A 121896-nucleotide genomic window follows, 5' to 3' on the forward strand; every position below is an offset into this window, starting at 1 on the left:
GGGGCATAAATTCAAATTGAGGAAAGACAGTTGCAGAATAGATGTGCGGAAATTTGCCTTTTGCAACTGTATGGAAGTTGATAGCTTAAATAAATTCAGGAAAGAACTAGACAAACTTTTGGAGGGAATGGGAAGCGTGTGTGTTTTTTTTTTTTTTTTTTTGGCTGATGCTATATAAGCTTCATTTCTTGCATCATATGCTAATACAATCTGCACTGATATGTGGTGCTTCACCTGTTGTCCCTTAGGGATGCTCCCAAAGTTCATATAAGAGCATTCCTGTGGATGTTTCTGCTCAACTGACATTTATGGCTTCAACCATAAATGTTAGTTAAACACAAATAGCTCTCCATTACTCTCCTTTTGCTCCCTGGGAATGTCAGTCATGTACACTTTCCTTTGCCCTTCATACAAGCCTCGAAATTCACACATTTGCAGCAGAAATGGAGCACTAAACTACTCTCCCAATTTTCAACAGAAATAATGTTCACACATGTTTCTTATTGAGGGAGCAGTGCTTTCCCTCAATGTTTTAGTACTAATTCCCTGCAAAAATAAGACAGTCCTTGTTTATTCACCCAATTCTGTTCTATTTTGAAATAAATGTTTAAAATTTGCCATACAATGCACAGAAACAGTATTAGATTGAGTACTTTTATTTCACAGGAATAAAACATCATTTTGCTCAATAAGTACCTTTTGTTTGATTGTTTCAGCGAAAATGTAAACAAGAGACATGACTCACCATCTTCCCTTGTAATATTACCTTGCAGTTCTGTTTCCTCAAACATTTAGGACGATAGTTAAAATTTTGAATCCAAATTTGCATTTTCCTTATAAAAATTTATCCAAATTGATTATATTACATGAGGAACAGAAAAAACATTCTTATTTTCTGTCATTATAACTAAGTAAAACAATTAAAATACTGTTCATTTGTTTGAAGATAATAAAGCACTCACACCTACGTTGGTAAAAATATGTTTACTTCCGAATTAGAAATATGTACATAATGGAGTCAAATGTTTTAATAATATTTTCTTACCACTTTTTCAGTGACAGCTATCTTTCCAATATCACCATCACAAAAGGTCACTTCAGTCACAAGAACTTGCTCACCAATTTGGAAATAAACATAATTATACCAATGTAGGTTTGAGTGCTTTATTAAAACAACACAGTTTATTGTATAAATCCATTATCAGTTTTCTTATAAATTTCAAATTGCATTATTTTAAAATTTTCATCTAAACTTTTCTGGCTTTTTCAAGGTTGTCTTGATATAAATGCATCAGTGAAAGGTGCTCGATTTGTTCGTTTTTGTGATGCATTCAATATACCTATCATAACATTTGTCGATGTTCCTGGATTTTTGCCTGGTAAGTCTACCTTCAAATTTAGTTGGAAGAAATGAAGCTTTCTTGTAAAAATAGATAATCTTTTTATACATTAAAATAATTTTCCTCCTAGTGATATTTATTCAGCCAATGGGAGAAGAGGGATGCGGGTTATGTGGTAATACATAACAAATACTAAAATACGTAACAGAAGCTTGTTTTACTGTGGTAAAACAAGCTTCTGTTTTAGTGTGGTCATGCTAAATAAACCTCGTGCATGCGCTTTGTTTATCTAGCATGACCACACAGTACCATTCTTGATTTCCACATATAACGTATTTATGTATTCGTAGCTGAGGATCGAAAACTTCTGTAAGTATTTTATTTTATCAAAAGAAGCGAGCAGGGGGCAAAACCTCCTAGTTGTAATTAAAAAAAAAACTGTACTGGTTATAAAATATAGTGCAAAGCTTTTGTTGCATCTTTTATTTTTAGTTATCTACAGCAGTAGTTCTGAAATACAGGGCAAAGCTTTTATTGCTCCTTCTATTTTTAGTCATCTAACATAAAAGTATGAAATTTCATTTCAGAATTTCAGGAATTAGGAATACATTGATCAAAATGGCTAAGGGTACATATAGGTAACAGTAATCCCAGGGTAACATACCAACTGTGTTTGAAACACAGTTGTACGTACCAACTGATGGTTTGAAAAGGGTATATGACTTGAAAAGTTGAGAAACACTGTTCTAAGAGATATTCAGCTACCCAGCCCATCACAGAAGTATGCAGCAAACTTTATTCAATATACTAATGCACACCCACTGATTTTCCCAACCGCTCCACTCTTAAAAATGTACTAATTTAATCTTAGAAATAGGACTGTTGTGCTGTCTAATGACTATAAAAGCCTTAAAAGATTTGATATAGTGTCCCCAAAGGTATACATTAATTAACCATATTATATTCTATTCTATTTTATAATCTTTCTTTTATCACTCAAATCTTATCTCTTATGTAAATTAACTTGAAACAGTTAGGTCTGTATCTTTTGACATTATCAATGCTTTATTAAATGAAATCTTGACCAAACAAAATTTGTTTGATCTAGTCCAATAGATGAACTAGTAGATCAGCTGACAAGTCAGTCCATTACATTGTAGTTTTATTTAAAACTGCAAAAATTGCTGAAAATTAACACTTGCAATAGATTTACATGCAAAACAATATAAAAACATCTTCATAATCTCAGACCATAAATTTTCTTTTCTTACTGAATACTTAACTCAGAAATTATCAAAGCATTTTGACTTTAAAATACACAAGGGTGGGTGGGTAGGCTTTGGGGGAGTGCTGTTTGCTTATTCCCAAGTATTCAATTCATTTGTAAATTCAATTCTGGAAGTATCATCCTCAGCTTCTAACTCTTCACTACTTGAATGATAGAAAATCTTTTTGATTCTTCAGAATCTTCACCAAAATTACTACATTCATTATTTTCTTCCAGTATATTGCACATCAAGAATATCATTTCTTTCACCTTACAAGAACAGGAATACACTGTACACTGATTACAGGTTTTTGAAGTCTTGATGAATCAAAAAATATGAAATAGGAACAAAAAATATTATAAGTAAATCTAAATATAAACGGTAAAGGTGATCTTTTACTTAGGGAAGCATTGACAAGCTAGAAATGTAAAATAAGAATGAAAAATGCAAAAAAAATTCCAGTGTAAGTAAATAAATAAATTTTCTATTTATACTCCATGACAGCCATATATGGTTAGAGAAGTTCACAAGATTGAGAATGCAAGAACATTACTATATTTTGTGATCACATGTAATTGAACCACGGTCAACTCAAACACACACACGCACATACTACTGTACTGCTGCATTAGCAAGTGTCAAGCTTTAAATCCTGATGTATAAATTTCAATGTAAATTGAGAGTTCCACAGAAAATGGAAGCTCTAATCAAGAAAAAAACACATAAATACAAATATCTGCATTCGAAACATAAACATTCTAAGAAACTCCACTGCTGATTTTCAGAGTCCACACTACTAATCTTTGGTTTGAATTATTTTCAAATGAAAGATTACCAGTGGAGCAAACATGGAGGGCAATGGTTACAATGAAGAAAAGAATATAAAAAAATGACAATGTAAATATTGTATGGTGGTAAACATAGGTAACAAAATGCATTCATTCAAAGTGGAAAAATTACTTTATAAGGCATCTGTTGTAGAGCTAATAAATTAGAGCAGGAAAGCTGGAATCTCTGTGTGGAAATTGTGAATGCAATGGTATGACACACTCACACATAATAAACTTAATGTTAGCAAAGATGGTTGATACCTTCCAACCATTAAACCATCCATAGAACTTGTATATTGTATTTGAATTAAATTGAACTAAAGCCACAGAAATTGCATTATGTTGGTTTAGAAATATTAACAACTTTGATTATCTGAATTATCTTGGAATTAGACTTCAACTGTTCAATTCATGTTAATCCAATTTCTTGCATAATGTTAAATATTTAACATTAGGGTATGCCCTAATGTTAAATATTTAAAATTAAAATTGCTTTATTTGCTTGTGCTTTATATTATCTTATAGGTACTGCTCAAGAATATGGTGGTATCATTCGACATGGTGCCAAGTTGCTCTATGCCTTTGCAGAAGCCACAGTTCCAAAAATAACTGTTATAACAAGAAAGGTAGGTGTAAGGATAACATTTTCTAATGTTATATAAAGGATTAGATGTGCTCTTGTCTAAACAGCTCTATGAGACATATGCTTTAAAAAGTATTCAGACACAAGTACTTTTCAAGAAAATGAATGCTTATAGAGGAAATTGAGTGGGCACACATTTGCCTTAACAGAAGCTGTACTTATTTTGGGAATTCTTATGACCAGTTTATAGTGGCAGGATCTGTTTCACTCTGTCCTTTAAACAGTTTTCAGCTACACAGTTGGAAAGAGAGAGTCATCTTAGCTCTGTTCTGATATGGTGTTCCATCACATTCTAGTGATGTTCTACAAATTAATTTCAGTACTTTAATCTGGCCAGGCCAAATCAAATGCCTGTAAGTCTGGCTTTTTGGTACAGTGTTTTATTATGCTGGCACAGATAAATTTATTCCATGGACATGGCTATGAGGGTTGTAGGTAACACAAGTAATGAGCTAAGTCCAAGTGATGAGAAGCAGGCCCTGCATACTTGTCATGATACCTCCTCTAGATTGCACTTTTAAGAATGCACTCTAGTAAATAGAATTTTCTCCGCATTCTCCAAACTCATGCTTAGCTGTCCAATATAAAAAGTGTAGTATAACTTGGTGCTCCATGGAACTCCTCGCTGTCTCAGACATGTCCAAGAATGAAGGACAATGCACCATTCCAAGCTCGATTTGTGTTCATTGGTGCCATATTGTGCTTGTTATTTGTGGCTGTACTAGAGAAACCAAGGCTATGCAAGACCTTATAGATAGCAATTGCATATATTAACCACCTTTGTTTTGACCCCCCCCCCCACTATTTGTAGAGATTATCAGAATGACATTACCACTCAAAATGTGCTTGGCTTGCCAGATCATTTTATCTTGTTCATTCTCCTTTGATATTTTCAGACATTTCTTTACATTATTTGAGTTCAAACAGATTAACATGCCATCTGAAATAAAACTTCTCTGAAATTTCAAAAGCTCTTTCAGCAGAATATCATCAGATATATCTATGGCCTCTGTTGGCTGCTATCTTCTGATACCTGCTTTGCCAACTTGACATTTTTGAAATTGCTCTATTTTGCAATTCAGTGTCTTAGGACTGAAGTAACCACTAGCATGGCAAGACACAGCAGAAGCTATTCCCAAGCTTAATAAAAAACTCCAAAGTTGTGTTCAAAACATTGTCATTGTTAGAGCAAGGTTGTCAGAGTGATTGAGTAGAGTCTAGGCTTTGAAATAACTGTGATGGTAGTTTCTTTAAGCTTTTAATTAATAGAAGGTTTGCCTTCGGGTGATTCTAAATTAAAAATGAAAAATTAAATTATAATAAGCCCATGCTGTGCCACTGTTACTGGAGGGAACAAAAAGTCCCCATACAGTAAAAATATTAAAAAAAAATATGATAAAGGAACGTTCCTTTTCTCAAACTATTTTAATACTTGCATTTAAGTAGTACCCCACTTGTTTACTAAAATTTAGTTGTTATTTGATATAGTAGAATAATATTGAATAATGTTATTCAATATTATTAAAGGAACCACATTTGCCTTATGTACAACTGAATTCAGTGTTTTTTTTAACTGATAACCTTTCTTTATATTTAGGCATATGGTGGAGCTTATGATGTAATGAGTTCAAAGCATTTAAGAGGAGATATAAATTATGCATGGCCTACTGCAGAAATAGCAGTGATGGGTGCTAAAGGTGCTATATCTATTATTTATAGAGGAAAAACAGATGTAGAGAAATATGTTCAGGAATATATGGATAAATTTGGTAATCCTTTTCCTGCAGCTGTCAGAGGTAAGTGTAATTACAGTGAAGGGCTATAACTTAGTATTAGTAAGACAAATAAAAGGGAAAAAAAATTAATTCATAATACTGACACTTGTGACAGAATTTTTATTTTCAACTTGAAATTACAATTATTAAATTGATATAGTTGTTGCCTAAATAGTACCCTACTTGTTTACTAAAATTTAGTTATTATTTGATATATTAGAATAATATTGAATAATATTATTCAATATTATTAAAGGAACCACATTTGCCTTATGTACAACTGAATTCTTCTGCTCTTATTCTTATCTTTGGTGACACTCCAATTTCTAGGCAAGTTGATATATCTCTTTTGGGGATTACCCTGACTTCTAATCTCTCTTGGCACAAGCAAATTACAAATATTGCTTCCTCTGCACCTAAAAAACTTGGTTTTCTCTTTTGCTGTCAGTATTACTTTTCTTTCAAACAGCTGTTCAGTCTGTACAAATCGCAAATCCGCCCTACCATGGAATATTGTTCCCACATCTGGGGCAGTGCCCCCAAAACCTCTCTCAGGCTTTTAGATTCCATTTAGAAGAAGGCAGTTATGTTAATTAATGACTCATCTCTAACAGATTCTCTCCACTCACTGTCTCATAGACATACTGTTTCTGCTGCATGCCTTTTCTTCAGATACTTCCATGGGCACTGTTCTTCTGAATTAGCTTCTATAATTCCCGCTCTCTCTCTTTCAAAACAGTCCGAACACGTGCCGCCAACACCCATTTGCTGTCCAACTTCAAACTCACAGAACCAACTTTTCATCTTCCTCGTTTATTTATTCAACTGCTGTTTTCTGGAACAACCTTCCTTCATATGTATTTCCTGAAAATTACAGTCTACAGAAGTTCAAGTCTAACGTCAACAAATATCTTCTTTCGTCTTCTCCACCTCCAACCCAAGCACGGTACTAAGTGCTATAGGTTCTAATACCTTTCGTGTTTGGGGTTTTCAATAAAAAAATTAAAAAAAACCCTATTTTTCAGCTTTCAGCTTTTTTTTTTTTTTTTTTCACAAATTCATTTTAGTTCTTAATTATGTTTTTTTTTTTTTTTTTTTTTTTTTTTCTTTTAAGTACAGTGGATTCCGGGTAATTGGGGCAGCCGTTTATTTGGGGCAAATCTTAAAAAACAGAACCCAATTGAGAAAATAGCCAGGGGTTTACTTCGCTTAATTGGGACAACATGCTGTTTAATCAGGGAAGGAGACCGCAGCACTGGAGATTACCCTACGATTGTCTCCGACCGTACCACATGGTTCGGTCGGATTTCCGGAGGTCACAACCATAAAACAATAAAAACAATTAGCCGTAATCTGTTTATTGGGCTTTTCTGTTAGTGCAATCTATCATAAATGGATAGTAAACTTGATCTTATTGAATTTGCGATAATACCGACAGCTGGAATTCTGTGGGTTATTATGGTGAAATGTGTTCACACTTCCATGGAATCTTCAATCACATAAAAAAATTACTTTTCAGAATCTTCTCTTCATTCCTATTTTTAAAGCTTTGTAACTTGTTACTCCGTTCTCACTTGCGTGTATCGTGTTACTTGCAATTTGTGTATGCCATTTATTTGTTATTGATTGTTTATCTTTTTACTGTTTTAAATTTTAACCCCCACCCACAAATGTCAGTGAACAGAAATGTCAACTAGTTAGTATGTACATACAAAGGGTACTAGGAAAGTTTTGCAATATGACGCAACAATGAATCACAGGAAGCTGCTTGTTGCTGCATGTTGAGACATGTTCATACGTGCATAGTAGCCACCGCGCCAAGTCGATGGGCTCAGTTATTCATTAGTAGTGAGAGTGTAAAGTGCTTGCGATAGCATCGTGGTCACGAAATGAGATAAGGACAGTTTTGCGGTATAATTTCGTGCGTGGTTTAACCATAGACCAGTGCTTAGAAGAAATGACTCTTGCACTAGATGATGATTGTCCACATCGTACAACGATATTCAGGTGGTATAGAGAATTCCAAAGGGGAAATTTCACTCTGGAGGATTCTGAGAGGCTGGGAAGACCACGAACGTCAGTTACGGAGGAAAACGTTACTGCTGCGAGGAAAATGCTTGAAGAAAACAGGCGAGTGACCTACCAACAGACAGAGGATACTTTGGGCCTAAATGCACCAGCAATTCGTTCAATTCTGCAAGATCATTTGCACGTGAAGAAACTTTGTTCTCTCTCGGTGCCCCATCAACTGACTGAAGAGCAGATGACACGACGTGTGACTTGGTGCCGGGAGATGTTAAAAAAGTTTGATAAGGGACAATCTCGGTATGTGAACAACATCGTTACAGGTGACGAGACTTGGCTGTACTATTACGATCTGCCGACCAAGGCTCAAAACAAAGTTTGGGTCTTTGATGATGACGACACACCCGTAATTGTCAGAAAATCCCGATCTGTAAAGAAGAAAATGATAGCTGTATTTTTCAAATCGAGTGGAATTGTGGAACGTGTCGTTTTGGACACGCAGAAGACAGTCACAGCTAAGTGGTATACTGAACAATGCCTGCCTAAAGTCATTGGATCTATGAAGAACCTGCGGCCAAAGTCAAGAATGGACACCTGGTACCTCCATCACGAAAATGCTCCAGCTCACCGCGCCAAAGCCTGCACCGAATATTTGACCACGACAGGACTGAAACTTCTCGAGCACCCTCCCTACAGTCCAGACCTTGCTCCCTGCGACTTTGCACTGTTCCCGCATGTGAAAATGAAGCTAAAAGGGGGGCGGTTTTCCAGTGATGAGGACCTTCTACGGGCTTGGGACAACGAGTGTGCTTTACTCCCTAGTGAAACTTGGCAGAACTGGTTTAAAGATTGGTTTCGGAGGATGGAGAGGTGTATTGAAGGTAGAGGAAATTACTTTGAAAAAATTAAATAAACTAAGCTGTATTACAAAACTTTCCTAGTACCCTTTGTATTACAGTACATATTAATTATTCTGATTATCGTGTATATTATTCCAATTATCACATATATTCTTCCAATTTTCACTTATCATTTACTTTTTTAATTGGCAATGTAATAAAAGGTAAATTTGTGCTTAATATATCTTTACTTTTATAGCCTGTGGATAATATTCCTCCTATTTTTGCTAATTAGAATCGCTGCTTAATAGAATTTGAATAGAATTGCATTGTGAACAGAATTAAAATTCAATTCACAAACGTGATCACAATGACCGGCGCTTACTACACGTTGTATAGTGAACGGTACTTTACTATGGTGAGTCCATCGTAACGTGATTTGATTGTACAGTGAACCAATTGTAATGCAACGAACCAATTGCCATTGTGTTCATTTCATTGATATAAACACTAAATATTCTTTTCTGTAATTCTGATGGGTATAATTAAGGTTAGAAGTATTCTTATTAAGTTTATAATAATTTTTAGCTTATAAATTTATAAAAATACAAACACGACAATACACAGGTAATTTTATAGCAAGGACATAGTACTGTCACATAACAGATATAACATAATCAGATCTCTCTGCAGATGCCTAGTCTTGAGACACTACAATTTGCAGAACTGAAGCCTTTCTAGGTAAGAACACCCTTTTGTTTCCTTCACCAATCTGGTTGCCCTTCTCTGTACTTGTTCCAGCAGATCTACATACTTCCTAAAGAGGTGCCTCCATAGCCAGGTGGGAAGGAGCAGCAGTGCATAGCACACTTCTTGATTAGACCGGGGTTCGAGCCTGTCACCACCAAATATGGAGGATGCGGAAAGGTCAGGGAATGACCACTGCATATCCCGGAGCAATATGGCCTTAGTTGCTAATACTCCTAAATAACAAACAACAACAACAACAACAACAACTTCCTAAAGTGAGGCCTCAGGTCGAGTACTATACAGTACTCAAGATGTGGCCTAAGCATGGCTTTATACAATGGGATAATCACCTCCTTATCCCTGCTAGCAAAGTTTCTGTATATCATTGACAAAACCCTGTGAGCTGGCCTGGCAGCATGTCTGACTGCACAGTTACCCCTGGGTCTTTTTCATTCTCCACTACCCAGAGTGTAGTACCACACAGTTGATAAGTTACTCTGGGGTTACTGCTACCCATTTTCAGTACTTTGCATTTGTCAAAGTTAAACTTTAACTGCCACTTTTCTGCCTATCAACCCAATTTTTCTAGATCTTGTTGCAGTAGCTCACCCTGATGACTGTCATTAACCACCCTGCCAACCTTTGTATCATCTGCACACTAAGACATTACGCCTGATAAACCTTCATCAGTAACGTTGATATATATTGAAAACAACAGTGGGCCCAGCACTGAACCCTTGGGGATCTCCACTAATAACATTAGTCCATGAAGAGCAGTGCCCATTGATAACCACTCTCTGTCTTCTTCCACTTAACCATCTGTTTATTCATAGCAGTAACTTTCCCTTAATGCCACATTGCTCCAGTTTGTACAGCAGTCTTTTATGTGCAACAGTATAAAAAGCTTTCCTGAAATCCAAATATATGACTTCAAAATTATTTTTTGCATCCAGTTCCTTGGTCACTGCATCATAGTAACCTATCAGATTGGTTAGACAAGATTACCCCCTTAACAAATCCATTCTGTGATTGCAATATAATTGCCTGTCCAAATAATCCTGAGGCCCCTCCGTAGCCAGGTGGGCAGGAGCAGCAGTGCGTAGCACATGCTTCTTGATCAGATCGGGGTTTGAGTCCGTGACCACCAAATACGGAGGATGTGGAAAGGTTAGGAAATGACCACGGCATATCCCCGGAGCAATATGACCTTAGTTGCTAATGCTCCTAAAAACCAAATAACAAAAACAAACAAACAAACAAAATAATAACAAATGATCCTGCATTACTTCTTTAACCAATGTTTCCATTATTTACCCTGGAACATACATTAAGCTAACAGGTCTGTAATTACTCATGGTGCCTTTTGATCCCCCTTTATGAATTGGGGATATATTCGCACATCTCCAGTCCATAGGGACCTCCTCTGAATCCAAGGATGCTCTCTAATTATGGCTAAGGGTGTGCTTACTTCCTTTGCTGCCTCTCTTAATGTAATTGGATAGATTCCATATGCCTGAAGTTCTTTTTTTTATCTCCATTCTCAACAATTTCTCCTCCACTTTCCTTTCAGTTACCACAAAGTCATTTAGCTTTTCATTAAAGTTTGATAAATTTCTGGCATCCCTAGTTCTCCTACAAATCAGGGCTATATTACAGTATGTTTCTCTTTCACTAATTTTAATCATATACTTTCTCTTTAATCGTATAATTTCTTGATTAACATTTGATTTTCTGTTAAAAACCAAATGTTAGTCAAGAGATGAAAATCCATAAAAAAAATCCCAAAAACCACATAGGCTTTTGGGGTTTTACTAATTCAGTTGTTGAATGTCAGATACTTTTGCACTTGAATTTTGCATTTTTTTCATTTTTCAATGTTTTTTATAGAGTACCAGCTGTGTTGTATTCTTTGTGATTGTCATTATAACTGTTTATTTGTAAATCCTACTTTTAAAATGTTTTGAGTATATTTTTGTTTGTATGAACAGTTTACAGTTTTGAACGTAATGAATGATTATGAATATGAATAAATGTAATTTTAAAATGTAAAGGTAATTAAGTTACATTAATGATGAAAGAATAGAATAAAGGCAAGTTGGAACTGCTGTTTACGGCTGCAGGATTCATTGCAAAATCATGATTGCAATGAATGGTTATTGAGAGCTATGAGATGGGTTTTTGATAAGCATCCATTTCAAATTCATTAATAAATGATAGATAATTGCAGAGAATCAAATACAGTAAACCCCCACTATTCACGGGGAATTCCGCAAATTTGCAGAATTGAGAAATTCCGCAAATACTGAGTTATGGTTCCCATAGTAATAAAAGGTTTCTGTTCCAAAGTATGAAATATATAAGAAAAACTAGTCTAAAATTTTGTCTATATATGTATTATATATACCTTCATAATATGACTGTACATAGACAGTACATAGTGGAATACAAACATAAGGAATCGAAATGAAAATAAGAAACAATTTCATATTAAATGTAATATTTATTAGAAATTTCAAACAAATCTTTCAAACTAGTGCCTTTGCTGGTTTAAAAGATATCACCAGTTTCGCTAAAGTGTTGATAAAGGTGTTTTGCCTTTTCACGAATGATGAGTGAAATTAACGGAATTTTATTTTGAGTTTGGTTTTCTATCCACAGATTTAAAGCTTTTTCCATTTTTTCTAATTTAACATCACGAGTTACAGAGCAAATTTTTGAAGCAATTAGCACATTTTCATGGACACTACGGCGGATTTTTTCTTCCGATTCTTGATTGATCGTACCATTGACTCATTGATTTTATAATGTTTTGTAACTGACGAGACACTTCCACCCGCTAATGTCATCACCTTTGATCTTTTCACAATTCCCTTGTTATTCGTAGCCACATTTTTGTAGTGGTTAGAAAAGAACTTGTCCACAATAAAGTCACTTTCTTTTAACCATTAACACACTCAAAAAAGTCTGTTTACACTAGCACACTGCAAAACACTGAAAGGATCTAAACCTCCCAAGCACTTCCTAATTCATTTCACAAATATACTTGGTCTCAATTCTAATCTCAACGATGTTCATTTCCACTTGCAGTCTGCCAAACCCCATGTACTTTTTCTGACAGAATCTCAGTTATCGGTTGATTCAATTACTGCTCATCTCAGATGCCCAAATTATTCGCTGTATGATTCCTTTCGCCTCAAAGGTGGTACTTCTGCATATCTCCATTCTGATATTCCCTGTTAGAGACTTGGCAATTTGGAATCTCCTCTCTTTGATCTTCTCTGGCTTAAAATCTCTCTACCTCATTGTGTTAAATTCATCTGTTGTCTCTACCATTCTCCCAACTCCACTAATCACTTGGAGCTCTTTGATTTCCTCTCTTTACAACTTGACTTTCTCCAGTCCAACTTTCCTCGGCGCCTCCGTAGCCAGGTGGGAAGGAGCAGCAGTGTGTACCACACGCTTCTTGATTAGACTGGGGTTCGAGCCTGTCACCACCAAATATGGAGGATGCGGAAAGGTCAGGGAATGACCACTGCATATTCCGGAGCAATATGGCCTTAGTTGCTAATGCTCCTAAAAACCAAACAACAACAACAACCAACTTTCCTAACAGTGAGGTAATTTTCCTTGGTGATTTTAATGTTCACAACTCCAGCTGGATTCCGTTTTCTAGTCACACCGACCCAGCAGGTCGAGATGCTGAGGCTTTTGCAATTACTAATGACCTAGCACAGATTGTTCATTTACCTACAAGAATACGCTTGATCTTTTTCTCACAAGCAACCCTTCTAAGTACACGGTTGAAGTGAGAGGTTCTTTAGGCACTTCAGATCACAACTTGGTGATTGTCTCTTCTCCAATGGAACCTTTATCTCATGGCTATTCCCAACCTCGTGCTGTTTGGCAGTACAAGAATGCAAAATGGGATGACCTGCGAGACTTTTCTTCTTTTCCTTGGTCGGATTACTGTTTCAAAACTTCTGATGTCAATGTTTGCTCAGATCATATCAGTGAAATTATTCTTGCAGGAATGGAATCCTTTATCCCACACTCCACTTTAAAATCTCATCCTTTATCTAAACCTTGGTTTTCCAATAAATGTGCTAAGGCTGTTTAAGAGAAGAATGTTGCATATCGTAATTGGCTTGTTTCTAATTCTTCAGTTTCATTCTCTGCCTACACCAAAGCTCGCAACAATTGTAAAGCAGTTATTAATCAGTCCAAACTAGAGTTTGAACAGGCTAAGAGTAGAAAACTTGCTTCTTGCCCTAATAGTAGCCGAGCATTCTGGTCTCTTGCCAAAGCTGTTGGCCACAACTTTTGCCCATCTCTGCTCCCACCTCTGTCCAAACCAGATGGCTCTATTGTCACTTCAGGCAAGGATAAAGCTGACCTGCTAGCATCCCATTTTTCTTCCAACTCATGTATTAATGATCTTGGTAAAACACCTCCCACCATTCCCAACACGTTCTATTCAATGCCTCCTGTGGTGTTCCGTCAAAAGGATATCAGAAGGATTTTGATGAATCTTGATGCTAAGAAAGCTCCAGGTTTTGATGGTATTTCTCCACTTGTTCTCAAAACCTGTGCTCCTGAACTTACTCCTATTCTTTCCCGCTTTTTTCACTTTGTCATTCCAAAGGTCTTTTTCCTTCTGCTTGGAAATTTACTCATATCCAGCCAGTTCCTAAAAAGGGTGACAAATCCCTCCCATCCAATTATTGTCCCATTGCAGTTACTTCTACTCTTTCTAAAGTAATGGAGAAATCAATTAACCGCCAACTCTTAAACTACCTAGAAACCTTCCATCTGATCAACGATCGCCAGTATGGATTTCGTCAGTGTCGATCCACTGGTGATATTCTGGCTTATGTTACCCATTTATGGACTAATTCAATGGAAAGGTTCGGTGAAACACAAGTAGTTGCTCTTGACATCTCAAAGGCTTTCGATAGTGTTTGGCATAAAGGTCTTTTAAACAAGCTTCCATCTTATGGTTTGCCAACTGTTTTTAGTAATTGGTTATCCAGTTTTCTCTCTGATCGCTCACTGAGGGTGATGGTAGAAGACTCTCTGTCTTCTAACTTCTCCACTAATGCCAGAGCCCCCCAAGGTTCAGTTCTTTCCCCCACTCTTTTCCTCTTGTATATTAATGACCTTCTTCCATTGACTGGAAATCCTATCCATAGTTTTGCCGATGATAGCACATTGCATTCCATTTTCCATTTTGAGAAACCTTGTCCTGCTCAATCAGCTTCAACTTCTCGAGAATCTGCTACCAATTCCTTAAATGCCGATTTTCAGGTAATTCTCCAGTGGGGCAATGACAACTTAGTTGATTTCAACCCTTCTAAAACTCAGTCTTGTCTTATATCTCGCAAAAAGGATTCTTCTGCTCCTATGCTTATCTTTAGTGACACTCCGATTTCTAGGCAAAATGATATATCTCTTTTGGGGATTACCCTGACTTCTAATCTCTCTTGGCACAAGCACATTACAAATATTGCTTCCTCTGCATCTAAAAAAACTTGGTTTTCTCTTTCTCTCTCGGCGTTACTTTTCTTCCAAACAGCTGCTCAATCTGTATAAATCGGAAATCCGCCGTGCCATGGAATATTGTTCCCACATCTGGGGTGGTGCCCCCAAAACCTTTCTCAGGCTTCTTCATTCCATTCAGAAGAAGGCAGTTAGGTTAATTAATGATTTATCTCTAACAGAGTCTCTCCACTCGCTTTCTCATAGATGTACTGTTTCTGCTGCATGCCTCTTCTACAGATACTTCCATGGGCACTGTTCTTCTGAATTGGCTTCTATAATTCCCGCTCTCTCTTTCAAAACAGTCCGAACATGTGCCACCACCAGCCAACATCCATTTACTCTCCAACTTCAAACCCACAGAACCAACTTTTCATCTTCCTCATTTATTCATTCAACTGCCGTTTTCTGGAACAACCTTCCTTCGTACGTATTTCCTGAAAATTGCAATCTACAGAAGTTCAAGTCCAATGTCAACAAATATCTTCTTTCGTCTTCTCAAGCTCCAACCCAAGCATGGTACTAAGTACTATAGGTTCTAATACCTCTGTTGTTTGGGGTTCACATTAAAAAAAAAAAAAAAAAACGGTCGATTTTTCGCTTTTGTAAACATATCAATTTATAAATTGATAAATTTATTCAATTTATAAGCATATCAATTAAAAGCAAACGGCGAAACTGTCCATGACAAGCACATAACACGTGCTGAACAAGGATTAGTGTGAAACATCCACGCTCACAATTTTGTCACCCCTCTCTCCCACCCACTGAGCACTGTTTTGACCGGGAAAGATGATTTTAGCACGCCCATGTTTGTTTATGGCAGAATATGTTCACGGCGCTTTAAAATTCACATTTTTTTAGGTTTAATTTTATATTAAATTAGCGACTGCAAATAGTGGGGGTTTGCTGTATTTTAACAAATTATAATAAAATTAATTAGTAAATTAATAAGAGGAGTAAACCTCAATATAGTACGTGGAACACTTCCGTATGATACCCTCCAGAAATTAAAACAGAAAAAACGAAAAAATCGACAACTTACCGGTACATTAAAGTAAAATATAAATAATTAAATAATCAATTTAACACAATTCAAAATCAATTCAAAGGATTAAATTATAATTTACCACCTCGAAAGCTGCCAAAAAAACAATGCGTAATTGATATTGAATTTGGACTTCGTAGTGTTCCACAAAAAGATGTATTTATTCAACAAGTTAACCAAGTAGTGAATAACATAAAAGAAACGCGACTTCCTAAATTGAATACACATGACAGTTCAGCTTTACGAGAACTTCGAGAAAATAAGGACATTATTATACAGAGGGCAGATAAAGGAGATACAGTGGTAATACTAGATAAACATTATTATATTAATAAGTTAGATTCAGTTGTGTCTGATACCTCCACTTATAGTGAAGTGGACCCGGCACTGTTTACCAATTTGGTAAATCAATACAATAAAACGTTAACCACATATCGTAAAAACGACTACATTACTATGGTTCAGTTGAAGGAATTAAAGTCCAGAACATACAATATTCCTGCACTTTTTGGTCAGGTAAAATTACACAAGCCTGGATTTCCGATTCGACCTATTGTTTCCTACAGGAACTCGGCATTTTCAGCCTTAGCCACACATGTATATAATATTATAAAACCTTTTAGACAGGTTATACAATTTGGGATTAAGAATTACGATACATTATTTAATAATCTTAAAGACTGTAGACTCGGCGACAATGACAATTTATTCTCATTAGATGTTACCTCATTATATACGAATGTAAACGTTGAATACACATTAGATATTATTTGGGATATGTTAAATAAAAACTCGACACCGATTAATTATACGAAGCTGCCCATTAAGGAAATTTTTCACTTAATTAAACTATTAGTTGAGGCTAACTACATCACCTTTCGAGACAAGGTGTACAAACAAATTTTTGGATTACCAATGGGTTTGAGCCTGAGTGGCTTAATGTCAGAGATCTATCTCTCAACGATTGAGCAGATACATTTGACACCTTTTCGTCCCCGTATCACATACTATGGGAGGTATTTAGACGATGTTCTAGTTATTACTGATAGTAGTACTATCCAAGACATTTTACATTCGTTTAATAATATTCATTCTAGACTCAAATTTACATTGGAAAGGAAAGATACGGATACTAAGTCATTAAACTTTCTAAATTTCACGCTTACAAAATACAATTTAGCATCTATCGAAAACCCACAAACACCGGTATGCTTCTACATTATAATAGCTACCACCCGTTCACCTACAAAAGATCGATTATCTTTAATCAATTTCTAAATGCCTATAAATATTCAACGACGGATTCTGCTTTAGACTCAGAAATACAAATATTAACTAGCAGATTCTTGAACAGGGGTTATCCCATTAACACAATAAATCGAATTAGGGTACAAGCTAAGGATAGGATACAAAATACTGCACCAATCAACAATAGTAATATCAAAAAATACTTTATTTCTGTCCCATATGTTGAACAGTGGCACAAACAGCTTAACAGATTCTTTATAGATACCGAATTTAAAATTATAGCTAGGCCTATACGGAAGTTACACACTATACTGAACAATCGCTCGGTTCTTTCGGCGTTCGCAACACAAATTAATGATCTAGTATACAACATTTCTTGCGGTGATTGCGACTCGTCTTATCAGGGTTCGACGCGGTTTTCTCTTAATATCCGTGTAAATCAACACGAAGCCTCAGTTCGTGCTTCTCGTTCAGCAGCGTCAGAATTAGCCTTTCATGCCATTAACGAAAAACATATTTTTTTATTTAACGAGGCCAAAATACTTAACGTTCAACGTAATTATACGCGACTATTAATTGCAGAAACCGTTGAAATTAAATTACGCGAGAATTCTGTTAATGTTCGGCGGCCATATTTGATCTCCGATGCGTGGACCTTTACGCGCATGCGCGAAGACACATAATCACTATTTAAGTTGCAGGTTTAGCCTGATTCGGTAATTTTCATTCCTGTGATCACGACAGTCGGTCGAAAAGCATTGTCAGCTTCAGGAAGGAAAATCGTTGTGAATATTTTCGTTAGATTCTTTTAATTGCGTTAATTTGAATTTTAATTGTTTTGAATTGATTTTGAATTGTGTTAAATTGATTATTTAATTATTTATATTTTACTTTAATGTACCGGTAAGTTGTCGATTTTTTCGTTTTTTCCGTTTTAATTTCTGGAGGGTATCATACGGAAGTGTTCCACGTACTATATTGAGGTTTACTCCTCTTATTAATTTACTAATATTATTATCAACGTAGAACATATTGAGTATTACAGCTCTGATTCATACTATCTAATAAAATTAATTATAATAATAAAATTTAGAACAAAAATTATATTATAGCAACATTTTACCAAATCAGTATTTTAACAACTGTACAGATTCAAGGGTTCAAAAATTTACTCAACACCTGACAAATGTGGTTGTGTATTTCATATCAAATATGTACTTCACCTTTTTCACCATTCTTTTATTATTAATCAAGATCAGATACTTTATAATGCAGAACCATGTTTCGCTTACTGTTAGTTATTTTCAGATGTCTTATTGGTTTTCATATTTGTCTTTAGTAACTTTTTTTTTATACTGTTGGGATCATTACATTGAAAGCACATAAGTTGATTGGTTTATGTTATTATTTTAATAGCTTGGTGAAATATCCTTACCATTGATAATGCATTATTTATTGTATAGGATTTGTGGATGATATTATTGAACCCAAGACCACTAGATATCGAATGTGCCGTGATCTTGAACTTCTACAAAACAAAAAACTTTCCAATCCATGGAAAAAACATGCAAATATTCCACTTTAATGGTTGTGTTCAAAATAGGAAAATTTATTTGATAAGTTTTTATTTTCGTGTTTCAATTTTCGAGTGAGACTTATCCCAGCTCACTCTCTCTCTATATATATATATATTTTTTTTTTTTTTGTTTCACATTTTGTTGCAAAATAAAAAAGATTGTAAATACGTTTTTTATTTTGCAACAAAATGTGCCATTATTAATATGTCAGAATTATCAACAACTTGAACAGATTGAAGAATACTATTTTTACTTCACTTGTCTTTTTATGATGTGTACATATTAATTTCAATCATTTCTTGGTTTGTATGTAACATTTAATTGTCCTGTAAGCATTAGCTATTCCAATTATAGTATTGATTTCTTTTTTACATTGTTTGAGATTCTTAAAGTAGAAAAAAATCAGTTCCAGAAATTGCACCATTTCCCCTTTTATCATATTTCTAATTTCTTTTATCATATGCTGGCTAGGTAGCTGTTATCACTTAAAAAATAATAAGTGCACTATATGCAAAAGCAAATATTTTTCCATTAAGTTCCATTATTTTTGGTATAAGACTAATACTGAAACAATTTTATTCATAGAAATCCAAGAATAATGGTAGTGTGATATATGCAAAATTGATAGAGATGTTTTACAAAGGTAAAGCCAGTTTTATTTTGGTAAACTTGAAGTGTATTATGCTAACAGTATTGTAAATATGTTTTTTCCAAAATAGGATAGCTAGTTGAATGAGAAAGGTGATATTTTGTACTCATTTAGCTGAATAGTGTCTATTTATTTCACCAAAAAAAAAAAAGAAAAGAAAAAAGTAAATGTATGTAATTCATTTCAGTTTTGTGGACTTCCATTTTGTTTTCTACTATTTGTTATGAATTTGGGTGGTTGAATTAAATGCATTCAATTTTTTATGCTTTTCTATGTAAATTTAGGACCATTTTTTTGCCTCTGCAAATGCATAATTTTTCTCTTCAACATGCGCACGCGCACACACACACACACACACACACACACGCACACACACACACACACACACACACACACACAACAATGAACTAAAGAGTGCCAAATTAGGGAAATGTCTTCCTTTCTCTAATTTGGTTTATAAGTTAGTCTACCCCCCCCCCACCACCACCACCCACCAAAACTCTGACCTTATTTTTTGAGTAAAAGCACTTTCTGAATGTGAATTTTAGACAAAACATTGTCTTCTTCCTAGATGTGAAAAGATCATTACTAGTATTTATGATAATAACTCAGCTGTTTATGTATTCATCTCAGTTCAGAATATGTTTTTAAATTTTTAATACCTTAGCTGTAATTTTTAATCTTTCTAAATATTAAGTTTTAATATTAATGACAAGTAGAGCATTTCTGAAGGCATAATTTTACAATTAAGGAATGCAATCTTGATTTCAAGAATGAATTCTAGATCCATATTTAGATGATTTAGATATTAGATATACTTTTGAGATTGTACCTATTGGTATGTGTATTGACATGAGATACTCCTCTTAATCGTATTTTAAATATTTTTCAATTAGACTTGAACTTAAAAGTAGAGAAACTAGCAAAACATTTATGTATATTTATGTATTTGAATTTACCTAAATGTCATTTTCATTTTAAAACATTAGAGCCATATACTCTATCATTATGTGGGACAGTTATTTTAAAACATTAAAGGTAAAAGAAGCATAAGAAGTTAAAACACTAAGACACTTTGTGAGGCATAAGCAACATCAATTTCTAGTAATCTTAATTCCTTTTACATGTTTCTAGTTTACCCTTGAGAAACTCAAGAATATATTTGTGCAGATTAGAATGGGCTAACATTTATAGAGATTATTCGGTTTGAATAGTTTATAATTCACTTTATAAAAGATCATGTTATTAAATAAAATTTTTGTTTAAAAAAAACTATTGAAAGTAATTCAATATTTTAAAATGTCCAATAACAACTTAAGTTACTTTCTTGCTTTAATAACTGACTATGGATCTTTAAGTCATATAAACTTTTCTCAAAAAAAAAAAAAAAAAAAAAGTGAAGAGATATATTAACATTAACATATGTTTTATTAAATTTAGAAAATATATGTTGGAAATTGTGAGATAATTAATTAATTGAGACTACACTATTATACCACATGGTAGATTTAAGTAATTTATTATTGAAATGTTACAATTTGAATGATTAAAACACCTCATTGCCAAACACTTAAACAGTTCTGGCTACATTTTGGAAACTCGGTTTCCCATCTTCAGGCCTGTGGTGTTAGCATTAGTTGTGGCATATGATGCAAGAAAGCAAGGCAAGCTTATACAATATCAGCCAAAAAATAAAAATAAAACAAACCTTCCCATTTTGCCCATCCAGTCACTCCCAATGTTTATCTAGTTCAGCCTTAAATTTATTTCAGCTATTAAACTTCTTCAACAACAGATGAAAGTCTGTTCCAGCAATCAACTACCTGCTGGCTAAAGGCAAACTTCTGCACATCTATTCTACAACTGTCTCTCCTCAATTTGAATCTATGCCCCCTCAGGTTCTTAGTCTGAGCAAGTGGAAGTATCCCGTCAGCATTGAGCCTACTCAAACCATTGAGTTTATACATTGAGTTTATATAAGCCTTATACACCTCAATCAGATCAGCTCGCAAGTGCCTAGTCTCCAGATGCTGCAACTTGCAGGACTTAAGCCTTTCTTTGTAAGCACACCCCTTTATTCCTCTCACCAGTCTTGTTGTCCTTCTCTGTACTCGTTCTAGCAACTCTACATCCTTCCTAAAATGAGGCCTCCAGACCTGTATACAGTACTCAAGGTGTGTCCTGACCATTGCCTTATACAAAGGGATAATCACTTCCTTGTCTCTGCTAGCAAAATTCCTATATGTCATTGACAAAACTCCATGAACTGCTCTGGCAGCCCATCTTTACTGCTCAAAGAACTTCATATCTGACTGCACAATTACCCCTAGGTTTTTTTTTCATTCTCCACCTCCTTGAGTGTAGTACTACACAGTTGGTATGTTTCTCTTGGGTTACTGCTGACCATATGCAATACTTTGCATTTGTCGATGTTAAACTTCAGTTGCTACCTCTCAGCCCATCTGCCTAACTTTTCTAGATTTTTTTTTTTTTTTATAAAAACCCCAAACACGAGAGGTATTAGAACCTATAGTACTTAGTACCGTGTTTGGGTTGGAGGTTGAGATGATCCTGTTGCGGTAGCATACAGTCTTTAGTCTCATTAACAACCCTGCCAACCTTCGTATCATCTGCAAACTTGAACATTAAGCCTGATATACCTTCATCGATATCACTGATAAATACACAAAACAACAATGGGCCCAGCACCGAACCGTGCAGGACTCCACTAATAACATTAGTCCATGTAGAGCAGTGTCCATTTATTACTACTCTCCTTTCTCCCACTCAACCGTCTCTTTATCCATTGCAGCAACTTGCCCTTAATGCCATACTGCTCCAATCTGTAGTACAGTCTTCCAAGGCAGAACTAGACAAACATTTGGAACGAGTGGACGGGTGAAATGAGAAGGATTTTTTTTTTTTTTGGCTGATGCTGTATATTGCAAGTCAGCAAGCCCCAAGCTTGCTGTCTTGCATCATGTGCCTTTACTAATGCTAATGTGCAACAGTATTAAAAACTTTCTAAAATCGAAGTATATGATATCAGAATTGTTTTTTGCATCCAGTTCCTTTGTGACCACATCATAGTATCCAAATTGGTCAGACAAGACTTCTCCTTAACAAACCCATGCTCTGTCTAAACTATTACTGCAATCTTGTCTAGGTGATCCTGTATCACCTCTTTAACCAGTGACTCCATTATTTTCCCCGGAACAGAAATTAAACTAACAGGTCTCAATTATTTGTGTCACCCTTTGAACCCCCTTTGTGAATTGGGGACACATTTGCACATCTCCAGTCCACGGGGGACCGCCCCTCAATCTAAGAATGCTCTCATAATTTTGGCTAAGAGTTTGCTAACTTCCCTTTGCTGCCTTAGAACATTGGTTTGAGATACAACCACCTGCATCCACCCATTCTCAGTTTAAATTTATGCAACCTTGTGTGTTGTTGTCTAAGCAAGAGAAAGGATGCCATTAGCATTTATTTTACTCAATCCATTCGAAGCCTTAAATGCCTCAATCAGATCTCCTCACAGGTGCCTAGTTTCCAGATGCTACAGTTTGAAGAACTGAAGTCATTCTTAATAAAAGTACCCCTTACTAGTCTCATTGTTCTTCTCTGCACCCATTCCAACAGATTAATATCCTTCCTAAAGTGAGGCTTCCAGGCTTATATGCAGTGCTCAAGATGCAGCCTGCCCACTGTCTTATATAATGGACTTATAACCTCCTTGTCTCGACTGACAGAATTCCCCCATATCATTGACAGAACCCCATCTCATTGAGAAAATCCCCCCATATCATTGACACGAACATGTCCAGCAGTCTGTGTGCATTGCTCAGAGAATTTTGTGTTGGACTGTACAGTCATCCCTAGGCATTGCTTCTGCCCATATGCCATACGTTACATTTAACTGTGTTAAATTTCAGCTGCCACTTCCCAGCCCATCTGTCCAATTTTTCTAGGTCTTTTTCACTGGTATGCCTCAATTCCTATCATTAACCACCTTGCCAACCTTTATATCATCTACAAACTTAGACAAAAAATTTGATATGCCTTCATCAGTATCATTAATAAATACTGAAACAGTAAGGGTCCTAGCATTGAACCCTAAAATACTCCATTAGTAACATTAATCCAAGAAGAGAAATGCCCATTTATAACCAGCCTCTGTCTCCTGCCGCTCAGCCATTCCTTTATCTATAGCAGTAACTTGCCCCTAATGCCACACCGCTCCAGTTTGTACAGCAGTCTTTAATGTGGAACAGTGCCAAAAGATTTACTGCGATCTAAGTATACGATATCAAAATTATATTTTGCATCCAGTTCTTTGTGATGGCATCTCATTTGCATTCACTGAACAGATTAGTCAGACAAGATCTACCCCTTAAAATATCTGTGCTGATTGCCATATGACTGCATTCCTGTTGAGATGCTCCTGCATTACACCTTGAACCATTGAATCCTTATTTTCCCTGGAAAAGGCCAGCTTACAGGTGGATAATTATTCACTTCACCTTTGATTTCTCTTTGTGAATAGGAGAGACATATACATATCCATTCTGTAGGGATCTACCTTAACTTCAAGAGTGCTGTTGAAATTATGGCTAAAAGTTTCCTTGCCTCCATTGCTATGTGTGTGTGTATCTGTGTTCTTTAATATAAAAGACATATACACATATATAAATTACAGACCACCCCAGAGACCAAGGTATTGATACCAATGCAATGTCTTCAACACATGTAATATAATTGGCTTCTTAATATTATATATACAGGGCAGGACCATCCTTTGGTGTTCATATTCCCTGGGTGGGTGCTCTTAATTTAGTGTTCTTAGGCCCTAGGTATTTTTCAAATCAAGGCTTCACTGCATTATATCAAACATATTAAAATGCTAATGCATTAAATGTAATTTTTTTGTTTTTAAAGAAATTCAAAAGTGTTTCTGTAAATTAGATTTTAAAGTTATTTACACAACACTTACTTGCAGTACAAACTTTGATGTTGTTAATGATTTTGATAACAGAGAAAGCTGAATAAAGAATTTATCTCAGAAATCTGTGTTTAAAAATTAGTGTATAGAATTTTATTGTTAGAATTGTTGAATCATAATTTTTTGGATTTCTGTTTTTTCGTAGGCCCTAGGCATACTTGCCTAAAGTGCCTAACGGAAAAGATGGCTCTAGTATAAGGTGTTCCTTAACGTGTTGGCTGTACTTTCAGAATCAGTTCTGAACCTGAAAATAATGAAAAAAGTTTATACAACTGTCAGATTTTAATGGTTATGGAGCTAAGAATGTTCTGATTTTAAAAAATAGCTGTGGAATTTTAATTAGTAAAAAAATAATGAAAAAATAAATTAGAATAAGCAAATATATAAGCTAGTATAATGCTTATTCATACTAAGTACAGCTTTACTTATTCTTATGTATAAGGGAGGAGGAGGAGTTTATTGTCTATTTACAATAGTTGAATACTTCAAAAAAAAAAAAAAAAAAACCATAAGTTTTTATACTTAAATGTACATCTATATCCAAATGTTAATATTTTAATGAACTCTTTAGTTATTGCATACAGTGAGGTGTTTTCTTTCCACATTCACAAAGAATCTTTCTTACTATGTTAAGCATAAGTGTTAACTAAAGTCTTTTGTCTGGCAAAGTGCCTTAGTTAATTTATATGCAACTTACAGCTTTAATACATATGCAAATTATTACCTTAATTTTTTTAAACTTTCTAATAACTTGCCCCTGTTTCACGAATAACAAGCTTTTTAATACTTTTTTTTTTTTTTTTTTTTTTTTTTTGTGATTACTGAGGATCCTTGTATTTTAATTTGGTGTGAGAGTATATTAAGCTTAAAATAGAAATTGAAATCTTACAGTTGTGTAAATTAAAAATAAATGTTCCATATGTGATAATAATTTATTATTGTTAGTGTCAAATCATAAACTTGGAATATAATTTAAAAACAGGATCATTTATATGGGACTAAATCGTGCTTCTTTAGTTGGTAATTATTCACTTAAAATAGATATGACTTTTCAAACATTAGTGCTTTTGTTTATTAGTGTTTTTAACCAAAAACAAAACAAAAAATAAATAAAGAAAAAAATAAATTTTCATTACCAAATTCTTGGAAGTTCACATTTTTAAGTAATGTGTTGCACTATCGTCTAATCTGGTCCTTACCAAATGGCGGCTATTTTTCCTTAGTTGATTCTCTCACTTTCAGATTTTGATTTGTGGAACCAGATAAAGAATTTAGTATCATATGCATTTCTGTGCACACTTTTAAATTCCTTATTGTGTGCAATTCCATGGAGGAAGTGAAAGGAAACAAAAATTCCTGCAGATTTTAAACAACTGAAATATTCAGCATAGTCCAGATCTTAAATTTTATAAATCAGCACAACATTAAAATTAATTTAGCATTAAAATTAAAAGCCTAAAGTTTAGGGAATACCCCTAAACTTTAGGCTTTAAGCTCAAAATGAAGCATACCTCAAAAATATTTAATTTTTGTTTAGGTATGTGTTCTGAGAATGGTAAGGAAATTGTTTTATTATCTGTGTATATATGTAGTTGTTTCCTGAATCATAGATATTCTGTCAAAAATGGCAGCTACCTGAGATAGTGGGTAATAACTAGTTCATCGTTAAGTGATCTTATGTGGCTTTAGAAATAGTTTGTGTGTTCGGAATACATGTAAATTCTAGTTTCATCATAGGAAGCTATATTGCATGCGTTTAATTCGTCCACAGATAGAGAGCCTTTTGCAAGTCCACTTTCATTAAAAAAAAAGAAAAGGAAAAAAAAAAAAAGTTTATTATAGTTAATGCTTTTCCAGGTTAGTAAAAGCATAATAGGTCTTCCATTGTACTTGAACATGTATCATATACAGAACTGAATGAATTAATTATGACTTTGAATGAATTAAGACGAAGAAACATGAACATATAAAGCAATAACCACATAACATCTCTCTTTAAACAAAGTAGTATATAGAACTACTATTAGTTACATTCATCTAACATCTGTTGAGTTTATTTTATAATAAAACCAAATAACAAAAAATTTTTTTTATTTATTTATATTATGGAAATTCAAGAATTGTTGTATGAAAGGGTTCAAGAATACATACAAGAATTCTTGTACTTGTATCTGTGGTCCTTATTAAATTGTGTTCAATTCTTTCAGTATGTCCAGGGTAAATATTTTTCTTTTTTTATTCCATTCAGTATTGTTTGTTCCATATAAGACAGCAGTAACTTTTTTTTTTCTTTATCTTTAGTGCAACCTTTGCCTACAATCAATGGATGAGATTGCCTTAAATTTAAGCATATGTTAAATAATAGTAAGCATATTAAGATTTCACGTTGCTGCTTTTTTTTTTTTTTTTTTTTACTCTGTTGTTTCTACAAAGCCACATGTTTCTGTTTAGGATAGTTGTATTTCATTTGGTAACACATTTTCTTCTTATAGACAGAAGTATTGGTAGAAGGATTCATAGATACCAGCAGACTAGAAACAGGTGAAGAGATCATTGATGAAGAAAGATTCAATTCACTTGCTTAAGTAGTGAACTAATATGCATGTCAAATAGAAGCAGAATCACAACTGCAACAAGGTTCCTGCCTTTGAGGCATTGCAATCTGTGATTATTTTCTTTAAGCCATTAATTGCATTTTGCATGGGTGCAACTTTCACATAAGCATTACTATTCTTGCATTGATTACTACTCATTGTTGGATATTCCTTTTTGCCAAATATCTACTTTATTGTCAAAATAAGCTTTTAAAAGACTACAGACAAATATAAGTTACAGTTTGTAAGGAGAATACTGCAGAACTGATAGGGTGGTGAAACCATGCTCCAAAACAATTTAATATTTCAGAACTATTTTATAATTACAAAAAGCTTTTGATTAAAATAACTCTAGCAAACTTTAACAAATGCATGCATTTAAGCAATATTGCAGCCAGTAATTCCACAAATTAATGCAACTTGTAGAACAGCATTTCTCATAACTGCCTGAAACTCAACAACAAAGTAATCCAAGAAAAAGTAAATAATTAAATTTTTTCATTATAAATACCATAATGTATGGTATTATAATTTGAACACAGCACGTGTAATTAATTCTCTACTGATCACTTGGTTACAAGCATGTCTTGTGGATGTCTCTTGCACTTGTAATCTCAAGACAACCACAATAACATGCCTGACATTTTCCTTTTGTATTTAAAACTCTGATGGTTTTATGATATCATCAAAATGGCAAAGGCGCCTCCGTAGCCAGGTGGGAAGGAGCAGCAGTGCGTAGCACACGTTTCTTGATTAGACCAGGGTTCGAGCCCGTCACCACCAAATACAGAGGATGCGGAAAGGTCAGGGAATGACCACCGCATATCCCGGAGCAATATGGCCTTAGTTGCTAATGCTCCTAAATAACAAACAAACCTTCAAAACCTTCAAAATGGCAAAGTGGATTTGTACTCCCATCTGCTACATTAAGGCAAATATTCAACAGCTATATGGTTAAACCCCTTGAGATAGGTTCATTAAGACTATGACCATTGGAAGGTTCTTATGTTATTTCAGAAAATTATGCACCACCCAGTACTCACCTACTTTGTGATTGCATAATAGATGTTCAAGTTTATTCCTCTCGTATTATTTGAAGGCAGACAAGCTATCGCAGTTGCAGAACATTTCATTCAGTGCTATTGCATATTTATATGTGATATGTTACCGAACTCAGCATTTTAATCTTCATAAGGTAGATACCACACTGCAAGTTTAGCTTATAAAGGTTGCTGTATTAAAGGGCAATAAATATTGATTTTGCCATTTTTAGAAGTTGTTGTTGTTGGCCTTACATAATGCCTACTGCTATCTGAATTAAACAAATCTGGGAGAATTTTAATTTTCATCTAGGCTTGTCACAGAAAGCTTAAAAAAATTGCTTTTCACAGAAGTTATTTGCAATTTTGGTTGACTGAAATCATACTCAGCAATTTTGGTATGGGAGTTCAACATACTTTCCAAATTAATTCACTTTCTGTTTTCTAGATTTTCAAGTTGATAGTTTTTGGTATAAAGCAAAAAAATTCACTATCAATGTTCAGACTAAAATAAACTACCTGTTCTTTGAAATAAATATACTAGAACATTTTGGTTATCAAACTTTTTGATTATTTATATCAGGGTTTTTTGGTTTTTTTTTTTTTTTTTTTTTTTTTTTGCTGGAACCTTTTTGCAATTCTGAGAAACCCTCTTCCAAGTCTAAATTTTCCATGTATCCATAAAACAGTAATAATTAACAATAAGCTAAAAGATTAATACATGTATACAAATTAAATTAAAAAAAAAAAAAAAAAAACGTGATGAAAATTAATAGAACATATGGAGAATTCCATAAAACCAGAGCCAAATTTACCAATCAATAGTGGTGTGGTTGCTATAAGGCCTTAAGGTTGTGGGGGGCCATGGAACATTGCAATTCCTGTTGGTCCAAGAATTCTGAGAAACCATGTTTGACCATGTTTTAAGATCTCTAAAAATGTGTTAGGAACCTAAGACTACCTCAGCATTACATGGCTCAGCATAAACACTGCTCTAAACACTTATGAATCTTAGATATTTTTAATCCATATTAAAATATTGTAAATATCTAAAAAAAAAAAACCTTTATCCCAGGCTTTTTCAATGTTATCTGCCCCACTTTCATTAAAGAAAACAAAAAATGCATAACACAAATAGTAAAATCTAATAGAATCCAGTTTAAAAATTTGTGATCTATAGCCCTCCATTTTTGCTCCAAACAATTTATGACTAGTTTTTGCCATTTCTGTTGTTGTTGTTGATTGTCTTCCTTTGTCCTTAAATCATTGAAAGGTGGTATTGAATTGCATTATGTTTATCTGTTAAATTTTTGTTTTCACCTCATCTGAAATTTAAATGAAATGGAAATTATTCCATTTTTGTGATATTAGTTTGTCTAAAGATAAATTTATAAAATTCATTTGTAAAATTGCAAAACCAGAAAATTAGCTCCCCTTTTGACTAAAAAAGGGAGCTTGTTTTAGGATATTTGTTTTCTTAATACCAAACATAAGCAATATTTTGAGCTTAATTTAATTAAATTTATTTTATATTTAATTAACTGCAATTTGTACATTCCTTGAGATTGTTATGTTTGAGCCATTTCTATTCCTTGTAGAATGGAATGGATATTTCATAAACTTTCTGATGTGATCACTTTAAATCTCTGTCAACTGTTCATTCACAGAATTTCATAAAATTAATAGTTAACAGATTAGTACTTATTTATTAAGGAATTATAATTAGATAAGATTTAAAAAAGATGTGTGATATTGGGTATCTGTCTTTGGTGAATAAGGATTTTTTTTAAAAGAGTCCATTTCACAAACTGCATGCTCAAAAATTATTCCATTTTTGTCGTATAAACAACCAGAATCTTACTGCAATTATATATTTTTCTGATTCTCTTTTTGTGATATTAGTTTGTTTAGAAATAAATTTATGAAATTCATACCTTACCTTACAAAATATTTTGGATTACTGTAGCGACGTTGGAGTGATATTGTTTAAATACAGTAATGCCCACTTTTAGCAACGTAAGAAAGTTTATTTTTATGTTGTTAATTGTGAATGTCACTAAAAGAAAAAATTGTATGTACTTGTTAAAAATTAACTGGGGATCAACGATTATTGGATTTGAAATTAGAAGTGAACTGTTGTTAAAAGTGGACACTATTCTATAATAGGCTTTTATTTAAGTATTTGCTTTCCAGTCATTGTTAGCCTCTATGTTGAAAATAACTGTTAATTTCTATTCTGTATTTTTTATCTTCCAAAAAAAATTTCTGTCAATATTGACCCATAGAAGTATTTAGTATTCATTATCTCAAATACCTAAGTTGGTGCATTTATTTAGAAAAATCTTATTGTGTTGTGTGCCCAATTTCTTATAATTGCTATGTAAAAAGTTTTCCTAAAAGAATCAGTTAACCAATTTTTTTTTTTTTTTCTATTTATATAGAATGTAGTATAAAATCAGAACAAGATTAAATACTTATCTTCTTTTCATAAGAATATTATAATTTTATTCCTGTTTTGAATTGCTCAAAAGAATGTTTTATGGAAGTGTTATTTAATCTTACTCTGTCTTTACTCTTAATCTGTCTTTTATTCCTTTAGAAAGGTATAAAAGGTCTGAATTGTATGAAATGTGTTGATTTGTCTGTACAAAGGGTATTTCTTTAAAATTAGCATTATGTATATATGAGAACATTTTTATTGTTTTCTTCAATTCTTTTTTTTTTTTTTTTTCAAATAAATTTCTGTTTAATAAATATATATAACAAATAATTTGTAACAATTTGTTTTTGGTAACTTAATGCTTTGTTATCATTTAATTCTTTGATATCCAGTATAGTTAAATGATGGCAACTATGAGACCCTTTACATTTGTGTTGACTGTTATACGTATAATTGGTGTTAGTTTTGCAAATTAGCCGTTATAAATATGGTTTTAATTACTATGAAAAAAAAAACACATTAAGCAGTATATTCCCAAGCATTATCATTGCAGTAGATATTGTGCTAAATGAAATATAACAACACTGCTCATCTTGTTTCTTTGTCGCTTCATTTGTATCTTTATTAAGAATTGGTGTTTAAAATGTTCTGAAAGCTCATGCAGAGTTCTCAGACTTGTAGAAAGGTTATGTTCCTAGGAAAGGTGCTGTAAGCAAAATGATAAGTTTAAACTGATTTTTGCATTAGAAACAATATGTAAAAATGATTACATTCCTGATTGAAATCACAGACCCATTATGCAACTTTTTATAGCTACAAATATAAATAGCTATTTAACTATCGACCATATACAAAATATGTAATAGTACTCATTATAACTCCACTCTTGCTAAGTGATGTCACCTTTTCTTCTCATTTCTGATATGGTGCTATATTTCTGTTTTGTTCCTTTATTTTATGTTTTTTCATCACTTTTGAATTGACCTTTCATTTTTATTAATCATTTTTAATGATAAAATAAATCAAAAATTCATAAAAATTGCCAATAGTACACAGATGTTCAGGAGTGGAATGCTTCAGTAAACAGATTGACTGTGTGATATTTCTTTGTTTGCATAACCAAAAGTGGAACTGAGTCAACATCATGCTATAAGTGCAGGTCAGATTGGGTATTTTTAAAACTTCTTTTCTTTTATTAAGGATATTACAGTTTGATTTTTTTTAATGATTTTCATGTATGTAAAAGATTTTTTTAATGATTTTAATGTGTGTAAAATGTATTATTATTTTGCCTGCACTGGCTCTATTTGTCCTGTTTGTTGAAATATAATTTAAAAAGTGTGGGCCAAGAGGCACATAAAAGTAATAACATGAGTGACAGTTTGCTAATGTGAAAATGTGAGACTTAAGTTGAAGATCCCTTTCTTATAATTTTTTTATCTGTTAGTGTTTCTTCAAGAAAAATACCTGTCATGGCCTTAAATTGCTCAATGAAATTGTTTTTATCATATTTAAGTAGTGTTGAAAATGTAAAGAAAAATTATATTCATTCTGAAAAGGCTTTAAAGATGCTTCGAAAATATGTTATTATTCCATTAAAAATTATTTAAGAAGCAAAATTTTTTTGTCATTGCATTTTGAAGTGATTGCTTTCAATTTTGTGTTTAGGTTTGATTTATATTCTTTTTGTGCTTTAAAGTCAAGTATCAGTAGTGAAGTTCTTGTAAAATAGTGCAGTACATTTCTACTGTTTTGTGGTCACCGACTTTCATCAAAGTATTTTCCAGAGCAAAAGCTGCACTGTCATTTTGCTGTAATAAGAAAGCAATATATTACCCACGTGGTTTAAAAGTTTTAAAAGCAAACTGTTGTCACTTGTTTTAATTGTTCAAATTGTGCTTTAGTTCTGTAAATGTCTTTGTGACTTGAATTGAATTGCCTGGGGCCAGCATCAGCTAGAGGCAAAATGGTGCTCCAGACTGTCTATTATCAGAGCCTCTACTATTGATATTGGTATAATAGTAGTGGAGTGGAATATAGGATAAATAAATAAAATAATTTTAATTTTTATTACAAGAATGAGAATTAAATAAAAATGTCTCTTAAAATATTTTTTTCTCAATTTTAGATTTACAAATTTCATAACTACACTTGGCATTTCGCTTTAATTTTCCATTGACAAATTAGCTAATGAACTTGATCACCCTTGTGCTCATAGTGGAACACTGGTAGGCTACAGCTACGAGAATAGTCAGCATAATTTGTAGCGAAACCCACAGATTTGACATGACATCTGAAATTTATAAACAATTTATGTTGGCTTTAATGTTTTTGGGAATAGTGTTTGCTCACTTTAATTCCATAAATAAATTGTTAGCATTGATGTCACTTTTTTGAAGGCATTTTATTTCCTTTTCTAATTAATAACATTCTTTTTCCTAATTCTTTCTCCATCTGGCAAATCTTATAAAAAATGGCAATTACACGTGTTTTAGATTTTTAAATTTCAAATTATACTCAAAATATTCAAATTCTAAGAGTGTATTACATTCAGTTGCAGCAGATATATAAAATAAGCAGAAATGAATAATAGAAAATTTTTTTGTTCCCTTTCTCTCTCTCTTCGAGCACTTTGCCACCATTTGTATCATGGTGTCCTGGGCGCAACTTCCTGGCCAGTCGACACCTCAAGCCAGTTCTGTCTATAATAATCAGGAACAGAAGTCATAGGTGCATTGCAAGTGTGGGCAAGAGTTTAAGGTTGTCAAGTGTCAGTGGCAAATTAAATAGTGACATAGTATTTAGGGTTAGGTGCCACCTGTGGTTTCCCACATCTGCACCGTATGTACTCTGTGATGGAACGCAGAACTACTGCATAAACCAGAAAAAAGTGTTATGTTCTGTTGTTGTGTCACTGGCTACTTGGCCACAGTGGGACCCTACATTGCCCGCCACCACCACTGGGAAGTGAGCCAGGCTGCCTTCATACTCTGGCTGATTTCTGCCAGGGTTGCCTGAGTTTTCTGAATGGAGACCAAATAAAAAAATAGGGAAGAGAGTGGGGAAGATAGTACAAGTGGTCAGGTAAAAATAAGAGGAAAGAAGGCATCCTCTAGCAGAAAGAAGTGGTGGGAAGGGAGAAGTAGGAATCACCCCTGGTCTGGGAGCCTGCCAGAGGCCAGGGAAAGGAAGACAGCTTGCAGAACAAGGGAGGTCTGCAAAGTTGGGTAGGTGCAATGGAAAGTGTCTGAGTTTGATTGCTATCAGTTCAGTGCCATCATTCCTACAAGGAAGATGTCCAGTTGGGTGTTCATTCAGTTCTGATAGTGGCCAGTGATGAAGGCAAATTAAATGTTATTTTACCAACATGCCTCCATCTGGTAGTGTCATATGGTTAATGGTTCATCAGTAATAATATCTGTGGTCTGTTTTAATGCAGCCAGATCTTTGTAAGCTATAATAGAATTGCCTTTTTCTTTACCGGACATCTTATTTTTGTACATATCAACTGTTAAGTGATTTTAGGGATGACAAAGAAGTGTTAAGAAATATCATATGCAGAAGATATCCAGAATTTGATTTTAGAGTTTAATATGTGATAAAAATGTTATTGCTTTTTACTAAACCACTCTTTAAGAAATTTTAATGACTTTACAAATAGTTTTTAGCCCCACATTCTTAAGAATCAGTAATTATTGTGTATACACTATAAGAAAACCAGTAATTAATGCTTTAAAAAAAGACTGAGTTATTATATTGCACAGCTGCATGTTCCTTTTTTCATGGTTGCTGTATTCTGCACAATTTATATAAGCATGTTCGTAAAGTAGAACATGAAAAGAAGACATATACTCTATTCTACCAAAAGTTGCGGGTCACATCCATGACATCACATATCCATTTAAATTAAAATTTAAACAGCCATAGCCCCATTCATTCAGAACCAGAGATGTCATGATGAATTTTTTTAGACCCTAGAATACATCCAGAATTTTTTGAATATACTCTTTAAACAACCTTCCTTATATATGGTTTTTTTTTTTTTTTTTTTCTTCAAAAATAAACAACTCTGATTTGGACTAGCCTTCAGGTGCTTTGATATAAGAAAAATTGGTTTGTTTAATTAAGAGTACAAATCTGTAAATAAATCAGAAGTTTTGTGATTCAAAAACAACCGTAACAAATATTTTAGTGATGATGTATATTTTTATTGTACATTAGAAACTTAATCATGCTTCTTTGTGATAATTAATATTTGAAATTAATTTCTTAAAAAAAAAAAAAAGAAACACCTTTACCAACAGCATTTTTTTATTATTAATATATTGAGTAAAAGCTATGGTGTTTGAATGAAGATGTTTAGCTTTCAATTCTAGGTGAAACATGTATAAAGTAAAATGCCAGATTGGCTCTTTTACAGTTTTTTTAAAAAATGTTAGACTTTTTTAATTTGAAAGTGTAAATTGTGAAGCTGTAAAGAAAGGCTCAGAAAAATTCAGAACTCTCATACATTGATTATTCTTACATAATTAATAAATTTTCATATTTGTGTTTGGACCTTAATATCTGTAATAAGTTGGCCTTCACTAGATATGTTTGTTTCTGCTCATTAGGAATCGCTAAAAAAATCTGTGCTTATTGATGGCTACATGGTATATTTTGTAAAAAAAAATGGCAGCCAGGTAAATGTAAATATTAACATATACTTCATAGAAGAAGTTCTTTGATATTGGCATATCAACACTGAATTATCTTCTGAATTATGCACTATTTTTTCTATCACTTCTAAAAGAAAAGTATTTTGTTTGTATATATATATATTATTTGTTAATTAAGCTTAATATTATGAACTACTGTATTTAGGAGAAATATTCTATTTACTCAAAATTAAGACATATTTTAAAGTACGGGTTGGATGTTTTGTAAAGAATAAAGTCTTGTTGTATGGCCTTTGGACTAGTGTATTTGTTCTTTCATAGTAACAGAATAAATGAACAAAATATATATATTTAAATAATATAAAAACTGATGTGATCATTGTTGGATAAACTGTAGAGAGGTATATTCACTTTTAAAATTCATAATTTTATGGAATTTGGAAAAAAAAAAAAATTGACTAGTACTTAAGAAAATGCTGTCTAATCTTATCATAGAGCTTTAGTTTCCTGACTTTGCAAGAAATTAAATGCAAAGAGCTTACAAAAACAGACGTTTGTATTGTGCCTGCCCGAAGACACGTGAGGATTTGTTTTAATTCAGAGGGTGGGTGACCCTGAAAATTCTAAAAAATACAATTTATCATTCAACATTTTAGTATAATTTATTATCATCATTCTGTATTATTGTTGGTTCTCTAATTTATTTTTATTCAATATTTTGTAATAGAATTCAGCAAATCATAATTAATGGAATACCATTTTCAGTTCAAAAAATTCTTTTGTAATCAAAACAATAAGGTTTCTCACAAATGCTACTTGAGCATATTTGTTCCATTTAGGGCACAAGCAATGGAAGATTAATGGAGATTCTAAATGATAAGAGTAACATTACTATATTTTCTTCATTCAGTATGATAGAGAATAAGAAACTGTCATGCTAAGAAATTCTGCAGTTTCGTTTAAGTTTACAAACGGTGTTTTGTGTTTTTGCTTCACACAAGTTCCCAGAATAAAAATGACTGTTGCTCTTATTGTCAGAAAAACAAGCAATAGTTGGTTATGCTTTTAATGTACTAAGTTTAAAAAGCATAGCTAAATGCAAGAACTATTTTTTATTTTGTTTGTTCTGACATTCATTCTTGAGCAGCTTGCAGTGCTCTCTGGGATAAATGTTTACCTCAGAAATTATTGCAAGTTTTTAAAAGCTTTGTTTCTTTCCACAGTTTACTAAAAATTCAAGAAGTATCTACTGACCAGGACAGAAATGAGCTTCAAAGTTAGCAATATCTAGCATGATTTCATGAAACTGCCAATAGGTTCATCAAACAATGAGAATAATGTACTTATAGAAATCCAGTCAAAAGCAGGATTTCAGAAAATCAAAACAGAGCTACAAAACATAAACCAGAAATGCACAAGTTTATACCACAAAAGAAGACTTTCCCTAAAGAATTGAGATCAATCAACTGATATCCCTTCTGTTCAAGGACATAGGTCACCCTCTTTGACAATTTCCTCCCCCTCATGATATTGAAGTTAATAGCAGCAGAGAAGCACTAATTTATAAAAAAAAAAAAAAAATTCAGGACTGCTTTCATTATATCCTTCCCAAATCATTTCTGGAAAAGTTAGAAATACTTTTTTTGAAATGTTGAACATTACTCCCAGTTCCATTCTGGGCTATACTGAGAGTTTGAGCTACTAGCTTTATTTTAATGAAAACTAGGGGGCTGCACTCACTTTTGATAAAATAAAACACAGCTTTCAACACTCTTATCTTAGCTATAAATATGTTACTATATAATATTGGTGTAATACCATAGACAACTCTTAAAGGAAAAACGATAGTAGTGTTCAAGGAATCATTTCGTCTATCTCATTGTGCTCATCATTTCACAAGTTGCCATGTACTGCACTACCTCAAATAAGTAACGCTTCACTAATAGAGAAGACTATTGTTACTTATTCTCCATGGGCACCAACCACCCAGATGGCACAGCTTCAAGGCTTGTTAATTCAAAAATGCATCTGATTTCAAGTTGCCTGGCATTTTCAGATTAATACAATTTTTTTTTCTTTACAATTAAACTGAGGCTGGAAAAGAGTTCTGCACATTTATGAACATATTCAACTTGGGCATGTTATCACGTCTTTCAATAAGTACTGCACATAATGGAAAAACTGTAGATGGTGTATTTAGTCTGAACTCTTCAAATTATATAACCTACCTAGTCATCGCAGACCAATACTTTCAGTAGATACTAATAATTACCAATATGTAATTATTAATAAAATTAAAAACATTTTTAATGCCTGCCAATGCCTCTTAAAAGTAAAAGACATTAAATTATTATTAGCATATGGTGGAAGGAAGCCCAAGGCTGCACCAGACAGGACAAAAAAAAAAAAAAAAAAAAAAAAAAAATTCTGGATTACCCTGAGAGAGAATCGCCGAGAATGATGATATCCAGCCCAGGGTACATTACGTACCTGGTACAGAATTTTTTTTAATGTATAGAAAGATTTTTTGTTTGATTTTTATTTTACAAATATCCCATTTTTATCACCTAAGGATTTTGTCCCCAGGGGCTCAACATCTGGTGAGCATGGGCTTGGCACACCCAGGGTCCTGAGCTAGATATCATCATTCTCTTTCTTGGCAATTCCCTTCTTTTGACTCTCAGGGTAACTCCACAAATTTTATTTATTATTATTTTTTTTGGCTGGTGCAGCATAAGCCTCAGGCTTTCTTGCACCATGTACCTAATAATAATGAAATGCAGGCGCACTAATCGATTTCTAGTACGCAAGACTATTACGTACTAGAAATCTCTTGCTATGTAGTATGGGCACTATCGTAGATGACTATAGATCCTGAACATTGTTTATCAAAAATTAAATACTATCAATGACGGCTATACAATGGATTGCACTTCATGGTTGAGGTCAGCTTCGATGACGAATTTTCATTGCGAAAAATTAAAATCTAACAACTCGGCAGTTTCCCACTCGCTCAGATCATAAAAAATGCGCCTCCTAGCGTCTTGTGATGTCATCAGTTTAGATAGCATTTTTATCTGCTGCTTTCCTTGGTTATGATTTATTTTTAAGTATATACAGATTATCTTATATAATGTGTAATAAGAATTATATATGATAACATATTTACCGTTTAGCAAATTAAGCGCATTCGATCCAACAAACTCCTGTATGCAATTACAAAATGAAATTAAAATAACGAAGTTAATACACAAAATAATTTTTTTTTTTTTTATAAATAAAAGTTGGCAGTCGTTTACTGTTGTTTTTGGATGCCATTCAAAATGTACTTGACAGTCTGTGGCAAGAGAAGATCGGCTGGATCAGATTTGTGCTTGCCTTTGTGTCAGGTACATGACAGGTGGGCGGGAACACCTGCATTCCCCAGTACGTTTTAGACACTACATTGGTACCTTTTACTAGATCAGTAATGAAAACCTCTGGCTGCTGGGTAACCCAATAAACACTTAAAAAAACAGAATTTCAGAGCTTTTTTACGAATCTTCGGGTTAAATTTCAGCCTTTGATTACTATAGGTCTCACCAAGTTTCTAGCCACATATCGTCATGGTGGGGAGCACTTGGATTCTTACTTTAATAGAGGAGGTAATTCTTGTTTCTATGACTTGCTTAATTATGAGTATCACCCTCAACAATGATTTCAACTTACAATAAGGAATAATTTAGTATTTGACAATCTATTTATCGCCAGCTTAATTTCGGGAAAAAAAAAAAAAAAAATTACCATTCTATATTACGCGGTATCAAAATATAGTCTGTAATCCAGGATTACAGACTATTCCGATTGGATGAACTTCTGCGTACTTTTTGTTCTGTGTCAGCAAACTTGGAGGGGGAGAGAGAGATCTATTTTCTCTCGAAGAAGGTATAAACGTATCAGCAAGCTTCCGAATGGACGCCAGTACTTTGTTCCGATTGGTCTTGCATATTTTGGTAACTGCTCCTACACAGGTTATCCTGACAAGCGTTCCATCACCTAAAATTTTCCATTTCGAGTACCACATTTAAATATTGTTGGCTAAGTCAGGATAACCTGAAGCTTTAGGCTGTAAATCTGTCGTTTGTCGCCGAACGGCAGTGTCACCAAGAGGTCAACTATATTTTAAACATGCCTTTAGAAGTTCATCGGATTGCAATACGTGATGTTTTGGGCACATGACAAATTCGTTGTCATGACATTGAAAAAAAAAAAAAAAGGTTGAACACCATAGACAACTAAGATTTTAAAGTTTCCACTTTTATATAAGCTGCCTTATCCCATTCTGAAATATCAACAGGGGTAATTTTTAAAAATCAAAAGGCAGCTGAAAATGAAGTCCTGTTTATGGAACAGCTATTTCTAAATAAACAAGTGGGCTGCCATAGCACAACGCCCTCAGCTGCTTTGGGGATCAAAGCTCCGAGTTATTTCTATTTATATCCTATAGCTATTTTTAAAGGAAAATCTTAAACATTTGAGAGAAAGAACATTGAAACTCATCATCATCAGCCATTTTCAATCCACTGCAGGATGAAGGCCTCTCCAGCAACTTTCCAGTTCCTTCTATTTTGAGCACTGGCCATCCATTTACTGGGCCATTTGTATTGTTGTGCTCTCATTGCTGGAGGGTTTGGTCTTTTCCTCTTCACACTGACCAGGCGTCTTGAAGAGAACCACTCTACACGTTCGTTGCCACCTAAGTGACATAACAGGGCTTTCCATCGAGAAGGTGTGCATGAGTGGATTTTAGGGAGGCAGGCCAACCGGACTTCTCCTAAATCTTCTGTAATAGAGAGATATTGGATCCATCAGCGTTTTAGGCCGAGTGTCTGATAACACACAAGATTCCTGTTCCCCTCTAAACCCCCACATTGAAACTATCTACTTCATACCCACAAAAATTTATTTAGAAATATTGTGAAAACATCTCAAACGTCCTAATCGAGGTAGATTTTCAGTTTGCTCGAAGAAACTCCAGAGGTTCAGGGAGGAAAAACCGTGCTACCCGCGCTTGAGAGACTAACTTGGCCACGTTAGCATTAGCGTTAGTAGAGGCATTTGATGCAAGAAAGCAAGCTTATGCAGCATCAGCCAAAAAAAAAAAAAAAAAAAAACCCCTTCCACTTCACCCCTCTGTTCGTTCAAAATACCTGTCCAGCTGAGCCTTAAACTTATTTGGGCTATCAACCTCCACCACAAGGGATGGCAGTCTGTTCCACCAACCAACCACCCGCTGGCTAAAGGCAAATTTCCGCACGTCTATCCTACATCTGTCTTTCCTCAATTTATGCCCTCTCAGGTGATTTTTCTGAGCTAGAGGAAGAATCCCATCAGCATTGAGCATGCTTAAACCATTCAAGGCTTTATACACCTCTATCAGATCACCTCGCTGGTGCCTAGTCTCCAGACACTGTAATTTGCAAAACTTAAGCCTTTCTTCGTAAGAGCACCCCTTTGTTCCATTCACTAATCTTGTTGCCCTTCTCTGTACTCGTTCCAGCAGCTCTACATCCTTCTTGAAATGAGGCCTCCAGGCCTGTATACAGTACTCTAGGTGTGGCCTGACCATTGCCTTGTACAATGGAATAATCACCTCCTTATCCCTGCTGGAAAAATTCCTGTATATCATTGACAATACTCCATGAGCTACTATTGCAGCCCGTCTGCACTGCTCAGAGAACTTCATATCTGCCTGCACAATCACCCCCAAGTCCCTTTCATTCTCTACCACTGTCAGTGTAGTACCACAGAGTTGATACGTTGCTCTGGGGTTGCTTTTTCCCCATGTGTAGTACTTTACATTTGTCAATGTTAAACTTCATTTGTCACCTCTCAGCCCATCTGCTCAACCTTTCCAGATCCTGTTGCAGCAGCATAGTGTCAGTAGTGTCCTTGACAACCCTGCCAACCTTTGTATCATCTGCAAACTTGGACATTAAGCTTGATATACCATCATCAATATCATTTATAAATACGAACCTACGGGGACATAAGTTCAAATTAAGAAAGGACAGATGTAGAATAGATGTGCGGAAATTTGCCTTTAGCCAGCGGGTGGTTAATTGCTGGAACAAACTTCCATCTGTCCTTGTGGAAGTTGATAGGTTAAATAAATTTAAGGAGGAACTGGACAGGCAATTGGAGGGTATGGTGTGATTTTTTTTTTTTTTTTTTTTTGGCTGATGCTGCATAAGCTCCTACACTTGCTTTCTTGCATCAAGTGCCATTACTACTACTACTACAGAAAACAATAATGGACCCAACACTGAGCCCTGAGGGACTCCACTAATAACATTAGTCCACGATGAGCAGTGTCCATTGATTACCACTCTGTCTTCTCCCCCTCAACCACCCCTTTATCCATAGCAGCAATTTGCCTCCAATGTCACACTGCTCCAATTTGTGTAGCAGTCTTCCATGTGCAACAGTATCAAAAGCCTTTCTAAGATCCAAGTATATAATATCAAAGTTATTCCCTGCATCCAGTTCTTTTGTGACTGCATCATAGTATCCAATCAAGTTGGTCAGGCATGACTTCCCCTTAACAAATCCATGCTGTGTCTGAGCTATAACTGAAGTCTTGTCTAAATGATCCTGCAGTGCTTCTTTAACCAGTGCCTCCATTAATTTTCCTGGAACAGAAGTTAAGCTCACAGGTCTATAATTACTTGTGTCAGCCTTTGATCCTCCTTTGTGAATTTGGGTCACATTTGCACATTTCCACACCTCCCCTGAGTCCAAGGAAGCTCTCATAATTATGGCTAAGGGTTTGCTTACTTCCTTTGCTGCCTCCTTTAATATAACTGGATAGATCCCATCCACCCCGGGTGCCTTTCTTGTGTTTATCTTCAACAGTTTCTCCTCCACTTTACTCCCAGTTATTTCAAGATTCTGTAGCTTACCGCTAGAGTTGAATACGCCTCTGGCATTCCCCTTGCTGAATAACTCCTCATGTGTGAATGTCGATGCAAAATATTCATTTAGTTTGTTAGCTACCTGAGCAGGATCATCAACAGTTGACCCATCAATATCAAGTGGACCAATCTGATTCATCCCCTTCCTTCTAGAGTTTACATAAGTAAAGAACTCTTTGCTGTTTTTCTTTGCATCCCTTGCCAAGGATTTCTCGTAATCTGCCTTCGCCTGCCTAACCTCCTTTGTAACTTGGTTGCATATCAACTTGTATCTCCCTGGCGCCTCCGTAGCCAGGTGGGAAGGAGCAGCAGTGCGTAGCATACGCTTCTTGATTAGACCGGGGTTCGAGCCCGTCACCACCAAATACGGAGGATGCGGAAAGGTCATTCAGGGAATGACCACCGCATATCCCGGAGCAATATGGCCTTAGTTGCTAATGCTCCTAAAAACCAAATAACAACAACAACTTGTATCTATCATAGGCTTCTGTGTCATGTGTTAATTTGTAAGTATCCCATGCATTTTTCTTCTCTGCCATATGCCTCATTAGTTCATCTGACATCCATTTTGGCCTAAACCTTGAACAATATTTCTTAGTTGGTATGTAAAGCCTAGTAGCTTCCAAGATAAGTTCTTTGAATGCTTCCCATTTTGAATTTGCTGTTGGTAACATCATCAGTTGGTCCCACTGTATAGAATTTAAATACTGTCTCAGTCCATCGTAGTCGCCTTTACGGAAGCAATAACCCTTCCCTTTACCCCTAATGGTAGTTACCTCTTTCAGTAAATCCCACTTCAGCACACTGTGATCACTGCCACCTAGTGGTTCATTTATCTGCAGATTCTTAATGCATGAAGAATCACTGCTGATAATCAAATCAAGAGTATTACTCCCTCTAGTTGCCTCCCGAACATGCTGATGTAGAAAACAATCATCCAATAAATCCACAAAAGCCCTGCTAGTGTGTGAGTAACCAGCCCCCAAATTCCAGTCAATATCTGGGAAATTAAAATCTCCCATTATAAGACTCTGTGATTTACTGTCCCACTCTATTTCCCTGTACAGTTCCTTATTATACTCATCAGAGTCATTAGGCCTATAGCACACTCCTACTCTCAATTTTGATCTCCCAATGCTTATGTCACACCAAACTGACTCAACACTGCACTGTCCGGCGATGTCGACTGGCTTCACTTCCTTGGTTTTTATGTGTTTCTTAACTAATAGCATAACCCCTCCCCCCTTCCTATCCTTTCTGTAGACGTTGTACTCCCCAAATTGCATTTCTGCATCCCTTATATCTGTGTGACACCACGTCTCTGATATCCCAACAATATCTGCCTTTGATGTTTTGAGCAATACCTCAAATTCATTTACTAAACTCCTAGCATTGGTGTACATGCAAGTATACCTGCACCTGTTTCTATTCTTAGCTACCCTAACACAACCCATGTGTTTACTTGTACCGCAATGGCTCCCAGCAGTCTCTGAAATATCATGCATCTTGTTTTTCAGGCTTCTGCTCATTCTAATAGAAGCAGTGCAAGAATCTCTTTCACCTCTGCCAGTGGCTACTGTCAATCTCTTGGTCTTTTTTATAGGCCTTTCTACGTTGTAGAAAGGCCTATAAAAAAAAAAAAAAAAAAATTCCTCACATCATTGACGGGACTAACTTTTTTTCTACCCGATATAGGGAGGACGACGATTCTACCAACTGTGCTACCCACGAGGGCAATACCTTTTGAAGCACTCCTTGACACAGTATACACCGATTCCAACATATTCTGATAGACTGGAATTGCTAATAGTTCGTGTAGCGTTCTGAATGGCGTAATCAGTCGTTGAAAATCTGTAGCATTTCAAGAGGCTTTTAAACTTTAGACAAATTACAGAGAGCTAAATCTGATAAGTATAACGGATTGGAGGCTATAGAGATTAAGTGATTCGCAAGAAATTCTTGAATGGAAAGCACACAGTATGAAGGGGCATTGTGATGATGTAAGAGTAATTCCCTGAAGCCCACTTTTCCAGCAAGAAGCGTAGCCCAACCGCCTTAAAACTATTCCTAGTTCACTGTTTGACCATGCCGGACAGATTCATAATGAACCACTGAAAATTCTTTTAACGGCACAGAGCATTTCCAAAAATTGGATTAACATTTGTTTCTGTCGAATTTTTTCCTAATTTAAAACAAAATTAAATGCAAATTCTCTGCACAGAAAAATCACTCCTTTTAAAATGCAACTAAACACAATCACCCTCCTCCATCCCCAATGTACGCTAATTCAGACTGACTGCAGAATCAACCGATGTTCCATGCAGATGAGTGACCAAACGTTTAAACTGAAAGTTGTAACTGGCTGCAATTACAAAATCATTCCTCGAACTTTTTGATCATACCTGGCGTTTATAGATGAACAGGCGTTTATAGATGAACAGGAAGAAGATATAACCACGCAGCATCAATAATGCCGCCTTTGCTGATGCCATTATATAGATGGGTCGGGGGGGGGGGTCGTATTGGATACCCTTAAGATAAATATATCATCTTGTATGTTTTTTATTTAAGAGAATATTTTGAATAAAACAAGATCATACTTTCCATTCTGTACTTAGTTTTATTGAAGTACATGGTTTCACAATTAGTAAGTAACACTCGCGTTCACTATGAATACTTTCATGTAATCATACAATGACAGACAATAGTTTAAACTATTGTTAGGTACACTGGTAAACAGTACTTGCAAAGGGAGTATACGTAATAAAAACTTCAATGGAAAAAAAAATGGTCCCATGTTACTGTTGATAACACGGCACTTAAAGATATGTATATATACATATATGTTGTGTGTATATATAAACAGCGACCAAATATAGTCGAGATGCCATTTCTACAAGAAATTTCAGTAAGAAAAGAAATCATCACAGCTTAAATAGTTTCCTGAGCAGTCTTCTTACAAATGAAAATGAAAGGAAAAAGTCATTCACACGACATTCGTAGCCAAATTCCGTTGCATCCTTCTACTCAGATATGGCGTGGCAAACAACATCAATCCACTGAATGCTATCATGGTTCCAGACACGAAAAATCCTGGGTCATACGAACCTGTCCCATCATAGAGCCAACCTAGAATTACAAAAAGCAAAAAAGGTAATTTGTTGTAAACAGCATTCAACGACATTGCTTCTTAATGTGCAAGTAATTATTCATGAGTAGCAATTGGAGGCATTTTGACAATTTAATATTTGGCTCTTTTAGAAAAATTGAGCGTTCTTAAGTTTCATTAAAATCAGACCAATAGATAATTCGGCAATTTTATATTTAGTCACATTTCTGTATATGCGTAATGTACTTAGTCTTCATGTCTGTACATCCGTCCACATGTAACAAGTGGCTGATTTTGGAGTAGATCAACGAAAAGCTTTGCCAATCCATCCAGTTGCTTTTTTTTTTTTTTGTTATCAAATTATTACTCAAGTTGTTTATACATTGGCATCTATATAACATCTCATTGTGAAACCTTAGAGTCACCCACCCCCTTATGTGGGTGGGTGACTCGAATTATACAATGAATTATTTCCATTTTATAATTATATTAATCACGGCAGAAACATGAAAATACTTGTTATTTTTTCAACTGTTATTAAAATCCAGGAAAATAAGTAATTGCATTACGAAAGCGTTGAGTATTCTACGATTGTTTAATTTATTAAATCTAATGCACCTAAAATGTAATACCCATTTCAGGAACGTTCATTAACTAACTTGTTACACTATGTATGTAGTACAGAGTGCACACGAAATATTTGAAGCCATGGGCATACAGAGGCTTAACCCCACTGAATATCCTTAGGAGGAACTGGAACGTCAGCTTCGGACCAAGCCAAGATACCCATAATCAGTAGCTGAATTGACTGCTGGTTTGAGGGAGGAGTGGTCCAAAATATCGCTTTCCTGTTATCAACGATTGTTCGGAGTCTACCGATGAGGATAGAAATTATGGCCAAGGTTGGTAACATTAATATTGTATCAATAAAAGATACTTTGAAACATGCATGTACCCAATTATTTTTGGCAATAAGTGCATATGTAAAGCTCTTTCGATTAACCTGGTGTATTAAAAAAAAGCTTTCAGCCTATTTTAATGTCGTTTGCACCATAATGGCGTCAGCGCGCTGATTTTCGCTCAACATAAGTTCGTTATCGACAACAAAAACGATCTAGTCCATTAACTGCCATTAGCCCCAACAGATAACTACCATCTGTTGGCATTAATGGCAAGTGAAATCCAATGGTTCGATATAGTTAATCAATAAAAATCATATTACATATTTTAAAGTTAAGCTGAACAAAATTTGTTCGTTCAATATAATTATTCAAAGTTCTCTTGCATATTATTTGATATCTAGAAATTATTAAAAGCATAATTTACCAGTAATTGGAGGGCCCAAGAAGCAGGCGACGCCTTCAAACACAAGCAATAGTCCAAAGCCATTTGTCAATTTATTTAAACCAAGCAAATCCACAAGGATAACAGATGTCAGGCTTACATACGCACCTAATACGTGAAAATAAAATATAAATTAAAGGGAAACCATTCTTTATTTTAAATAAAAGATAATTTATTGAAAATAGTTTTTCCAATATTATTATAAAACGCATTACAAATTTCTAAAATGTTAATCGTTTAGAATATAGCAGAAGACAGTCTTTCAGTTATCTTACTCTCTTTACGCCCTCTACTTTCCGTTCAAGTATTTAAAATACTAAATAAATTATTTAGTAATATTAAATTATAGGAAACTTTTAAAAACGCCTCATTTACGAGATTATATCATTATTAAAATTCGTTCAAATTGTATTTATTAAAACGCTGTCGCTTTTATTAAAATCGTTAGAACTGATTTCTTTGTAATTAGTAAATTTTACTCTGCTAAAAGCACAGTAACTCTGAAAAATATTGCACTATTTTTTTAGAGGAAAAAGGAGGAAATTTTACCTGCTGTAGCTCCGAAAGTAGCTGCATACACCATCATTAGAGCATAGCTGGTGGAAAAGCAACTCAAGCCTGTAGCAATACCACTAATTGTTAGACTAATATTATATAGCCATAATCTGTTGATCCAGGGTTTATCGGACAAGTATCCTAAAATAACCCTACCGACGGTGTTTGAGATACCGATGACGGCCAGTACGTAGCTGCCAGTTTGTTCGTCACCAATTTCCATTTCAGTAACGCGATCTTTGGTGTAGACATATGGGACATTGAAGCCAATGTTAGTGAGGAAGTTGGAGAAGCCAAAAAGAAGAAACACCGGATTCTTCAGCAAGGAGAAATCCATCATCTCTAACAATGCTTCTGATATCTCTTTGGGACAGAACTGAATCTTCTTCTTCGTCTGAGTTGCATCACTCTTCTGTGATCTTGTGGAAGTCAGATGGGTCTTGTATAGCTCAGGGTTGGAACGAAACTCGGGCAGGTTGAAGACACTTCCACTGTAGAAGATATCCTTTTGCAGCATCAGTCCGCGTCCTGTACTGTGGCGATGACGTCGACAAACTACCGACAGAGTGGTACAGTCTGAAAGTTCGTGCAATGCATCGTCCTCATGGAGGACAGGTATGGACATGTCATCTTTGGTGCCGTCAAGCAATATTCCATTGCCCAGTCGACGGACAGATGACATCGTGATAAAGTCTGATTTGGGCCTATGTAAAGGCACAATACACTTGGACGGCCGCAAGGTGATATCGCCTTGGCTACTGCACTGCCGTAAAGGAAGGTTGCCATTTGAAAAGCACTTCCTATGCGTTTCCTCCACGTCATCCGACTTTCTGCGAATACAAGGAGTTTCCTCTTCATGAACACTGGCTGAATCGATAACAATAGTCTGCGGTGGTTTTGACTGCTCTACCGGCCTAAAGAGGGCACCAAAAACGGCGCAATTTAATACTAATCCAGAAATAATGAGCATTGCTCCTTTCCAGCCATACGTTTCAACTAACCATTCTGTTAAGGGGGCCATAGCGAAGGTGCCAATACCAGAGCCACATACAGCAATACCTGTTGCAAAAGCCCGACGTTTTTCGAAGTAGCAGGTGACACAGACGATAGCTGGCAAATACATCAACCCGAAACCAGCACCTATTGGAGAAAGAAAAACAGAAGACAATGGAAATAGTGTTAAGTCATAAAATTAACGTGCAACTTTATTTTTTGTGTAATTTTAAGAATTACATCATATTCAATAGAGAAAGCAAGCAAGCAAGCTTATTATTTAGCTACAAAGTAGCTTGGGACTAGGAAATTCTCCTTTAGGCAGAGCATATTTAATCAAAATTCATCTACAGGAGTGGAGAGTTGATATCTAGAATGTGTCCACAAAATTACAATGGGATGGTTTTCATGTGGCTGGGACTACCAGTTTACCCCCCCCCCCCCCACAGCCCGATTTCCTGGAACTGTCGATTTTAAACAATTTATATAGTATTTCACAGCTGTCGTTTTTTTTTTTTTTTTTTTCCTCTTTGCTTTTATCCTTCAAATGCGAACAAAATCTAAACAAGTGACGGTTAGATTGCTACTAAAAACCACCCATATTGTCATCTGTAGTGGCAGAAAGATATGTACATGTATTCATTTGAAATAGGGATTGTCAAGTAATCTTTTGTGTAAGATATAGATACTAGCTGATATTATTTATGTAGTGGATTAGTCTAGGGGACCATATTGATTACGTGTATGCTTCGCAAGTGTGTTCATGGACAGTTGAAAAACCTACTCCTTCGCCCGAGACCTGCTAATTACATACCCGATTGAAGAAACTTCAAAAATGTGTAGCAATCTATTGGGTTATTTGTCAAACTCGAAGTACTGAAAAGGAGTTTTCCAATATTATCAGTAAAGAAAACTTCTACGTTTAAATATTTGTTCGAAACGAAAAATTTCTAGAGTAATTGAAACATTTGGGTCACTACTGATGTGGCAAATGATAATATAAACAAAAGGGAGGGATGAGTTCTTCCTTCTATGTTAATGAAACTGAATGAGAATAAGGCGAATAAATTTCGACCAGGCTTTAAAAGTTAGAATAAAGTCATTAAGGGGGCAGTACTTTAAGCAAGACAGTGGCATACTGTTTGGGTAAGGCGCCACTTCCCACATCTGCGCAGTAAAGTATTACTATTTTTGAAGTACGTTAATGAAGGCTTGGAAGAAATGAGTTACTTTCAATTCTGACTTCGTTTTTAAGTGCCAACATAAACAGAAGACTTGTTCAATGAATGCTACTTACCTGTGCAGACACCCACCGACACAAACAAATAAGGGACGTTTGGAGCAGGTAAACTGAGCAAGAGCCCTGTTGACGCCAGCAGTGCACCCATAATTGTAACTGTACGACAGCCATATTTATTAGTTAGACCACTGGCGAATGGACCTAAAAGGGTGAAAAAAAAAAATTCTCAAAACAAATCTAGCGCCTGAAATATAGTAGTATAGTTCTGCAGTAAGTGGTCATATAATACATATTCGTCATTCAGTTTTACCTGTTTGTTGGATGAAATCAAGTGGACCCAAGCTTTCAGGAGAAAAATCGAATACATTGCTTGGCCACTTTATGCAATGATCTAAAGGGGATCAAAAAATTACCGCTATGTTCGTGCCAGGAACACAAAAGGATGGCTTCAAGAGGACTGGGGGAAAGTTATAAAGTCCGATGAGTCGGTTGTTCAGCATTTATAAAAAAAATGTCCATATGGAGGAATAGGCACTGAACTATCTGGTTGCGATGTTCCACAAATATTAGTTGAGTATTTGGTACATCTGGCAAAGTTGCACGTTTATCCGATGGACAAGAAACTCATACACAGTGCCAAATGCGGTTTAATGAATACATGGACGACTTCCGATGGAGTGTTCGTCAGCACAATCCACTGCTCGCGTATCTCCAAGAGCTGGTGACAGTTTTGTTACATGCATGCATGGCCCAATATTATTCATGCAATTTTACAACTCTTCGTTAGCTCCACACCACGTCATGTCGGTGTATTGAAAACAACCGTGGTCCACCCCGCTATTTTCTCATGGTCCAAATAAAGTGGCCAGACAGTGTATTTAATTTATTTTTCGTTTTTCATTCACCCATCAAACTTTACAAGAAGTAAAAATGCATTACGATACGTTCAAGTTTACAAGTATTCCTCTAGTTAGGTGATTGTCGTAAATCGAAAAACGAGCATCTAGGAAATCATTTTCTCCCTCAGAAAACAATCGAATAAGGTTTGGTTGCTTTTGGGATCAGGATTTTTGATGCGAAAACATCTATGGCGGCACTAGAGTAAAATCGATTGATTAACAAAATTTTATACGGAAATGGCGCAAATGTCACTTCCTATTAGGTGGCTGTTAAATTTTAAATGACATCAACGATGCTAACTCAGTCACTAAAGTTGATTCGGTAGGGCAAGTTCGTACTAAGATACGGAAATGACGTCCTTCCTAAATGACCAACTCAGTCACTAATGTCGATTCGGTAGAATCAAAAAAAAAAAAAAAGTGTAGTTCAGCATACTAACATCAAGATGGTAATCTACTCTTGTTCCTCTTAGCGGGCTTCATGTCTGATTTAGAAGCAAATTTACTCCCAAACAGTAATAACTTGAATTTATGGTACGGACCTGATATACTATTAATCTAATTCTTACAGCAAGGTCCGCGGTAGCACTGTTGGTATAATTTAAGTCCTCTCCCCACTCCCAGTGGAGAAGACCAGAATTCGAATTTCGTCGAGAAGAGCCTTTTCACAGCGTCGCCGAGTTAGTTTTAAGCGAGGACAGTTTTTTTTCCCTGAAGAGAAAAACCAAAAAAAAAAAAAGTTTTTCGTCCAGCAAAATCGGCCATAGAACACACGCAATTTGCAGATACAACACACACACACACACTAACTAAACTATATTTAGGCCACCTGAATAATTAAATTCATCTGCCGTGCAGTGTCTTAATAGCGTGTGTTCTATGGTCGATTTGTCTGTTGGCTGGACGCAAGTCCAGTTTGTGGGGAAAAACTTGCTATATATAGTGCAATTATGGCCTAAGTCGCTAATGCACCTAAACCCTACACAGTTGTCACCAAGAGGAATTATCAATTGAAATGGAACGCCAATTTGTGGAACTACAAGAACCACATTATCAGGAAAAACGTTATGAATAGAATCATCACGAATTCCATAACAATTATAAATTGTTACTGTCCAGTGAGTGTGGCAAAATATTCTTGGAAGGCAATATTATGTAAAATTCATGGAGAAATAAGTCGAACTCAACATGAATTAGTTTTTATCCAAACGAATAAATCCAACCGTAATTACAACTCAAACACGCTGACATTCAAAATATGCCGAAAAGAACTTTGTTTCACACAATTTTTATTTTGGTGATCCTCAACAATATTTATTTCTAGAGTTCCTACCAGATGGCAGTACACACTGAACTGTCAACTCTTTCTGGTGTCCAGTAATAATATTGGTTACTATTTTCCAGGTTTAAAGATGACATCTAGTAACATCTTTCGAAGACATTACATTAACACTAGATTAACTCGTATAACGGTTTTTACCACGATAAACCAAGTCTGCATTTCTTGTTTCTTTTACTTTGATGATGAGCAGTATATAAACACTTTTTCCGACTTGAAGTCAACATTACATAATACAAATAGAAAATATAGTTAGTCACATGAAAAATACAATTTTTTTTTTTTTGGATGTAGACAAAGCAATATTTATGTACCAAGAAATGTAAGTGAAAGAATAAGATTAAATATGATTGAGGAATGAGCAAAAATGGAACAAAAGGAAACCAATTTAAGTACAAGAAACAGAGCACGAAAGAGGATTCATGTAAGCCATCTGAAACTGCAGGACCAGATGGGTCTAATTAATACTGTAGCAATTTTCAGCCTAAATAACGGAACAGCAGTTACTGTTCAATTCTTCCATGCTAGAAGTTTTGAGCTGGTTAGTTGATTTATTTTCCAGGATTAAAGGACTGGATTTTATGGCGACTAATTACGAAAGTAATTAGAACTTATTAGTTCTATGGGTTTGAAAGTTGTTGTAGTGGGGGTTTTAGGAGCATTAGCGACTAAGGCCATATTGCTCCTCGTATATTCTAATTACGAGTGTTCTAAGATCGATTTTCTGTTTGCTGAATGAAAAACTAGCTTCCGGGAGAAAAACTGCTGCCCTCACCTGAGACCGACTAACTCAGCCACGTTGTTGAAAGAGCACCTTAAATTCCTCACGTCATCGACGGGACTCGAACTATGGTCTTTTTCTCCCGAGCTATGGGGGAGGACGGCGATTCCACCAACTGCTAAACACGAACGCGTTTGAAGGTTGAGAAGACGATGTTTGTTAACGCAGGAGTCTAGTTTCTGCAGATTTTAATTGATGGGAAATAAATGAAGGAAGATTGTAAAGAACAGAAATAGAGATAAATGAGGAAGAGTGAAATTTGCGGGCTCGCACAATTATTGGAAATTAAAGGCTTATTAGATAAAGCACGACAATTTAAGATGGAATGGAGAATAAAGGACCCTACAACTGCACTGACACGATGCGAGAGAACAAGTATCAGAAAAATTTAAATCAAATCGTGCAGATTATCCTATTTTGTATTCTAATAATGCCAAACGACACGACACGAGGAAAATATCAAAAAGGTATTCTAGTAGGTAAATGAGAGTTGCCTGGATTATCGAATCCAGTACTTTAACATGATATGAAAGAAGCTATTATAACTACTGTACAATCGCAAAGAATCTTTTCTATTGAGATGAGCTTCTTTGGAGTAGTAGAATCTCGAGTGAACTCGCTATGATTTCCAAAATGCTTCATATTAGAAACCGGTGTCCTCAAATCTGCCACCTGCTGTAATTAATACAATTACAGTATTTTACTCCTAATTATAAATGATAATGAATCTATATATATATTTATCCGAAATTAGATTGTTGTACTATGAATGGAGAACGTTCAGACTAGGAAGTTTGCTTACCAATACAGAAAGTAACTCCCACCATAATCGAAGCGATCCATGCAGTCATTCCTTTGCTTTGGCCAAAGTATTTGAGGAACTCATAGAAAAATATACCGAATGTATAAGTTACCCCATCAGCTATGACGTGTATCATGAACGATGCAAAAACTACCACCCATCCCCATCCTCCATCGGGGGGTGTTATTGCCGATGTTGTTCCACTATCCTCAGAACGTTCTTCTGCTTCCTCCTTTCGTCGTTCCTCCGAACAGTTCTCCATGACCTACTGATTCTGACACGCAAGAAGATATTCTGCTTGCCCACCTCACTTCGGATCGCACCAATAACCATGAAGTCAGTCACCTTTGGCCAGTTATTCCCTTCACTGATAAGCACCCCTTCCAGTGTGGACAAACAGTGAAGTCTCACCAGAAATACAGAAAGCGGCCGACAAAATTCCGAACACCTGCCAAAGAAAGAAAATTACTGTTATGAAATGCAATCCAGTTCCTTGAAGCTTAATTATCATTTATTGCATTCATCACAAAAACATTACGATAACAAAACATTGTATCCATCTTATAGTCAATATTATTGTAATTTAAAGATGTTTAAAATAATAAAAGCAATTATCCGGTTTTTATTTTAGTACTCTTTTAATAACTGCCTCTGGCGGATAATTTTATAAATAATTAATTATCTGTAACTGCAGTAGTGACAGGTTTTTTTTGTTAAATAACATTAAATTTACATTTTATGACAGTAATTTTGGAAATTTTCAATTTTTTTTTACAACAGATTGCGTGAACTCCAATTGGCATATAGCAGTCGCCATTAACCTGAATAAAGCGCCCTCTAGATAAAATGAATTTTAAACGAATTATCCAGATTGTGATAAAGGCAGGGTTAATTACAGAAATTTTACTTAAGTGTATATACAGTTTTTACGAGTGTATATTTAACGTATGAAAATTTTCTTGGGCAGAAAGTCTACTGCGCAAGTAAATATGCAAAAGTTATTGCAATAAAATTAATAACAAAATTATAAAATTAAAGGAATTTAAATATTTAATATAAAAAATTCAGCTATTTCAGTTGAAATACTGAATTGCAACCTGATATGCTTCAGTAAAAATCGGTTAAATCTTCATGTGATTTTTATTTGCAGAAGTTTTTTTTTTCTTCCATTTGAAAAAAAAGCAAAGCGATTTGTAAAATCATTTTTATTACATTAGTAATGATTAATTATTTGAGTTCAAGGTTCACTGTCAGTAAGTTAGTTTACTTTTTTGACAAAGTTCTCAACGTTCATTGAAACCCAACGTGAAAAAACTAAAAAGCATCAAAAATAGCAATTCTTTTCCTCAAGAATTCTTTTTAGGTGTTTGCACATACAATTAACCTATCTTTCATTTGCCCAACATACGACATTCATAAGTACGCACAAAGTGTACAGAACATAGTCAAAAACAGTTTCCTGATATAGAATGTGGGTAAACGTTGCTGCTTAGAGAATTGCGTTAAGTATGACCACAACGACATTTGTTTCCACAGGCTTGTTCTAAAATTAACGTTCTTCATGCACAGCCGGACTCTTCAATGTCAGAGTTCGGAGGATTCGACAAAAATAAAGTTTGAAGGCAGACGTTGCAGTATCTACAAAAGTGAAAACGCCATACCGCCGAGTACATAGAATTTTCTTTAAAGTTGATGTTGCAGCGATCAATCAACGAGATGAGTGAAGACAAACTCGTGACACTCTAGGGATGAGATTCGTTGTCATGACATTGTTTAACAAGAATAGCGAGACTTTCTTAACCTACTATAATAACATCAAACATCCTCAGGTTTTTCGCAGAAAAGAGAAAGCAATGTTCATTTTTTCTTATTTATAAGAAGGCTTTTTCGCTGTTTTTTCTTAATATTAAAAACTTAATCATAGTACTAAGCACATTTGCAAATATTTTATTATCAAATTAAAGATGAGTAATTATTGTTAATCGAAATATAACAAATCTCCGTCGTGGGTACTACAGCTGGTAGAATCTCCATCCTCCCCACACCGGATAGAAAAGACCAGCGTTAGAGTGCCATTGATGACGGAAGAAATTTACACAAGGTGGCTTAGGTCTTAGGCGAGTGTACCATTTTTTCCCTCCTGGAAACTTTCGCCAGAAACTCGACCACAGAACACGCAATTAACAGACTGTATACACTGAGTAATATGGCTTCAGTCGTTGATGCTCCTAAAACCCTATTACAACAAACCGTTATTTAAAAATAAGAATTAGCAATACCTTTATGCACAATGCTTGAATTTTAGTGTTATCCGTTACTTTATAAAAAAGTCTTGAGAAGACAAATATTTTCGGTTTAGAGCCCGAGTCTACCATACTTGTGATCCACGTAGAAGCAGTGGAGGTTGCGTTATAATGATCAAAAATAAAGTTCGTTTCATGTTCAATTTATTTAGCCAGTAAGTAAATTCTCTTCTTGATTACATCTTTTTTTATTTATGTATTTCCTCCTCCAAGGCAGAGTAAATTGGAAGATAATTCAAAATTACTGGTCAATCACTTATATCGCTCCCTGCCTCGAAAAACATGCTGGATCCGACCCCATCTCATTTATATCGCTTAATTCAATTTCTGTCAAAAAAATAAATAAAATACCTCCGTCAGGATTTGATCACTTATAACTGAAGCAATAGAACGTATGCCTGCCTGGCAACACAAAGGTAGCGGGTTCGAATCCCGCCTCGGGCTTGGATTAGAGTAAAATGCAAAAACTTTGGGAGGTGCATTATGGCCACAGAAGCTGATGTGCCAACAACTAACACGAACGTTTTTGGTTTGTGTGGTCTGTTGTCTCGCTGGTTATGAGTCCTGAATGTAATGTGGACTAACAGAAAAACTGATCTTTCTCAGAGTGAAAATCGTAAATATTTACAATCAATGTTATTTGGTGTGGTCACCTTTCAGTACAGCTGAACGATTGTTAAATCAAACAATTAACGGAAGAGTGATCCGATAAACTGGTACAGAGCCACCTTCAAAAATGCAGTTGTCACTATAGAAGTAATCCCCTTATGACAGGAATCAAAGAACGCACCAAAATCTGAATACAAGTCTCCATTACTTCTCGAATTTTTTTCAGAAAGTGAAATGAAGTAAAAAAAAAAAATATCTTTGCTAAATTTCACTCTACATGATTTAACTGAATTTTCACTACACGGAAAATTCAGTTACAAAAAGACTAATATATCCACAATTTTCTTTGGCAAAAGGAAACTGACTATTCCTCGTGTATAAGGGAGGCCACAAATTCAAGGCAGTATTCACGATTTTACTCATTGTTTGGCAACCGAAAGAAAACAAGGATGAAATACTGCACCAGTGGGTAACCTTCAACTCGTTGAGAAAATAGCAGCTTGGCAAACTGCACAAAGGAGGTTAACCAACTCTGAGAAATTAACACTGATTGCTGGACCAACTGAAATAGTCTCTGGCCGATTTCAGCCTAGATTCATTTGAAGTTTCGTGAAGTATTTTTCTATGAGGATAGCTTTCGAATTCACGTTATGTAATCACCGGAAAATGGTTCAACCGCTTACAAATATTCAAACACTGAGCTAAGTTGAGGTTATGATTTTTCATAAAAAGCTCTGGATTTACCAACTTTTCGGGGTTAATGCACTGAATTAATTTTGCATATCGAGGTTATATTGTGAAATCAAGAACAAGAGTGCTCACGAAACGATTGAGCTTTTGAAAGAGTCTTTAGTGGAATATATGAGTACGCTTATTTATCGCTTTGAAAAATTTCTTGTTGGAATGATTAAGTACAATCGTCTCATCTAAAATGGCACCACGAGATACCCATTGATATTGCGCATCAACTCGAATTGTCGACCCTTGATTCATATTAATAATTAATCCTCATTAGGGAGAAAACCGCTTGCCCGCTACTGTTGATTTTTCGTAATCATTCTTTTCTCGGACACTGTTACTAAATAGCAAAATGAGGAATACACAGCAGTGTACGGGAACAATTAACCCTTAGGAGTAATTGCTCATTGAGAGATTGTGGAACTAATTAAAGTTTGTTATCTACAGCTGGCTATCAGAAAAGAAACTGAATTGTAATCATTCCGACATTATTCACAATGTTACAAAGCATTTGTTTCATGACAAAGGTTCGTTGTTCGTTTCAGGTGCATCAGCGACTTAAAAACATTGCGCCATATACGTATATTTAAAAAAATATATATATATGATGCGCATATTGTGCGGCCGATTTCTGTTTGCTGGACGAAAACAATATTACCTTTGCCCGAGCCCTACTAATTCAGCTACGTTGTGAAAAAGGCCCATTAATTCCTCGCGTTATTGACGGATTTCTAATTCGGATCTTTTCCACTCGATCGTTGGTGATTATACCAACTGTGCTGCCCAATGACTGCTTAAGACCAAAGCAAATGGATTTTTTCTCACTATTCCAGCTATACAAGGGTCATTTCAGTAATGTCTTATGTGAGGCCTGACGTAGCCTAGTGGCGAGAGCACGCGTTCCTTGAGTGGACCGGGGTTCAAGCTTGGGGAAGGGAGGGATACAAGGACTAATAGATTAACAGTAGCCACTGGCAGTGGTGAAAGTGATTCTTGCACTACTTCTATTGGAATGAGCAGCAGGCTAGAAAACAAGATGCAGGGTATTTCAGATTGCTGGGAGTCATTGCGGTACAAGTAAACACATGGGTTGTGTTAGGGTAGCTAAGAATAGGAACAGGTGCATGTATACTTGCGCGTACACCAATGCTAGAAGTTTGGTAAATAAATTTGATGTATTGCTCAAAACATCAAAGGCAGATATTGTTGGGATATCAGAGATGTGGTATCACACAGATATAAGGAATGCAGAACTGGAATTTGGGGAATACAATGTGTACAAGGACAGACAGGATAGGAAGGGAGGAGGGGTTATGCTATTAGTTAAGAAATAAAATCCAAGGAAGTGAAGCCAGTCAACATCGCTGGACAGTGCAGTGTAGAGTCAGTTGGTTTTATATAAGCATTGGGAGATCAAAATTGAGTAGGAGTGTGCTATAAGCCTAATGACTCTGATGAGTATAATAAGAAACTGTACAGGGAAATAGAGTGGGCCAGTAAATCAGAGAGTCTTATAATGGGGGATTTTAATTTCCCAGATATTGACTGGAATTTGTGGGTTGGTCACTCACACTCTAGCAAGGCTTTTGTGGATTTATTGGATGATTGTTTTCTAACATCAGCATGTTCGGGAGGCAACTAGAGGGAGTAATACTCTTGATTTGATTATCAGCAGTGATTCTTCATGCATTAAGAATCTGCAGATAAAGGAATCACTAGGTGGCAGTGATCACAGTGTGCTGAAGTGGGATTTACTCAAAGAGATAACTACCATCAGGGGTAAAGGGAAGGGTTTTTGCTTTCGTAAAGGCGACTACGATGGTCTGAGACAGTATTTAAATTCTATACAGTGGGAACAACTGACGATGTTACCAACAGCAAATTCAAAATGGGAAGCATTCAAAGAACTTATCTTGGAAACTACTAGGCTTTACATACCAACAAAGAAATATTGTTCAAGGTTTAGGCCTAAATGGATTTCAGATGATCTAATGAGACATATGGCATAGAAGAAAAAATGCATGGGAGACATAAATTAATGGGTGACATGGAAGCCCATGATAGATATAAGCTGATCTGTAACCAAGTCACAAAGGAGATTAGGCAGGCAAAGGCAGATTATGAGAAATCCTTGGCAAAGGATGCAAAGAAAAACAGAAGAGTTCTTTAACTATGTAAACTCTAGAAGGAAAGGGATGAATCAGATTGGTCCACTAGATATTGATGGTTCAACAGTTGAGGATCCTGCTCAGGTGGCTAACAAACTAAACGAGTATTTTGTATCTACATTCACACATGAGGAGTTATTCAGGAAGGGGAATGCCAGAGGTGAAGTAAACTTTGGCAGTGAGCTAGATGATTTTGTAATAACTGAGAGGAAAGTGGAGGAGAAATTGTTGAAGATAAACATAAAAAAGGCACCCGGGGTGGATGGGATCTATCCAGTTATATTAAAGGAGGCAGCAAAGGAAGTAAGCAAACCCTTAGCCATAATTATGAGAGCTTCTTTGGATTCAGGGGAGGTACCCATAGACTGGAGATATGCAGATGTGACCCCAATTCACAAAGGAGGATCAAAGGCTGACACAAGTAATTATAGACCTGTGAGTTTAACTTCTGTTCCAGGAAAATTAATGGAGGCACTGGTTAAAAGATGCACTGCTGGATCATCTAGACAAGACTTCAGTTATAGCTCGGACACAGCATGGTTTTGTTAAGGGAAAGTCTTATCTGCCCAATTTTATTGGATACTATGATGCAGTCACAAGAGAACTGGATGCAGGGAATAACTTTGATATTATATACTTGGATCTTAGAAAGGCTTTTGATACTGTTGCACATGGAAAACTGCTGCACAAATTGGAGCAGTGTGGCATCGGAGGCAAATTGCTGCTATGGATAAAGGGATGGTTGAGGGGGAGAAGACAAGAGTGGTAATCAATGGACACTGCTCATCGTGGAATAATGTTAGTGGAGTCCCTCAGGGTTCAGTGTTGGGTTGTTTTCTGTATTTATAAATGATGATGAATGTATATCAAGCTTAATGTCCAAGTTTGCAAACGATACAAAAGGTTGGCAGGGTTGTTAAGGACACTACTGACGCTATGCTGCTGCAACAGGATCTAGAAAGGTTGAGCACATGGGCTGAGATGTGGCAAATGAAGTTTAACATTGACAATGTAAAGTACTACATATGGGAAACAGTAACCCCAGAACAACGTATCAACTCTGTGGTACTACACTAACAGTGGTAGAGAATGAAAAGGACCTGGGGGTAATTGTGCAGGCAGATATGAAATTCTCTGAGCAGTGCAGACGGGCTGCAAGAGTAGCTCATGGTGTCTTGTCAGTGATATACAGGAATTTTTCTAGCAGGGATAAGGAAGTGATTATTCCCTTGTATAAGGCGATGGTCAGGCCACACCTTGAGTACTGTATACAGGTCTGGAAGCCTCATTTCAAGAAGGATGTAAAGCTGCTGGAATGAGTACAGAGAAAGGCAACAAGATTAGTGAATTGAACAAAGGGTTGCTCTTACGAAGAAAGGCTTAAATTTTGCCAATTACAGTATCTGGAGACTAGGCACCGGCGAGGTGTATAAAGCCTTGAATGGCTTGAGTATGCTGAATGCCGATGGGATTCTTTTTCTTGCTCAGAATAATCACCTGAGAGGGCATAAATTCAAGTTGAGGAAAGACAGATGTAGAATAGATGTGCGGAAATTTGCCTTTAGCCAGTGGGTAGTTCGTTGGTGGAACAGACATGCATCCCTTTTTGTGGAAGTTGATAGCCTAAATAAATTTAAGGCTGAGCTGGACAGGTACTTGGAACGAACGGAGGGGTGAAATGGGAATGGGTTTTTTTTTTTTTTGGCTGATGCTGCATAAGCCTCTACTAATGCTAAAAGCCCGTTACTACTAAATACTTGTGTTGACGATTTATTGTAAACTGACTTGGGTATCGTACCGTAGTATAAACAGAATTTTTTTTTTTTTTTTTTTTTTGTTTTTAATTATACCTGCCTTCATCGAATCCTTACTCAACATAAATCAGGGTCAGCGCACTTCTCCCATCAGAGGCAAACGATCAATCGTAGTATGAATCTGCATCTCCTAGTCCCAGATAACAGCAGGTCCCACTGCTCCTGTAGGACTGCAGAGTCATAACGATGTCATCTAAGCGATTTCTTCACCTGAGATTACTTTAGGTGATTATGTTCCGAGAATAAAGGAAAAATGCATCAACTCGCAGCCACAGAGCTACATCAGCTGCTGAACATCTCAAATGGCAGTTGGGAACTGCATTATCAAGAAGGTGAATATAACCACATTGCAGCAGTTAAAGTTGCTTTCGATTCTACAGAAGTCCCAAACCTGCATAACTGAATGGACCCTAGAGGATATGCTAGGCCAATGAAATGTAGTACAGAATCTTTCATTTATTTTCACATCATAGTGATAGTCTTCAAAGATCCGAGTTTATAGCCCTCGCCGCCCTCTCCACACCGGGTGGGAACACCTTAGAGTAATGTCGATGACGTGAGGAATTTATGGACCTTTTTCACAACATGACCGACCGAATTAGTCGGTCTCTGGCAAGAGCAGCATGGTTTTTCTCCCGGAAAAACCGGGAATTTCGTGCAGCAAAAAGAAAATCGACCACAGAACATTCAATTTATAGTGAGCACAACACAGCTTTAGTCGCGGATGCCTCTAAAAACCTACTACAACAGCAAATCCATCTTGCTTGCTTGTTTGTTTTATCGAGTTAGGTTTGGTCTGCATATTAAGTACATTCCTCCCATGTGTACTAACTTCTATTCATTTGACACTTTAAAAGTGTCGTCCTTCTTTCAACAATTTACGATGCATGGCAGTTACTGCGATTATGTCAGTAAGTGCCTTAATATATGGATCGATAAAGTGCATTGACATTCTGGTATGTGAGTAGAGACTTAATGTTTTATTGCACAAGGGACAATAGACTGTATGGACTGCTTCTTAATGTTCTTAACGAAAAGAAATTGCGAATTCCAGCACAGTCCAAGCAAGTTGAGTTAAGAAAATATAAACAGTTTAATTGCTTGGCATTTCACTGATTTCTCACTTCATTATTAAATATCAGTATTAAGGAACTATTTAGGGCGAGAATGGATACGGTTTGTAATATTAGGATCACGCAGACAAAAAAGTTGTTCCTCCTCCCTCCCTGCTACAAGAGCAAGTACCAATATCAACAGTCACATCAAAAACTGTGGCTGACGATATACGACAAAGCAAGTCTGACTCATAAGGAATGAAACAGTCATTACTTAAATGTTCAAAGAGCAGCTGGCAGTTTTTTTGGTCAATAATTGGACTGGTATTCTTTAGTGAATAAGGAATGACTAATGAGAAACTGAAGAATGAATGAAAACTGACGAGTTATTCCTTAGTGTCCAAAGGACTGCCTCTTTGGACATCAAGGAATGACTAATCGATCATGACAACCAATACAACAGCCGTCGCGTAGTATGTTAGATAGGACTGCATACCGTCTAAAAGGTACTACTGTAATTTTCATTGGATAATGAAAGTCTACAAGTTTGTCCGTGGTAATCTCTTAAAAACAGATTAAGATAAATAGTTACAGATTGTGTAAAAAGGCAGAAAATACTGATAACGGTATTTATCATCTTCATCCTTGTGGAAGTCATTTCATGAATTGCCCAAGATGAATGGGGGAAAAAAAAAAAAAAAAAAAGTCCTCTCGTATTGAGGTATTTTCACCAATGATCTGTCTAAATTCAATTTGTAGTTTCCAGCCAAACGATACAGGTGGAGTTGCCGCTTGATATAGTTAGGTGTCTGACTCGCGGCTCATTCCTTCATATTGTGTGACCATGGAGGCAATCTTAAAAGTTGGAGTGCTCCAGGTTTTAAGGTAACTTATCACACAGGGTGGAAAGGTCCGCGTTTGAATCTCTTCAGCGACGCGAGGACCTCATGGATTTTTCTTCCAGCAAAACAAGTAAATCGACCAGAGAACTCATTTATGGACATATTTTACAGATAATTCCATTCCATTTATTTACACACAATTTTATGTGCATTCTCATGATGTAAACAATTTATATACAGTTTTATGGACATTATCATATACATCCATTCTATATAATGGTAATCAAGGCACTGTGTGTGTTTGCATGTGTGTTCTTATATCGGGGTGGCTCCTAGGCCTTAGCCCATCTCCACCTTCGTACTCTGTTATGGTGCAGAAACTCTGCATAATGGGCCTGAAAAGTGTCAGTGTATGTGTGTTGTTTGTGACAGGCTATTATGCCACCAGGGTGCAGCCAACGTATGGGCAGCTGCTGCCTGGTGCCCATCCCTAGCACCGGGCCTGGGTCAACAGTCCTTCTATACCGGTGTTATTACCACCGAAAATCTCGCACCCGCCAGAGCGAGTGCAATACTGGCGAGTGCCTGCAATCTCGCTCCCAGGTTGCCCTTACCAGAGAGCCAGCTAAAAAAAAAAAAAAAAAAAACCTAATAGTTATATACATGATGTTCTAGTAAAACAATTGTAACAATTATATTAACATATATACATGATTTCCTAGTCTTAGTCTTTTTCACCACAGTTCATTTATTCTCAGTACATTTTCTTATTTTCAAATGAAGTCACAAGTTGAACTGTCCAGTTTGATTTCATTCAAGAAAAAGAAGTCAGTTCCAGTAGTCTTCCCCGGATCTCAGCTTGTTGGAAGTCGCAGATTGGATGCCTCAATAGAACTCTAATGGGAGGATATACAGGGACCCTCGGGTGTTAACAGGATTCTCAATAAGAATGTTGATTGATTCTGGGGCGTGACACCTGAAATCAAAAACTAAGGAACTAGATGGAAACAGTTCACAAGCACAACCTCCTCTGAAACTTTTGGAGTTATACCTTGTGTGGTCTTAAGTGACATCTAGATCTGTGACCATATAGATATGAACTACATTCTCTTACCCATGGACTGTTACTGGTATTCCAAATCATACACAAGTTAGGACTCTCGGGAAAAAGAATAATTAGAAGTCTTCAGCAACTAGAAGAGAACCACCTAAAGAAGAGTTTTAATACATGCTGGCACAAAACGGAGAAGACCACCGTGACTTTATTAATTAATCTGTACATCCTACATTTAATTTCCTCGAGGGTGAAGGGATCTTATTTCTAGTCTTCTTTTAAAAACAGTCGCTGAAAATGTCTGTAAAGCATTAAAATTCCTACAGCTTTCTACTAAGGGACTTACGTTATCTTCTGTCAGATCCGATACACTGCTAAACAACACTAAACGTGCCTGAAGATACTGTGGGCAGTCAAATAAAACATGAGACCAAGTTTCCACACCCCCACAAGTGCAGTAAGGGTCTGGCTCAAGTCCACGTTCGTGTAACTTGGCTCTAAGGGATCCATGTCCCGTTAATAAGTACGTTGTATTCATCGAAGGAGCAAACCAGGGATTTATTTCCTTGGCGGCAGTAAAATTCACTTTGGTTATAAATTGCCTCGTAACTGTTCCATGTTCGCTGGCATTCCACCGATGCTGCCACACAAATGTTCCCACAATCTTTTCTTTTCTTGTTTGACCTCGTTCACTGGATCAGATGTTATTCCCATTAGGGGAATAACATCTGATCCAGTTGTCATCCCCTTGAATACGATATACAGATCCAGGGGAATGGTTCCTGTAACACTTGTAATGCGTTGTTTGATACAGTTCTAGGAGAATTTAAAACAGATAATAACATGGATCTTTGAAGAGAAATAAGTTTTTTTTTTCATTTTAACCGTTATGACTGTGATACCAAATGGTTGCAGCATATGAGACTATTGGCAGAAATATTGTTTTATAATATAAAAACAATATTCTTTTACTAAGACCCCATTCTTTCCTTGATATTCTTATGATTGAGGCAGTAAAATTCCTTATTTTATCTCTAAGTTTACATATATGTGGCAGAAAGCTTAATTTATCATCGATTAGGATGCCTAAATATTTGTTTTGGGATACATATGGGATTTGAGAGTTGTCTATCAAGATCTTAGGAGGTCGATTATAGTTAAAATGAGCTTTGAAGGTCATAAATTTGGTCTTTGTTGGTGATATTTTTAGTTTAAGTTTGGTCCATGCAAATAGATCATTTAATATAATTTGCATTTTTTCCTCGAGTATCCTCCTCGAACGGCCCTCTACAGCAATTACTAAATCGTCGGCATAAGCGATTTTCATAGCCTCCTCGTGGTATTTTGTCATCCACTGATCTAAGACTGCGTTCCAGAGGAGAGACCCCAGTACCGACCCCTGAGGGCATCCTCTGGAAACAGTAGCTGAATACACTAGGTGTTTTGCACAAATTCTGATAGATCTGTCTTGAAAGTAGGACCTGATGATTCTGTAAGTATAGTTGTCACATCTTCCCAAGCGCAGTGACACAAGGGCACTCTCCCACCATACTGTGTCAAAAGCCCCCTCAAAGTCAATAAACACTGCCAACACGTACTTAGCTTGGGAGTTTTCTACATAGTTCTTGAGGGTGGCAATGGCAACTTCTGTTGAAGAACCTTTTTTAAACCCGAACTGATTAATTGAACATAGATGGTTATCCTGTACCGTATTTTGTATTCTTGGAGAGAGCAGCCTTTCAAAAAGTTTCCCCAAGTTTGCCAATAGGGAGATTGGTCTGTAAGCCCTGGGATTAGATGTCGACTTCCCAGGCTTATGTAAAACTTTAAGTAGGGCAATCTTCCACGGTCTTGGAAAGACTCCCTCGATATAACACTTGTTCATGAGATTGAGGAGGATATTGGGAAATAGGTCATAAAATTTGACTATTATCTGGTTTTCTATCAGATCCATCCCAGGACATTTTTTACTGTTTAGTTTGGAGACAGCTGTTCCTAGTTCAACAAGAGTAAAAGGATTGATGTCACATGTTCCAATATATTGTTGATTGTCTCTCCTAATTTCTGCTTGTTCGGGAGAATCATCCTCTGAATTGTCTTGAGGAAAAAGCTTATTTACAATAGTACCAACAGTAGAGTACCAGTCGGTAGTTTCTTGTCCGTCCACTATAACAGTGTTATATATGTCTCCGGAGATTAACTTGTTTCTGGAAATCTTGTAGACTAGACCCCACGGTTCAGTGTTTCCCGTGTTACGAACAAAGTTTTGCCAACATTCAATTTTTGCATCTGCGACGGCTTTATGTAGCCTTTTCCTGAGATCATTGTATTGTTGTTTCAGCCTCTGGACATCAGTGTCTGCCAGGTGCCTGTTTCGTTGGTACGTTTTCCTAGCATTCATGGTTTGGGTTCTTAATGCAGAAAGTTCCGAAGTCCACCAGGGGACAGATGGGCGTCTGGATTGTTTACGTTTAGCAGAGTAGCTCATAGCAAGGAATAAGTGTGACTGAACATAGTTTGAATATTCTATGGCAGATAAGGAATTTAAAGTAGAAGCCACTTCAGGAGGAAAGAACAAATTTAGAAAATTCTTAAACTTGTCCCATTTAATTTTTTCCATGGAATATCTTCTCAAGTCCACCAGCTGTAGATCCGCATTTCTAACTGTGGGTTTGATACTGAATACTATAGCGTTATAATCACTGTTAATAAGTGATGGTAGAACATTCCAATTAGTTATCTGCCCGTCCAGTTTAACAGAGGTGATAGTTGCATCAATGTTTGATGTTCCATTTAAGGACGAGAATGTGTAAGGTCTGTTTGGCAAATTTTGAACTACTAAATTGTAAGACAATATTAAATCTTCCACAGCAGAACCTCTGTTGTCTGAAATTCTGCTGTACCAAAAAGATGATTTGGCATTTAAATCTAAAGCGCATTTTAATTATAAAGCGCATATAATTAAATTCCCTGAAGCAAATTTTGTGCATATACGATCCAGCTGATGTAAGGACGTTTGAATATCTGCTGACGGAGGGCAATACAAAGAAACTAGGTGAAAAGTAATAATTGGAGACGAGATCAAAAGACAAGTTACAGTGTCTGTACACACTCCCGAGATGGTTGTCACTACTAATTCATGATTGCATATTGCAGTTTTAGGACGGGTTTCTATAGAATGAACAATTCTGAGGGATAACGGGAATCTCATAACCCTGTGTATCAAGCCTCCCAATTTTGATTGAAAATATTACAGATAAGATGGCTCTTCGGTGTCCCTAATATGAAACCGTTTATTACAAACCTTGGTTACTGAATGCACTAGTTTCGAAAAGGAAATTACCCGCCTTGATAAAAACTACTCTTACGTGAAGCACTGAACGTTTTAAAACTGTATAGCCATTGTTAATGAAAACGAATAAACAAGTGTTGATAACATATTGGAAACAGCTATGGAATTTTTCCAAGTGCAGTCGTTGCAAAAGTTGAAATTGAAGATCTGAAGGTTTTTGTTGCGTTCTCCGCCATCACCTAGTGGCGAGTACCATGGCGCCTAGAGTTTACATTTTGTTAAAGGTGTGCCCGCTCACATGCAGTTTACTGCTCAACTAGAAGGTGATAATGTCCTTTGTCTGGGCAGAAGTTTCCTCCCATCTTTAATAGTCAGTTCCTATGGACTTGTATAAAACGTTATATTCCCAGAGGTATCCGGACACCACTGAGATTTTGAAAAATGTACCATACATACCAACCACGTCAGGAATAGGTACAAAAGAAATTGCATTCAAGCTGAAGTATGCAGATGGGTCAAGGCGCTAAGCTTAGACTTCCAACGGACAGTTACCATAATGATACGTATTGGAAGTCAGTTAATCTGTTCGTGACCTTGCAGAAAATTTTTAAATCAACGGAAACTGACGTAATTACTGAAAGGAAAGGAAACTTCATGCTGTTACATCCGGCAACTTTCTGGTAGATGCAGAAACTGATTGAAATAGACAGGAAGGTCCTCAGAAAAGGGGGTTATGTAAATTCAGTAAGTCCTCATAGAATGCTTTCAATCAGGAGTTCAGAGAAGTCACAGAAACTGGTACAAGGACGATACGTAGGGAATTGCATGGCATTTGAGTTTGCGGAGGAGCTGCAGCACACAAACTGAACATCACAGCACTATGCACAGACTTGTATGTCATATAACCCATCGTCTTTGAAGGTTGGAAAACTATTATGGATGACAAATGATGGTTTTCCGATCGCGGAGGATTCTTGAAAAAAGCATTACATCTGTCTAATATACAATGAATTTACTCTTCGTGGCGGATGAGTCAAAAAAAAAAAAAAAAAAAAAACAGAACTTTAGAGCAGTGCCGACAGGCTGCCAGTACAGCACATGGGGTTTTGTGAATGACAAAGGAGTTTTGCTAGCAGGGATTAGGTGATTATTCCACTGTATAAAGCAATGGTCAAGCCACACCTTGAGTACTGCATACAGGTCTGGAGGTCTCACTTTAGGAAGAATGCTAGATCGGGTACAGAGAAGGTAAACGATATTGGCGAGGGGAACAAAGGAGTGCTTTTATCAAGAAAGGCTTCAAATTGAAGTGTCTGGAGACTAGGCGCGTGCAAGGTGATCTGGTTGAGGTGTTTAAGGCTTTGAAATGGATTGAATAGGCTCATTGCTGATGGTATTCTTCCTCAGACTACGTACATGAGGGAGGGCTTAAATTCAAATTGAGGAAGGATAGTCGCAGAATAGATGAAGTTTGCCTTTAGCCAGCAGGTGGTTCGATTGTTGGAACAATTTTCCCTCTGATATTGTGGAAGTGGATAACTTGAATAAATTCAAGGAACTAGGAGGGGTGGTTTGGCCACCAGAAGCCTTTTTTCTGCTCCTCTGGAGTGGGAGCCAGAGGAATCTAGCTCACTTTTTGGCAGTGAGCTAGATTCAGGTGGGTCAGTCTCGAATTGAGACAGACCGAGGACTATTGGGACTGGTCCACCTTCCCGTGGTACGGAAGAGTACCCAGAATCATCTTTCCAGGTGATTGATGCTTCTGGGTAGCCAAGCGGCCAGAACACAACAAAAGAACACACATAATACACAGAAATCTACATTACTCACATATCTGGCCCTTTTGTAGTGGTACAGTCCTTCAGAGATACGAGGCGAAGTTGAACTGGCGGTCTAGGAGAGGCAATTTACAAAAACATGTCCACATGTTGGAGGGGATGGATAGTGAAATGGGAAGTGGTTTTTTTTTTTTTCGCTTGTGCTGTAAAAGCTTGCTTCCTTGCATCATTTGCCACTACTAATGGCTATAAAATTAAGAAACAGAACTTCACAGTTTATGAAAACAAATTATGAAGATATAAAATAAGCATAGCTATTTAAAATATTTTTCTGCTCACAGGTACATAACATTAAAGTTTCTACTATCGCACAGTTAATGGTGTACATGCGATGAAGAAACCAGAAGTTTCGAAACACTTATTCTGTAAGTTCAGAATAAAAGTTACGTTTACATACAGTAGCGAAAAGTGTTCCATTTCTTACGAAATGCATTTCCTCCGGATGAAGACAGCCAGTCAGCAAAGAGTCTGGTCTCTTTCCCTGAAAAATAGGAAATAGTTTCTTCAGAAACTGTGCCCAAGTGTCTCCAGTAAGGCTAATTCCTTCTACATCTCGTTCGTATGCAATTTGTTATAAAAAATATGAAATGCTGAACCAAATAAAATGGAAAAAACTGCTACGCAACGTCTTGGAAGCAGGCTTTGCGACCTTCCAAAAGAAACCGCTTCACTTTCTACATGATAGAAAGGTGTTTTCGTCATTGGGACGATTCAAGCGACTGAATATTAAGTTAAACCCTAATTATAAATTTAATGGGACAAATATGGGAAAAGAACTGTACATATATACAGAGCAGATAATCCACTTATCTCCATTCATTCATAAGAATACAAGACAGAAGTTTGTTCATCCAGAAATAAGTGATGCGTAAACAAGTGTGGGTTGAGCAGTCGTTCCCAGTTCGCTGGCATCGCTGGTGAATCATTCTAAAGTCGCGAAGCTATTTGTATTTTCGGTTTTTTTTTTGTGCGTCATAACTTCAATCACATACCTAGCGTTACTATAGTAACCATGTTCACTTTCAGAAAAAATCTCATGATGGTTTTAAAGTTTAAAACAATAAGCAAACAAACCAAATAAGGTTAAAATAATATTCATGAGAAAGGATATTACCATCTTTGAAAAGAAAGGGGGAAAACATGCCGGTGTCCACTAATAATTTGTCTAATCCTTCCTTAAATGCCCTCGTGGTAGCACAGTTGGTAGAATCGCCGTTCTCCTACACCGATACCCGAGTTAGTCCCATCGATAACGGGAGGAATTTATGGACTTTTTCACAAGGTAGCTGAGTTTGTATCAGGCGAGGATAGCATGGTTTTTATCCAGAAAACTGGTTTTTCGTCTAGCAAACAGAAAATCTACCTCAGAATACAATTTACATGGAACAATTATGGCCTTAGTCGCTGATGCTCCTAAGCTATAACGACAACCTTCCTTAAACTGTTCACTTCCACAATATCAGATAAGTTTATTTCAATGATCGATTACTCTGACTGAAAGCAAGTTTTGGTACATCTATCCGGCAAGTAACCTTTTTTCGATTTAAACTTAAGGTCTCCTTATGTGCTGTCGGAGAAAGGATAAGTGTCATCATTTAGTTTACACAAAGCCTTAAACACTTCCATCAGGTCTCCTTGCGAGTGTCTAGTTCCCGGGCACTGCAGTTTACAGAACTGAAGTCTTTCTTGGTAAGTGTACCCTTGAATCGAATAAGGACTGAATAGTTTGTTACCAAAATTCGTTTTTCCTGCATCTGAGACATCGACCATATAATACACGAAGATTACGAATTCTATATATACTCTACTGCGCCTCGATGACTTTGTTACCTCCCAAGTAACTACAGAAAAAAAAAAGGAAGTTTGTACTCCAGATTATGGGTACACCTCCGGAGGAAGTGGCTTCTTTTGCTTGAATCCGTCTCGAATAACTAGCGTAAATTAATCTAACTTTTTTCACAATTAAAAGCCCACACTTCTTTTGCTTGAAAGAGTCTCGAATTTGGCCATCCCTGCAATGCAGGGACAAGATGTACCCAAAATATGGAGTTCAGTTAAAAAAGAGTCAGAAAAATTCCAGACATTTGTTAATGATATCAGATATTTTTTTAAATGAAATGTTAACTTATTTTGCATTTATGAATTGCCGTTGTATATATGCTCAAAGGCATATATGCTCAATTAACTTACAGGTGTAGGTACAACAGCGGCTTAGAGCATATATAATATGTCTGTAAATTGCATGTGTTGTGGTCGATTTGACGTTTGCTGGAAGAAAAATCCGAATTTCCGGCAGGTCCTTTCCACAAGGGAAGTGCATGTAGACCACCAATAAGTAAAGGTGGTTCTAAGAGCGAAATGAGTAACTACATACGGCTGGTCAGTTTGACGTTCAGTGGTAGGGAAAATCATGGAAGCATGATAAAGAGTGCAATGGAGTATATTTTAGGTAGAAATGGAATTGAAGGATACAACACTATTTTGTTATGGGAAATAGTTGACCTATAAGCGATTCCAGAAATAGGGACCGTAAATTCAAATTACAGAAAAGATTTTGAGATTGGATTGTAGAAAGTTCTATGATGTCAGAAGGAGTTAGCCAGCGCGTTGTTAATTGCTAGATAATTACCTCCATGAAGTAAGACCACAACTTATTTTCTTTTTTGGCTAATACTAATCTAGTAAAGCTGAATGTTCTTAATATTAAAAAAAAAAAAAAAAAAAAAAAGACACCAATATGTATCACTTAATCATAAAAAAAATAAACAACATTTGTGATAAAGCTTTTAGCAATTCTATAACACTAAGACTTAAAATGTCAGCTTGTCTTGGTTAAATGTGAATTCCTGAATTTTTGAACAGAAGTGAGGAAATTAACATTCGTACATTGACTAAAATCCACCTGGTGTTAAAAACGAAATTAATTTTTATTATGAAATACTTTCGAATAACACGAATATTCTTTCTAGCGCTCTGAATATTAATAATTTGATATTAGTAACGGGGAAAATATTAACTTGTGGCTAATAAAACATTTATCAATGCTATAACACAATTGCTGACAATGTTTGGTTAAAATGGCAAAAACCAAACACCACAGAGTGAAACAGCTTATTCAGCACACATTATTCAAATTTATGGGTCAACAGGAAGGAGATAAAAAACAATTTACTATTTATTTATATAGTAAGTGGAACTTACGAGCTCAACTGATAAATCACTGGACAATTTTTCCGAGAAAAATTGTCCGACCTTGTATGTACTTCCGTTTTTTATCCCCATAGTAACAGAAGCTTAATTTTTCTCCACTTTATATTAGTAGCATTTTCTGTTAACCTTCATACATTCTGGCACCTGCCAGAACTATACTATTCCTGGCTCGTTAGTGTTCGCCAGTGAAGTTCTGTCACAGGGAATGCCCGGATTTATAAACACACAGAAACGTCAATACTCAGAACCATCTGCACTATCCAACTCCGATACTCTGCTCTGCCAGATTTTTCATAGGAGATAGACCTATTTCGAGACATTTTGCGTACCTACAAGAAAATACGATTATAGTAGCAACTAACCTTCTCTCCTGTTTTCTTTCTGTCCTCCCACTCGAAGTCTGATGGGCATGTTTGTTCATAAAGAAAAGCAACCGACTTCAAAAACGCAAGTAGTGTTTACAGTGTCCTCTAAAGGTCTTAAGCTTCACGGTAAACAGTCTTGTGATAGGTTGCCTTCTGACATCATAGGACACGTTTTAGTGTGATCTAATCGAGGTTCATCAGACACCTTAAATCGAAAAATGCTTGACAAAGAAAGTACAGTTCCATCTATTATAGAAAATAGTTTTGCAGAGATTTCAATAAATAAGTGTAGATTACACGAGTACCAAGAGTGGTTGTGATATTTACAACCGAAGTAAGGCCACGATTTCATGCAATATTTTTTGGTACTTAAAAAAGCGCTTCATGTTAATGGATTATTAGGATGGAAAAAATGAAGATATTTCGTTTATTTGCTAGTTATGTTTCTTTCTCCGTTCTTGTAGTGGAATAAGGTAAATACAATTAATGTTATTATCCGAATTAAAATCTAATAAATGAAGAACAATAGTTTAACCTAATGGAGTGACTTAGTTCTCCAACGAGTACTTATTCATTAAAAATTGAATATTAAGTGTTCATTTCTGGGGTGACCAGAACTTATCACCCTTAACCGTATGTCAACCCTTCCGTTATAATTTGCTCTCTTACTACTATTTACCCTCAAAACATCAATACTCAGAACAATGTGTACAATCCAAAATTGATATTCAGCACTGCCAATTTTTTCATAGGAGAGATCTATTTCGAGACAGTTTTCGCGTAACTACAAGTAAATAAGATTATAGAAGAAGCGAACTTCATTCCATCATTGGCGCATTATAGCCTCAGTTGCTGATGCGCCAATAAAACCCAAATCAAATCCATTCCATCTTCTCACCGTATAATATGATGAAGCTAATTTTCACTAAAATAGTGCAATTAAATAACCATTTCGCTATGTTGTGATTATTTCTGATCAATGAATAAAAAACTAATGTATTATGTAATCTGAATAAGCAAATTATTAATAATTTGCTTTACAAATATATTCAGTGCTCTGGTGCTATTTAGCCTAGTATTTTGTATACAAATTGTATGTAATTTTGCAAATTCTATAATTTATTAAAGAATTTTCTGCTCCTATTATGAAATCCCTTTCTTTTCTCAAGGGCACTTATCCCAGAACAATGAAAGCCAAAACCAGTCCACAGCCTGCTGATGGAGCCAAGTCTAGGATGTTGATCCGTTTAAATTTCCATACCATAACTGATTATATTAAAAAAACTTGAATAAAAAAAAGTGTATAATTTTTATAGATTGAGAAAGACAATGTTGGAAATAATTCTAATACAGATTAAATACACTACATTGCATTTAAATTTGTATAAAATAGTTTATTGAAACAAGAAAGAACACTTTACAGACAGAAATTTTGAAAGAAAACTACAAAAAATTCCAATAATCCAGCCTTTTATAGACCAATTTTGAGGAGATTTCGAAATCTCGCGATTAGCATTAGTTGGGGCATACGATGCAAGAAAGCAAGCTTATGCAGCATAAACCAAAAACCTCCCATTTCACCCATCCATTCACTCCAAATGCCTGTCTAGCTCAGCCTAGAATTTATTTAAGCTATCAACTTCCACAACAGATACCACATATAGTCGTAACGCGAAAAGAATGAACTAAGGTCACCAATGCAGTCTATTTTAGAAGTAATGGACTGACAGGTAAAACCGATTTTAAATCAATTTTTATTTAAACAAATAAAGTTTATAATGAAGTAATGTATAGAATCGATTCAATTCTCTCTTCGAGTTGGTCTATAATAATAAATATTATATACAGACATGAATTCTGTATTCACCCTTTTTACCAATCTCTCCAATTCACTCTTCCACTCCTTTGCAGTCGAACAATAACATGCTCTTAGAGCAGACCGGGGTTCAAGCTCTTGACTGCCACTGGACCAGAGTGGCAGATAATGGTCCATTTCCTCAACATGAAATGTTGAGAAGGCTCCGTCCTGCATTGGATTGACGACGGCTGCAGATATTTATTTGGCCCTTTCCCTAATCTCTGCACTCCCTGTTAGTAATGTGCGAAGGGATATTAATAATTTATGTACTCTCACGTTGTCTTTTCTGAATTTCAAAGAAATTCATGCATGCATTTTATTTAGATATGGCAATGATATCCAAAAAGGATTTCGAAACTTAGTCAATTGGGCTATAAGTCATTTGAATTTTTTTTGTTAAGTTCTTTCCATCTAGTTATTTTTATTCTATTATCAGAATAATTTTTTATTGCACGTTTAGCCATGCATTACATCAGTTGAAAAATTAAATTTTATTTTTCAAATGGTTCAAAATCTTAATATGAAATATAAAACTGCCCAAATTTAATTCTTAATGTATTTTTCCTTTATAAATTGAAGCAAAATTTACTTAAATATTTTACTGCACAGTTGAGAGAGAGAAAAAAAAAAACCATTTTTTTAATGAGTATGCTGCTTCCAATTTCATCTCTTACTCAATCTTAAGCCTACGGTTGTTTTCCTGTTGGGTGTAACATTAATCAAAAGAAAAAGGCGCAATATCGCAGGTGACCATCAAGGTACACTTTGTGCAAGCCAGTTAACTTGCGTAATTAAGAACGTGATGCTGATGTAATAGCCGGGAGACAACTAATATTATTCAAATCTCATGCTAAAATGGTAACCTTAAATGGTTAAGCTGCATGGCAACAAAAGGTTTTGCATAAATAAACTTACTGAAATGTTTCATTTCATGATTTTTGTTGTGAAGTTCAGGGACTGAATCATAATTTAGTATTTTATATAACTAGTGCTAGTAATATTATTATTACTAGCCATACGGTGCAAGGAAGCCCGAGGCTTATGCTGCACCAGCAAAAAAAAAAAAAAAAAAAGTTTACCCTGAGAGAGAAGGGAATTGTGAAGAAAGAAAGGAGATATTAAAAATCTACTTTGTATGTTCACTTTCTTTTCTGAATTTAAAAGAAATTCAAGCTTTTTAAATTGAATGAATGTTAACATTCATTTTTCTACTAGACACTATTTTATGAAGATTAATCAACAGCTTATTGAAGTTTGTTTCCAAGTGGTGAAAGAATTGAAAAAACCTTTGTACTGTATAACAGTTTTTGAAAATGAATTATTCGAATATAATAAAAAATAGATTATAGCAAAGTGAAATAAAATTTTGTGTTAAATGTTCAGCTTTCACAATTCAAATTTTCGATCAGCCTGCTATATATATATATATATATATATATATATATATATATATATCCCCCCCCCAAAAAAAAAAACCGACAAAGCACTAAATATACTAATACAGAAAGTGAAGAGCTTTCTAAGGTTACATTGCGTTTTAAACGGGGTGGGGGAGGGCGAATACGTTTACCATAATTTTTATAGCACTGAAAACGGTGCCATGCAGGAATTAAGTGATATTCTACGGCGCATTTACCTAATGCCACGTGAAACATTTACCTAAGCCTGGTTGGCACCCTTCCAATGATTAAGGTAATTGTATCATGTTCATTAGAAAGGTATCAAGCCATACACGCCTCTTTATCACACCCATGAGAATTATGAAATACACATGAGCTTACCTACAGTCCCTCGCGAATAGCACGTTGATATAATCACTATCCTTCCCACACCGGGTTGGAGGGGACCGAGTTAGATTCCCATCAATAAAGGAGCAATTTTTATGGGTCTTTTTCAAAACGTGGCTGCGTCAGTCCGTCTCGGATTTCATGGTTTTATTTTGGAAACTGGTTTTTCATGAAGCAAAACAGCCAAAACGATCATAGAATACACAAATGTCTCAACCTCAGTTGCTTTGAACCTCAACTTTTTCACGTGGTGTGGAGTACCATTGAGCTAAAAGGCAGTACTCTTGGCAAAACTCATTTTGCTTTGTTGTATACACATTACAAGCTAGAAACTTGCAACAGAAGCCAATACTTCACGCAAAGTGTTACCGCACTCAATTTTGATAAGCTAATCGTTTATTTCAATGAGTGCGACATGTACTTATTGGCCAATGAAATTAGCTACTCAAAGCAGCATACACTCACTGGCCACTTTTACAACATTGCAAGCCCCCTTTAGCCCTCAGAATAGGCTGGTTTCATCTTGGCACAGAGCCTACGAAGGGCCACAAGGATGCTGTTCCGTGTTAAGTCAATTTCTTTCCACAGTTTTCAAAGTGGATGGTTGCATGTCTCGTTTCACCTCATCCCAATTGAGATCTGGTGAAGTAGTGCAGTAGGTTGAATTCACTCATATTCCTGGAACCAGTTCTGTACACTTCTGACGTGACAGTATCATGTAGGAATGAATACTAGGCTTCGTGCGGAAACCATTTTCAGATAATCTGTGCCACCCAAGAGGCCCACTGGTACTGGACCCACAAAAACTCTATACCATTACATCACACTACCAGCCTGAACTGTTGACACCTAGCAAGATGCATCCTTTGCCTCATGTTTTCACCATTTTCTAGACTCCATCACCACGTAACCGAAATTCGGACTAAGTACCGGTTTTCCAATTCTCCGCTGTTTAGTGCTGGCGTTCTTCAGCACCTGTAGCAGTTTTTTTTTTTTTAGCTGACAGGAGTGGAATACAGTTCGGTGTTCTGCTAAAATATCCATTCTTGACAATGGTACTAGCTGTTCTAAAATGCCTCTTTGGTTACCACTTTTGCTGGGTTGCTATTTGCCTGATTGTAGTACTGTATTACCCTTCACAAGTCTTGAGCCTTCGTTGATTTCTTATATGGAGTTGTATCCAACCACATGACCGCCATTGTCTGGATATTAGGTTGTTGTACCAATCTCTATACACCCAAGACTCAGTCGTATATGAAAACTAACAGGATTGTAGTTTCTGAGAAAGTCATAACGATGCGTCTGGCACCGATTGCAATACTACTTGCAGACTAATTTTTGGAGATTTGTAAATTGCTCGAGTTTGGTCAGAGTTGTGATAACGCCCGAGATTTGTTTTATTTTTCTTCATTTGGTCCTTAAACCTATCATTGCCAAGAAGACAGTAGCCAACACTTTTTGGGAGCAATTTTGAATTCCTTCCTATAAGTAGAGTCTGGATTATACCACACCACCAATTGTCATGGTGACGAAGCATGAATAGTCCAGTCTGGTTCATGTCATGCCAGTAACAATCTTTCCTCTGAAGCGTGCAATCTGATATCAGTTGGTTTTTTTTTTTTTTTTTTTTGCTCCAAGGCAAAACCACGAGACATCCGAATATAGAGTCTATATTGTTTGGTTAACTTGATCAATATCCTAACTGGCTAAGTCAGCTACAGGGTGAAAAAAAATTTGTCAAACTTCTGCCCATCTAGACAGGATCGAGCCTAGGCTTTTCCACGGAGTGGAAGGGCGGTGATCATAATCACTGAAAACGGACAGGGTCTGTTGTCATGGAATCTGAATAACTCAGATGGTTAATTATTACAACCATCTTCCTTGTAACATACTGATCCCGTCGGACTGTTACCAGTGGAGAAACTACCATACTGCCAGGTTGGCCACGGTGGTTGAGACGAATGATCAGAGGGACCGAACAGTGAATTTGGTGGAGTGGGAGCCACCAAATTCACTGTTTGGTGGAGAACCTCGCTATCCGACTCCATTTTGGAAAGAGGATTATCCGAGTTCCATCGGTCTGCAGAAATGTTTTGAAATTCTGTAGCTGATGGAAAAAGTCTGTACGGAAAAAGATTTTCCGACGTAATCTTTACGGTACCAAAATAAATTTATCGCTTTTATTGTTCGCAGTATAATCAATATTGATCAACAAAATAGAAAAAACTGACCCGAGTCGTCGCTATACTCAGAAACAATACGGCTGGAAGAATGTCTCTGCATCTGCTAACTAATGAAAACAAAATCAAGATTCACTGGAAATTAAGCACATACTAAACAAAACATTTATAACTGACCGGTGGCAATCCCAGGTAGAGGGTATATCTCCCTCATGATCAAAATAAGGTGGATTTTACGGATACACTATGATTAAAGCTTAATGATTCTCCTGAATACTGCTTTATCCACCTCTCTCCCTCTTCGAAAATACGAAGACCGGCATGTAACGGGGGAACGCCATGAATATGAAGAAAATATTTTATTGGTCGATTTTTCCTTTATATCGAATGTTCACTCATGTTCCCTACATTTATTTTTGTGATCACCTACATAAAGACAAATGTGTTCTATTTAGTGTTTTATGGCTTGAACTATTTTTATACACGTATTGCTAAGGATATATTACAACATCTCGTAGAGGTGGAAGATCAGATGCCCTAAACAGGTGTCTGTGACCCGGCAGACGACGAGTCAACAGTCTCGTCCAATTACAACCCTGTTCGTCTGCTAACAAAAGAATGCTAATGGTTTTGGAGTCTAGAAACGCCATGTGCATACTTCTGTTGCTAGGCACAGTCATGCAGAGCTACCGAACGTCGAACAAGCTGGTTTTTTTTTTATTCCACTTAAGTTTACTCAGATTGGATGAAATTGAATCGAATTCGCTATAAACGAGAATTCTAATTCAAAATCCCCTTAAAAAAAAAAAAAAAAAAAAAAAAGATCAGTTTGGGCTCATTTTAAATAAATATTTAAAATAACAAATTCCTCTGTGGTTGTACATAGGGTATGAGAGATTATAATCGGCATTTAACATTTCTAAATCCAGTTGTCAAGATCGTCACTATTTGCTAAACTGCTTGATACTAAATGTCAATCAAATATTATCAGTTTATATGATCTGTCGAAGTTGAGCTTTGGTTTTGCAATACTGTACCTGTGTGACTAGCACACAAATACTGTAGATCTACTCTAAGCGTGAGATGGAAAGCTAGTGCAACGCTTGAATACATAGTAGTACTCATTGGTAAAAATAGGCGGTTTTTATTATTACTAGGAAACAGAACTTTCTATTCAAGTAGAAAGTTTTTTCGCCGAGCAAATATTCTTGGGTAACCGCTTTGAGTTGTTCCAATGTCAAGGTTATCAATGTACTAGATAACCCAACCTGCTAAGAATGAAAAACGAATCACAACAGCTGTCAATGAATATTTTCAAATTTCATTTAAGGGGGGGGGGGAGTTCTGATATGCCATAAGTGAAAAAAAAAAGCCCTTTAAGTACTGGACATTACTGTATACAACCAATTTTCATTAATTAATTGATTATAAATAGGGCGCATGTGAAGAAATGACTGAGGGTTACCAAACATCCCGGGTTTTCAGGGAAAAGTTTCTGAAATTGGAAACTTTCCTACCTGTCCCCCATTTTTAAAATGCATCCAGGAAGCGTGACGTACAAGAACTACGTATCATCATGTACTCCGAAACTACGCTTTTCAGGTCAATATTCTGCACATTACATAACCAGCCCTCCCTCCTGCAACGATGACAAACACCCTTACCATTATTATGGCTGCATTAGCTTGAACGCAGGTGGCACGAGTTGGGCGTGACCAGCTTCAGCGGCGATCGCAATTTCACTAACATATGTCTTAAATACGCTAGTCAAATTGCTTTGGTAAGAATTTCCCTGCTGGTATCTATACAAGTCGTATTGTGTCTTATCTTGCAGTTTAGGAGCATCAGTATCTGCCTTTGGCAATTTCCAACTAAAGATCAGTTCCTCGTTGAGCACAAGTTAATGAAAGATGCATTCAGGTTTACAGCTAAATATAGCTATTTTCAAATAAGTTAAGTTGTTTTTAGTATTAAATATTTATTAACCAAACGTAATTCGTTTTATTTATTTAAAATTCATTTAAATAATGAACTACGTATTACCTTTATCATACCACAAAAGATTGTTTTATAAAAAAAGTGGGTGCGCGATAGAACCACTCCCCTTGGCACGGTTTACCTTTGGGACGTGGCTGGACACATTCGAAGGACGCCCTTCGAATATGCCTAGTGATAACCGGCTTTGTCAGATCTCACCAAGAGGGTTGTCTTCTTCGGACACTTTCAAGAATTGATTTTTCAATTTGTTCACAACAGTACAAGTTTTACAATTGACTTATACAGCGAGATTACGACCACCTTCTGGAAAGGTGGTCATAATCTGGATTCATAAAAAATTTGCTTGTAATAAATAATCCATAAGATACCTTGCCTATCTATATTGCTTGGAGAACTTCATGTCCACCCTTACCACCCAAATGCTGTTTTTTTTTTTTTTTCAATTAAAAACCCCACCAAGTAAATGTTATTTTGTTTTTATTAAAAACAACTATATTTAGGCCACCCGAATAGTTAAATTCATCTGCCGTGCTGTGTGTCTTATGTCTGTTAATTGCGCGTGTTCTATGGTCGATTTATCTGTTTGCTGGACGAAATATCCCAGTTTCTGGGGAGAAAAAAAAACCTTGCTATCTTCGCCTGAGACAGACTAACTCAGCCACGGAATGAAAAAGCCCATTAAAGTTCCTCGCGTCATCGACGGGATTCGAACCCGGGCCTTTTCCACCCGGTGTGGAGAGGATAGTGACGATACCACTGTTCCACACGCACAGACTATTTTGTTGTTAGTATTTCCCTTGAATTTTATTTTGTTACATGAAAACAGCTTACTTTTGTGACCATCATTTAAGCCAATCCAAGTAATCCTGAAGGAGGGCCGATCGATCCTGATCCTTGGGGTGGACCTCGCTTCTAACCTTCTCTGCCATCCATTTTAGAATCGGAGCCCTTGCGAACAATGCTTTATGCTGCGACATAGGGGACCGCCTAGTTCACTTACACGGACGAGCAGCCCTGATTTTAATGCTCTCAGCAGAAGACACTATCTTTACAACGATTTGCTCTAGTACTTTCAAACAAATGTTTGAAAGTGTTGGATAATTGGCTGGCAAGTTAACCTTTTAGAAAATGAGGAAGAATCCAATCATCATTGGGTTTACTCAAGCCATTCAAAGCTTTAAACACCTCAATGATCCTTCGCAGGTGCCTAGTGTCCTGAACAGGCAATTTGCAGAACTGAAGACTTTCTTGGTAAGAGCACACACACCTTTGTTGTAATTTTCGGATCATCAGCGACAAAGGCCATATTGCTCCGTGTACTGTAAATTGCGTATTCTACGGCCGATTTTCAAAGATGTCTGGTTTTTCATCCAGCAGGTTGAAAAACCAGAGTCGCCAGGAGAAACCATGCTACATTCGCCCGAGACCGACTAATTCAACGACGTTGTGAAAAATGCACAATTCCTCACGTCATCGACGGGACTTGAACTCGGATCTTTTCCACCCGGTGTGACGAGGACGGCGATCCTACCAACTGTGCAACCCACGAAGGCAGCACCTCTACGTCTTTACTAAAGTGAAGCTTCCAGACCTGTATGCAGTACTAAAAAAAGGTAGCCCGACATTGTACAAGGCAATGGAATAAGCACTTCCCTATCCTACTAGCAAACTTCATGTATATCAATGACAATACCCCATGAAATGTTCTGACAGCCTGCTGCAATACTCATAACTTGCATATCAACGGCACAATTACTCCCAGATCTTTTTCATTTTCCACTACCCTGAGTGGAGTACCACAGTTGATTGGGATTATTGCTACCCATATGCAGTACCCTGCATTTGTTAAACTGTCATTTCTGAGCAAATCTGCTCGATTTTTATAGATCGTGTTGCAGCAGCATACCTTGTGGGACTCCACTAATTAATTTGCCAAAATGTTACTCCACTATTTAACTCTTGTCGTAGTGGTCTTTTTTCTTTCAAATATATGGCAGATTAATCTTTCGATGGTGATGTTTGTTTGAAAGCAGTGCAATAAGAATGCAACTCGTGACAGCAAAGTTGGTTCTACCGTCAGCATTAACTAAGCGACTTAAATCTTGATAACTTTAAAAAAAAAAACAAGAGGGTAACCTCCTACATCCATAATTATATTTGACATATTAATTTAATATTAAATTATTGCTAAATTAATGCATAATTCATTAAATTATACATTAATATTTAATTCTCTCCAACAATTGTATATATTTTCAAATAAGGACTCATTTCTGTACATGCGCTGAAGTAAAATTACAACGCGCAATAAGTTCACATTTGTCTAGTATTAAATTTACTCATTTTATTTGTTACTATTAAATCGATCCATAATTCATTAAATTATAGATATTATATTAATTAATATTTAATTCATTCGTATAATTGCTTATTTTCTATCTTCTGGTAACTATCAATGAACTCGTTTCTGCACATGCGCCCAAGTAAAATTACAACGCATAATACGTTCACCTTTCTTTTCTAAAACTTGTGCCTAATTTGGGTAGTACTGACACAATGTTTTAAGTGGAAGCTGACAAGCCGCTCGCATGTGTACAATTGCATCATACCGGGAATTACGAGTAAGTATATTTTTGGTTCTTTTTAACTACGAATTCTACTTAAGTGTGTCAATAAAGTAGAACACAGAAAAGTCTGTCTGTTATTGCAGTATCCCTAAAGAGATAGCACGAAACAGCATTCAATTTTGCTTTGCTTATTTTAATTCTCGCTAAAATACTTAGCATTTATTTGTAGGGCAATGACATCGTAATAAAGCACTTCCTGTGCTACCTAATTTTTACAAATTGTACTTAAACAATATACGATAACCTAATGCAGTAAATCTAATTACTTTAAGATTGTCATGCAACTAAGTTGTTGACTTAGAGATTTCTAAGCAAGATACGGCTATTCTCGGTTTTAAATTTTAATTTAGGTCGTGATTTCTTGTTTCTACACAGAATTGAGGCTTAATGCAGATTCTAGATAAAAATAATAAAATAGAATGTTTCTGGTGATTATTATTACTGAATCATAAGTTAACTATATCTAAGACTAACCCATTAAAAATAAGAAAAAACTAGAAAGAATTAATCCGGTTAAAAAATTGAAATAAATGAACACTATCAAAAAGACATGAATTAAATGAACACTATCAAAAAGACATGAATTAAATTTTAAGATACTGAAATCCGATTTCATTTAAATAGTGAAGGCACAATTTTAGAGTGTAGGCTTAATTTGAACTTAATCATAGACACTCACTAATTCCAGATTTGAACATTCTGTTATCAGGATATTTGTTAGGTGCTGTGATCAATACACAACTGTCGTCTTTTTCTCAATTGGATTCATATCTAGAAAATTTATAACGGCCAGGGGAGGTAAGACGATCTTTTTGCGTACCAACAGAACGTATCCTCATACCATCTCTAGACGCTTAAGTGGTGGACGCGAAAGAGTCTGGATGCATGGCTTCATACCACATTTTCACTACTAAAAATGGTAGAAAATTAGACCACAGATCTTTATCCACTGTTTTAAGTCTGCCAAATTCCAGATTATTCAACTCCCACCGCGTAGTTCGGTTGTAAATAGGTCTCTTTGCCCAAATTGAATTTTCTTTTAGCCAATTGCTGCACATCAGACTTATTTGACTCGCAATTTGCCTTAAAATTGTTACGTTCTTCCCTTTATGGCAGCATTTTTCCTCGTCTTCCACTCATTGTATATTTTGAGGTCTTTCGTCACATGCCAGTTATTTCCTTTTTAACTCAGTTGTGGCTCCTGCTAAATTTGCTCCAACAATAAACACCTTCCGGAAAATCGGAAGGACCATCCGTCTTCCCCATGACCAGATCGACTAAAACACCCCAGTATTTAACAAATACTAAGGAAGTTGTGACCATAATTATCTGTTGACACCAATTGCAAAAGATTAAATTTTTTTGGCTTGAATGAGTCAGCAATTGCACTACTCGTCTGACATCCGATAGTAATACCCCTCTCGAAATCAGTCGGCTCGGCCCCATGTGCCATGACGAGAACTATAATGCACCTTCCTTCTATACCCGTCACCTGTTTATTTGGGAAGGTCGAACGGGCTACGAGAATAGGGGTGATACTATACTTTTTGGAGGTAAGTGTACATTTCTCACACATTACTCTTTTACATTAAAAAGAGTATTCATCTGGATAAATGCAATAAAATTGTGCAATACTGTGAATTTGTTTTAATTCTTTATCCACTCACTTAAATAGTCAGTGGGGAAAAAAACCACATTTTTTGTATTAAAAAAAAAAAAAGTGTGTGCGCGCAATGAACCCATTTGTCACTTTTTACATAAAAGCATGCGCAGAAAGAACTCTGCAGAGGTAAGTGAGATTATAAATAACCTTAGTTCAAAAGATAACCTTGATCTTGAAACATTACGAGAGGAGCAGAGACCTAAATTTAGAGAAATATCTAGTCGCTCATTTTCGTGACGCAGACTCAAATCGAGACATTCTTGAGCAAAATTCAGACCTTGAACAACAAATGGTTCAAGTGTAATTTAAACTAATTTTAGCAAGAAAATAAAATTTATGATTGAAACTTCTACGAAATATAAATGGATACAAAGACATAATTAGGGCTTTGCTCTATTATTCGAAGACGCCAGCTTAGACAGAATTGTACCAGATAAAGGTGATCACAACAGCTTTACCATGGATTGCATTTTCGGTTGTATTGACACAACCAGTGCATAGGTAGCCATAATTTATTCTGTTCACTGTGACATACATTCGACATTGTTTAGACGTAACCATGGCAACAGTTGTTGCTGTGTTTAAGTAGCCGGACAGCAATTCAAGCATCTTATTTAAACTCCATATAAGATCTGACTGGTAATTATTTTGTAAAAATAAGGATCATATGTGCAAAGATGCTGCTGCAGCAATTAATCTCAAGAAATAATATAAAAATTACTTCAATATCGTTACTTAGGCAAGTAATTTTTAATTTCAATTGCGTAAAATTCTGTAAATAAATATTCCGTCGTTACAGAAAAAAAACAAACCAAAAATAAATACAATTGCAATTTTATTCCTATTAAAATCGTTAAAACCAGTACCGTATTTTTTAAGTCATATGACGCTCTTTCTGGAAGAGCGTCTCCTCGAATACGTATGTTATAATTTTTTTCGTGATACGTTTCTAGAGCGTTAGGAAGTTTAAACTAACAGTCATTTCCGCCTCGCATTGAATACCATACACGCTAACTAGACTATTTTAAAAGTACGCTTCACTTAAACGACTATTATACTGTAATTTATGGCGTAAACAAGAATTTGTTGACGTGCGTAGAGATCACGGAATGAAATATTTTGCTCTTTGAACAATGCAATATTTCGGATTATCTTACTACAGTATATGGATCTGAGATTTGGACTATAAAAGAAAATTGCTAGCTGTCGGAATGGATATTTGGAGATAAATCCGAAGATCTAAATTAGAAATGAAGACATAAGAAAACCAATGGATGTTCAAATAGACATTGACAAAATAGAACAAAAGATTAGAATGGTATGGACATGTTATGAGAATGAGGAAGAGACTACCTAAAAATCAGTAGTTTCGGACAAAAAAAAATCCAAACTGGTAAATTCTCAGTTAGTTTGGATAACTGATTTGCCTATAGGCCGTACAACCGATTTGATAATAAGTGACTGGATTTCCCCGGATAACAGTCCGATTATCACTCATTGAGAAGAGTCAACGTTCAAATGCTTTTAGTGACCGGAGAATAAGACTTCTTCAAATTATGTCACATGGTTAACAAAAGAAAGAATTCAGCAAATGTCCCAAAACTTGTTATATGAAGCAATTAAAATATATTTGCTTAATTTTTCCTTTCAAAATATTGGTTCGTCTTATAGTCGGAAAAATATGGTACTAAAAAATTCATAAAACCAATTTATTGTTAAAAAATAATCGGAACATGCTATACAATCCAAATTTATCTATGCACCCATTAAAAGTTGTTTGAACAAATGATTTTAATTTGCATCCGATTCCACTGTTTGTCAGGATCGTTCTGTAGATAATTCTATCCGGTTATAGAATGCGAAATGTGCGCCTACTCACAGCTGACATGACTGATAACAATATACTAAGCACTCCCACTCTTTTCTGCAGTAGGCCCATAGCAACAAGGACCTACCAGCTGGCTAGACCGTGGTGCATTTTCCCCAAAGGCACAACAGCTACGTCTCTCGCATGTCAGCGATACGCAGAACACGAAATCGAGGAAAATGAACCACACGGTTTGTAATCATATATGATAGCAGGCTGTTTGACATTATTTACGAAATGTGCGTTGAATAGCAAATTTATATCGAACATCCAGAAACACATACATGGTAGAAAAGGAGCTAAACTAAGGTTAGAGACTTACCACAAAAATAGGTAGAATCTAAGATGGGTACATAAATTGGATAAATACAATTTATATTAAAACTTAAATAGATGGGTATTGGTAATATTTCAATCCTCCCTTCCAGCATGTTTATAAAATTTGCTCTAAGATTTTAATTTTTAGAAAAGAATTAAGACAATTTATGGCGAAATGCATGATGTAGCTCGTTTTTGGACCATATTTTCAATTGGAGGCTTCCATTTTGCATGAAGAATGTTGTATGAAAAAGGCACAATCAAGTTAAAGCTGAATCTGTTAATTTTCGACATAGAATAAGAAAGACTAACCTGGAAATGTTGACATTTTTACAGCAGGTGTTATTTTGATGCACACCAAGTTTATTTATCATTTCTTCAATTTTTTTACGTAGTTTCTTAGAAAGTCGCTTTCTGAACAAAAGATTTTAAAAGAACTGGTTTTCGCTGAAGAAATTACCCTCAAAGACCGAAGCATATGGTGAAGGAACTTGATAAAGGGGAACGATGTTTAGAACAGCAGTGCCAAGGAAGCAAGCTTCTACAGCAAACAAACTATCCATGCCTTCTAATAATTTGACTAATGGATGGGTGCAGAATAGATGTGGGAAAGTGTTTTCAGCTAGCGAGAAGTTGAAACAAACTTCCATTTGGTGGTGGAAATGGGTAGTTTGAATAAAGCAATATTAGTCAAATTAGAAGGGATGAGCAGATTATATGGGTAGTGTTTTCTTTGTTGATATGCTTGCTTTTTTTGCATCATTTTCTTGTTTGATTCAGAGAAAGCTATTCACTCGTTAAGCTCAAAATGTTGAGAAACAGCCATAAACATCTGACAACATGCATAAATAATAGGTGGGTTTAGAAACAGAGCCCCATTAAAAATAAAACGAAGTATTATACTATCCATCGGATGTTCTGTATTCACACGAGAATGTCTTACTGTCACATTAAATCTAGCTATTTCTCGGTTGGTCTTTAAGTGAATGTGCTATTATTCAATTTTTCCTTATTACGATTTGTCCCTTCCGTCGCACGGACTATTTATTTCAGTATACGTAACTAGATGGTCATTAGCTGACAGTTTAAGAAATACAGAATACCATCTTACATAACTGAGTTACCCTCTCACAGCGAGAGTCCACTTTACACAAATATCCTATTACTCTAGAATAAACTTAAAAAACAAATATCTTTTGCAAATAAATAACACTTATTTCAGATGAATGTAAACCGTATTATTAAATATACTCAGTGACCAAAAGATAAAACCTTTTGAAATTGGCGTCAACATATGCAAGCATGTATTGAACCTCATGAAGCCACGCATCCATCATTCAATCATCTGGTAGTAGTATCATGGCATAGATATGTTCAGTTGGTAGGACTGGGTCCACTCCTACCATTAGAAAGTCGTGTTACCTCCAATGAATGTTTGTCGTATCGGACCAACTTCACCTTGTAATGCTTCGTTTTTATCTGGATTGCAGTGGATTCTTTAAAGATAAAAATTGTCAACTGTGCAAAAATCCGAATGGTTTTCGAGGAACATTTCCAACATCTACCCTAGCCACCTAATTCTTCAGATCCGAATCCAACTGAGAATGTATAGAATTTTTGGCTTCGTATTTCTCTACCAACCACAATACAATAGCTGCCATATATTCTGATGGAAGATGAATGACAGAAACGAAGAAATACTAAACTAGACAGGCTTACCTGAAGAGGTAGAAAAAAATCCCACGGTAACGAGAAACATGGAGCTTTAGACAACCAGTTAACAAACATACAATAAAATTTTAAAATCAGTAAAGAACTGACGAAATAAATACATAAAGGCGTTAAAACAGCATCTGGAGCGTGCTGCTGTTGCAGTAGGATTTTAGGAGCATCGGCAACTAAGGCCATATTGCTCCGTATATACTGTAAACCGCACGTGATCTATGGTCCACTTTCTGTTTGCTCGACGAAAAACCAGGCTGCCCTCGCCTGAGACAGACTAACTCAGCGATGTTGTGAAAAAGGCTCAAATTCCCACGTCATCGACGTGACCGGAACTCAGGTCTTTTCCACCCGGTGTGGAGAGGACTGATTCTACCAATTGTGCTACCACCCACAAGGGCGTAGAGTGCTGCACTGGATTGACAAAAAGAAACTCAATGGGAGGCGTGCTACATGCTAATCAAAACGATAAATTATTTATGCACAAAAAAAAAAAATTACACAGCTTAGCTTACATCAAAGGATGACATGTTCAGATGGCAGCAAAAACGAACCTCAGATAGAGCTGATACCTTAAGTTTTAGATAGTGATCGCTCACTTTTCTAAGGAGAAAAGTTTCGTCACATCTGGGTTCTGTTAGCACCAGTCTTGAGGGAGTAATTTAACTTCTCAAATCTAAAACTTATGGCATGCTCCGTCGGTTAAACATGCGACAATTTTGCTATAAAAAATTTATTATTAGGATTTAATGTTAAAGGAACTTTGTTTATAATTGTTATTCATAATATTAATTATTGTAGAACTTCAATTAGCCTTAACGCTTAAGAAATATTATATACATCCACACAAAACTGCATAATATGCGCTCATACCTTGAAGTAATTACAAGTTTGTTTCCCTAAAATGGAAAACAAATTGTCTTAAAAAAAAAAAAAAAAAAACTGAGAAAGAGGAAGAATATATAAAAGCAATAAAAGATTCCGTATAAAGTTAATTATAAATTTTCTCAGAAATAACTCGAAAAACAATTTTCTTGTCCATTAGTAGTACTAATTCGATTTGTTCAAAGTCATTTCGTCTGGTTCGCCTCTGGAGCCATTAACTCTGTATCAAAAGAAGTAGTTGTCTTGGAGATTGAGTTGCTGGCCATGTGTTCATCATTAAAAACGATGGATATTTAGATAATGGTAGGAAGAGCATTTGCAGATCGTGTCACTTACTGTACTCTGCGTCTTGTGACATAAAACGTAAACAAATGTTTGAAACATTGGCGGCACTGACCAGCTGGAAGTCAAAAGTTCCTAATCTCGAACCATAGGAGCTGATATCACCTACAGCCATTCTCTCACAGGGCCCTGCACACAAACGAAAGTTCGGTATAGGGCATTGCGAGGCCCCTGAACCGTTCAAATATATAAGAACGACTTCCATTTTTCTCTTTGCCACTGCAGAATCGAATTTTGGTTTATAGGAATGTTAATTAGTATATATAAACTAACAGCTAATTAATTATCCGCTTTTTTGCCTATAATATTTAGGAAGTAAAATTAGTAAATAATAACTAATTTAAAGGAAATAAATGTTAAAGACTAAAACGAAGCAATGAATACTAAAACAAGACTTGGCTTACCTGAAGGGTTAATAAATATGTCCAGAGCAATGGGAAGCATTACGCTTTAGACAACCATAAAATAATATTTTAATGAAATAAATAAAGAGTGAAGGATGATATACATAATTAAAACCAGTTAAGAACTGATGAGATAAAATACATAAATCTGTTTGAACAGTGCTGCGCTGGATTAACAAAGAGAGTAAGTACAACCAAATGGAAGGCCTGCTACAGACATATATATACAAATCCAAGGTGGTCATATGAACAAGACAGCTAATCAGAGTTTACTAAGAAGGGGAACCAATATCCCTGTGACCTAGAGTGGAATTATCGGATAAGCTGATTGGAGGAAATCAAAAGCCAATAGAAGCACGGAAAAGATGAAAACAAGAACTAGCAACAGAAGTTAAAAAAAAAAGGGGTAGGGGAAGAGAGAGAGAAAAAAAAGAGGGACCTTAATCATTGGAATAAGACAATTCAACTATTAGCGAGACTATTTTTTTTTTTTTAATAAATACTAAAATGAAATACGTATAAATATCGAGAACAGACTACAATATAAAATAGCAAATGATACATAAAAAGACATTATTGGTAGATCTTTGAAATACTGTTTGCATTCTTTGTGAACGTCAAAAACCTTAGAGCACAGCGACATTGGCAGGTGTAAGAGGGATCCACTTCGGTTCATTGCAAGGCATTTCGGTATATGAGACAATCTGGTGAAAGAAAATTGATGGCTGTGACAATTTAGTGTATGCACTACAATTCGGTATATCACAGAGAGAGAGAGAGATCAGAAAATAAAAAAATCAGTGCAATAAAAGGTTCAGGAAACAAAAGAAAATTTGGCTACTTAGAAAAGGAGGAATGCAGAAATTTACGTGCTTTTTCAACATGACTCCATCCATTTGGTAATACCTTTAATCCAGACGAGCTGGATTAAAGGTGTTACAATTTTGTTTGCATTACCCAGCCGGCATCCATTAATGATCCCTACTTTTGGTCTCTGCAACAAATGCTTCCCCATGTGTATTTTCTAAGAACTTGTCCATTGCACATTTACTTAAAAAAAGTAGAATGTCCATGGCACTGTAATAGGACCTCCTTAAAAAGTAGAATGTGCCTTAAAAAAAAAAAAAAAAAAGTGGATAGTACGCTCCATCAAAAATATTAAGAACTGTATTGTGACCACTGAATTCGCCATTTACAGCACGACAGTTAAAAGTTTGCGTTTTCTGTCTTGCTTTGCCATACCATAAAATTCTCCACCTCACAGAATCGTCGTACTCACTGAATTGTCTTTCATCACACTGTCATGCACCGAACTTTTGTACAACGAATTAACGTGACCTATAAGACACGGAACAGGTCCTATAACAATAAGTCCGTACACAGTAGACTCCATTGGAGGAAAAACAATGAGAAAAGGAAGAAATAAATTAAACGAAACAAATCAAGCAAAAGATGTGGATAGAAAAGCATTCACGTATTGGAACTATTTCGCTTCTGCAATACAACAGACTCCAAAATGAGGGTAGATAGGCGTCCACTGATACGTGCAACTTCTAGTAATTCTTCAAATGTAACGCGTATGACCAACGTCTGTAATAGAAGTTATGCGAAACATCCATAATTTATAGATCATTTGTAACTGACGGTATCTTGGTCCTCTTAACTTTTCGGTCGATATCCCGATCCTTGACAAGGTAAGAAGAGTTAAGCATTTTGAAATGCCTCTTTGGTTACCATTGTTGTACCGCATTGTTACTTTGGATTGTTATTTTGCACTAGATTGTTATTGTAACGTGTTACCCTGCACAAGTCAGAAGTCTCCGTTGGCTGAATATTTGGTTATTGAACCAATCTCGTAGACAGTCATATGTGGCACAATGGTACGTGAAAAAGCCTTCTTCTTCTTTAATGCTGCCGAATGGCGTTTGCGACTTCGTTTTGATATTGTTCTCTGTCTAGCGCTGCGTGTAGAATTTGTGCTGTTGTCATGTGAAGCCAGGTGTTGATGTTATCTAGCCATGCCATTTTCGGTCTGCCTGGGCGTTTCTTGCCTTCGATCTTTCCCTCCAGGATGAGTGGTAGTAGGTGATATTTTTGTTGGTTCCTAGCGATGTGACCTAGGTATTTGCATTTCCTGCTGATGATGGTTTTGAGCAGGTCCCGTTCCGTGTGCATGTCCTGCAGGACCTGTGCGTTGGTTATCTTGGCTGTCCACGGAATTTTCAGCATTCTTCGGTAGAGCCACATTTCGAAGGCCTGGAGCTTTTTTGTAGTGGCTGATGTTAAAAGTCCAGGTTTCTACACCGTAGAGCAGTATTGGCCAGATGTAGCATTTCAATGTGCGTAATTTGAGCATGACGTTCAAGCTTCTGTCGGTGAGGAGGGTTCTCCATTTGGTGAATGCCTGCCTGGCTTGTTCAATTCTGCTTTTGAATTGAACAAGTGAAAAACCCAACAACAGGTTTCGGTTTCGACTGTCAAGCTACTACCAAGGGCTACTGTCGAAGTCCTTTTCAGCGTACCCATTTTTGCAATGAATTTACACATACTGCATCACGTGTCTGCCAACCTGCTTTATGGTACGAAACATATGATGCGGATAATGAAGGGGTGCTCCATTTCATTAATATGTAGGTATACATAATAAAACATTGATTGTATATGTCTATGGGAACCTTTCATTTGGTCCCATTTTGTTTTTCAATACATTTCAACATTCTCCAAAACAAAACTTGGCAGAATGTGGTTCATCGACTGATACTGTTTTCCTTGTATTCCCTTGTCTTGTTTTAAAATTCATTTCTGCATTTTAGTCTTGGACCTTTACTTCCCAATCTACTCATTATTTATTACTTTTCCCTTGTAAGTATTCCAATCAGTTTTCAGTTCTTCAAATAGGTTTCATCACACGTGGTGAAATCATGAATGAATTTTTTTCCTCTAGAGGAAAAAAAAATTCATTCATGTTTCATTTGATTTACAGCCACACAAGTAACATGGAGACTACAAACATTTAATCGTCAGAGAGAACTCCAATGATGGTCATGAGGTGATTACTTCAGCGACGTCCCTTGGTGACGTCTATATCGTGGACGCAAATGAAAATCGATTCCTCAGAGCAAATTACTCCATTAGAATTACTATTCAATGCCAACGTATTGACATTCAAACTCCTGATAGTCTCTCTCAATTCAAATATAGCGCAGCGAGTAGGCTACGTTGCTTCTATAGTAATATCGAATGGAATGAGTAGCTGATTAAATACCTTGGACTTAATTTTCACTTGCAAAGCGAGCAGATTACCCTGTTTATCATTAGGGATCTAAGATTTGGTTATTATATAATCAAATATTTTCATAATTTTAACAACACTTTGTTTAATGATAAGGCAAATAGAAGGGTTACTTAGAATAACAAGACAAATTGCATTTTTTTTGAAATTTAATATAAACAAAGCAGTAAATCGTGAAAATTGATTAATAAGCAATAGCATTATAATACGAATCAAGTGAGGATATTAGCTGGAAGAATATTCTATAACAACGTCAAAACGAACTAATTGGCAGAACTCAACTTGTTACAAGAGAAATTATCTGACCAAGGGTCACTGTGGGAAACAATGGAGTGACCTTAAATATCAGAATCGGATTATATTTATTTGTACAGTTGCTCGGTTGTCTTGAAGATATAAATTCATGGGAAAATGTGGTACTATCCAAACACAAAACGTGTTGTTGTGATCTATCTACTTTGACCCTGGGTATGCTTCTTGTTAAGTAAAATAAGTTTAGAATGCTAATGAAAATGCAAAAATTGACATTCGACAGCTGTGTGAATAAGAATTTGAACCATAGAATACAAAAAGCCAATCCCAGTTGTCTTAAAATTAATAAATAACGGCAGAATTACAAAAGTGATTTGGAAAAATATAGCACAGAAAAATATAGTTATCCAATGTTTGAAATCGTATACGTGTATGGCAAGTTTTAGAAGCATCGGCGACTAAGGCCATATTGCTCCGTATATACCGTCTGTAAATTGCGCGTGTTCTGTGGTCGATTTTCTGTTTGCTGGACGAAAAACCCGAGTTTCTGGGAGAACAAACCATGCTGCCTGAAACCGACTAACTTAGCCACGTTGGGAAAAAGACCATAAAAATTCCTCACGTCATCGGCGGACCTCAGGTATTTTCCACCTGGTGTAGGGAGGATGGCGATCCTACCAACTTTGCTACCCACGAGGGCATCAGAATGATAAGCGTATACGATTTAAAATATTGGATAACTGTGTTCTTTGTTTCAAATTTTTGACTTATTTGGGACAATGATTTCCGTTCAGGCTCTCTCCTCATGTACAAGAATTAACAACTAAGTTCAAGGACAAAGTCAAATTAAAGAAAATCAGATGTTATAACGAAAAAGTTTTTAATATTCTTCAAAGAACATTGCGTTTAGCAGCTACGCACTTGTGAGATCGTTCATAGAGCTGTTCGAAACATTTTAAACGCATTTGAACTGAGCGCCATCAATTTATTTTTCACATTTCATGTCCTCCATTATTTAAGGTATTTACAGTTAAAAGAGCTTTCGAAACGGGAGCAAACGTACAAGGGGTGGTCGCCTTGCTGTAAAATAAACGACAGACTTTCTCAGAGATAGCTACATTAGAAAATTGAGACTGAGAGAAGACAAGGTGACAGCAGTGCGTGGTATACATCCTGTTATACAGTATTTTAAAAAAGATATATGTGAGTGCATCATCTCGTTGGGAATGTTAATGTGATTATTAGATTCCCAGACAGTCTTCCCTGGACTGGAAAAGCGCCTGTCTTCCCAATCCACAAAAGAGATGCGAAAGACTTTGTGCGCAAATATAGACTAACTTCAGTGGAAGGTAAGAGCATGGAGTCTATGGACGACCATCTCGATAGGAATGGTATCCTTAATGGATCACAGCATAGGTTCATAAAGAGAAAGCCTTAGTTGACAGTCAAGTTAATAATTATGATGAAGCCATAAAATGATAAGAAGACAGCATTTCGATCATTAAACATTTTGATATAGTTATCCATTAAAGGCTGCTATATAAACAGAAGCAAATTGGGATTACTAAATAAATAAATATTCTGTAAGCTCCTTCGTTAGATTACTAAATGAATAAATATTAGTAGAGTCTTTTGTTGGATCAGCGACTGGAAAAAGGAGACAGTAGTTATAAATGGACATTCTTTAGGATAGATCAGTTTAGCAAGTGAAGCTCCACAGGGTTCAGTTCTGGGTTCCACTCCAGAACTGAACCCTAAGGAACATTCATATCTATAATTTCTAGGACCTCTCCTGGTAGAAAGGTGGCATTGTCCACGTGTATAAGACTGGTGAGACTGCATTTGGAATATTGTGTTCAGGTCTGGAAGCTACACCAGAAGAGAGCGATTCCGTAAAGGGTAAGAAGAGCAACCAGACTGGTGAGGGGTTGCTAATCGGTGACCTATAAGGATAACAGCTTAAAATGTGAAGACTGCAAAGCTTGGCAACTGTACATCTTAAGAGGAGGGGGGGGGGAAGAACCTGTTTGAGTTCTATAAATCTTTGACAACGGTATTTAAATAAATAAAGATAATTTTCACCGGTCGAGAACCAGGACATAAATTAAAATTATGGAGCAAGTGTACAGAATAGATTGCGAGAAGTTTTTTTACTCGGTTGTTTTATGCGAGTTTAAAGGCGCATAAGCTACTATGGCTATAATGCATTACTCGGTTGTAAATTACTCGAATAAGTTACCTCCTGGGGCTGACAATTTAGAAAAATTCAAAGATCAGCAACTGATCTTTGAATTTTGATGAGGAGTGAAAAACGAAAGGGCAGTTATTTGTAATTTATTTATTTAAATAAAAGCAGCAAAGCCTAGAACTTTCTTGCACCACACAGCAAATACTAATATTAATCTCTGGTAGAAAACCGGTAATACTGTGATCCGTTCTCATTTAAAATATTTGTTGAGCGCCACTGACGAAGAAGACTGCTTTAACCATACTCTTATTCTACATTCTAGTTCATCCCAAGATGATGGCGCCTCCGTAGCCAGGAGCAGCAGTGCGTAGCACACGCTTCTTGATTAGACCGGGGTTCGAGCCCGTGACCACTAAATACGGAGGATGCGGAAAGGTCAGGGAATGACCACCGCATATCCCCGGAGCAATATGGCCTTAGTTGCTAATGCTCCTAAAAACCAAATAACAACAACAATCCAAGATGATGTTTCAATTGGGTGGATATGGTAATCTTTGGTGGCCACTATAAATGTTCCAGTGTTATTCTCTTCAAACTACATCTCATAATTCTTGCTCTGTGACATCGTACGTTGCTATATTAGAAGGACCACTTCATAAAAACTACCACAATAGGGGGAAAACAATTACCAAGAACATCAATGAAGAGAGCAGCATCAGTGGCTGCATGAAGTGATAGCAATAATCGGGTTAGATATGCATAAAGAAAGAGGGCGAGCGAGCTTATTTTCAGTTTTGATAACATCGGATTAAGTCCCTCCACTACCGCTTCTTTTTTAGGATCCATATTCTAACGAAGAACCCTTATAATGTCACTCGGTTGTCTGTCTGTCTGTCCGTCCGTCACAGCATTGTATCTCTGGAACCACTCAACCAATTGACTTAATTTTTCATGGGTTTGTACATTGTGCGGGCCAACATAATGCCACGAAAGTTTGTCTGAGAAATGGGGGGGGGGGGGGACCGCCAGACAGGAAAATGGGAGTAATTTTCGTGACTAATGGAGCTAAAAATTAAAAATCACATTAGCTATGCGTTATTCGATGCTTATCAAGGGAAAACTGTTCCGATTGAAATATATCATTTACTTTTTGTGTTAAAATAAAAAAAGTTTTTTATTGCACTTCGATAGCGGGCTTCTTTGTACTAAGTAACTCTCCTTTTGGTGACAAAAAGGTTGCTAAATAGTTAGTTAATAATTCTATAAAGGTCATAAATTTCGCGACGAGAAGTATCTTTTAACAATTTTCAAAGCTGGAGTTGTCCCGGCAAGGAGGTACTCAGAGAGCTAGTGTTGAGGCGGCGGTGGTGGGGAGGAACCTGAGCGGAGTCTTGCACGGCCCTCACCTGCCAGTCGCTTCCCCAAGACTTTAATCGCTTCTTCAGGAAGAAGTCGGTCACTTCTCTCACCCTTGTCATTCACAACAACTGGAAAGACTCAAATAGACAACGTTTTCGTTAGTTCCTCAGTTTTAGGCCAAGCCGGGGTACTAGAAACTTTTTTTTTTCAGTTACCATAAAGCTCTCTATTTGAGATACTACACTAACGACCATTCGTAACTACGAACCCTTAATCCTGAGTGCCCGGCACCCAGTAGTTGACAGATTTTTTTTTTTTTTTTCCTTTAGCTTTCAACTATGTGCATTGTGCATTTTGTAACAAACTAATACATAATCGATTATATTTCAATTATTAAAATAATAAATTATCGATCATTTCATCAAGAAAAAAATCATTCGTTTGTGCAAATCACTAGGTCCATGCATTTTTACCAGTGGGCCTAGTCCCTGAGAAACATCACAGGCCACGACCGCCACGACCGCCTACTCCCAACTTCACAGCTGGTACAGCGCACTAAAAGTATGAGCATTCTCGGTAATTAAACATGTTCATAACAAATGAAGGCTGCAGCGTTACTCATCCCTCTATAGCCTTGATTCTGGCCCCTTGTGGGTAGCACAGTTGGTATAATTACCGTCCTCCACACACCGGGTGGAAAATACCCGAGTTCGAATCCCATCAATGACGTGAAGAATGTCTTTTTCACACCGTGGCTGAGCTAGTCGGCCTCAGGTGAGGGCAGTCTGATTTTTTTCTCCCGAAAACTGGGAGTTTTCGTCTAACAAACAGCCACTCGATCACAGAACACGCATAATTTACAGACATATTACATACGGCGCAATATGGCCCGAGTTGCTGATGAGCCTAAAACCCTACAACAGTTCAATCCAGTCCCTGATTCGATGTGCCTTGCGCCCTACCAATCGTCGGCATGAATTTGGTTTCGTTATCAAAGCCTTGTGGGCTGCAACTCTTCCGTAAAAAATTATGACATGTAGGTTTATTTGTACTGGAAACACAAGTTTGTATTTGTTAGCTTTCAACTCCAAGCTCAAATTTTCTAGGGTTTGATGGCCCATTGGTTCCTGCCAGTCAGTATCTTGTACCAACCTGGCCGTTTTGGACTGAGTTACCTCTGTACTTCCATTGGTTCAACAGCTTGCTAATTATCGACTAGGGAATGTTTAATCCCTGAGCAACAGCATACACAAACATTTTCCCCCCATAACATCCAACTATAATTCCCTCTGAAACTTTTTTTAGCTCTTTTCCAATGTTCACTGTTCGGCATACACGTTTAAAATTAATTCCGGGCTGATCACCCTTATAGGCCAAAATAGTTGAATATTTCATAGTTACACAATTTTCTGAAATCAGAGGTGAGGAGTCCCACAACTTTTTTGCAGGATAGTATGCGAGTCTATTTTGCCAGCTAATCGTTGTTCCACTGTCTTTTCTTTTTTTAATATACCGCACAATATTACTATGAATTCATATGGTTCATTACAATGTCTTTTACTTCGAATTGGCAGTAAGTAATAACAGCTTCCGATAAAAGAAAGTTTGCATTGAATGTGGTTTAGTGTAATGTTTTCTGCCTCAAGGTTTTGATTTCGCCACTTATCATATTCCCAAAACTAGAGCGTTCAATTGGATCCTCTCCAGTACTGTCGTTGACTTCGTGTTGTCGTCCTTAACCTGGCAAATACAAACGCTCTTCTGTAACGCCATCAGCGACAGCTGATAACCACCAGCTAATGTACAGCAATTTAAATTCGTCAAAATTGCCTTCAGGCAGTCTCAAATCCTGTTGTCTTTGAAATGAAGAAATCGAGGGGAGAGGTTAATGTAGAGTTATTTGCACGACCTTTGTTGTGACTACAAATACTGTCAGTGACTGATGCACGCAACATGCTACTTCCAGGAAGAATGCTAGTCTTGAAAGTTGGGTAATGATGTCATTTGCCTCCATAATGAGAACAAGTAACTATCAACTGTTGTTTATCAAATACGAAAAGCAATGGTTCCAGGCCTTAGTGGGTGTATTGGTAGATTTAGAGATTAGTTTTAAATGGTTTATTTGGTTTGAACACGTTATTAGAAAACATTAAAAAAGTCTGCTACCATTTATGATTAAACTGCCCATAAAATCAGGGTATACAAATATCTCTCATGTAATAGGAACAGTTGAACTAGCAGTTTTTTTTTTTTTTTTTTTTTAATTGCACTCAATTCAATCCACACTTCCATGATTTCTAAAACTGCTCTCTGCTGAGTGAAAGTCCCTCAAAAATTTGGAATGATTAATTCTGAGAATATTTCTCCAGCTGTACATTATTCGAAAAATGACTTTTTTTTTCTTTTTTTTTTTTAAGAATAGTAGCTATATAAAATGTTTAATAAGGTGGATATTGACTTATTTAAGCTGTATGTTTAGATGTGCAATAAGTTCTTTCTACATTTATGGTTACTGAAAACTAGAAGAATACCACCACGTAAACATAAATCGACTGCGTGAACTTAAGTTTCCATCTATTTCTCCCACATTGCTCAAGTAAAATGATGCTGTCTCGGGAATATTATAAGTATAATCTCATAGTAGTAGAAATTTAGGAGCATTGCCCACATTGTTCCGTATATATTGTCTGTAAATTGCGCGTACTCTGAGGTCGATATTCTATTTGATGAAAGAAAAACCAAATTTACGGGAGAAATATCGTGCTACCCTCGCCTGAGACCGATTAATTCGGCCACTTTGTGAAAAAGCCCATAAATTCCTCACGTCATTGATGGGACTGACTCAGGTCTTTTCCACCCGGTGTGGGAAGGACGACAATTCTACCAACTGTGCTCCCAGGAGGGCGTATAATCTCATATTTAAAAGATTTCTAAATCATTTTAAATTCTAACCTTTAACTTCAATTTATCATAGTATTATATTTTTCAAATCTAATTTTTGTATGCCTATTATCCATTGATACTATCACTGACCATGTTTCTGTTTTTAGGGAATTTACTTAATTGAAATCCATTCTGATTTTGTTATGTAGAAGTGTAACTTATGTTAACAGTTTCTTTTCTAGGGGTAGTAACAAAATAGCTTTTTGGCTGATCTGGTAATCCACTGTATTTCTAATGATTGGGTTGATGGAACAATGCTGACTAACTTTTTTTTTTTTTGCACATCAAAAGTATACTTTCAGTATGCTTTTCTTTCTAAATATTCTGGTTTAAAGTTCCACCAGGTCTCTTTTTAAACAGGTTCATCATTAACAGTGAAAATATTAATTACTTAGTTTTCATTTTTTCGTAGTAAAAATTACTTTATTCCATGCATTACAGGAGTATTAAGCCTCTAAAATCTATTTATTGCAGCTTTAAAATAATTTTCCTCTAGTCTACCTTTACATCCATTGAAAGTGAAACATGATTCCCATATCTGAAACTAAACAGGGAGATTTCCCTTCGGAAACACTGCCGAAGCAAACATCCTCCTACTGTAAAGACTGTTAGCACAGCCATTATCAGAAAATGTCGGATTTACTGCGTTTTGTTTACAGTCCAAGACCTCGACATTCAATAAAGGCTAATCTGCAGCACAAACACCATCGACAATTGCAACTTGCAAAGTTTACCTATCTATACCAGCAATGCAATGACTAAGAAAACCACGCGGAAATGACTATAGTCCTTTGCTGAATCGGCAGCAATTTGATTCGGACAGCAGGTATTCTAGAATATTTAGACATAGGTGTCAGATTTCTTTGCAGATTCAGTTCACAAAGCATTGCTGTCCATCTTACTTTTCTTATTACTTTTAATTGGAAATAAATATGAAACCTGTCTGAACATTTTGCTACAACAGCATGTCTGCCACCTACACCATGTTACCAAAAGTACTGGAACACTAAAAGAAAAGACGACAGCTCACAAATCGGAGTTTATTGAGGGGTAAGAGATTTGTAACTAAGCACCAGCTATACAGTATTTGGAAAAGACCTTTTGCTTATAACTTTGTCACGGCTAGCTGCCATCCGCTGTACAATGGTGAGAGGGTTGTTGTTTTAGGCGCGTCAACAACTAGATCATATTGCACTATTGTGTATTATGCTTATGGAGATGTGTTCAAGACCGATTTGCATGTTTTGCAGGCTAAATAACTCTGAATCATTCGGGGAGAAACCCCAATCCGTCCGACTAGAATCGTCTAATGACAGCCTCGACTGAAGAGATTTTTAGAAATTCTTCCAATCTATGACAGGATTCGAACCGAGACCTCTCCAAATGAGTACCAAGTAGTGAAACAAATTATTATTATTAGTTATATGATGCAAAGGAAGCCTGTGAGGCTTATGTTACATTAGCCAAAAAAAAAAAAAATAAATAAATAAAATAAATAAATAAATAAAAAAAAAAAAAAATATATATATATATATATATATATATATATATTCGAGTTACTCAGAGAGAGTCAAAAGTAGAAGGGAATCACCAAGAAAGAGAAGGCTGATATCCAGCTCAGGACCTTGGGTGTGTCCAGCGCATACTCACCAGATGTGAGCCCCTGGGGTTGTGCTCTCACAGGGGACATTCCAGAGGGAAGCCTTCGAAATTCGTTCATACGCTGTCCTGAAACCTGTCTATATTCAAATTTATGAGCTCTTTTCGGCATGCCACATTGTAAATGGCACTTCCGCTTACTACAGCGTCATTAAGTATATACCTGTGCAGCTGCTTTGTCAAGGCAAATATTTGCCAAACCAACGATCTGCATAAATGTGCGTATTCATTTGTGCCTCATACTTTTGATAATACTACATGCTTCAAGGGGCTTTCAATATAAATGTATGTACATAATAATTTGATTTAATGAAATATAACAGAAAGAGTATCGGCAATGGAAAAGCACCAAAGAATTTTCAGAAAAACAGAATAATAATATTATAAAGGCCTGAAGCCCAGTGCTCTACGTCACTCTAGCGAGAGTGCTTCGCACGCGTTCCTTGAGTAGACCGGGGTTCAAGCCCGTGACTACTAAATACGATAAATATTTGTATTGACGATTTATTGTAAACTCTACTGACTTGGTTGTCGTGCCGGAGTATAAACAGAAAATTTATTATTAGCTATATGGTTTCAATGCTAAGCACAATGGTGCATATATTCATATTCATATATGCACCATTGAGCATATATGAATAAATGTTATTTAAATATTCGAGAATTCAAATAAACGACATTAAAATATATAAAGCTGATTGAAACCCATTTCAGGATAAAATAGCGCCTGTAAATTTATTATATATAATAAATATGCGTATTCCATAAGTAATTTAATATTTTCATTCATTTTTTTCAAGGTGGCTTAATTTCTATAGATTATATTTTTTAGATTATTTCGATCGATAGCTGAAATAAAATACATATTACAATATTTTATTTTCATTCTTTAGCTAATTTCTGCTATCGAGGCTAAGCCTGATAAATGAAAATTGGTCGTTGAGAAGATATCTGTTACCGATTTTGCTATTCGAGTGTCAATTCGCCTCCGTTTTTGCAAGGCAGTAGAAAAGCATTCAACAACAGAATATCAAGATGTGAAAGTATAATTAGCTTGCAAAAGACGTCTTCCACGTAAGTATTTTTATTTAGATCACAGCTCGCTAATTGCTCGATTACTTGGGAAACCTAAGCCTAATTTTTGCGAAAGCAAGATTCGGTGGTGTTGCAAATAGTAAAAAAAAAAAAAAAAAAAAGAAAAATCAATCGAAAAACGTGAATGAATTTATACGCTTGGTATGTGTCATGTCATAACAGACATGATTGACATAAAATATACTGTATATATTTTATTCATGTCTGTTATGACATGAATGACAAAATATAAAGTATACTGTCTAAATGCGTGTGTTCTGTGGTCGATTTTCTGTTTGCTGGACGAAAAACCCATTCTGGCCTCGCATGAGACCGACTAAGCAGCCACGTTGTGAAAAAGGCCCATAAAAATTCCTCACGTCAACGACGCAACTGGAACTCATATCTTTTCCACCCGGTGTTGGGGAGGACGGCAATTCCACCAACTGTGCTATCCACGAGATAGCACAGTCCTTGCTAAACGCATGATTTCGATAGTTCATTAATAAGGATTCGTCTATTACAGTGGTTTAGGATTTTTGGCCTTCCATACAGATCTTTTGTGGAAAAGGGCTGAATTTGAATCCCGTCATTACGGGAGGGGGGTAATTTTTTTTTTTTTTAACTCACGGGCGAGAGTTGCACAGCCCACACTCGAAACTGTTGTGTTAGTTTTTTGAATCTAGAAAAACGGACTATTGAATTCACATAGTTTACAGACAATGCACTGATTCCTCATAGTCTTAGTTGCAAAACTAAACATATTTGTATGTATATAGGTGTGACAATAAAGTTATTGTACTGGTGCTGTTCCGGTCAAATCCGATGAGAGTGGTACGTTATAGCTTAAACTTCCTCCAACAGATGGCGGTACAGAGATTGTCCAGTAGGCTGATACGTTGCAAGTAACAACCAGTTTTGTTAGTAGCGTTAACGTTCCGTGTTACGATTTTGCAATGGAGCAACGAAGGAATATCAAATTTTGCTTTAAACTGGGAAAATCTGCGACAGAAACGTAAAGTCGTACAAGTGTTTCAATGGTGATAAAAGACGTGCGTGCGGATGTTCGTAATAACCCAAGAATTGAGTTTCTATCAACCTCTTGAAATGAGGATAGAGTTGCAAAAGTTCGATAAAGTGTGGCAAGAGATCGTCGTTTGATCCACCCTCAGAATGATGGCTGATGGGTTGGTTGAATAAGAAGATAATTCGTCAAATTCTACATTGAAGGTTTAGGGCAAAGGGAGGTCTGTGCAAAACTTGTGCCGCATAGCTTCATTAAGGAGCAGAAGCAATGAAGAGTGTCATCGTGCAAACACTTCATCCAGACAATCCTAATTTCCTCGACTATTATCACTGAGGATAAGTGTTTAGGGTTTCAGTACGACCCAAAGATGAAGCGTCAGAGCATGCAGTGGATTTCAAAATCACCACCAAGGCCCAAAAAGTTTCGTTTGAAGAATTCCAGAATCAAGACGATGCTGATCATGTTTTACGACAAACGGTGTGATTCACAAGGAATTTGTACCTGAAGGTGGAGAAGGCAATGCTGCGTTCTACAATCAGTTACTTCGAAGACTATTGAAGCGCATTTCCTGGGTGAGGTCGCAATTTCCAAGAGAAAGCAGCTGGTTCTAATTGCACGACAATGCCCATGCACATTCCGCGCTTATTGTGAGGGCATGGCATTGTACAGAATCCACCATCCACCCTACTCTTCTGATTTAGCATTATTGGACTGAACTCTTTCCCAAGGTGAAAACTGCCGTCAAAGGAAAGACTTTCAGGATGTTGAGAACAAAGCAAAACGCAACCACCGAACTGAAGATCATCTCTTTGGACGCTTTCGCTGACTTTTTTTTCGAACGGTGCGATAAGTGCACTCAATCAGTTGGTGATTACTTTGAATAAAAATAAATCATTTTTGAGCTCCACTTTCTTTTTATTTTGTTGTGATGGCCTGTCAGCTGATTATGGATAAGTAATATGGACTTTATCCACAAGTCTGGGAATGTACAGTATTATTGTTATTCCAAATTAAACATTCTTCTGACATTTCAGTTGTTTCATGCTTTATATTTCACATATATTGATTATTTTAGTGCCAATATTTACAGCTATTATTACAAAGAAAAAGCCATTTAACGAAATATATATAATTTTTCTTAAAATATTTCGTACATTCAACATGAGATGGCTGAAAGTCTAATAAAATAATGTGCTTACGTGGCCAGGTAGTTGGGATCTAAGTCCAATTGAAAATTTGCAGTCAAGGCTGAGTTTTTGTTTCCCAGTAACAAAGGGGGATCGAAACCATCATTTACAATCAGCACAACTGAAGAAAACTTCAAGGTTTAGTAGATTGTATGCCACGATGCATTGAAGTTGTTTTAAAAAGGAAAAACACTTTCTAACAAAATATTTGAACTTTTTGTGGGCCTAGGCCTGCGCCTATGTGTAAACGTGGCTCTTGTGTATAAAACAGTTAAAAAAACTATAAGCTGACTTTGGAAAAACAGTTAGCAATCCATCTAATAATAAACTACCACTGACGGAAAATCTGATTCACAGATTTACTGATAACACACTACAATCCACCTTCCAGTTTGAGAAACCTTGTCCTTCGGAACTCCTCGAATATCTACCACCAATTGATTAAGTTCCGACTTCCAAGTAATTCTCCAATGGGGCGAAGAAAATTTAGTTAACTTCAACCCTTCTGAAACTCAATCGTGCATTATTTCTCGAAAAAACGAGTCTACTAATCTTATAATATTCTTCGATGACAGTCGGATTTCTGGACATGGTCACATCTCTATTACCCATTCTGGGCATAAGCACATCATAAATAATGATTTCTCTGCATAAAAAAGAAAAAAAAAAAAACTCTTTCCCTTTTCGCGGTACCTTTCTTCTGAACTACTCGCTCTGTACAAATCTCAAATCCGTCCTACCATGGAATATTGTTCCCTCATCTGGGGCAACGCCCCCAAAACGTTTCTCAAGCTTCAAGACTTAATTCAAAAGAGGACAAGCAGGTTAATTAATGATAGTCTCTCCACTCTGTCTTATAGACTTCAGTTTCTGTTATGCACCTTTTCTATAGGTACTTCCACTCCTCTTCTGAATTGGTATTTGTAATTACCCTAGTCAACGTCCATTCGCTGTCCAACTCCAAACTCAAGGAACCAACTTTCTTCTTAATCGTTTATCCCTTCTACTTCTGTTTTATGGAACAACCTTCCCTCACACGTATTTCCTGAAAATTAAAAGCTACAGAATTTCAAGTCAAATGTTTACAAGTATCTTCGATCTTCTCGGCCTTCATCCAGCTCGCAATATTAAGCACTATAGGTTCTAATGCTTTTTCGTATTTGGCATTTTCATAAAACAAAAACAACAAAAAAAGGCAGTTTGATGCGATTATCATATGATCATTCACAGGGTGGTTCTTATCTGCCCATATTCAAACGGACGACTTTGAATTAATTAATTATAATCGTATTTCTCTCATTGGGAGAAAGCTTACCTTCCCCCCTCTCTCTCTCTCTGTAATTATCCTGGGACAAACTGACGCACATCGAAAACATTATTCTAATCAAGATGCACATAAAACGTTATTATGAAAAAGGCACGATGTCAGATCCAGAACGTAACCCGGCCTTATCACATTGTCTTCTATGGGACAATGATTTCAAAGTTTAACTCAGATTTCCAGAAATTCTTTGCGTAACTCATGGATGCAGCTATTTTAGTTTTATTGGCGATATGTGCGCCCAACTGGGAGATTCGAATCCAGGAGACCTTTCAGTGAAAGAGCCAGCACCTTCATGAAATACACTATGGGGACTGCTTAAATTTTTCCGTACCTCTGTCCTACCTCAATAGACTTTGATATATTCAAATAGCAGTGAGGGTAGGGTACGTGGGAACGGATGTAACTTCTGCCTGGAGCAACTTCGGAGCAGTAACAAAGAGTAGAAGTGGGGTCAATAGGACACAGGGTCAGAAGTTGAGCAGCTGCTACGAACTATGTTCAACTGCGGTGTCATCTTTCTTTTACATGACTGCAGTAGGATATCGGAATGTATCACCCAAAGAAGAGACACTATAAAAATCTGTGAACACGTATTTTTTTGTTGAGAAAAGATGAAGTAAAAATATTGACGTACATGGAGTTGAACAATGTGTTAGACATCATTACCTTGTTAACCCTTTAACAATATTATACTGTACTTCTTTTGTCAATGCAAAATCAAGCCCTACAGATTTCACAATGCCACAGTTCCAAACAAAAACGTACTATTTCGTGTGCCCAGGTCTCCTGGCTTTGAGAGAGAGAGAGTAGGGGAGGAGATCACTGTGAAAGGGGTGCCAAGATGGTTAACGCTCTTGTGATTAGCGCGTCATCTGTTATGTAATACTAGCCCTTTGAGGGGGGGAGAAGGAAACAGCTTCTAAATAAATTTCAAAAAACACTAAATAAGAATTTAGTGTTCTTTTGAAATTTATTTAGTATTTTTCCCATTAGTACTGTATAAGATGTTTACAACAGTTGATTTTTTTGCCCCTCTGCTATTTAGCGAATGGATATGCCTGCTATGTGGCAACCTACTGTCAGACCTCTTGGGAAGGATCTAGGTCAGTTTCTCAATCTTTCTATCACAGAATTTGCATGCCTTTTAATCCTACCGCCATCTATCACGTGACCTCTGGAATTACCTATTAATTCCCAGTGTGTGACGTCCCATTCTTATATACACAGTGTATACACATAATAGCATCACGTGTTCGTACCATGCGATATAAAGCTGGTGGCCAGGTATGTGGAGATGCTGTGTGTTCAATTCATTGCACGAATGAGTAAGACAAAAGACTTAATTGATTTTGAATATGGCATGGTAGTCGACGGTATGTGCATTTCGGAAACTGTAGATTACTGGCGTTTAACATCCAACAATAGCGATCGTGTGGTCTGCAGCAGCTCACTGTTCATGCTAGAGGTGCACAGGGTAATAGAAAGGCAACAACCGAGCACGACACTAGTAACTAGGAAGACATTTCAGAACGCACAACTCGTCACAGATGGGCCGACGACTGAACCGATTCCACTCTTGTCAGCAAAATACAAGAGGTACGGTTACAGCAGGCCCAGTCACACAGTGGAGAATTGGAAAAGCGTCTAGCCCGATGAATTTGGATTCCTTCTATTTCACGCCGACAGGAGGACCAGAACATGTCAAAAACAGCGTGAATCCATGGACCAGTCCTCCAAATGTCAACGATGGGGAGTAGCGGTGTAATGGTCTAGAGAATGTTTTTGTGATGCACATTGGGCCCACTGATAATACCAGTGGAATAATATTTTGATGCCATAATTGATCTGTAAATTGTTTCTGACCGGGCGCTTCCCTTCATTGCTGCAGTGTATCCATCTGCGAATTGGAAAACTGGCTGCAAGAACAGGAGAGTGAATTCAGCCTACGGTGGTGGTGGCCTCCTCAAATCACCAGATCTCAATCCGGTTGAGCACTTGTGAGATGAGGTGAACGAGTTCTGCGGAGTAGAGGTAAGTGAAATTTGTAACACCTGTGTGAAGAAATTTTGGTCCTGTAGTATGTTTGCAACACTTGGTTCAGTCCATGCCACGACGAATATAGGCTATCGTGGGGACTAAAGAGAAGCTACTCGCTATGAGGTAGGTATACCTAATAAAACGTCCATTCAGTGTATACTATCCTACCAAAAGCATTATATCATCACTTTCGGAAAAATTAGTTTTGATCCGAGATTCTGGGAGAAAAATCATTCACCTTTCACTGCAGACAAACTACCCTTTTATTGTCTTTTTTTTTTTTTTTTTTTTTCCTTCTTCAAGATGTTTTTGCTGTAAGGCGGGTTTTTAGTTTTCGGGATGAAAAACCCCGCAACTTCTGCAAACTGGCTAAATCAGCTTCACTTTAAAATGGTTATTGACTTTCACCATTGTCATTCAGACACACACAAAAGAAATGGACGCTCACCACAATGAACAGGTCATCTCCTGTTTATTGTGTTCAGTTTGAATAATCTCAACACAAATACAAACTCAGACAGGGCTGGCTAAGTAAACATCGAGCTTAAGTACCAAAGATTATTTCTTACTCGGTCAAGCACTCGCTAAAAGAGTTAGTCATTATGGTATCAAAATTAATAAGCATATGAAGTTCTTACTGTTGTTTTTTGCATATCATATGCTTATTAATTTTGATACCATAATGACTAACTCTTTTAGCGAGTGCTTGACCGAGTAAGAAATAATCTTTGGTAGTTATCATTCATATTATATAAGAAAATTTCATCCAATTATATAATCGCTCGTCAGATACTTGCCTAAACTTAATTACTTGTTCTGTTATTTGAATATAAAGGTCTTTCCACTCAATTTAACCACTGTTTCCCTTTTCATGTCTCACGAAGAGAAGTTATTATATCTAAGAAAATGCAGTGAAGTGTGAATTAGATGTGACCTTCATGAAGGTCTCAGACAGTCAAGGTTGCGATCTCTCCCTAATACTACACAGGAACATCCCTGGGAAATTTTACACAGAAAGGCAACCAGTTTTCTTAGGGCGGAAATAATAAAAAATATTATTAATGGCATTTTGCAGGAATTAAAGACCGAGGTCGTCATTCTCTTTAAGCGAAGTAATTTCATTTTAATAACGCTATAAATCGACTTTTAATTGTCCATGTTTATTAGTTAATATTAATTTAATACAGTTGATCTATCAAAAGACTGATCGTTTGGTGCTTGGTATTATTAATATATTGACCAATTATGAAGTTATTTGTTACTTTTGCCGCTAGGTGGCTGTCCCGGAATATAAAACAGATTTGCGCCAATTATAATCATGCTTTCATAAAACTTTGTGTTTTGTCCTTTCAATTTTGCTGGCCGCTAAAACATTTTAAACTGCACAGACAATGCAACGTTCTTAATTCTCAACAACAGAACAAACTTGACTTTACAACGAGTTGCCATGCGTGTATTGCACTACTTTCAAACAATAGGCCTCGCCAAAAGGAATTTGTGGGACGATGGGACTTCTATGGCAGTCTGTCTAATGGCTAACTGGTACCTTATGAGATAGGAGGTGGTCTGTAGTGGCTATCGACTATCTGACGAGGGTTCGGTTAGTCCTGAAACTTATAGCAGCCTCTTTTTTTTTTTTAAACAAACAGTCAAACGTTTGGCAAGACACTTAAGGTGGTAGAAAATGAAAAAGACCTGGGAGTAATTGTGCAGTCAGATATGAAGTTTTCTGAGCAGTGCAGACAGGCTGCTAGGGCGGGTCATGGGGTTTTGTCAATGATATATAGGAATTTTGCTAGCAGGGAGAAGGAGGTGATTGTCCCTCTGTATAAGGCAATGGTCAGGCCACGCCTTGAGTACTGCGTACAGGTCTGGAGGCCTCATTTTAGGAAGGATGTAGATTTGCTTGAGCGTGTACAGAGAAGAGCAACACGATTGGTGAGGGGAATGAAGGGATTCTCTTACCAAGAGAGGCTTAAGTTCTGCAAATTGCAGTGGCTGGAGACTAGGCACCTGCGCGGTGATCTGATTGAGGTGTATAAGGCCTTGAATGGGTTGAGCACGCTGAATTTTGATGGGATCCTTCCACTTGTTCAGATTACCAACCTACGGGGACATAAGTTCAAATTAAGAAAGGGCAGATGTGCGGAAATTTGCCTTTAGCCAGCGGGTGGTTAATTGCTGAAGCAAACTTCCATCTGTCGTTGTGGAAGTTGATAGGTTAAATAAATTTAAGGAGGAACTGGACAGGCATTTGGAGGGAATGGTGTGTTTTTTTTTTTTTTTTTGGCTGATGCTGCATAAGCTCGTACACTTGCATCATGTGCCACTACTACTACATCTTTGAAAGTAGGTGCAATACCAGACAACTCGTTACAAAGGCAGGTTTGTTCTGCTGTGAAAATTAAGAACATTGTATTATCTATGGTTTATTTTCCATTGAAGGGTTTTTTTTTTTTTTTTTTTTTTTAGGAGCATTAGCAACTAAGGCCATATTGCTCCGGGATATGCGGTGGTCATTCCCTGACCTTTCCGCATCCTCCGTATTTGGTGGTGACGGGCTCGAACCCCGGTCTAATCAAGAAGCGTGTGCTACGCACTGCTGCTCCTTCCCACCTGGCTACGGAGGCGCCTCTCTCTGAAGTACATCATCCATATTTTGACATTTTCTGCGACTGTTTATTATTTGTTCACATTTGACAAGTTCAACTATTATTTTAAAATCGGGATACCAAGAAGAACACTTATTTGTTTGGTGTTTATTATTATTATTTTTTATATAACTACTTCGGCGTCCATTTTAAAATGTGTACAACAGGTTTGCGGGTACTGAAGTACACAGCAAACCTGTGAGTGACGCATTGTCCACTTATCACCACCCGACAACACCAATTTTAATAGGACTGCGACGCTCTCTGTCATGCAAATATCTGCACTGACAGCCGCAGGCTCAAAACAAAGATATTTTGAATTTCCGGTCAGGTCATTTTGCTGGCTTGACTTCGCTAAAGGGAAGCCTTACAGGAAATCTGATGCAATAATACTTCCTCTTTAGTTAGAAGACAAAGTTGAGCTGTTGTCATGGTAACAGTAATGAACTATGTGAGTTATGGATAATTTCTACATTCAATTATTTTTGGGGAAGAAATTCAGTGTTCGGGATATTCCGATTATTATTTTAAATTTAGTTATTGTTTTATTTTGGTATGTGCTTTTTTTATAAATTATGAAGATTTCTCGTTTGATAAGATTTGTATGCAATGGAAAAAGCCGTCCGTTTAATTTCGAATGATTTAGAACTATTTTGCTCGTACTCAACCTCACAGAAAATCGTGTCAAGATTTCTGAGGCTATCAAGGAATAGATTAGTGATTTTGTAGGTCCCAGCTCATCCACTAGCGGGTGCCAATCAATATTATCACACTGGAATATGGACGGTAGCTCATTAATATATAAGTTAAAAAAGGGGCCTAAAGCAGAGACATGCAGGACTCCCAGTATGAAAAGAGGTGAACCTTCTATAACTGAGATAACGACTGATAAGACGCTGTCTAAGCAGATCTCCAATAGATGAAAACATAACGGCAGAAATTTATAGATTAGAATATCTGATAAACAAGCAAGAAATACGATGATTATCTTCGAGGAATAAATGGTGGTCTGTGATATGCGGATTATTTCCAGTGTTATGTAGTGCTTATATCATTGCCATAGACAGATTTTAAAAAAAATGCGTGAAACGCATACTTTATAATACTAAATCAACACAATTCTTTGTGGTGATTTAATGTAATATCGACTTTCAGCGCTTATTTTTACACTCGTTACACGTAACTTAACTTTTTAGTACTGCTGTCTACTTCACCCACAGACTTGAGTGGTGAAGTTAAACTTGTCAGGTTTTTTTGTTCCGCATTTATTTCATTTGCTATCGTCACAATTGAATTTTTTCTATTGCTTTAAGCCATTCCTCCTTTGTGTTCTAGAAATACATCAAGCTGTCCTCTTTCTTTATAATGTCATCAATTTAAACATTGATCCTCCTCTCCTACACGCTCGCTCAAATTCCTTTCTTAGTGCTTCATTAATGAAGGTATTATTCCTAGTTCTTATTACCAGCTAGTCTGGTAACAAAGCATCACATTGATTTTTACTCTTAATATCATTTCGTTTAAGAATTTCTGTTTCTTTTTTAGCTAAAAAAGAAACTTTTTTTTTTTTAGCTAAAAGCGAGGCATTGCAATCGCGATGCCTCGCTTTTAGCTTTTCTTCGTATACTACCATGCTTCTACACTTCAGCGTCCTACCAGGATCCGTGTACTCTGTTAAAACTTCTATGGACGAATCAATAAGCCAAGGTTTCTTAACTGATGTGGCCACTAAAATAGCCTATTCTTAAAAGAACAAAATGAAACTCTTAGGGAACGTACCTTTCCCCTATAGAAAGCCCTCGTGGGTAACACAGTATAATCACTGTCATCCCCATATAGGGTTGAAAAGATTTGAGTTTGAATCCCATCAATGCCGCGAGAAATTTGTTAGCATGGTTTTTCTCTCGGAAACTCAGGTCCAACAAACAGATCACAAGCAATTTAGAGACCTATATTATATAGGGCGCAATATGGCTTCAGTTGCTGATGCGCCTAAAATCCAATAACAACCCTATGGACACTAGTCCTCATAACGGTGGATCTCGATACGGAGCTGAAACTACACGAAGTACCTGCGGTATAATCAATAAATAACAAGTACCAGGGGCTCACATCTGGGTGTGCCAGGCTCAGGACCCTGACACATCCAAGGTCCTGAGCTGGATATCATCATTCTTCTCTTTCTTGGTGATTTCCTTCTACTCTCTCTCTCTCTCTCTCTCTCAGGGTAACAAATTTTTTTTTTTGGCTGGTGCAGCATAAGCCTCAGTCTTAGACTTACATTTCTTCCTAGATAATGAATAAAATTTCCCCGCGTCTTATAGCCCGAGGTGCATTCAGTGCGATTTTTGATTTTAATCAGATTGTATATTGTTCTTTCCTAAGATATACGAATGAACATGTCTCAAGAACTTTTACTTTATTCCCAAGAAAAGATCAATGAACCCTACTTCCTTCTAAAAAACCTTAAGTTTTTCAAGAAATATAGAATCAGCAGTGCCCTTATTAGTACTTAGACTACGCCCTCTTTTAAAAAAAGCAAAATTTCAGATCATAGAATAGATAATGAAGAGTCTGATAGCAGCGAATTAGTTCTATGCTGATGTTTTCTCTAGAAGCACTTGCGAATTTTGTTTCTGATATATGCAATAAACTATTTTTTTAACAAAATTTCACTTTCTAAAACCTGAGTGCGTCTCATGGTTTGGAAAATACGGTAATTAAATTGTTCTTCGGCAGTATTGAGTGAGCAATCCATTTATAGTAATACAGAGTTTGAAGTAACCAACAGATTGTTGTATTAGAGGTTGTAGTTTGCAAATAGTCCTCAGAAGGGCGCTGTCTCATTCTAAAATTTTTCGTCTGCAACAGTGACGTTGAGCATAGCGCCGTCTAGCCATGGCATCCTCAGTTTTAGTATTCACCGTATGCCACTAGACTGCACGCTGACACAGGAAAAACACGCAAAAGCACTCACACAGGATGGCTCCTGGATTATAAAACCGTTAATTTTTTATTTATCGCACGTAGGGGAGAAAGATAAATAAATAATAATTTAGTATCGTTATAAGATTTACTTTTAAAGCAATGTGGGGTCAAAAATACAGTTTTTAGTCACCAGAGGATCCTCGTAGATAGCACAATGCTTATGGGCGATTAGTACACTTTTTAAACAGCCTGGGTTCGAATTCTTTCGGGACGAAAGTAATTTTAATTATGTTTATTTATTTATTTTTATTTTTTTTTAAGCCATATCTGAGTGAGTTGGTCTCGGACGGGTTTTCAGCTTTATCGTATTTTGGCTTCACTAGAAATTTTTCTTGTGTGTGTGGGGGGAGATAATTTAAAATGTCAATGTAATGTATACGGTGAATATTAAGCATTTAAGTTTTTTTTTTATGTGCTTTTTTCGTACATTATTCCCCCCCCCCAGCTTTTTTAGTGATGATAAAAAGACACTGTCGCGTCTATTTTAAAGTTACAACACATGTTAGGTTGCTTCAACTCTAGCTTTCGTTGCTAGGGCTTGCATATTAGTCTGATCGATCCACGTTTTACACATTGAATAGAAGTAAAAGTTTTACAATAATGAATAGAAACGTGTAGGTATACACTGAAAAGGAAAAGATTTCTTTATAATTTCAACGTCACTAGACACGTTGAAAGAACGTAAAAGATTTCTTAATCAGTTTTCCAACCAGGTGGTGTGCATCTCAATTTATAAGAATTCTTTCGTAGCGAAATGATTACTGACGAAAGCATCCCATTCCTTTATCTCACGATAAAACAGAATACTGACACACGTGAAAATAATACACGCAATCACTACATTAAATGCAAAACTTGTTTTTTTTTTTTTTTGTTTAGCTGGAACTATCTACTTCGGATCTGGGTAACCATATCGCCTAGTGGATCAGCGATTCATTAGTTAGGCTTGCCCCCCCCCACCCACCCCCAAATTTATTTAATGAGTAATTTGCTTGTACTCGTGTTGATTTAAATGTACCACAATTTCCGTAATAAGAGTCATTCAAAAAAAAAAAGAAAAAAAAGCAAACTTTTGGATTAGGTAAGGCATGTGCTAAGCTCCAAAGCAACTAAGGCAGTGAGGAGTCTGTAACTGCGTGTATCTTCCGTCTCCTTGCTCGATGGAAAACCCGAGTTTCCAAGATTATAATAATAAACTGCTCTTTTCACTGACGGGATTCGAACTCGGGGTGAACAAATACTGCGATATATGATGCAGGCTGTTTTGAATTGTTAGTTTTCTCAATCAGCGTTTCACACCTATGGGTCGCGAAATTTTAAGCACAAGGGCTGCATTAAAAATAAAATGTGTATGAATAAGGTATGATTATTTTTTTTTTGTAAGTTAATATTTGAATATGAAAAACTGAGTGATTAAATAATATGTACTATAAGTGTTTTTGTTAATTATATGTATACTTTGGGTATGAAATGTTTGGAGAGAATGTAATTTTTTTAACAGTTTACGTGGGTCACGTTATAAAAATATGGTTGAGAAACGCTGTTCTAAATGACGGAAGCAAGTCACACAGAGATGGTAGTCTACCCAAGCCCATCACATATGAGTCAAGAACACCAACCCAAGCAAAAGAGTTGGCGAAAGGTCAATCATTGTATTGCTACGCGGGAGATCGCCATAAAGCTTCACATAAGCGTCAGTAGCATTCACACCACACTGTGATATCGACTTCGTTACTGGAAAGTGTGTGCTGTAGCGGTCGTGAAATAAAATAAGTGTTTGAATGAGGAACAGGGTGCATCAACTTAGGCCATATTGCAACATTGTGTATTATATCCATACAAGCGTGTTCACACGCTGTTATGGTGGCTTAAAAATCCGGAATAACTCACAGGGGTCCTACTCTCTCCTCCTGAAATCGTTAACTACAATCCCGCTTGAAAAGGCAGTTAGAAATTACTCCAATCATAAACGGGACTCGAACTCAGACTTCATCAAACGCATGACAAGTAGCGAAATTGCTATCCTGTCGTGGAGCGCCCCGCCACTATGCCCTAGATGTATTAAGCATCAGCAACTGAAAAAGATGCACTCTTCCACTCGATCCGCTCTTTCTTTGCAAGAAAGAAGATGCCATGATGAATATCCATCACTACAGCAAAACAATGGAGCAATTATAGCAGATCAACCATTTTGTTATCGAACAAAATAGCTTAATCCAAGGGAGTGTTGCTTCACAATGCGCGACAGGTTCACGTGTTCTGCAACAACCATATCAAATTACCCATCGTGTCACTTGAGTCCGCTGGAGAAGGTCCTCCAGCGGTGGCGAACCTGGCGATATGGTAGCTTCGCCACTGATCTTCGGCCTTCTGAAGAAGACATTCAAAGGTCACCTCTTACATTTATACGATATGCCAAGGAGACCGTTACCCATTTAGTTTCCTTCTTCATTATGATTCCTTTGGTGATAAAGCACGAAAAGGGAAGTCGTTGTACCGCATAGGCTCTCAACCTGTGGTACGCGAACTCATTAAAAAAAAATAATAATTACAGATACATAAGCATCATCAGTTTAATTTGCTAAGTTTCTATACCTAATGATATACAAGTCAAATCGACAGTGTTGTTTTGATTAAACAAATCGTGCTTTAATATCTGTGAAGACAGAACGCGTGTAGTATTGAGTTTGCCCTTTGTCGAAAGAATTACTGAGAATTGCCGTAGGTTTCTTGTCAACATAATTTCTCTCCAAGCAGTAGATAAAGCAGTTTCAGTAGTCTTAAATTATATTTCAACTGAAAGATTTTTTTCTGTTGACACGATAGTACAGAAGAACAGACATCCTTGAAGGGCATTTTCTGCTTGATATTCACCTCACCGCTTGCGCAATTTGCTATTCGTGAACTCATTAGGACCATTATCCTCCCCCTTCGCGAATTGCAAGGTCCCACTCAATAGTATTTCTTAAATTTACTTCCTTGTTTAATTCTGATGTCAGCTTGGTGCCAATGCTTGCACGCTAAGGATGAAACTACCTCCTCCCACAAAAATTTTTAATAATAATAAATAAAAATATATAAATCTCAAAAGGCCTGAAAAAAATTTATTTTAGGGAATAATAAAAAATAAATGGAAGTAAACAAATAAAATAAGAGGAAAAAATATTTTAGTCAATATCGTAATTTTAACTTTTATACTTGATCGCCTTTAATGTTACTTCGAATGTGTTTACTAACATATCTCTTCAATACAGCATATTTAAACATACTATGTATCATTACAAATTTTGAACGTAACCACATGTTTTCCATTGGTTTTTTATGGAAAGAATATGTTCGCTTAACGCTGCACGTCTCAAGAGTGAATACATTAATGACAATAACAATAAATTATAGTATGGTGTATCTATAAAATATTGGCAATAAAATTATGATATGCTCATCATTTTTTTTTTTTCATGTCACATTTTATCCCATTTGTGTGTGTATCCCTCCTAAAAAATAATAAACATGGCGCGACGTCTTCATGGTAGAAAACGCCCTTACTAACTGCTGAATAGCGAAAAGTTTCGTAAAACTACGTGTGCGTGTGGGTGCTGCAATCGTGAAGTCTAATGAACTGTGGATATTGCATCATCCGTTAGATCGTAAACAGCTTGCACGGTTGGCTTGACGTCACATTATAGATCTGTATTTTTACACCCAGAACATCACCTCTTCCCGAACGCCAACCTTTAACATTTTTGTATTGGAAACTAGCAATGTAGTTAGACTGCGATTTTGAAGGAGGGTGGGATATCAGAAAAACATTCCACCAAAATTCTGCAAATAAATGTAAATATTAAGACCTAAAATAATTTAGAAAAAATTATTCATTAGAAATAAGTTCGGCAAACGGAAGGTTTTTCTCCACAGGGAGTTAAACTTCCGTAACTAAAATGATGTACTTTTAAAGACTATGTATTTTCAACCAAATATGGTTATACTGGGTTGAATGAACTAGTTTATAATCGGAATTCAGTATGATTTCAAAGAACTATTTGCATAACCTATTATAAGTTTTCATATTTTTAATGAAAAAATAAAGTTGTTTTAGTTTTTTTTTTTTCCCATTTTGAATAGAAGGTTAAAATTTCAAGAAAGTCTCAGGAAATCCTCAGTTATTTTTATTTTTCGGGGAGTGCAACCATGCGATTTGCATGCCCAATGATTTGGTCCAAGATGGGACAGGAAGGAGAAATAATTAAAAACACATTTTTAACTGCCGCCCTGTTTTATTGGTTGTAAGATATACCACTAAATAAATAGCTATATTAAATTTAAAAAAAATTGTTAGCGAAATAAAATTTAAATTCAATATCAATCTTCGAAATTGTATCCTACAGTACTGTAATTTTATTATAGTACACAGCATGCTAGCAATGATACGCCATTCTTACATAACTGTTCTCAAAGATTATGTAAGCGTCATGTATCACTTGTTCTGATAAATTGCAGTATTACAAAATGTTACTTTAGGGTTAAAAAAAAAAGTAATACAAATTTAGCTGCAACCCATCGAAACTAGCAATTACAGTGGCAACTCCTGCAAAAAGAAAGCAGTTGGTTTTTTTTTTTAAATTTCATCCCGAAGTTTTTCGAGAAGTTCATGACAACACAGGTTAAATTTTCAGTTCTATTAAGAATGATTATTTTTCCCCCTGTAAAGGCGAAATAAATTCATGAGAAGACAGAATTGCTCTGCAAGATGACAACCAAAATTGGCACGGAGCACTACGGTGAATGATGTAATCTTCTGCTTACTCTCATCAGCCAAAAAAAAAAGTACACTGCTGTTAAAAATAAACATTTTCTTTCGCAAATGACCCGACTTCATGGGTGGCTTTACCCAACCTTTTTACGGTATTTAATAACCAAAAGATGAAATATAATTAGTTTACTGACGAAATGTAGTTATATAAAGCACCCATTTATATTTCAACTTTCAATTTAAACTGTTCGCATTTTACAACTGAACACAATAAAAAAATAAATAAAAGCACAAAAGTATTTTATCAGCCTACGGAACTGAATCCAGTCTAACCGCTGCTTTGTCTGAGCTTCCTGGTGGTTACTTTGAATGACGCATGCGCATTTTTCAACTTTCCCGTGTATGGTTTCTTATATGTTCAACTTTAACCTTATTTAGAAGAAGGGTGGGGGAGTAACATCTACCTTCATCGTGAATAAAAAACAACCCCTTCGTTAGATTCATTTGTATGTCTAGCAGGAGACAGCATGTACCACGCTAAGAACAGGGAGCCACTGTGATGGTTTCTGAGTCACCACTTTCTCATACGATCAGATAACAAATGACAATGCTTGTCTAGAACATCCGGGGAATAGCTTTGGAGAAGGTTACTGAACAGCCATAATTTTTTGGAGGTATCGCCCTTGCGCAATAAAAAAAAAAATCTAAATTGTTAATGATTCTTGAATATTATTTAATTCCAGTCCAATTTGCGGGTGTGGGGGATGCTCGTGCCAAAAACAACTGTAGGATGTCTTTTTCGTTAAAAAAAAAAATATATATATATATATATTTTCAGATTTTTCTAACGTTCAAAACCTGGTATACCGGCTGTATTGCACACATTTTTGATTGATTTTTTTTAAAAATCATACTTGTTTATTATTAATTTTTCACGTTTGGACCTACTGTTAATGTGAATAATGATCAGCATCCTTTTACTAACCGCGCCGCAGTATCGTATTTGTCAATTATAAGTGAATGGTCTCTTCCCCTTAGTCTAAGAAAATAACGAGGCATAACTTGTCTTTTTCCCCACAAATTTTAACGCAAGTCAGTTTATGAGACAAAATAATGAAATTTTGTCTCAAATTGCCACGGTAAACGTTTATTTTCCCTAATTCTAATTGTGCTGCCCTTAATGTCTAGATCCCCAGCGTTACCCCGGTTCGCCCATACCTGAATAGGGCTAGCAAATTCCACGGCATAAATCTAGTTATGCAATGTTTATCACAAAAGCGAATATAATGACATTTTTATTAATAAAAAGATATCTGTTATAAATAATATCGTAATTTAAAATCAAACTAACAAGTAAACGAATGCCTCTGCTGGCTACCGTCATCAGTGACAATGAACTTCCGGATAGGGCTAAAAAATGTTTTTATACTCTAGCTGTGTGTGATATTACAATTACAGTCGTGATTTCAAATTGCAGGATATCATATTATTCTATAAAATTATAGTTCAGACAGCATAAAGCTTAGTAAATTGAAAATTACAAAAAAAAAAAAAAAAAAAAAAACGTGCAAAAATGGTAGATGGTAAGAAGCATCGTTATAATCCATTTATTATTTTCAAAAGGCCACAAATAGGATAAAAGTTAACTATATACAGGCGTTTTCAAAAATTTCTGATAGGATGCATTTAGGCGAAATTTTATAAATAAATCTAATGAAATAAATTTATTATATGGAAAAGTATATTAACCCTGCGACTGTGGCTTTCTTGTCAGAACCCTGTGACTGACAAGGAAAATACCCCTACTGGCATTGCTAATAGAAATTCACTGTAAAATAGCATCTGAAAAAAAAAAATCTTACCCCAAAATGATAGAATAAAAATGAAAATCGCTGAATTAATATTACCTTTCAATCGGACAGTCAGATGGGCCCAATGCTTCACATACGAACTAGGTTGACAAAGAAGACAGGGATGCCATGCTCTTCAGCTGATGTTAGGCATGAAGAATAGCTTCAGCTGGTTCTCGCCTCCCGCCCTCTCTCGCGAGAAGATTCGAGAATGAAAGGGCAGAAACAGTGACTACCTGCCGGTTGCTAGGGTAATAAGGTATGAATTGTGCCCGGGATATTCGGTACTTAAGTTTTAGCTTTGCTACCCTGGGATAATGTTTTTTTTTTTTTTTTTTTTTTAATTTAACTGTGTACTAATGTTTTTTGTTGTGTTTGATCTCATTTAACAAGATTTATTGGACCTACTTTCACAAGTTTTATTCGTATTTGAGAAATGCTATGCGAAGAACTTTCGTCAAGTTAGTCACATAAGGCAACATCTCCGCTTATACGCCCACGGATATCTTGGGAAGAAAACGGGACGGCGTTTGCACAAGGGATCAACATCGTCATCTAATCAGTCCTCTGCAAGTTCCGAAAATAGAAATATATGCCATTATACGCTTAGTTTGTATATAAATTGGCAGATGCCAACGAAGGTCTTGTACCGCTTTATTAGGATTTTTAATGTCTTAAGAAATTATACATTAGTTTTACTATTGATTACAATACGCTAGATAAAATTTCACGTTTATTATCAGTATAAGAATATTTTAGGAGTAAAATAAGAATATTTATAATATTTGTTCTTTAACCATAACCTAGGCCCTGCAGTACGCTTTAATTTTTTGTGTCAGTCCTTCTCCCTTCCTTCCTCAACTTTTTTTTTTTTTTTCTTAAACTACGCTTAGAAAAATTATTGTAGTGCAATAAATTTTCATAGTTCTTAAATAAAGAAATTTCGGAAACTATTCGCAGATGATATGGAGTATTTACATCTACTGTTGAACCCCAGGGGCTTACGTCTTGTTAGTATGGGCATGGCACGCCCAGGATCCTGAGCTGGATATCATCATTCTTCTCTTTTTTTGGCGATTCCCTTCTTGTTCTCTCTCGGG

General features: G+C 36.3%; 2 protein-coding genes across 3 annotated transcripts in view; one reads left to right on the forward strand and one right to left on the reverse strand.

Moving 5' to 3' along the window:
• Nucleotides 1-18886, forward strand: part of LOC150091809 (propionyl-CoA carboxylase beta chain, mitochondrial-like) — a 247942-nt gene extending 229056 nt beyond the window's left edge. Inside the window, exons 20-23 of the mRNA XM_090369822.1 lie at nucleotides 1272-1379; nucleotides 3964-4064; nucleotides 5679-5877; nucleotides 18765-18886. Coding sequence (XP_090225948.1) covers nucleotides 1272-1379; nucleotides 3964-4064; nucleotides 5679-5877; nucleotides 18765-18886 — 530 coding nt within the window. The remainder of the gene's footprint in view (nucleotides 1-1271; nucleotides 1380-3963; nucleotides 4065-5678; nucleotides 5878-18764) is intronic.
• A 25991-nt stretch (nucleotides 18887-44877) lies between these two features.
• LOC150091810 (monocarboxylate transporter 12-like) lies at nucleotides 44878-121033 on the reverse strand. Of its 2 annotated transcripts, none has more exons than XM_090377104.1 (6): nucleotides 120854-121033; nucleotides 53277-53724; nucleotides 49513-49656; nucleotides 47217-48362; nucleotides 46650-46775; nucleotides 44878-45343 (listed from the first exon to the last, which is right to left on the reverse strand). In XM_090377104.1, exons 2-6 carry the CDS (start codon nucleotides 53536-53538, stop codon nucleotides 45201-45203), a joined length of 1821 nt encoding a protein of 606 aa, XP_090233230.1. In that variant the 5' UTR covers nucleotides 53539-53724; nucleotides 120854-121033; the 3' UTR covers nucleotides 44878-45200. The 2 variants fall into 2 exon arrangements, with proteins under 2 accessions (XP_090233230.1, XP_090233239.1); XM_090377113.1 differs by lacking the exon at nucleotides 120854-121033 and adding an exon at nucleotides 90216-90240.
• Between the last annotated feature and the right edge of the window lie 863 nt (nucleotides 121034-121896).

Source organism: Mastigoproctus giganteus, chromosome 1 (assembly GCF_048544385.1).
Source record: "Mastigoproctus giganteus isolate SK-2022 chromosome 1, ASM4854438v1, whole genome shotgun sequence".
NCBI classification, from domain to species: Eukaryota; Metazoa; Arthropoda; class Arachnida; order Uropygi; family Thelyphonidae; genus Mastigoproctus; species Mastigoproctus giganteus.

Bases quoted from the DNA above. Each gene is read 5' to 3' on its own strand.
- LOC150091810 (XM_090377104.1), bottom strand. From the start codon at position 53,538: ATGGAGAACTGTTCGGAGGAACGACGAAAGGAGGAAGCAGAAGAACGT. The intron at 49,657-53,276 runs GTAAGCAAACTT...TCACCCTTTTAG, and splicing joins GGGAGTTACTTTCTGTATTG to GTCCATTCGCCAGTGGTCTA. The intron at 48,363-49,512 runs GTAAGTAGCATT...TTTCTCCAATAG, and splicing joins GTCGGTGGGTGTCTGCACAG to GTGCTGGTTTCGGGTTGATG.